This window comes from Pleurodeles waltl, chromosome 6, assembly GCF_031143425.1.
Source record: "Pleurodeles waltl isolate 20211129_DDA chromosome 6, aPleWal1.hap1.20221129, whole genome shotgun sequence".
NCBI lineage: Eukaryota > Metazoa > Chordata > Amphibia > Caudata > Salamandridae > Pleurodeles > Pleurodeles waltl.
In genome coordinates this window covers 226,177,712-226,319,487 of record NC_090445.1, presented here as the reverse complement: position 1 = coordinate 226,319,487, position 141,776 = coordinate 226,177,712, and the positions used below count along the sequence as shown (strand labels likewise).

General features: G+C 49.0%; 1 long non-coding RNA gene across 1 annotated transcript; it reads left to right on the top strand.

Annotated features, from left to right (window-relative positions):
• Window positions 1-57,399: 57,399 nt before the first annotated feature.
• On the top strand, window positions 57,400-126,940 carry LOC138299572 (uncharacterized). Its single transcript, XR_011204786.1, has 3 exons — window positions 57,400-57,461; window positions 86,159-86,235; window positions 126,730-126,940. It is a non-coding gene; the product is annotated as an uncharacterized lncRNA (long non-coding RNA).
• The last annotated feature ends 14,836 nt before the right edge of the window (window positions 126,941-141,776 follow it).

Genomic DNA, 141,776 nt, shown 5'->3' with positions numbered 1-141,776 from the left:
AGCAATGAGGCGTCCTCAGGAGCAGCCGTTGGATTCTCTGCTGGGTGTTCAGATTGGGAACCGCTTTTTTTGACCTCCCCAAAAACCAGACCTTCAGAACAGTGTTAGTGGTGGTAGCCAAAGAGCGGTGCTCAGGGAGATTCATAAAAATATACGTCCCACCCCTACTGTCTCAGATAATACCCCCGAATATGGGTTTTCATCTCAAAAAGCTGTACTATGGTCATATGAGAAGAACATGCAGCAGGTTGTCAGAAAACTAAAATCCAAACTGAACTCTAAGGTCATAAAACCGTGGAAGACAGAAACCAAGAATCGCCCCTTCAGGGTTGTACAGAGGGAGATAATGCAGAGGGTACAAAGGTGTAGAAGAGAAGTGTTACAATGCTGCAAATCAGCCATTGCAGGTATAGAGGTTATTTCATCTTGACAAGATCTGTGATGCTCCCCAAAGAGCGGGGTTTCCAGCTTCATTAATAACACAGTCCAAAGTTCCAAATATAAAAATAAGGTACAAGACATCCGTACTAAAGTGCGACGGTTCTTACAAGTCTGTGCTGCCAAAAAGAAGTTAGAACCCTGCAGACAGGGCCTAAAAGTTCCAAATACTATGACAGTGCATCCTAAAATGGCACTGACGGGACCCCCAAAGACAAATTTAGGAGAGGCTTGCAGGCAGACCAGGATTTTCAAGCATTCACAGGTCGAAGCTGAGAGACTCGGATACACAGAACACAAAGACGGTCTTGAGGTAAAGGTTGCAGCCAGGAAATCGGTGAAGGCATCTTCAGCAAATACTCCTGAGACCGTTCAAACCGGCTCCGGAGTGGCTGCCTAAAAATGGATGGGCTGGTAAGAAACAAAAGTGGGTTAATAGCGCTATTCAACGTAGGCTTTTTATCAGTAAATTAAAGAAAGCCAGAATTTGGACTACAAGGAAGCTTAAAAATACACTGCCTCAGAATCAGAGTCAGCCCCCCCAAAATGATTCGCCGGAGAGCTCAACATCCAGCACAAACTCCCAATCTGAGTATTCAGAGATGGTTTTTTTAAAGAGCGTCAGAAGGTACCGGCGAAATGTAGAGAGATTTAACACTACCGAGTATTACGAATGCTTTTGTTTCGTTAACTTAGAACACATAAACTCATCAGATCAGTTTTTTTTAGCTATTTAACAGGCCATACAAACGCTCATAGAGCAGTTGTTACACGACATGGGGCCGAATAATTTCTTTCAGCTCTGTTTCTACAAGCAGAGTATTGCCTCTTGCTAGCCAGGCAAACACCCTGCGATGTGTTTCACCCTGTGGAATTTTTAGAAAACCTCTCTAAACTTTTACAGAGTAAAGCAGAGGGTCAAGAGGGGTGTTTCCAGACCTTTAAAGAGTATTTTCTACAGTAAAGTCATTGAAAAAAAACAGAGGTGGATCCTCAACTTTAACACTGGCACGACCAACACATGTCTGGCGGCTAGTTGCGCTGGTTTATTAATGGATCACAGCACTACTGACGCTGTAGTCCTGTCTAGAGCTGCTGAAGCCCATGCTGTGCTTGAAATACCTTCCGACAGACTGGTAGGCTTTTGGAGAACTGGGCCTTTTTGAGAACTATTATGCCGTCACTGTAAAAGTTCTTAACTACAGCAGATTGTGGAAGTACTTCACAGCCAGTGAGCCTTTGAAAAGTAAGATGGTTTACATTCTACATCATGAAAATCACTTTTATGGGATCTTGAACCTGAAGGGTTTTCTAGGAGCCAAGTACACTTCCACCCATTGCGATCACGTCTACAGCATACAGACAGCTCATCAGTGTGAAATGCATTGTAAAATGTAGCAAAGGACAGCTGCATCATAGTCGCTGACAGAAGGTGAAATGTACTAGATGCAATCTAATCTGTCACGTGCAAAACTGTTTGAGCATACAAACTGGGGTTATTCAGTGCATCCCTAAAACAGCCTGTGCGGTGTGCGGTTGCTACAAAGTCACCCATCACAAATGCAAAGGTGTGAAATGCCCCCGGTGTAAGGGTTCTTTTCCTCCGGCCTGCCACAGACCAAAACAGAAGACTACACAGTGTTCGATTTAGAGTGTACCCAAGTGACTAGAGTGCACCAGCCTAACTATATTTTCATGCACCATCTAACTTCCAATGAAATTTGGGAGCTTGAAGGCCCTTCTTGTGTGAATGAATTCCTTAACACATTCATTCAGGCAAAATTCAAAAGGTATACCCATATTGCCCATAGCTCTAAAGAGTATGACTTGTTCTTTATTTTGAAAAATATGATTTGTGAAAAGATGCCTGTAGAACTAATCACCCAGGGCTACAAACTGATATTGCTAATGGCTGTACCTTTACATATAAGGTACATAGATACTTTGAATTTTCTGCCCATGAAATTGAGCAAGTTGAGAAAAGCCTTTGGTTTTCCAGGTTGTAAAGGTTATTTTCCCCACTTTTTTAACACTTGGGTGAATCAGAATTATGAGGGTCCCATGCCTTCTCCCAACAACAATGGTGTTGAGTATACGATGCTGAAGGAGTAAGGGAGTTTTCTGAAGTGGTATGTAATGATGTTGGGAAAGGCTTGCAATCTCTTCAGAGATGTTGTTGTAGAGATGACAAAACAAGAAAAGGTTCTGAAACTCAATACCACCAAGATGACAAAATCCATAGAGTAAGTGACCCTTTTCAACACGTGACGCTGGCTTCTATGTGTACTTCTATCTACAAGCACGTTTTTACAAAGCACAGCTCTAGTTCTGCCCGATTTCTATAAGGGTAAACAGAAGCGTTATTCTACCCCTTCTTTTGAATGGCTCATGTACGTCTCTGACAAGGAACACATCTTCATCCAACACGCCTTACAGGGTGGTGAATACTGTGTTGGTCCTTATTTCCTAGAAGGGTGTGCTGTAATTAACTGCGCCACTGGATTCAAGCTAGCCCGGCTGATGAAGGGTGATACCCTTATACCAGTCCCAGGATGCTTGTTTCCGGTCTAGGGAGGACCTGGCTTGGCAGGTCGGGCTGGATTGTTTCCATGGGGAACAGGGTCAAGACTGATTTGCTTATGGCTGGGTCCAAACTGGGCTGGCGTGGTGAGCACGAAAACGATGGATTAAACCGATGGCAATGAATTAACATTTTGATGTTCTTCTTCTTTTATTTCTTTACTAATATCAGTGTGATGCTTGTACTACGAAAAAACTGTTTTGTAAATAAACCTTTCAACTTTTCAAAGTGTTTCTGGCCTCTTTTCAAAACATTTTAAATGTATGTCCTTGCATTAGAATAAAGAAACTGAGTCTACATTCAGATTTGTATTTGTTTATTTTAGAGAGTCACCATTGCCCGTAAGAGGTCCTACAAGACCCTGCACTTTTGAAAAAACTGCATATTCTGTCCTAGCAGCGTTTGATGTAAACCTAGAGTTTTCTTTCACATATTTCATAAAAATACTGTCATTGTTAACTAGGTCGTTCGAATATAGATTAAAAACATTTCTAAAGTCATACCCTCAGACATTTTACTAATAAAATATATATAATGCTCCCCGTATGTGACGGCAAGAGAATCCTGTACCTGTATTTTGTTATACTCCAACTTCGCAGCAGCTTTTTTTACATACTTGAATATAGGTTTTGTATAAATGCTATGCTTGGGGAACGCTGCCACGCTGTAAAACACTATAACCTTTTCTTTATCTAAAAATAGGGCCGTGCAGTGAGTTCCTTCCATGTAGTGTGGATTTGTGTTAAAGAAAAGCGTGCAGACATCCCAAATCTGAACACTGTCCATTTTACAATATTTAAAAAATAAACAAACGAAATCTGCCGGGCATGGTTGATCTGAATGACGTTGTTGAATACAGAGAATACAAACATGTTCTGGGCTGACTAAAACGTATTTCTGCTTTCAGATTTCCATTTTTGATCAAGCTTTAGTGGTTGCTGTCTTCCATGTCAGGGGTCAGATCGAAAGCAAATACAGCATGTTCGTCCCACATCCTTCTCTTGACACAACGACTCCTGAGTCACGCAGGTGCTTCCCTGTTATCAAGACCAAGCCTAGATATTCTCGGATAAAATTAGGGTATTCAAAGCTGGGCATGTACGGTTTTGCAGGAATCACAGCCCCTTCGTGGAACAGCGCCACATAGTTGATGTCGTAGTGGTTGAAATTGAAAGGGTTTGAGGTATAGAGACTGTTAAAAGCTGTGTTGTCGAAAAAAACCTATAATAATAAGTTTCAGTTGTTGCCCCAAAAATAAATGTTGCTGTTGTGTTAATCTGGTACCAGCTGGGATGCTGAATATCTTCAGAGCTACTCTTTCAACCACGTACTTGGTGTTCGATTATTGTAAGGTTTCGGCGTGTGCCAGTCTGACATTTGGGGACACTTTCACTCTCTTTACAAACAAACTAGTGGACAGTATGACTAGTTTATACTGTTCCACATCCTCGCTGATGAGACAGAACGAGTCCTTGTTGCGGTTAAGTATGATCTTAACATCAATACAGTTGATGAACCATTTATCTTGGAAGAAAAGGTCTTTATGTATATGCCAAAGGAGGTCAAATTGTCTACTGCCAGCCTCAAAGCTTGCTCTTTTTACAAAACTTTGATTGTTACCGTCGAGCTCCTTGTCTTCAAAATGTGCATAAGTATCCTTGCAGACAAGCCCTCCTGAAAGCTGCGTGCCCAGGGCATTGCGGCTGTAATTTAGAATACTCTCAATGTAGGCTCTGTAGGCACACATGTTATCACTTTGTGTGATGAGTCCATCGCCGAGGGTAATGTCCACCTGATTAAACATTGTCACGATGGGGTAAGTTATCGTTGCCACTTTAGCTCCAGCCGGTATGTTGGCACCACCTGTATTTACCATTTTACAAACAAGATGCTGCAGAGTATTGTTGAGATCCAGATACATCTCCGGGGACCATGGCACAAAAAACTCTATCGGTCCTAATGGTGTCAAAGAGGCGATACTTCCGTGAAAAAACTGTTTTCGATACTGGTCTGACTGAGTTTTAGAGAAAAAAAGTCTAACTCTGATTTGGCGCATTCTCCCAATGCGCAATGTACGAAGGCCATGTTTCAGGTTTTTGCGTCTTAAAAAATATTTACGTTATTGAGTGTTCTCTTGTTCTTCGAGACTCTCTTCTGTCCTACGGTTCGTCTTTTGTGAGTGCTTTTTGAAGACTGCCTCTTTTTTTATTTGGAGCAGGTGGACCCCCATGCCTTGAAGACAATTGCTTCCTTTTTATACTTGTGCTTGGCCTGTCCATGAGTCTCGCTCCTTCTTGGGGTTGTTTGTTCATGAGTTCTGCAACAGTAGTCACAGATCCCACCACATCCTGGGCAATGTTCCAGGCCACCACTTTAATGTGGGGTTTTGCAATTTCATAGCCTCTTCTCAAGAAAAGCATAGCTCTTCTAAACAAACTACGGAAAAAAACTCAAAGTCCTGCCCAATAAATAACAGGGGCCCCTTAAAAGAATGGTGGCCCTCCATATCCAGCCTGGTGTCTGTAAAGTCCCTGTACAGAGCAGGATCACTGTATGTTTTAATGATCACCATAATGACTTCTTAATATTCACTGTTGCATCGCAGTCTTAAATGAAGCTAAACAATAACTTTCCCACGTTTAAAGGACACCGGCTCAGATTGATCATTGAAGATCATGACCGCTATAGTGTCAAAATGTTTTTTTTTTAGAAATTGTGACGTAGTCTGATGTGATATATTGAATATTAACCACTCTGTTATTTTCCCCCTTCACCTGAACCCATCTTAACAATGGTGCACAACTATCCCCGACCCATTGTGGCTCTACAATGTCGTTATACATGTAGAGTGTATAGAATCCTCTGTTATATCGGGGCAAGTAGGGTCCGGCTCTTTTTGGCTTTTTATATATTGTACTGTGTCTAAAACCCTTCTTAATTTACCCATACAGCTAAATACTGTATCATAAATTTGAGGTTTATGAATCACCTTCCTTCTAACGTTATCTAATACTAGCTGAACATTTGAATACGTATCGATTCTGGCTATGGATTTGTTGATGACTTCGACCACAGCAGTGACGTGGGGGTAACAGCCATGAGGAAAGCCAGCGTGGATGATCAATGGGTCCTGATCACACTTTATAGTAAATTTGCCCTGTAACATTGTAAATGTATTCCATGTTCTCATGTATTGAATTTCGGTTAGGTCTATCTCTGAATCCTCTTTTAAGTCCACAGGTTCATCAGTTTCACAGTATGATTACAAATTTGATTATCAGGGAACATGTGTTGAGGCGTTGGATGGCAAGGTAATATAAAATGGTGTTGTCTCCATATTGCAGCCTTCAGAGAGCCCCCCCCCTTTTCACACACCATGCAGTGAGCTGTCCAGCACCCAACTGTTACATTTCTGAGGCCACCCCCTCCATTTGACAAAGGTCTGCCTGTTAGCCCCACTACCTTTCCATTTCAGAATCTTTTCAACCCTGTACGCCCTATGTGGATTGTCTGGTACCTTTTGTAACTCCTCCTTGTAAAAGGCACCCAACACAGTTTCGCCATCGTAGTCCTTCAACCTGTAAATATGTACCTTCTTTAAGCTCCACACTCTCCACTAATAATATTTTGTTGCTAAATGTCTGCTAGTAGCCCTTCATAAAGACCCCTTTCAACTTTGAAACCCTAACATGATCAACTTCTTTTAAAAGAGACTTCTTTACCTTGGCAGTGAAACGGCTCCCGTACACTGTTCTCCACACTGCTAAAGAATTATTGGTTGTTATCTCTTCGGGAGACGTTTTGGTGGTCCTGTGATAACTGGCGGTATAAGCATCTATAAATGCCTGTAGAACATTCACATATCGGTAGTTGTTGTAGACTGTGAAATTTCTCCACATCTTAGATTTTAAAGCTCTATAACAGCAGCTTCCACCTCCGTGTCCATTACAAAATCATGAACAACGTGCTGTTTTAATAATTTCTGAAACGTCTTGTTTAAAAAAAATAATCCCGCCGTCTGTTTGCAGTTTTTGAGGGGTTACCCCTTTCCTGAAGATGGTTTTAAAGGCCGTGATGGCACTGTTACCAATTTACCGCTTAGCGCTTCTGCAAAGGCATACTTGGACAACACATCTATTACCGTTAATATATATTGAGCTCCGTTATTATGCTTGGCTAGATCTTGAAGGCTGATTATGTCTGCCTGCTATTTATAATCTAGCTGAGCATTAACGATGGTTAGTCTCCTCTTAAAACACCACCTTGCTGGCTTGTGGAGTGAATACGCCTCTTCCCCAGATAACCAGGTCTTCCTCTGTGCTCTGTTTACCGGCTCATTTTCAGCTAGAGCCCTTCTAAACAGAGCTTCGGGGCTTCTGAAGCTTCCAACCCCACTTGTATCATAATAAAGCTTCCTTAACCCGACCCAAACATGCTCTCTTTCCCTGCATCACATGGAATGAAAGACTGTGGTTTTGTGTAAGGTCATCTAATTAAAAATAAAGAATGGTAGCAACACATAGCTCAGCTTCTGGAAAGGACAAGCCACCCTAACTCTCGGGCTTGGCAAAGATAAAGCAAGGCTGTGCGCTCAGAGATCCCATAGCAAAAAAAGATCCAGAATCCTTCCTGGAGGTGAACTGATGATGTACTAGAGCGTAATCTGTACCTGACTGTGACGCGCGGGTTCTATCTTCCTCTCCTGGAGGCACAGAGTAGAAGGTTCTCCCTTTATGAAGCACCTGTAAGCTCCGCCCGCTGAGCCACGCCCGTCCACCCTCGAAGTAGGTAAAGGAATTCCCGCCTCTTACCAGGATGATGGACAGCTTTCCAAAACGACCCCACTGCGTTTACCGCCGTTTCCGGTGGTGCGTTGTTGATGCGCAGAAGCACTTATCCACAAAGACGCACTAGTAACAATAACATTGCCAAAGGCACACAAGGTTGCTGGAGACGTTTACCCCGTGGCCCATCACGTACCCCTAGTGTACAAAATAAACAGGGTGTATAAAACATGCTAGGTAACGCTTACTGACATACTCGTAGAAAATACTCCGGTTGTGTAGGCCACGATGCTCATTTTACAGAAACTAAACCTCAACAGGAAGCACTTACCAATATAAACGTAGCAGGTGCCGCAGTCGAAGCTCAGCCTCTGGAAAGGACAAGCCACCCTGGCTCTTGGGCTTGGCAAGGATGAAGCACGGCTGTGCGCTCAGAGATCCCATAGCAGAGGAAGATCTGGAGTCCTTCCTGGAGGTGAACTGATGGTGTGCTGGAGCGTGGTCTGTGTCTGACTGTGACGCGCGGGTTCTATCTTCCTCTCCTGGAGACACGGAGTAGAAGGTTCTCCCTTTATGAAACACCTGTAAGCTCCGCCCGCTGAGCCACGCCCCGTCCACCCTCGAAGTAGGTAAAGGAATTCCCGCCTTTTACCAGGATGATGGACAGCTTTCCAAAACGACCCCACTGCGTTTACCGCCGATTCCGGTGGTGTGTTGTTGATGCGCAGAAGCACGAGGACATCTCCACAGAGACACACTAGTAACAATAACATTGCCAAAGGCACACAAGGTTGCTGGAGACGTTTACCCCGTGGCCCATCAGGTACCCCTAGTGTACAATATAAACGGGGCGTATAAAACATGCTAGGTAACGCTTACTGACATACTCGTAGAAAATACTCCGGTTGGTTTCGGTCACGATGCTCATTTTTACAGAAACTAAACCTCAACAGGAAACACTTACCAATACAAACGTAGCAGGTGCCCCAGTTGAAGCTCAGCTTCTGGAAAGGACAAGCCACCCTAACTCTCGGGCTTGGCAAAGATAAAGCAAGGCTGTGCGCTCAGAGATCCCATAGCAAAAAAAGATCCAGAATCCTTCCTGGAGGTGAACTGATGATGTACTAGAGCGTAATCTGTACCTGACTGTGACGCGCGGGTTCTATCTTCCTCTCCTGGAGGCACAGAGTAGAAGGTTCTCCCTTTATGAAGCACCTGTAAGCTCCGCCCACTGAGCCACGCCCCGTCCACCCTCGAAGTAGGTAGGGAATTCCCGCCTCTTGCCAGGATGACGGACAGCTTTCCAAAACGACCCCACTGCGTTTACCGCCGATTCCGGTGGTGTGTTGTTGATGCGCAGAAGCACGAGGACATCTCCACAAAGACGCACTAGTAACAATAACATTGCCAAAGGCACACAAGGTTGCTGGAGACGTTTACCCCGTGGCCCATCACGTACCCCTAGTGTACAATATAAACAGGGTATATAAAACATGCTAGGTAACGCTTACTGACATACTCGTAGAAAATACTCCGGTTGTGTAGGCCACGATGCTCATTTTACAGAAACTAAACCTCAAAGGAAGCACTTACCAATATAAACGTAGCAGGTGCCGCAGTCGAAGCTCAGCTTCTGGAAAGGACAAGCCACCCTGGCTCTTGGGCTTGGCAAGGATGTAGCACGGCTGTGCGCTCAGAGACCCCATAGCAGAGGAAGATCTGGAGTCCTTCCTGGAGGTGAACTGATGGTGTGCTGGAGCGTGGTCTGTGTCTGACTGTGACGCGTGGGTTCTATCTTCCTCTCCTGGAGACACAGAGTAGAAAGATCCCCCTTTATAAAGCACCTGTAAGCTCCGCCCACTGAGCCACGCCCGTCCACCCTCGAAGTAGGTAAAGGAATTCCCGCCTCTTACCAGGATGATGGACAGCTTTCCAAAACGACCCCACTGCGTTTACCGCCGTTTCCGGTGGTGCGTTGTTGATGCGCAGAAGCACTTATCCACAAAGACGCACTAGTAACAATCACATTGCCGAAGGCACACAAGGTTGCTGGAGACGTTTACCCCGTGGCCCATCACGTACCCCTAGTGTACAATATAAACAGGGTGTGTAAAACATGCTAGGTAACGCTTACTGACATACTCGTAGAAAATACTCCGGTTGTGATGCTCATTTACAGAAACTAAACCTCAACAGGAAGCACTTACCAATATAAACGTAGCAGGTGCCGCAGTCGAAGCTCAGCCTCTGGAAAGGACAAGCCACCCTGGCTCTTGGGCTTGGCAAGGATGAAGCACGGCTGTGCGCTCAGAGATCCCATAGCAGAGGAAGATCTGGAGTCCTTCCTGGAGGTGAACTGATGGTGTGCTGGAGCGTGGTCTGTGTGTGACTGTGACGCGCGGGTTCTATCTTCCTCCCCTGGAGACACAGAGTAGAAGGTTCTCCCTTTATGAAGCACCTGTAAGCTCCGCCCGCTGAGCCACGCCCCGTCCACCCTCGAAGTAGGTAGGGGAATTCCCGCCTCTTGCCAGGATGATGGATTCCGGTGGTGTGTTGTTGATGCGCAGAAGCACGAGGACACCTCCACAAAGACGCACTAGTAACAATAACATTGCCAAAGGCACACAAGGTTGCTGGAGACGTTTTACCCCGTGGCCCATCACGTACCCCTAGTGTACAATATAAACAGGGTATATAAAACATGCTAGGTAACGCTTACTGACATACTCGTAGAAAATACTCCGGTTGTGTAGGCCACGATGCTCATTTTACAGAAACTAAACCTCAAAGGAAGCACTTACCAATATAAACGGTGCAGGTGCCGCAGTCGAAGCTCAGCTTCTGGAAAGGACAAGCCACCCTAACTCTCGGGCTTGGCAAAGATAAAGCAAGGCTGTGCGCTCAGAGATCCCATAGCAGAGGAAGATCCAGAATCCTTCCTGGAGGTGAACTGATGATGTACTGGAGCGTAATCTGTATCTGACTGTGACGCGCGGTTTCTATCTTCCTCTCCTGGAGACACAGAGTAGAAGGTTCTCCCTTTATGAAGCACCTGTAAGCTCCGCCCGCTGAGCCACGCCCCGTCAACCCTCGAAGTAGGTAGGGGAATTCCCGTCTCTTGCCAGAATGATGGACAGCTTTCCAAGGCGACCCCACTGCGTTTGCCGCCGACTCGCGTGGTGCGTTGTTGATGCGCAGGGGCGCGAGGACATCTCCGTGGGGACGCACTAGTGGCAATGACATTGCCGGGGGCACACAAGGTTGCAGAAGACGTTTTGCCCCCGTGGCCCATCACGTACCCTAGTGTACAATGTGGACGCGGCAGATGCCGCGGTTGAAGCTCACCTTCTGGAAAGAACGGCCCACCCTGGCTCTTGGGCTTAGCAGGGATGGGGCGGGGCGGGGCTGTGCGCTCAGAGATCCCATGGCGGAGGGGATCTGGAATCCTTCCTGGAGGTGAGCTGATGATGTGCTGGAGCGTGGTCTGTGTCTGACTGGGACGCGCGGTTTCTGTCTTCCTCTGCTGGAGACACAGAGTGGAGGGTTTCTCCCTTTGTGGAGCACCTGTGGGCTCCGCCCGCTGGGCCACGCCCCGTCCACCCTCGAGGTAGGTGGGGGAGTTCCCGCCTTTTTACCAGGATGATGGATGGACGACTAAGTATTTTTTACCCATGTTTCTATTTATGTATTGTATGTGCAGATGTGTGTGTATAGTCATGTGTGTGTGTGTGTGTATAAACATATATATATATGTGTATATGTTGTTTCTGTGCCTGGCATGTTTCTATGAATTTCTGCTCTCTTTTTATCACAATTATCTACTCATCGCTCTTATGTCATGTCTCTATCAAACTATCCTCCATTCTCACTCGGACTCATCCCAAATCCCTTCGACCACTTCCATCTCCTAAATATCTCTGCCTAAGCTCATCCCTCCACCCCCACATCTAACTCACCAAACCTCACTCTACCTCTGTGACCTCCCACACAACCCTACTAAATTCTCCTGCATTCATCTCACCCTGCTACTATGCTCTCCCTAACCCTTCCACATCCTCTTTCCCCTCCGCCCCCCTTTTATTCATCTCAAGCCTTTGGATTGAGCAAATGAAGGACAAACTCCCAATTAACACTTCTGGATTTCTTTCCTCCTCCACCCCTCCATTACTCCAGTCAATCTAACTAACAAACTCTCATATCCGCAACTCAAATTAACTCATAATAATACTAAAACTGTACTCCTTATTAAATTATACTAATCCATCACTAATTCTTGTTGGGTACCGGAGTAGCGTGCTACTCATCGAAAAGCGCTTCGACGCCTCGTCAGGGGTAGTAAGCGCTATATAAATACGATTACAATTACAATTACAATTACATACAAATGCAAAAACAACAGATGATGGACAGAATGCAGAGCAAATGCAGAGCAAATCAAACATCACAGATCAGGGTTTAATCCATCAGTTTTTTTGCTTGCCATGCCATTCCAGTTTGGACCCAGCCATATGCAAATTAGTCTTGACCCTGTTCCCCATGGGAACAGACCAGCCCGAACTGCCAGGCCAGGCACTCCTTGGACTGGAAATAAGCATCACAGGACTGTTTTCAGGGTATCACCCTTCATCAGCCAGGGTAGCTTTCTGCCAAATTTGGTGTAATTCCGTCAAGTTGTTTGGGCGCTATCGCTTTTCAAAATTCCTATGGAAAAAAACATGGGGGAAAAGCGTTTTGGGCCCCCCCCTTTTTCTCTGCACCCACTTGACAGATCACCCTGAAACTTTCTAGACAGCAGCTAACATGAGTGTCAAATTTTCTTAGAAAAGTTTGTGAAGATTTGTCAAGCAGTACCAAAGATATAAGCAAGTAAAAACAGCTTTTCCTATAGAAACTAGGTCCTAACTATAACTAACTAGTGGCAACTATACATTGTTGTGTGTACATTGGGTTTGGATGAGACATGCACCCTGTCCACCACATTAGTCTACCAGTGTGTGACTCTGCATGTCACTTCACTCATACCAAATCTATTGTTACATTAAACCCAACGTATTGCTATAGTCAGATTTAAAGTAACTTTTAATGTTAAGGTGACTTTAAAAAATCACCACTCTCTTGCCCCAAAATTCTAGTAGCTGTTGCTAATTAACTACAGTGCCAGCCTGTTGCTCTCCTGCAAGGAGGTGTGAATGGTTCACCGTGCAAGGGAACAAAAGGCCTGTTGTGGGAGGAGGTGTGCCCTCCTTCTGACAGGATAGCCATAGGGCCAAGGCCACAGATGAAACAGGTTCAAAGAAGCAGTCACCTCTAATAGGCAAATGTGAGTCACACTCTAGACTGCCCTGTCCTCTTTTGAGATAGACAAGCTGACATCATCTCCCAGTGGGAAACACCTGTGACAGAATTGGTTTTCCAGAGGGAGTTGCTCATTATACTGGACACACTTCATGGCTGTTCCTATAGCTTTGATCCAGGGAAGAAGGGTCCCAACATCCTGGATTTGGGCAGTGATGCACTGTGGGATTGTTTCGTGCCAACCAAACAGGAAGTGATCTAAGAGTGAGTAGGATTTCCATGTGGGAATTTCTCTCCCATTGGTTAGGGAGTCCTACCTGCTCACAAAAGCGACATTAGCATAATAGTGGCACCCCTGGCTTTTAGCCTGAGGACAGTTCTGGACTCGGAGAGAACAGAAGAAAGATAGCACCTGCTGAACATTTGGACATCAGAAAGAAAGGTTGCACCAAGAAAGACTGTGCCAGTTGAACCAAGACAAGACTTCAGAAAGAGAAGTGCTTCTCATGCTGTTGAACCTGTGGTGAAAGAGCCCAGGGGCTGGACCTGCTCTCACTTGTGCCAAGGACCAGTCATTAGACTCAAAGGAGTGGTTAGCTAGCCCCCTGTGAAGCTTCAGCTACAAAAGCTAAAAAACCCTGTATCTGCACAGTGCCCAGCTGGCTAGTTGACATAGGACTCGCCTTGGATTCTGCGGGTGTAGCACGTGACATTGAGTCCAAGCCCCCAAGGTGTGTCCCACAGGTCCTGGCCCCTTGGCTAGTCATAGAGTGTACTCTTTCCACCCACGGAATTGCAACTGAAATGCCTAAAGCAAAAAGTAACAGCTTTATGGCACAGACTCTGAGGTTATCTGTTTAATATGTAGTATTGAATGCTGTTGAGAGCCAAGGTTTTTACTGGACGGCTGAAATTTGCCTGTCTGCCAAAGTCAAACCCAAAGCCTGACTAATGCTACAGAGGACCCGTCATCAAGCACCTCAATGAGAAAAAGAACTAGTTTAGTTTCTAAGTGCAAAGAGAAAGGTTTGACCAGGACCACCCTGGCCCCTGCATATGACCCATGCTCCATCGTGGATGGCCTGAAACATTTGACTTTGGCCCAGACCCGTGCTCTCAAGGCACACCGACTACCTCTACAACTGCCATGCAGTGATTTACAAAACTTTTAGTGTACTGCAGTGATTTATGAAAGCCTTATAAAAAAACATAACTTCGGTTCCCTTCATCAGAGTTTTGTCATTTTGATGTCTATTTAAGGACAAAATATATATTATTTTCATAAAATGGAGTGGGGATTTTATTATGTTGTGTTTCTTACTTAGTGACTGTTTTGGTACTGATAAATGCTTTACCCTTGTTTTCCTTCCAGTTAAGCCTGATTGCTCTGTACCACAGCTACCTGGGTCTGAGCTAAAGTTTGAGTTAAAGAACCCTAACTGGACCTGACATGGAACAGTGACATTATTAGTTGGTGACCTCTCACAACCAACAAATAATTCACGTTTCTCACATTCTGGAATATGACTTGGTAGAAAAATAACTAAACAACTCTTTTAATAGTTACCAAATTCCAATTTAACAGTGAAGTTAGAATTTCAATACATATTAAGGAACTGTATCTTTAAGAATGTCACCTTTTCTCTACCTGAAGTTCCTGGGTGTTAAATTTACATTTGCTCTCCCACTTCTGCCAGCCAGTAATTAGCATTTGCATAGGGTGTGAAAAAGGTCTGAAACAGCCCAGAAGCAAACAACATGCTGAACTGAATGGGCAAATGGAATATGCAGGGTGTGGGCTGTCAACATCCTTTTTGACATTATACTGTCAAATCCTGCTTGAGTGTCACACCCTGCTTGACATGTCTGCAGGGTTTACAAAGAACACTTTGGGATGCACCTGAATGGCAGATAACAGGTTGCCAATTGTTTTTGTGTGGCTGTGGTTGATAGAAAACCCTACTGTTGTTCTACCAGACTTCTGGCTCTAAATTTATTGTGGACAAAGTGTGTGCTCCAAACAGAATTTTTCATCATAGATGTGGAGGGTCACTAGGATTACTATAATACACTCTCTACACATCCCCCTGCCTTCATAGCTGGCATTTAATGTGGCCGAAGATTTTCTTAATTTTGAAAATGCCCAAAGTGTGTAGGGTTGGCCCTGGGAACATTTTCCGCATTGGTTAGGACATGACTGGGAGTCATTCTCACCCACTGCAGAATACTTCTGGACCTAAGAACAATCAGAAGAGAACTGAACCTGCTCTGCAACCTACATAGAACCCTGAAGGTCTGGACCTGCTCTCTCTTGTACCCAGGAGAAGCAAGTGGACTCCAAGGGTCATAGGCTGACCTTCTGCTCAAGCTACAGGGATAGAACAAGCTAAAAAAGGTCCTTTTCAGCACAACTGGACTTGTAACCCTAGCTTCTGCAAGCCCTGTACAACCGAGTGAGCAAGACCAAAGGACAGATGGTAAGAGCACAGACTCTGTTTCTTTCCAACTTGTAACTTTAACACTGTTGTTTTCTACTACCTGTGACTGTTTATATTTCTTTCCTTGTTTTCCTCAAGCTGTGCTAAGGTTAAGGCTACTTGAAGGCACCCCCCTTTACAAGCTAATAAGGTAAGCTTAATCTAAGTTTCTTAAGAGAATGCTTAACCTGTTTTGTGGTTTACATTGTGTCCGGAAAGTGCATATAGCACTTGTTTTCTGTAGAAAAACATGTTTTTAATTGCCCAAAAAGCATTATTTAATGACTTTAGATTTGCGCCTTACTTGCGTGGTTGAACGGGAACTACAAAGTGTGTATTGGATCTGTCTGTTTCAAAGGAGATTCTGAGCTCAGGAGCGTTTCCCTGCTCACCAGTTTATGCTTTAGTGGTTCACTCACAGGCACCTGAGCAGGCCTCGCCCCTCCCCTCACACCTGGCACAGCTCCTTACGTGTGTGGAAGAAATCCCAGGGCAGCTATCCATATTTTGTAGCCCCAGCTATTACGAGCCCCAAACAGCCAAGTGAGTAAGGCCAAAGGATATGTGGTAAAAACATAGACTCTGTTCCTGTTGTTTTCTTGTACCCATGCCTGTTTAAAAACACCACAAAACAAATCGATATACCATTTTACACCTACTGCCATTGGCAACTGTACTCTCACACGAACCACTACTGTGCCCTATACCACTATCAAGCAAACACATCACGAACACAACACAAAACCACATTACACTTAATCGTAATCCCCTCAAACACACCCTTTGTTTTCATACAATAAAAGCTCTGCATTCTAGTTAATTCTAACAGATCAAATTCCAGTACCAGCAACCCTTCAGTCAACCATCTTTCATATCATCCTTTAACAACTCCCCTTCCTCTTTTTACCATGACCACACAAACACTCCTTACACTCCACTCCACCCCAAATACTACCTCTTGATGTTACCAAATCAACTACACACATAACACCTGTTTATCTCCCCTCACACACCAAATACACTCTCCTCCAACACACATCACCATCCTTTTTCTCCTTCAACATACACTCCCCACCACTACTTTAGAACCAAATCTTACACACAAAGTCTCTGCATCAATATCACATTTGACTACACCACAAAAACCATGCATAACACATTACGCATAACTTACTATATTCTATCACGAAATACAAACATCCACTCCCTCTCTCATACCCACACAAATAAAACAAATCCTAAACCAACTTTGCACAAAAATGTTCTCATTTACAACACCAAACACAAACTCTTGCATTACAGACCAATACTGATCCACTCACCTTTCACCCACTGCGCAATTTAGAACTTTAAAACATGACCCACATGATCTACCACCACTCCTCACACATACACCTTTCAACCTTAACATATGCTAACAACATAAACAACACACTTCTATTCACAAAAAGACTACACCACATAAATGACTGCAGAGCCCACCATCTCACTCTCAACCACTATTCCCACCACTTGTACACACACACACCCAACACATTATCTTCTAAGCATGTTGGAGGAGGATAATGATATCGAAAAACACTATTGCTATTCCAATACTGTTAACAACATCACCAATAGACCACCTACAACAAGCCTAAAGAATACTACTTGCTCTCCTAGAAAACACATTCACACAACCACCAAAGCAGTCTCTAAACTGCCTCCTAATAAATGCATAATCTTTACTCATAATGAGCATCACAACTGTGACCTACTCACAGATGCAGAACCTGATTTGCTCTTCACAACCCAATCATAGTTGAGGGATGACATAGCCCCAGTATTGCACAAAGCTGTTCCCAGACTATCAAACACTCACACATCATCACACAAACAAACAAGGAGGAGGGCTAGCTGTTATATTCAAGGAAACAATAAAATTTACCAAAGCAGGGGACGTTTCCATCCAAGGCTGTAAGGTCTTCAACACCAACTTTCTCCTGTAACTTCCTCCTTCTTTACAGACCTCCAAACAGCAATGGAACATTCCAGACACATTTGTATACACAGTTTCAATCCTTCTGACACTACACTCTAACGTATCCTCCCTTGGTGACCTAAACATGTGCCCCATCTCAGAATTATCATCACTAACCTACACACCATGAATCTACATCAGATCATCGCCAAACCCACACACATCATTGGACACATCCTAGATGTCATTTTTGCCAATCCAAAATTAGTCACTTTCCAAAAGATTACTCAAGTCGCCACAACTCTCTATATCTAAGGCCACCTTACCAACAAATGCATATCACCATTGGAAAAAAATGAATTTTGAGAAACAGAACTAACATCCAACACAGATCTAAACAGAGTAAATGCAGTTCAAAAACTGTACGAGTGACAAACTGTACGAGAGGAAGCTTTTGATATCATAATTCTACCGAAAACAACAAAACATACCAAAAGAAAACAAGCACCTCAGATGAATGAACAAAAAAGATAAAACAAGAAATTGCAAAGCTGCAACATGCCTAGCTCAAAAGAAACAACATTCAAGACAAACATCGCCTACATAAACACAACAGACTATACCCGTCATCTATCAAAAAAGGTAAAAAATCTACTATTCAGAGAGAATTCAGAACGAAAAATAAACTTTTTTATGAAATTCTCACAGACTTTCATAAACCTAAATGCACAGAAGGAAACCATCCTTTTTCCCACTAATTTCCTGATAAACTGGCAAACATTACACAATCAAAGCAGACATAATAGATTGCTATTTAAACAAAAGAAAACTACCAGCACCATCCCTTTTCCAACAATCACACCCCCAAAGGTAGGTTAACCCAACCTCAGCATTCCTTCAAACAACTTTTAGAAAATGATTTTATGGACCTTGTCCAAACAAGCAGGCCAGTCAACTTAGCCTCTGACCTTTGTCCACCACAAATCTTCAAGAACATCCCTTTAACAACCTTTGCTGCCACTCCAGTCAGAACAATCATCTTTGACAGTATGGGTTTTTCCTGGAGACTTAAAAAATACACTGTTTATTAGAGAAAACAAACCTGGACCCTCAAGACTCAAACAACTACAACATATTGCAAAAGGACCATTCCTTGGCAAACTAAAAGAAAGAGCAGCAATCACCCAGATGTCTCTAATTTATTGACAATAACTCCATACTTTGAGACTTCCAAACAGGATTGTCTACAAGAGGAGGCATAGAATTTGCTCTAATCACCATCTGGGATTACCTTACAAACACAGTAGACAACAATGGGGTCACTGCACTACTTCTCATGGACCTTTCAGCTGTCTTCGACACTCTAATTCAAAGACTCCATGAAGCCGGCATAGAGGGGACTGCTCTTGACCGGATCAGATCCTATCTTCAATCAGAACAAATGTCATTCATACCCCTTCTATCTCATCCAAACTTGACATCATAAAAGAAGGGGTCCCTCAAGGCTCTATCATCTCACCCCAGCTTTTCAATATCAACATGAAGTTATTATCAGTAATGATCAATGAATTTCAGCTCACCTGATATAACTATGCAGATGACACACAAATACTTCTTAAATTGCCTCTGAGCCATTGATCCATGGATAACATGAATCCATCTCACATTGATTGCGTTCATAACTGAAATACAACCTGTGGTGATTGGTAAACTTATGACCCACTCTCCATCTGGCCTGAAGATCTGGGACCACCTTCTAAGGTAACCAAGGAATTTAGAAACCTCAGCATAACCATAAGCTCTATGCTAATAATGAATGCCTAAGTGAATAAGTTAGCAAAATCAAGCTTCATTACTATGAAAACTTTGCAATGCATCTTCCTCCACCTAGGATTTCCACACAAGGTCCAAGCTACTATCTCTCTTGTACTGTCTGTACTTCATTATAACAATGAATTACCTCTATCATTTATGAAAAGACTACAACAAATTCAAAACTCTGCTGCTAGAATACTCATATATAGAAGGCACAGGCACACATCTCTCCCTCTTGCTTACAGGCTCTACATTGGTCGCTGGTTGTCAGAAGATCCACTTTCAAGTTGCTTTGTGTCACCAACAGGACCACTTTTAATCAGGATGAAAATCACAGAATACAGACAACAAAGACATCTCCTATCCAGTCTGGCACCCAACCTCAAACTCCCAGGATACAAGAAAAGAAAATAAGTATGGAACATCTTTCTCCCTTCAAGGTCCCAAACTATGGAAGTCATAACCCCCAAACATAAGATCCAAAGATAACCATCTCATCTTATGAGGATTACTCAAGCTGGCTATTCCCTACATGACTGCCACATTCAAAATACAAAAATGTACAACAATAGTATGCACAAGACACCAATGGTGCATATACATGGGTCTCAGAAATGTGCATTTTGTTTGTACAAGTGCACTTATTACTTATGAATATAAATATATATAGGCCCTCATTATGACTTCGGTGGTCTATTACACACTTTGGCGGTCTATCTTCCGACCGCTATATGAAGAGTACTGAAGGATTTCTGCCACAGTTTGGCAGTTTACAGTTACGATCAGTAATACAGCGTGGCGGTATCCTGATGGTGGGGTGCTGCCGGTGGTGGAAGCGCCAGGTCCCGTTTCTTGGTGGACGACCTCCTCGCCGGACACTGTAAGCCGATCGTCCGACAGGGGAGAGGGTGGGAGGTGTTGTGTGTGCATGTGTGAGTAGGTGTATGCCTGCGTGTGTGTGTGTGAGTGAGTGGGTGTATGTCTGCGTATGTATATGCATGTGTGAGGGGGTGTATATCTGCGTGTGTGAATGTGTGTGTGTGTATGTGTGTGTGAATGTAAGTGTTTGTGCATGTGTGAGTGTTGAAGTGAGTGCATATTGTAATGTTTGTGTGAATGGTTGTCTGTTGGTGCGAGTGTATGAGTGTATGTATGCGTGTTAGTGAATGCGTGCATGTATGCGTCTTGGTGAATGAGTGTATGTAGGCGTGTTGGTGAATGAGTGTATGTATGCGTGCTGGTGAATGAGCGTATGTATGCATGCTGTTGAATGCATGTAAGTGTTGGTGAATGCGTGTATGTGTGGTGGTGTGGGTGTGTGTGCATGTATGCGGGTAGGGTGTTACTGTCATGGAAAGAGATGAGGGAGGGGGGTGCTGTCACAGAAAGGTGGGGTGGGGTATTGTATGTAACTGAGGTTGGGGGAGTCGTCTTCTGGCAACAGAAAAGGAATTTCCTGTCGCTGGCAGCCTTTCCGCAAGGGTTTTCGTGGTGGTGCTACCGCTGCGGAAAGCTGACTCATTATTCCACCAGCGGTCTGCAGTGAACAGCCAGCCCGAGGTGCTGGCCCCTGGCCCAGCTGTCCTACCGCTCTGGCGGTACCAGCGGAGATGTGGCCGTTTGGCAGAAGCCAAACCACCACACTCGTAATGTGACGGTCTTCACCACCGGCCCGTCAGCGGTGACACCGCCACCGTGGCCCTAGCGGTCTTCGGACCGCCATGGTCGTAATGAGGGCCATAGTCTTCTTTTTATGGCTAACAAATGTATATGTTATTTATGGTTAAAATATATACCCTCGCTACATTTATGATTACAATGTATAGAGGTTGTTACATAGATAGTATATAAGTATTTCAAGTCCAAGCGTATTTGTTGTGTCAACCTAGCATGTCTAGGCCATACAATAGAAAAAAAAAACATATCTTACACAGAAGTACTAGTAAACAGCACAAAAATGTACAAGAACCCCCATTTAAAAACTGAATTAAATTTATGGAACATACTCATTTTATGCTTCCCCTTCCACCGGATCCTCCCGACCCCTCCAGTGACGTCTGATAATGACAGCACGCAATTGCGCGCTGACCTCATCAGAAGTCGCCGATCGCGCTGATCAGAAGTCGCCCCCATGAGCTTCCAGCGCGATCAGAAGAGAAATGTTTTCATTTCTCTTCCGATCGGGGGTGGGGAGAGCAGAGAGGCATCAAAGAAAAGGAAGGTCTTTTCCTTTCCTTTGATGTCTTTCTGGCACTAGACACCAGGTAGTTTGTTTTTTTGATGAAATGGACATGAGGGGAGCGGCTCCTTAGGCAAGGATTGCTCCCCAAGGAGGGCCTTTATTGTTTGGGCATTTCTGCCCCCCTTGGGGGCAGATCAGCCTATATTAATTAGGCCCATCTGCCCCCGAGGGGGGCAGAAACCTCTAGACAAGGGTCGCTCCCCTGGAGGCCAAATTTATTTTAGGACATTTCTGACCCCCATAGGGGCAGATCGGCCTATTTGTATCAGGCCAATCTATCCCCAAGGGGAGCTGAAATCACTAGACACCAGGGATTTTTTTTCCCTATAATTTCATAAGGGGACTGAGCCCTTAGGCAAGGGTCGCTCTCCTGGGGGAGGATGTATTTTAGGCCATTTCTGCCCCCCTACGGGGCAGATTGGCCTATTTTAATTAGGCTGGTCTGCCCTCAAGGGGAGTAGAAACCACTAGACACCGTGGATTTTTTTGATTTTATATTTTAACATATGGGGAGCAACTCCTTAGGCAAGGGTCGATCCCCTGGGGAGCAATTTTATATTAGGCCATTTTTGCCCACCTTGGGGGCAGATCTACCTATCTGTCTTAGGCCAATATTCCCCAAGGGGGGCAGAAACCACTAGACACCAGGGATTTTTCTGATTTTATATTTTACAGATGTGGAGCAACTCCTTAGGCAGGGGTTGCTCTCAGGAGGGCAATTTTATTTTAGGCCATTTCTGCCCCCTTTGCGGGCAGATCGGCATATTTCTATTAGGCCCATCTTCCCCCAAGGAGAGCTGAAACCACTTAGGCACCAGGGATTGGTATGTGTGCTTTGATTGGGGGGCAGCCCCTTGGGCAAGGGTCGCTCCCCATGGGAGCACATTGCTATTGTCCATTTCTTCTTCTCTGGGGGGCAGACCGGCCTATTTGTGTAAGACCCATCTGCCCTCAAGAGGGGCAGAAAGCCCACTAGACAACAGGGAAGATTTTTTTCAAAAAAAGAGGGGGGGGGATGGTTTTGGTTTTATATTTGGTGCATGAGAGCTTGGCTAACACTCACAGTCGTCCCAATTGGAATGGTGAGGGCTGCACTTTTTGGACTTTGAGACACTGCCATGTAGAAAAATCTATGAGAACTAGATGCATCTGAAAACTAAACATCCGGGTGAGTCCAGGGTGGTGTGCTTCATATGCACCGGTACCATTTTTTTTACCCACAATGCCCTGCAAGCCTCCAACTTTGCTTGAAATCACACATTTTCCCCATATTTTTTGTGATGGAACCTTCCGGAATCTGCAGGAATCAACAAAATTCCTATCACCCAGCATTGTTGCATCTATACTGGTAGAAATTCTGCCCCACTTGTCAGCCAAAAATGTTTTTTTTTCAAACTGCCCTTTTGGACCCGCTTTGGTTCCCCCTCAATTTCGAGATGTTTTCGGCTCTTCCCTGTCACAGGCACTTGGCCCACCTACACAGGTGAGGTATCATTTTTATTGGGAGAATGAGAGGAATGTTGGGTGGTGGGAAATTTGTGCCGGTGCAGTGATCCCACACAGAAATGTGGGGAAAATTTGATTTTGTAGCTAAATTTGAGGTTTGCTGAGTATTCTGATTAAGAAAACATTGGGGGATCCACACAAGTCACACCTCCCTGAACTCCCTCCCTAGTTTTCAGAAATGTCTGGGTTTGGTAGGTTTCCCTAGATGGCTGCTGAACCCAGGATTAAAAACGCAGGTGCCTCCCACCCACAAAAACAGGTAGTTTTGTATTTGATAACTATGATGTGTCCACGTAGTGTTTTGGGGCATTTCCTGTTGTAGGCACTAGGCCTAGCCACACAAGTGAGGTACCATTTTTATCGGGAGATGTGGGGAAATGTTGGGTAGAAAGAAGTTTGTGGCTACTCTCAGATTCCACAACTTTGCAGCACCGAAATGTGAGGAAAAAGTGTTTTTTTGCCAAATTTTGAGGTTTGCTAAGGATTTTGGGTAACGGAACCTGGTGAGAGTGCCACAGATTCCCCCAACCCTGGGTTCCCCTAGGTGTCCAGTTTCCAAAAATGCACAGGTTTGGTAGGTTTTTCTAGGTGCCGGCTGAGCTAGTCAGTTTTCAATGTAAAAACTTGATGTGTCCATGTTGCGTTTTGGGGCATTTCCTGTCGTGGGCACTAGGCCTACCAACACAAGTGAGGTACCCTTTTTATTGAGCGACTTGGAGGAATGCTGGGTGGAAGGAAATCTGTGGCTCTTCTCAGATGCCAGAACTTTCTATCACCAAAATGTGAGGAAAAAGTGTTTTTTTTGCCACATTTTGAGGTGTGCAAAGGATTCTGGGTAACAGAACCTGGTGAGAGCCCCACATGTCACCCCATTCTGAATTTCCATAGGTGTCTAGTTTTCACAAATGCATAGGTTTGCTAGGTTCCCCTATGTGCCAGCTGAGCTAGAGGCCGAAACCCACAGCTAGGCACTTTGCAAAAAAAACTGTCAGAATTCTTTGGGAAAATGTGATGTGTCCACGTTGTGTTTTGGGGCGTTTCCTGTCGTGAGCTCTAGGCCTAACCACACAAGTGAGGTACCATTTGTATCAGGAGAATTGGGGGAGCCCAGATAAGAAGAACAAGTGTTATTGCCCCTTCTCTTTCTCTACATTTGTTTCCTTCCAGATGTGAGACAGTGTGTATTAAGAAGTCTATTTGAGAAATGCCCTGTAATTCACATGCTAGTATGGGCACCCCGACTTTCAGAGATGTACAAATAACCTCTGCTTCTCAAAACCTTATCTTGTACCCATTTTGGAAATACAAAGGTTTCCTTCATATCTATTTTTCACTCTTTATATTTCACCAAATGAATCGCTGTACACCCAGTATACAATGAAAACCCATTGCAAGGTGCAGCTCATTTATTGGCTCTGGGTACCTAGGGTTCTTGATGAACCTACAATCCCTATATATCCCCGCAACCAGAAGAGTCCAGCAGACGTAATTATATATTGCTTTAAAAAATCTGCCACCGCTGGAAAAAGTTATAGAATAAAACATGGACAGAAATGGCTCTTTTTTTCACCTCAATGTCAATATTTTTGTATTTCAGCTATTACTTTCTGTAGGAAAACCTTGAAGTATCTACACAAATGACCCATTGCTGAATTCAGAATGTTGTCTACTTTCCAGAAATGTTTAGCTGTCTGGGATCCAGCATTGGTTTTATAGCCATTTCTGTCACTAACTGGAAGGAGGCTGAAACCACAAATAATAGTAAAAATGGGGGATGTCCCAGTAAAATGCCAAAATTGTGTTGAAAAATGTGGCTTTCTGATTCAAGTCTGCCTGTTCCTGAAAGCTGGGAAGATGGTGATTTTAGCACCACAAACTCTTTGTTGATGCCATTTTCAGGAGAAAAAAAAACACATGGTTTCATCTGCAGCACTTTTTTCCCATTTTTCGCAAACAAACAAAATGTTTGCTGTATTTTGTCTCATTTCTTGGTCTCCTCCAGGGCAACCCACAAACTCTTGGTACCTTTAGAACCCCTACGATGTTGGAAAAAAAGGACGCAAATTTGGCGTGGCTAGCTTATGTGGACAAAAGGTTATGAGGGCCTAAGCGAGGACTGCTCCAAATGGTCAAAAAAAGGCTTGCCACCTGAGGGGGAAAAGGCCTGACAGCAGAGGGGGGTTAAAAGAAAACCCCACTGCCAGAAAAAAGTGCAAGTGCATGATTGCTTTTGTTAATTTCAGAAGCATTTAAAACATCAGAGACATTTTAATGGAACATCCCAGCAGACCTTTAATACTGGATTCATGGAACCTAGGGACACTTTATTGCATTAACCCATATCGGACCTGACTAAAATGGCATCTGACCAGTTGAAAAGTTATTGCAGCTTAAAAGTGCTTTGCACGGCCCTGCTATTTATGGCCAGAAATGCTAATCCATGAGCCTTAGATGACCCTTTGTGCCTAAATAGGGGTAAAACTCATCCAAGTTTGCATAGCCTCATACTATTCAATGACACAAGTGTATCAGTTTTGACCCTCCCTCTATGACAATCAATTTTTACGAACCTTAATGTTATCTCATATTCCCCCAATCCCCTGCTAGATTATACTTAACAGCGTTGGCTATAGGGACCCTAAGACCTTTGTTTGCCTGGCAAAATTAAAATATTTTATGTATGGTTCCAGCGATTCAAATATTTACCACTGTCTATCCAACAAAAACTCTGCTATACCCCTACTGATGATGTTGTCTAATTATTCTCCATGCACCATATATATTCGGATACTCGGGTGACAACTTTCTCAAAGTCCGTGCGCGTACACAAAGGGGAAAGCATCCTTACAGCTTCTTATCGAGTGTGCTACAAAGAGCAGGTAGAGATATTCTTTTCTAATCCCAAATGAAAAGAGCATAGCAGCATAACGTGCATTACAATCTCCTCCCCTCCCTGAACACATCCACAGTTAGATGAGCTAAATTCATCTTTATACCACAGCAGAACAAATACCAGTAGTTGACTACATGCCTATGGGTCTCTATTTATTATGATCACTCATATCACAACATATAAACATGATTATACAAATCATATCAGAGAAAAAGCATATGTTGATCTAAGTATTACTTGTTACATCGCCTACATAAACACAACAGACTATACCCGTCATCTATCAAAAAAGGTAAAAAATCTACTATTCAGAGAGAATTCAGAACGAAAAATAAACTTTTTTATGAAATTCTCACAGACTTTCATAAACCTAAATGCACAGAAGGAAACCATCCTTTTTCCCACTAATTTCCTGATAAACTGGCAAACATTACACAATCAAAGCAGACATAATAGATTGCTATTTAAACAAAAGAAAACTACCAGCACCATCCCTTTTCCAACAATCACACCCCCAAAGGTAGGTTAACCCAACCTCAGCATTCCTTCAAACAACTTTTAGAAACTGATTTTATGGACCTTGTCCAAACAAGCAGGCCAGTCAACTTAGCCTCTGACCTTTGTCCACCACAAATCTTCAAGAACATCCCTTTAACAACCTTTGCTGCCACTCCAGTCAGAACAATCATCTTTGACAGTATGGGTTTTTCCTGGAGACTTAAAAAAGACATACAGACACTCTTTATTAGAGAAAACAAACCTGGACCCTCAAGACTCAAACAACTACAACATATTGCAAAAGGACCATTCCTTGGCAAACTAAAAGAAAGAGCAGCAATCACCCAGATGTCTCTAATTTATTGACAATAACTCCATACTTTGAGACTTCCAAACAGGATTGTCTACAAGAGGAGGCATAGAATTTGCTCTAATCACCATCTGGGATTACCTTACAAACACAGTAGACAACAATGGGGTCACTGCACTACTTCTCATGGACCTTTCAGCTGTCTTCGACACTCTAATTCAAAGACTCCATGAAGCCGGCATAGAGGGGACTGCTCTTGACCGGATCAGATCCTATCTTCAATCAGAACAAATGTCATTCATACCCCTTCTATCTCATCCAAACTTGACATCATAAAAGAAGGGGTCCCTCAAGGCTCTATCATCTCACCCCAGCTTTTCAATATCAACATGAAGTTATTATCAGTAATGATCAATGAATTTCAGCTCACCTGATATAACTGTGCAGATGACACACAAATACTTCTTAAATTGCCTCTGAGCCATTGATCCATGGATAACATGAAGCCATCTCACATTGATTGCGTTCATAACTGAAATACAACCTGTGGTGATTGGTAAACTTATGACCCACTCTCCATCTGGCCTGAAGATCTGGGACCACCTTCAAAGGTAACCAAGGAATTTAGAAACCTCAGCATAACCATAAGCTCTATGCTAATAATGAATGCCTAAGTGAATAAGTTAGCAAGATCAAGCTTCATTACTATGAAAACTTTGCAATGCATCTTCCTCCACCTAGGATTTCCACACAAGGTCCAAGCTACTATCTCTCTTGTACTGTCTGTACTTCATTATACCAATGAATTACCTCTATCATTTATGAAAAGACTACAACAAATTCAAAACTCTGCTGCTAGAATACTCATATATAGAAGGCACAGGCACACATCTCTCCCTCTTGCTTACAGGCTCTACATTGGTCGCTGGTTGTCAGAAGATCCACTTTCAAGTTGCTTTGTGTCACCAACAGGACCACTTTTAATCAGGATGAAAATCACAAAATACAGACAACAAAGACATCTCCTATCCAGTCTGGGAACATCTTCCTCCCTTCAAGGTCCCAAACTATGAAAGTCATAACCCCCAAACATAAGATCCAAAGATAACCATCTCATCTTAAGAGGATTACTCAAGCTGGCTATTCCCTACATGACTACCACATTCAAAATACAAAAATGTACAACAATAGTATGCACAAGACACCAATGGTGCATATACATGGGTTTCAGAAATGTGCATTTTGTTTGTACAAGTGCACTTATTACTTATGAATATAAATATATATAGGCCCTCATTATGACTTCGGTGGTCTATTACACATTTCGGCGGTCTATCTTCCGACCGCTAAATGAAGAGTACTGAAGGATTTCTGCCACAGTTTGGCAGTTTACAGTTACGAGCAGTAATACAGCGTGGCGGTGTCCTGATGGCGGGGTGCTGCCGGCGGTGGAAGCGCCAGGTCCCGTTTCTTGGTGGACAACCTCCTCACCGGACACGGTAAGCCAATCGTCCGACAGGGGAGAGGGTGGGTGGTGTTGTGTGTGCGTGTGTGAGTAGGTGTATGTCTGCGTGTGTATGTGTCTGCATGTGTGAGGGGGTGTATATCTGCATGTGTGAATGTGTGTGTGTGTATGTGTGTGTGTGAATGTAAGTGTGTGTGCATGTGTGAGTGTTGAAGTGAGTGCATATTGTAATGTTTGTGTGAATGGTTGTTGGTGCGAGTGGATGAGTGTATGTATTCGTGTTAGTGAATGCGTGCATGTATGCGTCTTGGTGAATGAGTGTATGTAGGCGTGTTGGTGAATGAGTGTCTGTATGCGTGCTGGTGAATGAGCGTATGTATGCATGCTGTTGAATGCATGTAAATGTTGGTGAATGCGTGTATGTGTGGTGCGTGTGGGTGTGTGTGCATGTATGCGGGTAGGATGTTGCTGTCATGGAAAGAGGTGAGGGAGGGGGGTGCTGTCACAGAAAGGGGGGTGGGGTATTGTATGTAACTGAGGTTGGGGGAGTCGTCTTCCGGCAACAGAAAAGGAATTTCCTGTCGCTGGCAGCCTTTCCGCAAGGGTTTTCGTGGTGGTGCTAACGCTGCGGAAAGCTGACTCATTATTCCACCAGCGGTCTGCAGTGGACAGCCAGCCCGAGGTGCTGGCCCCTGGCCCAGCTGTCCTACCGCTCTGGCGGTACCCTTCGGAGATGTGGCCGTTTGGCAGAAGCCAAACCACCACACTCGTAATGTGGCGGTCTTCACCACCGGCCCGTCGGCGGTGACACCGCCACCATAGCCCTAGCGGTCTTCGGACCGCCATGGTCGTAATGAGGGCCATAGTCTTCTTTTTATGGCTAACAAATGTATATGTTATTTATGGTCAAAATATGTACCCTCGCTATATTTATGATTACAATGTATAGAGGTTATTACATAGATAGTATATAAGTATTTCAAGTCCAAGTATATTTGTTGTGTCAACCTAGCATGTCTAGGCCATACAATAGAAAAAAAAAACATATCTTACACAGAAGTACTAGTAAACAGCACAAAAATGTACAAGAACCCCCATTTAAATTTTTTATTAAATTTATGGAACATACAGATTTTATGATTCCCCTTCCACCGGATCCTCCCGACCCCTCCAGTGACGTCTGATAATGACAGCACGCAACTGCACGCTGACCTCATCAGAAGTCGCTGATCGCGCTGCACAGAAGTCGCCCCCATGAGCTTCCAGTGCGATCGGAAGAGAGATCGGGGGTGGGCAGAGCAGAGAGGCATCAAAGAAAAGGAAGGTCTTTTCCTTTCCTTTGATGTCTTTCTGGCACTAGACACCAGGTAGTTTGTTTTTTTGATGAAATGGACATGAGGGGAGCGGCTCCTTAGGCAAGGATTGCTCCCCAAGGAGGGCCTTTATTGTTTGGGCATTTCTGCCCCCCTTGGGGGCAGATCAGCCTATATTAATTAGGCCCATCTGCCCCCAAGGGGGGAAGAAACCTCTAGACAAGGGTCGCTGCCCTGGGGGCCAAATTTATTTTAGGACATTTCTGACCCCATAGGGGCAGATCAGCCTATTTGTATCAGGCCAATCTATCCCCAAGGGGAGCAGAAATCACTAGACACCAGGGATTTTTTTCCCCTATAATTTCATAAGGGGACTGAGCCCTTCGGCAAGGGTCACTCCCCTGGGGGAGGATGTATTTTAGGCCATTTCTGCACCCCTATGGGGCAGATTGGCCTATATTAATTAGGCTGGTCTGCCCTCAAGGGGGGTAGAAACCACTAGACACCGGGGATTTTTTTATTTGATATTTTACAGATGGGGAGCAACTCCTTAGGCAAGGGTCGCTCCCCTGGGGAGAAATTTTATACTAGGCCATTTCTGCCCACCTTGGGGGCAGATCTGCCTATCTGTCTTAGGCCAATATTCCCCAAGGGGGGCAGAAACTACTAGACACCAGGGATTTTTTTGATTTTATATTTTACAGATGTGGAGCAACTCCTTAGGCAGGGGTTGCTCTCAGGAGGGCAATTTTATTTTATTCCATTTCTGCCCCCTTTGCGGGCAGATCGGCATATTTCTATTAGGCCCATCTTCCCCCAAGGAGAGCTGAAACCACTTAGGCACCAGGGATTGGTATGTGTGCTTTGATTGGGGGACAGCCCCTTGGGCAAGGTCCCTCCCCATGGAGGCACATTATTATTGTCCATTTCTTCTCCCCTGGGGGGCAGACCGGCCTATTTGTGTAAGACCCATCTGCCCTCAAGAGGGGCAGAAAGCCCACTAGACAACAGGGAAGATTTGTTTAAAAAAAAGAGGGGGGGGGGTATGGTTTTGGTTTTATATTTGGTGCATGAGAGCTTGGCTAACACTCACAATCGTCCCAATTGGAATGGTGAGGGCTGCACTTTTTGGACTTTGGGACACTGCCATGTAGAAAAATCTATGAGACCTAGATGCATCTGAAAACTAAACATCCGGGTGAGTCCAGGGTGGTGTACTTCATATGCACCCGTACCATTTTTTTACCCACAATGCCCTTCAAGCCTACAACTTTGCTTGAAATCACACATTTTTTGTGATGGAACCTTCCGGAATCTGCAGGAATCCACAAAATTCCTATCACCCAGCATTGTTGCATCTATACTGATAGAAATTCTGCCCCACTTGTCAGCCAAAAATGATTTTTTTTTCAAACTGCCCTTTTGGACCCACTTTGGTTCCCCCTCAATTTCGACATGTTTTCGGCTCTTCCCTGTCACAGGTACTTGGCCCACCTACACAGGTGAGGTATAATTTTTATTGGGAGACTGAGGGGAATGTTGGGTGGTGGGAAATTTGTGCCGGTGCAGATTATTTAGCTAAATTTGAGGTTTGCTGAGTATTCTGATTAAGAAAACATTGGGGGATCCACACAAGTCACACCTCCCTGAACTCCCTCCCTAGTTTTCAGAAATGTCTGGGTTTGGTAGGTTTCCCTAGATGGCTGCTGAACCCAGGATTAAAAACGCAGGTGCCTCCCACCCACAAAAACAGGTAGTTTTGTATTTGATAACTATGATGTGTCCACGTAGTGTTTTGGGGCATTTCCTGTTGCAGGCACTAGGCCTAGCCACACAAGTGAGGTACCATTTTTATCGGGAGATGTGGGGAAATGTTGGGTAGAAGGAAGTTTGTGGCTACTCTCAGATTCCAGAACTTCGCAGCACCTAAATGTGAGGAAAAAGTGTTTTTTGGCCCAATTTTGAGGTTTGCTAAGGATTTTGGGTAACGGAACCTGGTGAGAGTGCCACAGATTCCCCCAACCCTGGGTTACCCTAGGTGTCCAGTTTCCAAAAATGTACAGGTTTGGTCGGTTTTTCTAGGTGCCGGCTGAGCTAGAGACGAAAATCCACAGCTAGGCACTTTCCAAAAAACACGTCAGTTTTCAATGTAAAAACTTGATGTGTCCATGTTGCGTTTTGGGGCATTTCCTGTCGTGGGCACTAGGCCTACCAACACAAGTGAGGTACCCTTTTTATTGAGAGACTTGGAGGAATGCTGGGTGGAAGGAAATCTGTGGCACTTCTCAGATGCCAGAACTTTCTATCACCAAAATGTGAGGAAAAAGTGTTTTTTTTGCCACATTTTGAGGTGTGTAAAGGATTCTGGGTAACAGAACCTGGTGAGAGCCCCACATGTCACCCCATTCTGAATTCCCATACGTGTCTAGTTTTCACAAATGCATAGGTTTGCTAGGTTCCCCTATGTGCCAGCTGAGCTAGAGGCCAAAACCCACAGCTAGGCACTTTGCAAAAAAAACGGTCAGTATTCTTTGGGAAAATGTGATGTGTCCACGTTGTGTTTTGGGGCGTTTCCTGTCGTGAGCTCTAGGCCTACCCACACAAGTGAGGTACCATTTTTATCAGGAGAATTGGGGGAGCCCAGATAAGAAGAACAAGTGTTATTGCCCCTTCTCTTTCTCTACATTTGTTTCCTTCCAGATGTGAGACAGTGTGTAATAAGAAGTCTATTTGAGAAATGCCCTGTAATTCACATGCTAGTATGGGCACCCCGACTTTCAGAGATGTACAAATAACCTCTGCTTCTCAAAACCTTATCTTGTACCCATTTTGGAAATACAAAGGTTTCCTTGATATCTATTTTTCACTCTTTATATTTCACCAAATGAATCGCTGTACACCCAGTATACAATGAAAACCCATTGCAAGGTGCAGCTCATTTATTGGCTCTGGGTACCTAGGGTTCTTGATGAACCTACAATCCCTATATATCCCCGCAACCAGAAGAGTCCAGCAGATGTAATTATATATTGCTTTAAAAAATCTGCCACCGCTGGAAAAAGTTATAGAATAAAACATGGACCGAAATGGCTCTTTATTTCACCTCAATGTCAATATTTTTGTATTTCAGCTGTTACTTTCTGTTGGAAAACCTTGAAGTATCTACACAAATGACCCATTGCTGAATTCAGAATGTTGTCTACTTTTCAGAAATGTTTAGCTGTCTGGGATCCAGCATTGGTTTTATAGCCATTTCTGTCACTAACTGGAAGGAGGCTGAAACCACAAATAATAGTAAAAATGGGGGATGTCCCAGTAAAATGCCAAAATTGTGTTGAAAAATGTGGATTTCTGTTGCAAGTCTGCCTGTTCCTGAAGGCTGGGAAGATGGTGATTTTAGCACCACAAACTCTTTGTTGATGCCATTTTCAGGAGAGAAAAAACACATGGTTTCATCTGCAGCACTTTTTCCCCCATTTTTCTCAAACAAACAAAAGTTTTGCTGTATTTTGTCTCATTTCTTGGTCTCCTCCAGGGCAACCCACAAACTCTTGGTACTTTTAGAACCCCTACGATGTTGGAAAAAAAGGTCGCAAATTTGGCGTGGCTAGCTTATGTGGACAAAAGGTTATGAGGGCCTAAGCGAGGATTGCTCCAAATAGCCAAAAAAAGGCTTGCCACCTGAGGGGGAAAGGCCTGACAGCAGAGGGTGGTTAAAAGAAAACCCCACTGCCAGAAAAAAGTGCAAGTGCATGATTGCTTTTGTTAATTTCAGAAGCATTAAAAACATCAGAGACATTTTAATGGAACATCCCAGCAGACCTTTAATACTGGATTCATGGAACCTGGGGACACTTTATTGCATTAACCCATATCGGACCTCACTAAAATGGCATCTGACCAGTTGAAAAGTTATTGCAGCTTAAAAGTGCTTTGCACGGCCCTGCTATTTATGGCCAGAAATGCTAATCCATGAGCGTTAGATGACCCTTTGTGCCTAAATAGGGGTAAAACTCATCCAAGTTTGCATAGCCTCATACTATTCAATGACACAAGTGCAAGTGTATCAGTTTTGACCCTCCCTCTATGACAATCAATTTTTACGAACCTTAATGTTACCTCATATTCCCCCAATCCCCTGCTAGATTATACTTAACGGCGTTGCCTATAGGGACCCTAAGACCTTTGTTTGCCTGGCAAAATTTAAATATTTTATGTATGGTTCCAGCGATCCAAATATTTACCACTGTCTATCCAACAAAAACTCTGCTATTCCCCTACTGATGACGTTGCCTAATTATTCTCCATGCACCATATATATTCGGATACTCAGGTGACAACTTTCTCAAAGTCCGTGCGCGTACACAAAGGGGAAAGCATCCTTACAGCTTCTTATCGAGTGTGCTACAAAGAGCAGGTAGAGATATTCTTTTCTAATCCCAAATGAAAAGAGCATAGCAGCATAACGTGCATTACTATCTCCTCCCCTCCCTGAACACATCCACAGTTAGATGAGCTAAATTCATCTTTATACCACAGCAGTACAAATACCAGTATTTGACTACATGCCTATGGGTCTCTATTTATTATGATCACTCATATCACAACATATAAACATGATTATACAAATCACATCAGAGAAAAAGCATATGTTGATCTAAGTATTACTTGTTACATCGCCTACATAAACACAACAGACTATACCCGTCATCTATCAAAAAAGGTAAAAAATCTATTATTCAGAGAGCATTCAGAAGAAAAATAAACTTTTTTATGAAATTCTCACAGACTTTCATAAACCTAAATGCACAGAAGGAAACCATCCTTTTTCCCACTAATTTCCTGATAAACTGGCAAACATTACACAATCAAAGCAGACATAATAGATTGCTATTTAAACAAATGAAAACTACCAGCACCATCCCTTTTCCAACAATCACACCCCCAAAGGTAGGTTAACCCAACCTCAGCATTCCTTCAAACAACTTTTAGAAAATGATTTTATGGACCTTGTCCAAACAAGCAGGCCAGTCAACTTACCCTCTTACCCTTGTCCACCACAAATCTTCAAGAACATCCCTTTAACAACCTTTGCTGCCACTCCAGTCAGAACAAACATCTTTGACAGTATGGGTTTTTCCTGGAGACTTAAAAAAGACATACAGACACTCTTTATTAGAGAAAACAAACCTGGACCCTCAAGACTCAAACAACTACAACATATTGCAAAAAGACCATTCCTTGGCAAACTAAAAGAAAGAGCAGCAATCACCCAGATGTCTCTAATTTATTGACAATAACTCCATACTTTGAGACTTCCAAACAGGATTGTCTACAAGAGGAGGCATAGAATTTGTTCTAATCACCATCTGGGATTACCTTACAAACACAGTAGACAACAATGGGGTCACTGCACTACTTCTCATGGACCTTTCAGCTGTCTTCGACACTCTAATTCAAAGACTCCATGAAGCTGGCATAGAGGGGACTGCTCTTGACCGGATCAGATCCTATCTTCAATCAGAACAAATGCCATTCATACCCCTTCTATCTCATCCAAACTTGACATCATAAAAGAAGGGGTCCCTCAAGGCTCTATCATCTCACCCCAGCTTTTCAATATCAACATGAAGTTATTATCAGTAATGATCAATGAATTTCAGCTCACCTGATATAACTATGCAGATGACACACAAATACTTCTTAAATTGCCTCTGAGCCATTGATCCATGGATAACATGAAGCCATCTCACATTGATTGCGTTCATAACTGAAATACAACCTGTGGTGATTGGTAAACTTATGACCCACTCTCCATCTGGCCTGAAGATCTGGGACCACCTTCTAAGGTAACCAAGGAATTAAGAAACCTCAGCATAACCATAAGCTCTATGCTAATAATGAATGCCTAAGTGAATAAATTAGCAAGATCAAGCTTCATTACTATGAAAACTTTGCAATGCATCTTCCCCCACCTAGGATTTCCACACAAGGTCCAAGCTACTATCTCTCTTTCTACTGTCTGTACTTCATTATACCAATGAATTACCTCTATCATTTATGAAAAGACTACAACAAATTCATAACTCTGCTGCTAGAATACTCATATATAGAAAGCACACGCACACATCTCTTCCTCTTGCTTACAGGCTCTACATTGGTCGCTGGTTGTCAGAAGATCCACTTTCAAGTTGCTTAGTGTCACCAACAGGACCACTTTTAATCAGGATGAAAATCACAAAATACAGACAACAAAGACATCTCCTATCCAGTCTGGCACCCAACCTCAAACTCCCAGGATACAAGGAAAGAAAATAAGTGTAGAACATCTTTCTCCCTTCAAGGTCCCAAACTATGGAAGTCATAACCCCCAAACATAAGATCCAAAGATAACCATCTCATCTTAAGAGGATTACTCAAGCTGGCTATTCCCTACATGACTACCACATTCAAAATACAAAAATGTACAACAATAGTATGCACAAGACACCAATGGTGCATATACATGGGTTTCAGAAATGTGCATTTTGTTTGTACAAGTGCACTTATTACTTATGAATATAAATATATATAGGCCCTCATTATGACTTCGGTGGTCTATTACACACTTCAGCGGTCTATTTTCCGACCGCTATATGAAGAGTACTGAAGGATTTCTGCCACAGTTTGGCAGTTTACAGTTACGAGCAGTAATACAGCGTGGCGGTGTCCTGATGGCGGGGTGCTGCTGGCGGTGGAAGCGCCAGGTCCCGTTTCTTGGTGGACGACCTCCTTGCCGGACACGGTAAGCCGATCGTCCGACAGGGGAGAGGGTGGGAGGTGTTGTGTGTGCGTGTGTGAGTAGGTGTATGTCTGCGTGTGTGTGTGTGTGTGTGCGTGAGTGAGTGGGTGTATGTCTGCGTATGTGTATGCGTGTGTGAGGGGGTGTATATCTGCGTGTGTGAATGTGTGTGTGTGTAGGTGTGTGTGAATGTAAGTGTGTGTGCATGTGTGAGTGTTGAAGTGAGTGCATATTGTAATGTGTGTGTGAATGGTTGTCTGTTGGTGCGAGTGGATGAGTGTATGTATGCGTGTTAGTGAATGCGTGCATGTATGCGTCTTTTAGTGTGTATGGAGGCGTGTTGGTGAATGAGTGTATGTATGCGTGCTGGTGAATGAGCGTATGTATGCATGCTGTTGAATGCATGTAAGTGTTGGTGAATGCGTGTATGTGTGGTGCGTGTGGGTGCGTGTGGGTGTGTGTGCATGTATGCGGGTAGGGTGTTGCTGTCATGGAAAGAGGTGAGGGAGGGGGGTGATGTCACAGAAAGGGGGGTGGGATATTGTATGTAACTGAGGTTGGGGGAGTCGTCTTCCGGCAACAGAAAAGGAATTTCCTGTCGTTGGCAGCCTTTCCGCAAGGGTTTTCGTGGTGGTGCTACCGCTGCGGAAAGCTGACTCATTATTCCACCAGCGGTCTGCAGTGGACAGCCAGCCCGAGGTGCTGGCCCCTGGCCCAGCTGCCCTACCGATCTGGCGGTACCAGCGGAGATGTGGCCGTTTGGCAGAAGCCAAACCACCACACTCGTAATGTTGTGGTCTTCACCACCGGCCCGTCGGCGGTGACACCGCCACCGTGGCCCTAGCGGTCTTCGGACCGCCATGGTCGTAATGAGGGCCATAGTCTTCTTTTTATGGCTAACAAATGTATATGTTATTTATGGTTAAAATATATACCCTCGCCTATATTTATGATTACAATGTATAGAGGTTATTACACAGATAGTATATAAGTATTTCAAGTCCAAGTGTATTTGTTGTGTCAACCTAGCATGTCTAGGCCATACAATAGAAAAAAAACATATCTTACACAGATGTACTAGTAAACAGCACAAAAATGTACAAGAACCCCCATTAAAAAAATTGAATTAAATTTATGGAACATACACATTTTATGCTTCCCCTTCCACCGGATCCTCCCGACCTCATCAGAAGTCGCCGATCGTGCTGATCAGAAGTCGCCCCCATGAGCTTCCAGCGCGATCGGAAGAGAAATGTTTTAATTTCTCTTCCGATCGGGGGTGGGGAGAGCAGAAAGGCATCAAAGAAAAGGAAGGTCTTTTCCTTTCCTTTGATGTCTTTCTGGCACTAGACACCAGGTAGTTTGTTTTTTTGATGAAATGGACATGAGGGGAGCGGCTCCTTAGGCAAGGATTGCTCCCCAAGGAGGGCCTTTATTGTTTGGGCATTTCTGCCCCCCTTGGGGGCAGATCAGCCTATATTAATTAGGCCCATCTGCCCCCAAGGGGGGCAGAAACCTCTAGACAAGGGTCGCTCCCCTGGGGGCCAAATTTATTTTAGGACATTTCTGACCCCATAGGGGCAGATCGGCCTATTTGTATCAGGCCAATCTATCCCCAAGGGGAGCAGAAATCACTAGACACCAGGGATTTTTTTTCCCTATAATTTCATAAGGGGACTGAGCCCTTAGGCAAGGGTCTCTCCCCTGGGGGAGGATGTATTTTAGGCCATTTCTGCCCCCCTACGGGGCAGATTGGCTTATTTTAATTAGGCTGGTCTGCCCTCAAGGGGGGTAGAAACCACTAGACACCAGGGATTTTTTGATTTTATATTTTACAGATGGGGAGCAACTCCTTAGGCAAGGGTCGCTCCCCTGGGGAGCAATTTTATATTAGGCCATTTCTGCCCACCTTGGGGGCAGATCTGCCTATCTGTCTTAGGCCAATATTCCCCAAGGGGGGCAGAAACCACTAGACACCAGGGATTTTTTTGATTTGATATTTTACAGATGTGGAGCAACTCCTTAGGCAGGGGTTGCTCTCAGGAGGGCAATTTTATTTTAGGCCATTTCTGCCCCCTTTGCGGGCAGATCGGCATATTTCTATTAGGCCCATCTTCCCCCAAGGAGAGCTGAAACCACTTAGGCACCAGGGATTGGTATGTGTGCTTTGATTGGGGGGCAGCCCCTTGGGCAAGGGTCGCTCCCCATGGAAGCACATTACTATTGTCCATTTCTTCTCCCCTGGGGGGCAGACCGGCCTATTTGTGTAAGACCCATCTGCCCTCAAGATGGGCAGAAAGCCCACTAGACAACAGGGAAGATTTTTTTTTAAAAAGAGGGGGGGGGGTATGGTTTTGGTTTTATATTTGGTGCATGAGAGCTTGTCTAACACTCACAATTGTCCCAATTGGAATGGTGAGGGCTGCACTTTTTGGACTTTGGGACACTGCCATGTAGAAAAATCTATGAGACCTAGATGCATCTGAAAACTAAACATCCGGGTGAGTCCAGGGTGGTGTACTTCATTTGCACCCGTACCATTTTTTTTACCCACAATGCCCTGCAAGCCTCCAACTTTGCTTGAAATCACACATTTTCCCCACATTTTTTGTGATGGAACCTTCTGGAATCTGCAGGAATCCACAACATTCGTATCACCCAGCATTGTTGCATCTATACTGATAGAAATTCTGCCCCACTTGTCAGCCAAAAATGTTTTTTTTTCAAACTGCCCTTTTGGACCCGCTTTGGTTCCCCTCAATTTCAACATGTTTTCGGCTCTTCCCTGTCACAGGCACTTGGCCCACCTACACAGGTGAGGTATCATTTTTATTAGGAGACTGAGGGGAATGTTGGGTGGTGGGAAATTTGTGCTGGTGCAGATTTTTTAGCTAAATTTGAGGTTTGCTGAGTATTCTGATTAAGAAAACATTGGGGGATCCACACAAATCACACCTCCCTGAACTCCCTCCCTAGCTTTCAGAAATGTCTGGGTTTGGTAGGTTTCCCTAGATGGCTGCTGAACCCAGGATTAAAAACGCAGGTGCCTCCCACCCACAAAAAAGGTAGTTTTGTATTTGATAACTATGATGTGTCCACGTAGTGTTTTGGGGCATTTCCTGTTGCAGGTGTTCTATCTTTAGCCGCTCCCCGTCCGAATCGGGTCGGCTCTATTATGTGCGCATGCGCAGAACTGTGCGCATGCGCACCGGCGATTTTTCAATTTCGCCGTCTTAAACTGCTCCCCTCAACGGGCACTTCGGAAGCGCATGCGCGCTTTGAATTTTTATCGCGGATGACGCGCATGCGCATGCGCGTTTTTCATTTTAACGGTCGCATCGCCAGGGGCACGACGGATTGCGGTCGGAGCAGCAGTACCGCGTTACAAACTCGTCGGAGCGGCGCTACCCCTTCTTTAAGGTCAGTACTCGTGCCGATTATATATATATAATCTCAGGCTTTCCTCTTTCACTAACTTTCTTTTGTGTCACTGCCCTTCTAGTTACCTGTTCCCGAGCTGCGTCACGGCACCTCATTGGGCCGTTAGAAGCAGCTCGGGACGCCGCACGCATTTCAAACGTGGGCAACTGGTAAATCTGTAAACATAAAGGGGATTGAAAACCTGCATTGACTTTAACCAAAGGAGTCACTTGAAGTTTTTTAATAGCAAAGATATTTTCTTTCAGAGAGATACTGTAATGGTGTTCCAAGGTGAGCTGTGGAGTGTGTGGTTTTATTAGACAAGGGGTCGCTCCCCTGGGGAGCAATTTTATATTAGGCCATTTCTGCCCACCTTGGGGGCAGATCTGCCTATCTGTCTTAGGCCAATATTCCCCAAGGGGGGCAGAAACCACTAGACACCAGGGATTTTTTTGATTTTATATTTTACAGATGTGGAGCAACTCCTTAGGCAGGGGTTGCTCTCAGGAGGGCAATTTTATTTTAGGCCATTTCTGCCCCCTTTGCGGGCAGATCGGCATATTTCTATTAGGCCCATCTTCCCCCAAGGAGAGCTGAAACCGCTTAGGTGTCAGGTGCTAGCCGGCGCCTACAGGGCCGATCGGGAGATTGTAGTCATTAGGGACTACACCTCCCATGAAGCCCAGCGCGGTAGAGATCGCGTAAGAGTCAGCACACCCCGGAAAGGGTGTGCGTTATTCTGTGCTAATGAGACAGGTCGGAGCCTCAACGAGGTCGGAGCGGACGGCGTTCCCAAGGGGGAAATCATCGGCGGCCGGAAAAGAGGAATGAGATTCATCAGGGCCCCCTCCTGGAAACTGACATTTTACCGGCAGAAGGAGTTCCTAGCTGCTCCTCCGTTCAAGATCCAAGTACTAAGGAGGTGGTAAGCGGCAAGCTGTGCTACTTGCCGGAGGCTATCGCCTTTCTTTATTTCTGCATTCCTTATGGCCAGGTTGTGAGTGACTGTCATATACTGGAGCACTTTACCTTTTGATATACCATAATAAAGGAACGGCGATCTTATGAGACATAATCTTTTGGCTTTTTTTTGGCAGCAATTCAGAATGAGATTTACTGTTTGCAGGATTCCAAACAGCCGGGACAAATGATTCTTGTCAATATTCAATGAGATATGAACGAGTTACTTCTTCAAATATACGTGACATTAACAAAAGGCTCAGTGTGTTAGCTGAATCATAGGAAGAAGTGCAAAATAGATTTTCTTCACCTTATTCTTTCTCCTCATGTTTGTTTCTTTATACGTACTGTAGTATTGTTTAGGAGGAGGGGCGGTGAGACCCTTAAGTGATTATTAGTGGCCGTAGTTGGCTTGGGGCATCCATTGGTGATACTGATGGAACATAGTCAGGCTTTGGACTAGTTCTGCCCTTATGAGTTATGGGCAGGCCAGGTCGTTTTGGTTTTAGTGAGACCTTATGAGAATAGACAGACAATGTGATAATTAACACTGTGTATTTTTCTTTACAGTTATCCCGTCCCTGCTGATCCTTCCCCTTCCTTCCCTCGCCTGATTACTCCAATGCACTGTGGTTTTTTATCGGTGACTTGGTGGTGTCAGGAGGTGGACCTTGTTTGCATCACACCGAGTCTGAGGAGTACCTACACCGTGACAGAATAACGCACCCACGAATAATACTCCTCCTGCTCGGTGTAATGCAAAGATGGCATCTATGGATGATGTATTACAGGCGTTAGTGGTAGTGCAGCAAGAGTTGGCAAATTCTAGGGTGGAGGCAGCGGCCCTAAGGGACAAGGTAGAAAGGCTTACTAGGAATCCCTTCGATGCCTCAGCATCTACACCGCAGGTAACCATGAACGTCTCCCCTCCAATCCCTTTGGCCAGTCCGGAACGGTTTTCAGGGGACCCCAGGAAAGTTCAGGCTTTTTTAACGCAGTTGTCTCTTCAATTCTCTTGTAGACCGGCGTCTTTTCCCTCTAACCTTTCCAGGGTAATGTTCGCTATTTCTTATCTCTCGGGAGATGCAGCTAACTGGGCAGTGCCGTTAGTTAGAAACGATGACCCCTTATTATCGGATTGGAATGCCTTTCGGTCGGCCTTTGAGAAGGTGTTTGATCACAGAACAACCACCTTTAGTGCTGATAGAGAATTGCTGAGACAGGGGAGGTCTGACCTGGTTACTTATCTTACGACCTTCAATAGACTGGTGGCGGAATCAGAGTGGCCAGAGGAGAAGAGAATGTCTCTCTATTATCAAGGATTAAGAGACGACATGAAGGATATCCTAGCCCAAATAGATCCACAGCCTTCCACGTGTACTGAACTTGTGAATCTTACCTTGAGATTGAATCATCGGCTAGCAGAGAGAAGAGGAGAGCGTAGAGCGGGTGATAGGCGGCCGGGCATTCCAGAAAGGGAGGGGCGACCAGTTCCTAATTCCCAGGATTTATGCGGGGAACCTATGGAAGTGGGAGCCGTTAGGGCACCTCTGTCAAGGGCCGAAAAAGAGAGTAGGAGGGTACAGGGGCTGTGCATGTATTGCGGCAGGAAGGGTCATTATGTGAGAGAGTGTCCCCAAAAACCAAGAAAAAGGTTCTCCTACTCCCCCACTCAAAAGGCCGCGGTGACGTCAGGGAAGATATCAGAGAAAGAGGATTTGCCCTTTATAGAACCCCTATCGGGGTTCCGGTTGACTTCTTTAACCCTCTTGCCACAAGAAGAAAAGGCGTCACACCTTTTGTTATCCGTAGAGCTGGTGTCCCAAGATCGAAACCATCCTGTGTGGGCAATGATAGACTCAGGAGCCACGGGAAATTTCATAGATGAAGGGGTGGTTAAGAGACTGGGACTTACGAGAATTCCAAGAAAGAACCCCGAAATAGTGTTGGCAGTTGACGGTACACCACTGAAGTCTGGACCCCTTACTGAACAAACTGAGGATGTGGGGTTGGTTTTCAATGGAGTATCTCCGGCACGCAGAGAAATGATCAGGCTAGATATAATAGAGGCTCCTCAGTATGAAATAATTTTGGGAATGCCCTGGCTAAGAAAAAGCAATCCTGTTATCGATTGGCAAACCAAGACGGTTAGTTTTCAGTCCTTGAGGAGTGAGAAAGTCTGTTTCTTATATGATAACCCCCCCGCGTTAGCGTTGGCTCAAGGGTTACAGTTGGCCACAGTGGTGGAGAAAGCTGTGATATTGCCCTCTGTTTACGCCAAGTTCAAGGATTTGTTCGACGAAGGTCAGGCGGAGACATTGCCACCCCATCGTATATACGATTGCAAGATAGATCTGATTCCGGGAGCACTCCTTCCTTCTTGTAGGGTATATGCTCTATCAGACCCAGAAACCAAACATTTGCGAAGATATCTGGACCGCTTCCTGGAAATCGGGTTCATTAGACCATCTTGTTCTCCGGCAGCTTCTCCACTCTTTTTCATAGCTAAAGCGAATAAAGAGTTGAGAACCTGCATCGATTATCGAATGCTGAACAAGAACACGATAAGGAATAGATACCCTCTTCCCCTCATTCCTGTGTTATTGGAACAGGTGAAAGAGGCAACTATCTATACAAGGTTGGATCTGAAGGGGGCTTACCATCTGGTCAGAATCCGTGAAGGGGATGAGTGGAAGACGGCGTTCAAGACCCGTTATGGCCTGTTTGAATACTTGGTAATGCCGTTCGGGTTGTGTAACGCCCCGGCGGCTTTCCAGTACTTTCTGAACGATGTTCTCAAAGAATACGTAGACCACTTTGTGATCGTTTATATAGATGACATATTGGTGTATTCTACCTCCCTAGAGCGGCACATGGAACATGTTTCCCTAGTACTCCAAGCATTGCAACAGCACCATCTTTATTGCAAACTGAGCAAATGCGAGTTCCATGTACAGAAGGTTGAGTTCTTGGGGGTGGATTTAAGCCCGGAAGGGTTCTGCATGTCGACAAGAAAAATACAGGCGGTTCAAGAGTGGCCAGTGCCCACTAGTGTGAGAGACGTGCAATGCTTCCTGGGGTTTTCCAATTACTACAGAAGATTCATCTGTCATTTTTCCCACATTGTGTCACCTATAACAAGGTTGCTAAGAAAGGGTGTGTCTTTTGTTTGGTCAGAGGAGGCAGAGGAGGCCTTCTGCTTCTTAAAACAGGCCTTCTGCTCAGCGCCTATACTTCAGCATCCACAGCCAGAAGTACCTTTTATAGTCGAAGCAGATGCCTCGGATATAGCCATTGGGGCTGTGTTATCCCAAAGAAACAAGACCTCGGGACAGCTTCATCCGGTTGCGTTTTTATCTAAGAAGCTATCTGCTGCGGAACTCAACTATACGGTGGCAGAAAAAGAACTACTAGCCATCAAAAAGGCATTTCAGGAATGGAGACACTATCTCTGGGGGGCCCAACACCCGGTCACGGTATATACTGATCACCGAAACTTGCAGTATATGAAGGAGGCTAGACAGCTTACCCAGCGGCAAATGAGGTGGATGCTGTTCTTTTCAGAATATGAGTTTGTAGTAACCTTCCGTCCTGGGGTCGACAATCGCAAGGCAGATTCACTGTCTAGACAAAGGGACGCGAGGAACATCGCTTCAAGACCTGATGAAGCAATCATCCAACCGGAAAAAGTGCTTTGTGCCCTTCATATCTCTCACTTCCTAGAAAAGGTCTCTAAGCATAAGTCTGCTGCTCAGTGGAAGGAGTGGGCCGAAGTAAGTCAGGACCGTACCCTTAAGCATGGAATACCGTTGCAAGGTAATCGTTTGTATTTACCAACACATGAACTTCGAATGCAAGCCTTCAATTGGTGTCATGATGCGGTAACAGCTGGTCATCCGGGGTACACCAAAACTGCGCAAATAGTTCAACGACATTTCAGGTGGAAAGGTAGGGCTAAGGACGTTGCGACATGGGTGGCTCGGTGTGAGATATGTGCTCGATCCAAGGGAGAAAACGCGAAGAGCCAGGGCAAGCTGATGCCTTTGCCCACTCCGGAAAAACCATGGCAAACCATCAGCGTGGATTTTGTGGTAGGATTGCCAATGGATCAGGGGTACAATGCTATCATGGTGGTAATCGATAGTCTTACCAAGATGGGTCACTTTCTCCCTTGTAGAAACCTACCTACAGCAAGTCAGACCGCCCATCTAATTCTGTCTCAAGTGGTGCGGTTACATGGTTTACCAAGAACCATTATTTCAGACAGAGGCCCCCAGTTCATTGCTAGGTTTTGGCGCATGTGGTGCAAGGTTCTGCGCATTGAATCCGCCCTATCCACCAGTTTCCACCCACAAACCGATGGCCAGACGGAGCGCCTCAACCAAACCCTGAAGAAATATCTGAGGTGCTATGCAAAGGACGCCCAGGAATCGTGGGTGTCATTGCTATGGCTGGCCGAACTATCGTACAACAATGCTTGGCATAGCTCGATAAGGGAGTCTCCTTTTCGTGCTAACACAGGGTTCCACGCGGAGATGTTGCCCATAATCATACCTCGGGATGTCACGGATCAACCTACTGTCCATGCTATGGTTAAGAACCTACAATCCATGCAAAAAAAAATACGACTTAATTTGGATAAAGCCAAGGAACAGTATAAGAAATGGGGTGATGTACATCGGCGTGAGGGGCCGGTGTATCAGCCAGGGGATCGAGTGTGGCTTTCCACCAAGTATATACGCTTTAAGATGCGTAGCATCTTTCATCCTCGTTACATTGGTCCTTATGAGGTGGTACGCAAGATAAACCCTGTGGCTTACCGTCTCAACTTACCTGCTTCCTTAAGAATCCATCCGGTGTTTCATTGCAGCCTTTTGAAGCCAGCTCTGTCAGCGACCCGGCGGGCGGTGCCTCCGGTGGTTAGAGACGGGCAGCTGGAGTATGAGGTGCGCAAAGTGTTGGATTCCAAACTACGGGGGGGTAAGTTATGGTACTTGGTTTCGTGGAAGGGGTATGAGGCCGAGGAGGATTCATGGGAGCCGGAAGGCAATGTCCATGCCCCTAGGGCGGTGCAACGGTTTCATGCTTGTCATCCCACTAAACCTGGCCCTAGGAGGCGCTTTGGAGGTGGGCGTACTGTCAGGTGCTAGCCGGCGCCTACAGGGCCGATCGGGAGATTGTAGTCATTAGGGACTACACCTCCCATGAAGCCCAGCGCGGTAGAGATCGCGTATGAGTCAGCACACCCCGGAAAGGGTGTGCGTTATTCTGTGCTAATGAGACAGGTCGGAGCCTCAACGAGGTCGGAGCGGACGGCGTTCCGAAGGGGGAAATCATCGGCGGCCGGAAAAGAGGAATGAGATTCATCAGGGCCCCCTCCTGGAAACTGACATTTTACCGGCAGAAGGAGTTCCTAGCTGCTCCTCCGTTCAAGATCCAAGTACTAAGGAGGTGGTAAGCGGCAAGCTGTGCTACTTGCCGGAGGCTATCGCCTTTCTTTATTTCTGCATTCCTTATGGCCAGGTTGTGAGTGACTGTCATATACTGGAGCACTTTACCTTTTGATATACCATAATAAAGGAACGGCGATCTTATGAGACATAGGGGGTCATTCTGACCTCGGCGGTAAAAGGCGCCTACCGCCGGTCAGAAATCCTCCATAATCCCGCCGAGGTCGCGGAAACCCGCCACGGTCATTCTGACCCGCAGAAGGCAAACCTCCGAAAATCCGACCGCCACAACAGACCGCCAGACCAGCGGTCGGCGGAAAGGTGGAGGTGACCAAACCTCCACCGCCACGCCAACAGAAATACGCCCATCCCATTACGACCCTCGAATCCACGCGGCGGTCATTCAAACGCGGTATTCCATTGGCGGGACACACCGCCGCGGTCAGAATACACACAAACGAACAAAACTCAGCCACATTGGACGATTTGAATCCCACACACCTGATACACATACACACACCACTCCCACACACACAATACAATATAAAACACACACCCACATCACCCACAAACCCCTACGCTAAAAAATTCGTCAAGAAGGCAAGAGCGAGACACCAGCATCCAAAAAATAACAGCCACAGCCACTCAACACCATCACCCACACACTATCCACACACAAAACAACACACACCACCACACTCAACTCACTTAAATACACATACTCCACCCCACACATCATACACACCACCCCATGGCACCCCAAAGACAACCCCGCTTCACAGACGAAGAACTCAGGGTCATGGTGGAGGAAATCGTTCGGGTAGAGCCCCAGCTGTTCGGCACACAGATACAATACACCAGCATTGCCCGGAGGACGGAGCTATGGCAGAGGATTGTCGACAGGGTGAACGCAGTGGGACAGCACCCCAGAAATCGGGAAGACATCAGGAAGCGATGGAACGACCTATGGGGGAAGGTGCGTTCCATGGTATCCAGGCACAACATCGCCGTGCAGAAGACTGGCGGAGGACCCCCACCTCAACCCCCACAATTCACATCATGGGAGGAGGAAGTCTTGAACATCCTGCATCCTGACGGCCTCGCAGGAGTCGGCGGAGGAATGGATACTGGTAAGTTGAAGCTTCAATACTGCTTCCCCCCCACCTGCATGCCAAATCAGACCCCAACCCTCACCCCCATCCTCAAACCCCACCCTCACCCCCACCCCCATCCTCACCCCCACCCTCACCCCCACCACCATCCTCACCCCCACCACCATCCTCACCCCCACCCCCAGCACACCTATTCCCCGCCAATGTCTCACCATCACAACCCACACATCCCAAAACCTAGGCCTGCATGCGTCCACTAAGCATGGACACCCATCACCAAAGCATGCCCAATGCATATACACATCCCCCCCACAAGCCACCCTCACCAAAGCCCCCACACACGAATGCCAGCACTTGGGGACACGAGAACCCACAGATACACCCATATGCCACACATTGAAACTATAACCATACCTCTATACCCCTGCAGGACCCGACCGTCAACACACCGCGGCGGAGGGGCCAGAATTCTCCACACCCCCCACCCAAGAGGCCGTCAGCGATGACAGCAGCTCTGTCGACCTGGACACCGATGACCAGCCCGGACCATCGGGGACCTCTGGACAGTCGGTTCCCCTCACACAGGCCCAGGCCACTACAGACCCAAACCCCTCTGGGAACACCAGCACAGCTCCCACCCAGCGGGCCCATGCCTCTGTCTCCAGGGCGCGCCAATCTGCGGTGTGTCTACCACTACAGGGCACCCAGGATAACCCACCACTCCAACAACAACAGGGACCTGGGGGCAGTGGTAGTGGGCACACCGGCCAGGGGGCAGAGGCCCAGGGAAACAGGGGAACTCGGCGGGCAGCTGTGCGACAGGGGGGGGAGGAGAGGCCCAGGGAACCCACTCTCCACGAGGTCCTCACCACCATCATGGGAGCATACAACCGCTCCCAGGAGACGATGGCGACGGTACTGGCCCGGTTCCAGGAGATCCAGGTGCTGCAGGAGGAACACTATCGGGGGTACAGGGAGGACATCAGAGCCATCAACACCACCCTGGTTACCATGGTAGGGCTGCTGCAGGACCTCGTAAACAGCAGGGCGGACACTGAACAACACCCAAGGGCCCCTGCCACTAGCCTGGACCAAGAACAGCCAACCACCTCCGCCGGCGCTAGTGGACAGGAGGCCCCCGCACAGCAGCAGCCCACCAGACCCCCACCTCCTGCAGGAGAAGAACCACCCCGCAAGAGGGCCCTGAGATCTCGCAAGAAGACAGAGTAGGATGTCAGCCAGCAAAGGATACCACCTGATGTCATCCCACTGTCCCACATTGTCACCCTGTCCATCCTTGAACTGCCCATGCTCCATCTCTCCACAGGCCTCTGGACAATGCACCTGTGTGACTGTTACTCTGGACTCTGCCATGGACATTCCTTCACCATAGCCCCCACCCACTTGAAACCACCCATCCCATTTTGAGCACTTAAATAAACACCTATTTTGCACCAAAATATCAGGAGTCTGGCTGTGATTTCAATAGATTGTAATTGACATGACAGTGCAAATATGTCCTTGTACATGGTGAAGTCAACAAACAGCTGCCACAAAGCTGTAGTCCATGGGGAAACGAAGCACAGGACTCGTAGTGGGGACCCCAGATCTGAAATAGGGAGGGAAAAGCCAAAACTCAGTCATCATACACTGGGGCAAATAGACAGGCAGCAGAGATGCTGGAGAGTAGTTAACATTTACTAAATTATCTTTGAAATGTTACCTGTGTCCTATTGGAAGTACTGTTCAATGATTCTGCCCCTGTTGTCTGTTTCAGCCCCGTCGTCTTCCTCCTCGTCACTCTCCTCAGGTTCCACCGCTGCCACAACACCACCGTCTCGACCATCCTCCTGCAGGAAAGGCACCTGGCGGCGCAAAGCCAGGTTGTGAAGCATGCAGCAGGCCACGATGATGTGACACACCTTCTTAGGTGAGTACATTAGGGATCCACCTGTCATATGCAGGCAGCGAAACCTGGCCTTTAGGAGGCCAAAGGTGCGTTCGATCACCCTCCTAGTACGCCCATGGCCTCATTGTACCGTTCCTCTGCCCTGGTCCGGGGATTCCTTACTGGGGTCAGTAGCCACGACAGGTTGGGGTACCCAGAGTCCCCCACTAGCCATACACGGTGTCTCTGTAGCTGTTCCATCACGTAAGGGATGCTGCTATTCCTGAGGATGTAGGCGTCATGCACTGACCCTGGGAATTTGGCATTTACATGCGAGATGTACTGGTCAGCCAAACACACCACCTGGATGTTCATTGAATGGTAATTTTTTCTGTTCCTGTACACCTGCTCCCTGTCTCTTGGGGGAACCAAAGCCACATGGGTCCCATCAATGGCACCAATTACGTTGGGAATATGTCCAAGGGCGTAGAAATCACCCTTCACTGTAGCCAATTCGCCCACCTCAGGGAAAATGATGTAGTTCCTCACGGATTTCATCAGGGCAGACAACACTCTGGATAACACCTTCGAAAACATGGGCTGAGACATCCCGGAAGCAATTCCCACGGTTGTCTGAAATGAGCCACTTGCCAAGAAATGTAGTACTGACATGACCTGCACCAGAGGGGGAATCCCTGTGGGTTGGCGGATGGGGGACATCAGGTCGGGCTCCAGCTGGGCACACAGTTCATGGATAGTGGCACGGTTAAGACGGTAGGTCAGGATATTGTGGCGTTCTTCCATTGTCGACAGGTCCACCAGCGGTCGGTACACGGGAGGATTCATCCGTCTCCTCGCCCAACCCAGCGGACGGTGCCTAGGAAGGACAACATGGAGCACACAGTCAAGCAACCCACAGGTACGTACTCACAGCTAGCACAGTATACGATTCTCTATGCAGTGAATGGCGTGTCTGAGTGGCTATGCAAGGCCTAGGCCTGTGTGACGCAGTTGAAATTGAGCCATGTGGGCCCTGGAAATGGCGGCTGCCTGACCTGTGAAGTGTGACAATGGGATGTGAGGTCAATGCGCTGGCGTGGCACACCGCGGCGGGCGGCGGGCGAAGACCGCGGCGCGAAGCCGCATTGGTTAACATTGAAGCCTATGGGTTTCAGGAGCCAATGGCGAAGGGCGCCGGCGGTGGCGGGACGCACCGCCGCGGTATGCACCGCCGCGGACGTGACCGCCATTTTCTATCTACTTATCCACTTGCGACTTGAACTTTCACAGGAGAGGACCTATACTGCAAGTGTTGCTGTGACCTCGGTCTGGAAGGGACAATGGCTGCTGCGACTGGGGAAAGGGCCCCTGCCTTCACTGGAGAGGAGTTGGAGAAACTTGTGGATGGGGTCCTCCCCCAGTATGCGCTACTCTACGGTCCTCCAGACCAACAAGTGAGTTTAATTCAATATGGATTTGGGGCCACTGGCTGGCTTGGGGGCCTGGCGGGGATGGGGGGCATGTTGGGGCTGGCGGGGGGCCTGGCGGGGGGCCTGGCGGGGATGGGGGGCATGTTGGGCATGGCGGGGGGCCTGGCGGGGGGCCTGGCGGGGATGGGGGGCATGTTGGGCATGGCGGGGGCATGGCGGGGATGGGGGGCATGTTGGGCATGGCGGGGGGCCTGGCGGGGATGGGGGGCATGTTGGGCCTGGCGGGGGGCCTGGCGGGGATGGGGGGCATGTTGGGCATGGCGGGGGGCATGGCGGGGGGCCTGGCGGGGATGGGGGGCATGTTGGGCCTGGCGGGGGGCCTGGCGGGGATGGGGGGCATGTTGGGCATGGCGGGGGGCATGGCGGGGGGCCTGGCGGGGATGGGGGGCATGTTGGGCCTGGCGGGGGGCCTGGCGGGGATGGGGGGCGTTGGGCCACTGGAAAGGAAAATGCTGAGAAACTTGAACGTGGTATTTCTCCCTCCCTGTACGTGTCACATAGGTCCGCGCCCATGAGAAGATCGGGATTTGGCGTGCCATCGCCAAGGAAGTCCGGGCCCTGGGGGTCCACCATCGACGGGGCACCCACTGCCGCAAGAGGTGGGAGGACATCCGCCGCGGGACCAAGAAGACCGCCGAGTCTCTGCTGGGGATGCCCTCCCAACGTAGGCGGGGTGCCTGCCGTCAACTGAGCCCCCTGATGTTCCGGATCCTGGCGGTGGCCTACCCTGAATTGGATGGGCGCGTGAGGGCAGCACAGCAGACACAAGGGGGTGAGTACAAGCATTATCTACTCTGTTGTCGCGCAGTGGAGGTGTCTGGGTGGGGGAGGAGGGCTGGGGGTCCCCCTAGGCCAGGGCGATATCTGTAGGCTGGGCACCCCCGTAAGCCCCTGTGTCCCCAGCCACCACCCTCAGTAGTTTGTCAGTACAGCCATCCCTGGGCCGTGTCATCCATGGGTGCAGTTGTCAACTCTAGGCGTGTAGGGCATGTTCCACGGAATGCGTAGCGTACCCCAAGTGCGCAACTTAGTGCAGGGGGCATCTGTGTCTGTCATGTCCGCTAACTGTACCGGAGATCCATGTACTCAATATCCCTTTATTTCTCTCTCCCCCCCCCTTTTTGTTTGTCTTTCTGTGCTTGTGTGCATCAGCATCATCAGGCGGAGGAGAAGTGGCATCGGGGCAGGAGGGAGCTGCATCTCACATGGCCCAGGAGGGCCATGCCACAGAGTCAGACTGGACCAGTGAGACGGAGGGCGAGGGGAGCTCCACGACGGGGACGACTGGACCCTGCAGCGACACGGACACGTCCTCGGAAGGGGGCTCCCTTGCGGGGGTGGCACCATCCGTGCCCCCCGCCATTACAGGTACAGCCGCCACCCAGCGCACCATCTCCGCCCTCCCAGCAGCCCCTCAGCGTTCGCCCCGTGCCCGCTCTGCCAGGAAGCCGGGCATCTCCTTCGCCCCAGGCACCTCAGGCCCTGCCCCTGTTACCCCCGCTGCCCTCAGTGAGGAGGTCATTGACCTCCTCCGAACGCTCATTGTTGGGCAGACTACCCTTCTGAATGCCATCCAGGGGGTGGAGAGGGAGGTTCATCGCAGCAATGCGTACCTGGAGGGCATTCATTCGGGTCAGGCTGCCCATCAGCGATCGTTCCAGGCTCTGGCCTCAGCACTGACGGCAGCCATTGTCCCTGTCTCCTGCCTGCCTCTACTAACTCCCTCCTCCCAGTCTCCTGTTCCTCTGCCTGTCCCACCCACACCATCAGACCAGCCTGCACACACCTCAACACCCAAGAGAAGCTCATCCAAACATAAGCACCACAGATCACGCAGACATTCACACACGCAACATTCCGATGCAGACATGCCAACAGTCACTACCACCTCTGTGACCCCCACCTCCTCGTCTCCCTCCTCCCTCCCTGTGACGTCTACACTAACACCTCCATTCACCTCACCATCAGCCAGTGTTTCCATCACCAGCACACCCTCCACTCCAGTCCGCACACATGCAGTCACCACCCCCACTGCCATTTACACGTCCCCTGTGTCCTCTCCCACTGTGTCTGTCACCCCCTCTTCCACACCACACAAACGCAGCCACCCACCCACCCAACAGCCATCCACCTCACGACAGCCTATCCCTCCTGCACCTGCACCCAAAGACAGAAAACGTGACTCACCTACAACCACATCCTCTCCCTCCACTCCCATTCCCACTGTACCTACCACTCTCCATTGTCCCAAGAAGCTCTTCCTCGCCACTACTAACTTCTTTCCTGACCCTGAGCCCCCCCCTCCTTCTCGTCGGGGTAAGAAGAGCACCTCAGCCACCACCAGCCCTGCAGCCCCCTTGACAAGGGTGCAGGGGTATTGGAGCCCGCCAGCCCGCATGTCTGGATCTTCGCCCAGCAGCAAGGGGACAGCCAGCCCACCCCCTGGGAAGAGGAGCAGAAGGCGGAAGGGTCGCCGCAGGAGCCCGCCTTCTACATCCCCCCGGACACCACCCAGAGACAGTCACCAGCCACAGCTCCAAAGGGAGGAAAGGGCCACAGGCCCACGACTAAGGAGGGCAAGGGCAGCAAGTCAGAGAGGTCAGGCAGCAGGCCTGCTGCCCAGGAGGAGCCCACAACCCCCATAGCCGCTGCCCTGGGAGGAACCGGCACAGCTGCCCCGGGAGAGCCCACCACCCCCATAGCCGCTGCCCAGGGAGGACCCAGCCCAGCTGGCCAGGAGGGCCCCACCACCCACAGCCCAGGTGGGCAGTGAAGGAGCACCATCCCCGCTGCCCAGGAGGGCACCACCAGGCAATTAGCAGTTGGCCATAGACCGGCCGCCGTCTCAAGAACCGCTGAACTGGGCCCCGCCGTCTCAAGAACCGCTGAACTGGGCCATTCAGGGCAAGAACCGCTGAACTGGGCCCCGCCGTCTCAAGAACTGCTGAACTGGGCCCTTCAGGGCAAGAACCGCTGAACTGGGCCCTTCAAGGCAAGGACCGCTGAACTGGGCCCCGCCGTCTCAAGCACCGCTCCGCTGGGCCCCGCCGTCTCAAGAACCGCTGAACTGGGCCCTTCAAGGCAAGGAGCGCTGAACTGGGCCCCGCCGTCTCAAGAACCGCTGAACTGGGCCCTTCAGGGCAAGAACCGCTGAACTGGGCCCTTCAAGGCAAGGACCGCTGAACTGGGCCCCGCCGTCTCAAGCACCGCTCCGCTGGGCCCCGCCGTCTCAAGAACCGCTGAACTGGGCCCTTCAAGGCAAGGAGCGCTGAACTGGGCCCCGCCATCTCAAGAACCGCTGAACTGGGCCCCGCCGTCTCAAGAACCGCTGAACTGGGCCCTTCAGGGCAAGAACCGCTCAACTGGGCCCCGCCGTCTCAAGAACCGCTGAACTGGGCCCCGCCGTCTCAAGAACCGCTGAACTGGGCCCTTCAGGGCAAGAACCGCTGGCCCTTTGGCAGACGTGGCAGGGCAGGATCTATCTCGGGAAGGGCTGCAGGATGTCCTCTGGCCAACTTGCCTCCTCCAGTGGCAGTGGGGTCTGTTATGGACTGTATGGACTGTGGCTTTGCTCTCCCCAGGATGGCCCAGTGGGCGGGCCACCCACTGTATGGACTGTATGGACTGTGGCTTTGCTCTCCCCAGGATGGCCCAGTGGGCAGGCCACCCACTGTATGGACTGTATGGACTGTGGCTTTGCTCTCCCCAGGATGGCCCAGTGGGCAGGCCACCCACTGTATGGACTGTATGGACTGTGGCTTTGCTCTCCCCAGGATGGCCCAGTGGGCAGGCCACCCACTGTATGGACTGTATGGACTGTGGCTTTGCTCTCCCCAGGATGGCCCAGTGGGCAGGCCACCCACTGTATGGACTGTATGGACTGTGGCTTTGCTCTCCCCAGGATGGCCCAGTGGGCAGGCCACCCACTGTATGGACTGTATGGACTGTGGCTTTGCTCTCCCCAGGATGGCCCAGTGGGCAGGCCACCCACTGTATGGACTGTTTGGACTGTGGCTTTGCTCTCCCCAGGATGGGCCAGTGGTCATGGAGTCCCCTCGTGGATCTGGCGTCGTGTACTCAAGTGGCTGAGGTGCCCCCCCTTCCCTTCCCCCTGAGGTGCCTGTCCTATTTTCTTTCTGATGCCCCTGCAGTGTTCTCTCCGTGGAGTTCTTGTCGTGGGACTGGGCCTTGCCCCTTTGCACAGGAGCCCTGTGATCCACGGACAGTGGTTGGACTACATTTAGTAGCTGTATATATTTTGTACATAGTTTATTTATTTATTGGGATTACTGGTGTACATATTTCAATATATCTGCCCGTTTATGATCTCTTCTTTTGGTCTTTGCATTATTTCGGAGGGGGGTGGTTTGTGGGTTGTGACAGTGATCTGTGGGAATGCATTGATGTGTGTGTTGTAGTGGGTGTGGGTGGGTGGGTGTGTGCCGGTAATCTTTTCCCTCCCCTGTGTCGTAGGTGCCGTACTCACCGATGTCTTCCGCGCCGCCGGGCGTGCTCCTGGTATATGAGCAGGAATAGGAGTGCGGGGATGACCTGCAACTCTGGCTCCATACTGCCGGAATCTCGCGTGGAGTGCGTAGAGGTGAGCATTTTCCCGTTCGTAGTCTGTTTCCGCCGTGTTCTTATCGGCGGTGCTCCCGCCCCGGAAAAGGTGGCAGATTGGTGGGTCGTAATAGGGTGGGCGGTACTTTGTCTGCCGCCGGGCTGTTGGCGGGAACCGCCGCGCTGTTTGTTTGTACCGCTGTGGCGGTCGGAGTGTTAAGTTGGCGGGCTGTGTTGGCGGTTCCCGCCAGGGTCAGAATTGCATATTTTAGACCGCCGGCCTGTTGGCGGCTTGGCCGCCGCTTTATCACCGACCGCCAGGGTCAGAATGAGGGCCATAATCTTTTGGCTTTTTTTTGGCAGCAATTCAGAATGAGATTTACTGTTTGCAGGATTCCAAACAGCCGGGACAAATGATTCTTGTCAATATTCAATGAGATATGAACGAGTTACTTCTTCAAATATACGTGACATTAACAAAAGGCTCAGTGTGTTAGCTGAATCATAGGAAGAAGTGCAAAATAGATTTTCTTCACCTTATTCTTTCTCCTCATGTTTGTTTCTTTATACGTACTGTAGTATTGTTTAGGAGGAGGGGCGGTGAGACCCTTAAGTGATTATTAGTGGCCGTAGTTGGCTTGGGGCATCCATTGGTGATACTGATGGAACATAGTCAGGCTTTGGACTAGTTCTGCCCTTATGAGTTATGGGCAGGCCAGGTCGTTTTGGTTTTAGTGAGACCTTATGAGAATAGACAGACAATGTGATAATTAACACTGTGTATTTTTCTTTACAGTTATCCCGTCCCTGCTGATCCTTCCCCTTCCTTCCCTCGCCTGATTACTCCAATGCACTGTGGTTTTTTATCGGTGACTTGGTGGTGTCAGGAGGTGGACCTTGTTTGCATCACACCGAGTCTGAGGAGTACCTACACCGTGACATTAGGCACCAGGGATTGGTATGTGTGCTTTGATTGGGGGGCAGCCCCTTGGGCAAGGGTCGCTCCCCATGGAAGCACATTACTATTGTCCATTTCCTCTCCCCTGGGGGGCAGACCGGCCTATTTGTGTAAGACCCATCTGCCCTCAAGATGGGCAGAAAGCCCACTAGACAACAGGGAAGATTTTTTTTTAAAAAGAGGGGGGGGGTATGGTTTTGGTTTTATATTTGGTGCATGAGAGCTTGTCTAACACTCACAATTGTCCCAATTGGAATGGTGAGGGCTGCACTTTTTGGACTTTGGGACACTGCCATGTAGAAAAATCTATGAGACCTAGATGCATCTGAAAACTAAACATCCGGGTGAGTCCAGGGTGGTGTACTTCATTTGCACCCGTACCATTTTTTTTACCCACAATGCCCTGCAAGCCTCCAACTTTGCTTGAAATCACACATTTTCCCCACATTTTTTGTGATGGAACCTTCTGGAATCTGCAGGAATCCACAAAATTCGTATCACCCAGCATTGTTGCATCTATACTGATAGAAATTCTGCCCCACTTGTCAGCCAAAAATGTTTTTTTTTTCAAACTGCCCTTTTGGACCCGCTTTGGTTCCCCTCAATTTCAACATGTTTTCGGCTCTTCCCTGTCACAGGCACTTGGCCCACCTACACAGGTGAGGTATCATTTTTATTGGGAGACTGAGGGGAATGTTGGGTGGTGGGAAATTTGTGCCGGTGCAGATTTTTTAGCTAAATTTGAGGTTTGCTGAGTATTCTGATTAAGAAAACATTGGGGGATCCACACAAGTCACACCTCCCTGAACTCCCTCCCTAGCTTTCAGAAATGTCTGGGTTTGGTAGGTTTCCCTAGATGGCTGCTGAACCCAGGATTAAAAACGCAGGTGCCTCCCACCCACAAAACAGGTAGTTTTGTATTTGATAACTATGATGTGTCCACGTAGTGTTTTGGGGCATTTCCTGTTGCAGGTGTTCTATCTTTAGCCGCTCCCCGTCCGAATCGGGTCGGCTCTATTATGTGCGCATGCGCAGAACTGTGCGCATGCGCACCGGCGATTTGGTCAATTTCGCCGTCTTAAACTGCTCCCCTCAACGGGCACTTCGGAAGCGCATGCGCGCTTTGAATTTTTATCGCGGATGACGCGCATGCGCATGCGCGTTTTTCATTTTAACGGTCGCATCGCCAGGGGCACGACGGATTGCGGTCGGAGCAGCAGTACCGCGTTACAAACTCGTCGGAGCGGCGCTACCCCTTCTTTAAGGTCAGTACTCGTGCCGATTATATATTATATATATATAATCTCAGGCTTTCCTCTTTCACTAACTTTCTTTTGTGTCACTGCCCTTCTAGTTACCTGTTCCCGAGCTGCGTCACGGCACCTCATTGGGCCGGTAGAAGCAGCTCGGGACGCCGCACGCATTTCAAACGTGGGCAACTGGTAAATCTGTAAACATAAAGGGGATTGAAAACCTGCATTGACTTTAACCAAAGGAGTCACTTGAAGTTTTTTAATAGCAAAGATATTTTCTTTCAGAGAGATACTGTAATGGTGTTCCAAGGTGAGCTGTGGAGTGTGTGGTTTTATTAGACTGTTATAAATAATGTTAGTATTAGGTATAAACTATATATTAATCAAATCTGTATTTGAAAAACACTTTTAAAAAAATTTAACTGGAATGTATTTGCACATTTTGTAGCAGCCTATATTATGATGTAATTGTATTTATATAACGTTTACTACCCCCGACGAGGCATCAGTTGCATGTTTAAAACAAGGACTTACACATTCACAGTTCTTTCAGGGACATCCTACCTCATAGTACTAACAGGCATTGGCACAGTCAATAGGTCTTGTCTACGCAAGAGTTATTGGCTTTGCCAATGTGTTTTGACCAGAGTGGCTGCTGTTTAGCATGGCTATAAGTTAGTGGCATAGTGGCGTGAAGTTCATTTAGAGTACAGTGCAGTGGGGTACTGTGGAGTTGTGTAGAGTGCAGTGGCATGGGACAAAGTAGAGTGGATTAGAGTGGCATACAATAGAGTGGCAGAGTGCAGTAGTCTAGAGTGGTGCAGTGGCATAGAGTGCAGAGTAGACTTGTTTGGCAGAGAGTGCAGTGGCGTAGTGTTGAGTGGTGCAGTGCAGAGTTGATTATAGTGCTGTACAGTGCAGTTGCGTAGAGTGGATTGATGTAGAGTGGCATAGATTGCAGTAGCGTAGAATGCAGTAGTACAGAGTAAATTGCTGTACAGTGGCGGAGAGTGCAGTGTTGCAGAGTAGAAGGTAGTAGTGTACAGTGTAGTTTAGAGTGCAGTGGCATGTGGTAGAGTAGCATAGAGTGGCATACAATAGCGTGGCAGAGAGTGCAGTAATGCAGAGTGGTGCAGTGTCATAGAGTGCAGAGTAGACTCGTTGCAGAGTGCAGTGGCGTAGAGTGGTGCAGTGCAGAGTATAGTGCCTAGAGTGCAGTGGCATAGGGTGCAGTGATGCAGTGTAGTGGCATAGAGTGCAGTAGTAAAGAATAGTGTGGTGTAGACCTCTGACCTGCTTTAGGTCTAGAGCTCGCCCCCCACGTCCGCAGCACCACCCTGCTGTCTCGTGCCCCTGACCCCCGTCCATGCTGCTGCTAGCGTGTTCGAGGCCCTCCTCCAGCCGCAGGCATCCTCCTGCGCCTCATCCCTAGTGTCTAGTGGGCTCTGTTTAAGCTTCACTTGACCCGTGTGCCGCTTTTCGCCGTCCTGTAAGTGTTTTTTCCTTTTGTTTCAGCGCCTTGCCTCCTTGAGCTTCTGCCCCCGATGTGCCCCTTCTGATTGCTGTACCCTGATTGTAATTTGTGCCAGAATTGTATTTTGTGACTGTTTTTGAACTTTTCCTTACTGTTTGTGCCTTGCTTTTTTCCCTGTTTTTTTTGCCCCTTGGGCGCTCCCCCTTGCCGATCTACCCTTGCCGCTGCCTCCCTGCAGCTCCGCCCCCCTCGCGCCCCCATTCGCCGCTCCCTCCCGCCCCCCCAGCTGCTCCTCCCTTCTTAATGGCTGGCGCTGCGCGTTGCGAGTGAGCGACCTCTGACCTGCTTTAGGTCTAGAGCTCGCCCCCCACGTCCGCAGCACCACCCTGCTGTCTCGTGCCCCTGACCCTCGCCCATGCTGCTGCTAGCATGTTCGAGGCCCTCCTCCACCCGCAGGCATCCTCCTGCGCCTCATCCCTGGTGTCTAGTGGGCTCTGTTTAAGCTTCACTTGATCCGTGTGCCGCTTTTCGCCGTCCTGTAAGTGTTTTTTCCTTTTGTTTCAGCGCCTTGCCTCCTTGCGCTTCTGCCCCCGATGTGCCCCTTCTGATTGCTGTACCCTGATTGTAATTTGTGCCAGAATTGTATTTTGTGACTGTTTTTGAACTTTTCCTTACTGTTTGTGCCTTGCTTTTTTCCCTGTTTTTTTTGCCCCTTTGGCGCTCCTCCTTGCCGATCTACCCTTGCCGCTGCCTCCCTGCAGCCCCGCCCCCCTTGCGCCCCCATTCGCCGCTAAGCTGCTCCTCCCTTCTTAATGGCTGGCGCTGCGCATCGCGAGTGAGCGACCTCTGACCTGCTTTAGGTCTAGAGCTCGCCCCCCCACGTCCGCAGCACCACCCTGCTGTCTTGTGCCCCTGACCCTCGCCCACGCTGCTGCTAGCGTGTTCGAGGCCCTCCTCCACCCGCAGGCATCCTCCTGCGCCTCATCCCTGGTGTCTAGTGGACTCTGTTTAAGCTTCACTTGACCCGTGTGCCTCTTTTCGCCGTCCTGTAAGTGTTTGTTTTTTCCTTTTTTTCAACGCCTTGCCTCCTTGCGCTTCTGCCCCCGTTGTGCCCCTTCTGATTGCTGTACCCCGATTGTAATTTGTGCCAGAATTGTTTTTTGTGACTGTGTTTGAACTTTTCCTTACTGTTTGTGCCTTGCTTTTTTCCCTGGTTTTTTCACCCCTTGGGCGCTCCCCCTTGCCGATCTACCCTTGCCGCTGCCTCCCTGCGGCCCGCCCCCATTCGCCGCTCCCTCCCGCCTCCCAGCTGCTCCTCCCTCCCCCTCCCTTCTTAATGGCTGGCGCTGCGCGTCGCGAGTGAGCGACCTCTGACCTGCTTTAGGTCTAGAGCTCGCCCCCCACGTCCGCAGCACCACCCTACTGTCTCGTGCCCCTGACCCCCGCCCACGCTGCTGCTAGTGTGTTCGAGGCCCTCCTCCACCCGCAGGCATCCTCCTGCGTCTCATCCCTGGTGTCTAGTGGGCTCTGTTTAAGCTTCACTTGACCTGTGTGCCGCTTTTCGCCGTCCTGTAAGTGTTTTTTTCCTTTTTCAGCGCCTTGCCTCCTTGCGCTTCTGCCCCCGTTGTGCCCCTTCTGATTGCTGTACCCCGATTGTAATTTGTGCCAGAATTTTATTTTGTGACTGTTTTTGAACTTATCCTTACTGTTTGTGCCTTGCTTTTTCCCCTGGTTTTTTCGCCCCTTGGGCGCTCCCCCCGTGCCGATCTACCCTTGCCGCTGCCTCCCTGCAGCCCCGCCCCCATTCGCCATTTCCTCCTGCCCCCCCAGCTGCTCCTCCCTCCCCCCTCCCTTCTTAATGGCTGGCGCTGCGCGTCCGTGCCTGGATTGCGCCCAGCGCCACCCCCCCCCCGGTCCTCACGCCCCCGCATCCCCAGCCTTTGCTACTCGGCCAGCGAACTCCTCGCCCTCAACCCTGGCCCATCCACAGCCTGCTTCCAGGCCACCCCGAAGCACACCAAAGGACCCTTCTCCTGCCGCACCTGCAAGTTCACCTGCAACAGAACAACGAAGCCTACAACAACCAACACCAACCACCTGAACTGCATCCTCCTCAACACACGCTCCGCACGAAAGCACGCCATCCAGCTCTGGGACCTGCTCGACACCACTGCCCCAGACGGAGCCTTCCTAACCGAAACCTGGTGGAACGACTCCTCGGCCCCAGACATCGCCATCGCCATCCCTGACGGTTACAAGAGCACCAGAAGAGACCGCACCAACGGAATCGGTAGAGGGATAGCCATCGCCCACAAATACACCCTCAAGATCCACACCCACACGGAAGACACCCTCAAGACAGCCAAACACCTTCATTTCCAGATCCACACGGACCCCAACACTACCCTCAGAGGAACCTTCATATACCGTCCTCCAGGACCAAGAGCCCCCTTCAGCGACACCATCTCCGACCTCGTAAGCACCCACGCCCTCGCCTCAACAGACTACATCCTCCTGGGAGACCTCAATTTCCACCTGGAGAACAACAATGACGCCAACACCGCATCTCTGACCAACAACCTCTCCAACCTCGGACTCAGACAACTGGTCAACACACCCACCCACATCGCCGGTCACACCCTTGACCCACTCTTCTCTGCAAGCAACCACATCTCTTTCAGCCACACCTCCGAACTCCACTGGACCGACCACCACTGCGTCCATTTCACCTTCAAGAAAAACACCGAACACCACCGCACCCCACTACCGCCTCACCGCGCTGGGGAAAAGTCACCATAGAAGAACAACTAACCAGCACCCTCGCCAAAAACCCACCACCCGACCCGGACTCCGCCACCATCAACCTCCAACAATGGATCCTCAACTGCGCCAACATCCTAGCACCACTCAAGAGACCCACCGTCAACCAAGAAAAGAAAACACCAGCCTGGTTCACAGACGAACTGATCACCTCCAAACGCAACTGCCAGAAACTCAAGAAAAAATGGATCCTCGAGCGCACACCCGACAGCCTTGCAGCCCTCAAGGAAGCCAACCGCGAACACCACCAACTGATCCGACTCGCCAAACGCTCCCACTTCACAGAACGCCTTAACAACAACGCACACGACTGCAAGGAACTTTTCTGCATCGTGAAGGAGCTCTCCAACCCCAACGTCAACGACGTCCCACCATCCCAGAAACTCTGCGACGATAGCTCCACCTTCTTCTACCAGAAAATCGCAGCCATCCACAACAGCTTCAACACCTCACCTCCCCCTGACCCCCACCCCCAACAACTCCTCCCACGCCGACCGCCTCACCACCTGGACCCACGTAGACGTCGCCAAAACCCTAAAGACCATGAACTCCATCCGCTCAGGATCTCCCTCTGACCCCTGCCCACATCACGTCTTCAACAAAGCCGACGTCACCATCGCCCCCCAACTCCGCAAGATCATCAACCTTTCCTTCAACACCGCTACCTCCCCGGACAGCTGGAAGCACGCAGAAATCCAACCCCTCCTCAAGAACCCTAAGGCTGACCTCCAACGATCTCAAAAACTTCCGCCCGATCTCCCTCCTCCCCTTTCCAGCGAAGGTCATCGAGAAGATCGTCAACGCCCAGCTCACCCACTACCTCGAAGACAACTCCATCCTAGACCCCTCCCAATCCGGCTTCAGACGCAACCACAGCACAGAGACTGCACACCTCGCCGCCACAGATGACATCAGACAACAAATGGACAACGGCGAAACTTCAGCCCTCATCCTCCTAGACCTCTCCGCTGCCTTCGACACGGTATGCCACCGCACCCTACTAAATCGCCTCCACGAAGCCGGTATCCAAGACAAAGCCCTCAACTGGATCTCCTCGTTTCTCTCCAGCAGAACACAGAGAGTCCGACTCTCACCCTTCCGCTCCGAAGCCACCAACCTCATCTGCGGCGTCCCCCAAGGCTCCTCGCTAAGCCCAACGCTGTTCAATGTCTACATGGCCCCCCTCACACAACTGGCCTGTCAGCACAACCTCAGCATCCTCTCCTACGCCGACGACACCTAGCTCGTCCTCTCCCTGACCAAAGATCCTCACATTGCCAAAGCCAACCTCCACGAGGGACTGAAATCCATCGCCGAGTGGATGAGCAACAGCCGCCTGAAACTAAACTCCGACAAGACGGAAGTCCTCATCCTCTGTCGCTCTCCCTCGGCCTGGAACGACTCTTGGTGGCCCACCGCCCTGGGCCCCCCACCCACCCCAGCCAGCCACGCACAAAACCTCGGCTTCATCCTCGACTCCTCTCTCACCATGTCCAAACAGGTCAACGCAGTCTCCTCCTCCTGTTTCAACACCCTCCGCATGCTCCGCAGAATCTTCAAGTGGATTCCAACAGAAACAAGAAAGACGGTGACCCAAGCCCTCGTCAGTAGCAGACTCGACTACGGCAACGCACTCTACACAGGCATCCCAACTAAAGACATCCAATGACTCCAACGCATCCAGAACGCATTCGCCTGCCCGATCCTCGACATACCCCGCCGATGTCACATCTCCCACCACCTGAAGGACCTCCACTGGCTCCCTGTGGACAAGAGGATCACCTTTAAACTCCTCACCCACGCACACTAAGGCACTACACGACACTGGACCCACCTACCTGAACACCAGACTCAACGTCTATGTTCCCTCACGCCAACTCCGCTCTGCCAACCTTGCCCTCGCCATCGTCCCCCGAATCCAGCGCAAAACCTCTGGCGGCAGATCCTTCTCCTACCTCGCCGCCAAGACCTGGAACTCACTCCCGACCTCACTACGCCAGACCCAGGACCTCCTCACCTTCAGGAGACTCCTCAAGACATGGCTCTTCGAACGATAGCAGCTGCCCCCCGTGCCTCGAAACCCTAACGGGTACATAGCGCACTTTATAAATCTAATGATTGATTCATTGATTGATAGAGTGCAGTTTTGTAGTGTCAGTGGAGTGGCACAGAGTACAGTGGTGCAGAGTAAAGGGCAGCGGCATACAGTGCAGTTGTTTAGAGTGCACTGGCGTAGAGTACAGTGGCATGGGACAGAGCAGTGTCATAGAATACAGTGGAATAGAGTGTATTGGTGCAGAATGTATTAGTACAGAGTAGAGTGGTGTAGAGTATGGTGGTGACCAGTGCAGTGTTTCTCAAAGATTCCAAAATTAAATGGCCATTTTTCAGAGGATCTATACAATCTTGTATTGTCTGACATCTGCCCCATTACTGTTTCTTTCATGGAAAGAAGAGTGACCTTCATTTGTATTACGGACATTTGAGATAAGTAGGTGAGGTACTGGTTAGTTGAGGTACATCATCATACTTTGTATAACTCACATATAGTATAGCTCCCCTGTTAATATAGTTGATTTACAGTTAGCAGCTGAACTTAATTGTGTATGGGCAGTCAATTTCTTCTTTCAGTTAATTGGTTAGTCCAGTCTACTGGTATTTTGTACGAGCATCTATCCTATCTGCTCAGTTTATATTTTTTTCGGCAGGACATATTGTTACAGTGGTTCAAAAATGAGAATCAAATACAATATCTGTATGTATTTTGCGTTTTGCTTATTGTCAAATGTCCTTCTCTTAAGGTTCACCCCCAAACGTTGGCCTTCCTACTCTTTCTCAGACTTTTTCTTGTTGTTGGGCCTCTGAGCACTTTACCACTACTAACCAGTGCTGAAGTGCATGCGCTCTTGCCTTAAAATATGGTGATGTATGCTTAACACAGTTGGCATATTTCATTTACTTATGAGTCCCTAATAAATTGTACTTACCTATGCCCTGGATTTGTAAATTAAAGGCTACTACTGCGCCCACAGTAATGATTGCGCATCCCAAGTAGTAGGTCAACATAACTTGCTTGTCATTCCAGAGTCTGTGTGTGCAGTTCTAAACTTCCATTTTGATCTGTCAAGTTAAATCTTTCCAGGTTCAAACCTTTATTTTTAAAACATATGTAACCCCTTTAGTGGGCCTGGGACAGATCAAAGGGCAGGGGCAAGTTGGACGTGTATTTTTAATTTTAACCTGTTGTGGTAATTCAAAAACTATTACACTTGTCTTTCACCACCGCAAGGCCTAACTTTCACTTAAGCTAACATCAGGGTTACCTTGAAGCAGCCTGTCTAATTTCGAATTGAAAAAAACAAAATTTGGACTTTGGTGTCTATGGACTCGCAATTCAAAATCACAACTTATGGTCAAGTCTAACATTAATTTGTGTGGCTGAAAATGTCACATTAATAAATTTGCCGTTTTATTTTCTTAAATATTTACTGCCTACTGGCATGTCTACATGTTTGGGTGGGTGACGCATCATCTCTTGTGCATTCCCTCCAGACAGGCACACGCCAAGGGAGCTCAGGTGTGACTGGATCATAAATATCCTGATGGCCCACCCTGGGCAGGATGAAATGGTGCAGCTGGCACATCTAAATGGGCTGGCTATTCTTCCCATACATGGATGCATAATCCCCCCTTAGCGAGTCTGCAACTAGTCACTGCACTTCCTGTCCTATTTGCACTTTCTTCAAAGGCCTCTTTTTTAAGTCTCCCCCATTTCAGAGGCACCACTGGGCATAATAATTGGACCTTTTTTTTCCCTTTCACTTGCTGCTTTTCTGTCCTTTTCTCGTTTTTTCCCTCTTGTGTTTACCCCGCAATGCTGGTGTCCCAGCATCCCCACCCACCCCATGCAAAGCGCTTCTCCCACCTCCTTATTGCTGGACCACCGCCTCCATACCTCTCTTCCTTAACGACGGCCGCCACGCTAGTGCGCCACAGGGAAGCCTGTTTGTGCATGGGCGCCACCCAGCACCAGGGACCCTGGTTCTCACCCCTTCTGCTGGTTTAACGCAAGCACTCTACGTGCCCTGAACCCCATAAGATCATCAGCATGCCACCAAGCTGACCACATGTACAAACATGGATCATTTTCTTGCTGCGCCTGCTCCAGCATACTCCCAAGTACCACCTCATGATTCCTCACTGCTTCTTAACACATGCTCCCTCGTCAAGCATGCACTACAAGTCTGAGACCTCGACTCAACAGCTCTGGACGTCACCATCTCGCTATGAGTTGGATCACCCCTGCAGCTACCACGGACATTGCCACGGCCATTACGCACAACTACAAAATCACACACAAGGACAGAGCCAACCTTCCTGGAGGTGTCATTGCCATAATCTACTAGAACAACCTCCGCCTTTCATCATCTAGTCACATTCTGTCAACGCATGAGCATCTACATTTCCACATCCTGACCAACCGAAACACCTTCCTACGTGGCACCCTCATCTACAGGCCACCTGCACCTCAACCCCAGTCTTTACAAGACATTGTCAACCTCATTGCCTCTCCAAGCACTCACTTCCTCCTGTTACATCCCACTCTGTGATCTCGATTTACAGCTTGATACCCTCAATGACCCCCAATACATCAAACATCCTGTACGACCCTACAATTCTCGGCGTCAAACAACTAGTCATCGTCCCTACCCACAAACCCCTTCACATCCTCTACGCCATTCTCTCAGCAGGGGACAACCTCACCTTCATCCACACCTCCAAACACTGTTGGCTTGACCAAGTGCATCTACTTAACCTACTCAAACACTGCACGCCACCACATTCCCTAACCCCCTGGCAAACATTGGGGTATAGTCACGGAAGCACAGATCACCAAACGCTGTCAACCACTCCAATGAATCCGCAGGCAAACTAAAGCGCTGACTCTGAATGTGCAGCCAATGTAGCCCCCCTAAGGAAATTGGCATGGAATCTACATAGCAAAACTCCCAAGTGGTTTACGCAAGACCTACATCAATCCAAGCACGCCTCAGACGATTGTAATGCAAATGGAGCCTCCGCAAATCCACCAAACCGCACCGCCTGCAAAAATACAACGTACCACCAGAACATACGAGCCACCCAAAAAACTGCATTTCAAGCATGCCTCAACACCAGCACTCGCAATATCAAAGAGCTCTTCATCCTTGTCAAAGAGTTCACGAACCGCAGGGCAGAAACCTCATCCATCCCTCCCTCCCAAGACCTCCGCAACGATCTTCCCCACCTTCTTTCACTGTAAGATCTGGGACATCTACAAAGGCTTCAGCATACAGAGCCCGCCTTCACCGCTCAGCACCATGGACCTTGCTCCCCCACCAGATACGAACTGCTGAACCACCATTACTGTAGAGGACACCCAAAGAATAATGAACTCCATCCACTTGGGAGCACCCTCAGATCCATGCCCTCATCACATCCTCAAGCTTGTCATTCCCATCATTTCACCAGAGCTTTGCTGAACCATCAACCTATCGTTTAAGACTGCCACATTCCCCTCAGACTGTAAACACGCAGAAATCCGCCCGCTACTCAAGAAACCCAAAGCCGACCCTAGGGAGCTGAAGAATTACTGACCCATGTCTCTGCTCACTTTCCCAGCCAAGGTAACGGAAAAAGCCATCAACTAGGAACTCGTAGAGTTCCTCGAGAGACACAGTATTCTAGAACTTTCCCATTTCCGATCTGGAAGCAATCACAGCACCGAAACTGTACTTTTGGCCACCACCAACAACATACGCATCATACTGCACAGCGTAGGCACTGCCGCACTCAACCTTCTAGACCTCTCTACTGCATTCTAGACAGTCTCCCACTTCAGCCTCTGTGACAGGCTGCTCAACGCTGGCATCTGAGACAAAGCCCTGAGCTGGATCTGGTCCTTCCTCACCAGAAGAACACAGAGGGTCAGACTACCACCATTCACATCAGAACTTAGACACTTGCTGCAGAGTAGCCCAAGGATCCACACACTGCCAGAAGCTTTTTAACCTCTTCATGGCTCGCTCGCTAAGATCATCAAACACAAGGTAAAGATAGTCTCCTACGACAATGACACCCAACTGATCCTCTCCATGTCGGACGACTCTGCTCAAGCCAAGATGCATTTTCCCAATGGGAGGAGAGCAGTCTGCCCTTGGATGGACGTCAGCTGCCTCAAGCTCAACTCAGACAAGAAATGCTTGTGATTGCCTACACCCCATTCTGCCTGGAACGACTCCTGGTGGCCCCCCCACTCATGTTAATGCCCCCACCCACATTAATCAATTGCGTAACCTGGCCTTTACCCTTGGCTTCTCTATCAATAACACAACAAATTAACGCTGTCTCCTCAACAAGCTTACACAGCCTCTGTAGGAAAATGCCTCCTTTTTGCAGTCCACAACCCCCACCTACCCCAAACACTTTTTTCCTGCTATTGATGCTGACTCTACTGAGTACTGAAGTGTGTTGAGATCCTGCTAATCAGGCCCCACCACCAGTGTTCTTTCAGTTAAAATGTACCATTATTTCCCCAAATTGGGACATCCCTCGCACACAGATAAGTCCCTGGTACCGACCTCCAGGACCAAGAGCCCCCTTCAGTGACACCATTTCCGACCTCGCAAGCACCTACGCCCTCGCCTCAACGGACTACATCCTCCTGGGAGATCTCAGCTTCCACCTGGAGAACGACGACGACGCCAACACCGCATCACTGACCACCAACCTCTCCAACCTCGGACTAAGACAACTGGTCAACACACCCACCCACATGGCCGGTCACACCCTAGACCCACTCTTCACTGCAAGCAACCACATCTCATTCAGCCACACCTCCGAACTCCACTGGACCGACCACCACTGCGTCCACTTCACATTCAAGAAAAACACCGAACACCACCGCACCCCACTACCGGCACACCGCCGCTGGTGAAAAGTCACCGAAGACCAACTAATCAGCACCCTCGCCAAAAACCCACCGTCCGACCCCACCGACCTGGACTCCGCCGCCATCAACCTCCAACAGTGGATCCTCAACTGCGCCAACACCCTCGCACCACTCAAGAGGCCCACTGTCAACCAAGAAAAGAAAAAAGCAGCCTGGTTCACAGACGAACTGATCATCTCCAAACGCACCTGCCAGAAACTCAAGAAAAAATGGCTTCTCGGGCGCACACCCGACAGCCTCGCAACCCACAAGGAAGCCACCCGCAAGCACCACCAACTTATCCGACTCGCCAAACGCTCCCACTTCACAGAACGCCGGAACAACAACGCACACAACAGCAAGGAACTCTTCTGCATCGTGAAGGAGCTCTCCAAACCCAACGCCAACGACGTCCCACCATCCCAGAAACTCTGCGACGCACTCTCCACCTTTTTCTACCAGAAAATCGCCGCCATCCACGACAGCCTCAACACCACACCTCCGCCAGACCCCACCCCCAACAACTACTCCCACGCCGACCGCCTCACCACCTGGACCCACGTAGATGACGCCGAAACCCGAAAGACAATTAACTCCATCCACTCAGGATCCCCCTCAGACCCCTGCCCACACCACGTCTACAACAAAGCCGACTCCACCATCGCCCCCCAACTTCGTAAGATCATCAACCTATCCTTCGACACCGCAACCTTTCCGGTCAGCTGGAAGCACGCCGATATCCAAGCCCTCCTCAAGAAACCTAAGGCCGACCTCAACGACCTCAAAAACTTCCACCCGATCTCCCTTCTCCCCTTCCCAGCGAAGGTCATCGAGAAGATCGTCAACGCACAGCTCACCCACTACCTCGAAGACAACTCCACCCTAGACCCCTCTAAATCCGGATTCAGACGCAATCACAGCATTGAGACTGCACTCCTTGCCGCCACAGACGACATCAGACAGCAAATGGACAACGGCGAAACTTCAGCCCTCATCCTCCTAGACCTATCCGCCGCCTTCGATACGGTCTGCCACGCACCCTACTAACTCGTCTCCACGAAGCCGGAATTAAAGACAAAGCCCTCAACTGGATCTCCTCTTTTCTCTCCAGCAGAACCCAGAGAGTCCGACTCTCACCCTTCCGCTCCGAAGCCACCAACCTCATCTGCGGCGTCCCCCAAGGCTCCTCGCTAAGCCCAACGCTGTTCAACGTATACATGGCACCCCTCGCACAGCTGGCCCGTCAGCATAACCTCAGCATCCTCTCCTATGCCGACGACACCCAGCTCATCCTTTCCCTTACTAAAGATCCACACACCGCCAAAGCCAACCTCCACGAGGGACTGAAATCCATTGCCGAATGGATGAGAAACAGCCGCCTGAAATTAAACTCCGATAAGACGGAAGTCCTCATCCTCGGACGCTCCCCCTCGGCCTGGGACGACTCCTGGTGGCCCACCGTACTGGGTCCCCCACCTACTCCTGCCAACCACGCACGCAACCTCGCCTTCATCCTCTACTCCGCTCTCACCATGTCCAAACAGGTCAACGCAGTCTCCTCCTCCTGCTTCAACACCCTCCGCATGCTCTGCAGAATCTACAAGTGGATCCCGACGGAAACCAGAAAAACGGTGACTCAGGCCCTTGTCAGTAGCAGACTTGACTACGGCAACACACTCTACACAGGCATCCCAGCAAAAGACATCAAACGACTCCAACGCATCCGCTTGATCCTCGACATACCCCGCCGATGCCACATCTCCCACCACCTGAAGGACCTCCACTGGCTCCCTGTGGAAAAGAGGCTCACCTTTAAACTCCTCACCCACGCGCACAAAGCACTACACGATTCCGGACCCGCCTACCTGAACAACAGACTCAACTTCTACATCCTCTCCCGCCAACTCCGCTCCGCCAACCTCTCCCTCGCCATCGCTCCCCGAATTCAACGCAAGACCTCCGGCGGCAGATCCTTCTCCTACCTCGCCGCCAAGACCTGGAACACACTGCCGACCTCCCTGCGCCAGACCCAGGACCTCCTCACCTTCAGGAAACTCCTCAAGACATGGCTCTTCGACCGATAGCAGCTGCCACCCCCCCCCCCCCTCCCAGCGCCTTGAAACCCTAACGGGTACATAGCGCGCTTTATAAATTTAATGATTGATTGATTGGCAAAAGGTACCAGTGGTACCAAGGGCCCTGTGACCAGGGAAGGTCCCTAAGGGCTGCAGCATGTGTTGTGCCAACCTAAGGGACCCCTCACCTAACACAGGCACACTGCCATTGCAGTTGGTGTGTGTTGGTGGGGATAAAAAGGCAAAGTCGACATGGCATCTCCTTCAGGATGGCATGCACACCAAATACTGCCTTGGCATACGTAAGTCACCCCTCTAGCAGGCCTTAATGCACCCTGCCTTACGGCTTTATTCCACAGGTGAGGGCATAGCTGCATGAGCAATATGCCCCTACAGTGCCAAAGTCCATTCTTAGACATTGTAAATATAGTGTGTCCATATTAAGAGCATGGTCTGTGGGTTTGTCAAAACGAACTCCACAGCTCCATAATAGCTACACTGAGCACTGTGAAGTTTGATATCAAACTTCTCCAAATAAGAAACCCACACTGATGCCAGTGCTGGATTTATTACAAAATGCACTCAGGGCATCTTAGAAATGCCCCCTGTATTTTACCCAATCCTTCAATGCAAGACTGACTGGTTTGTGCCAGCCTGCCCCAGAGGGACTAGTTTCTGACCTCCTGGCGTGAGAGCCTTTGTGCTCTCTGAGGCCAGAAACCAAGCCTGCACTGGGTGGAGGTGCTTCACACCTCCCCCTGCAGGAACAGTAACACCTAGCAGTGAGCCACAAAGGCTCAGGCTTCGTGTTACACTGCCACAGGGCACTCTGGCTAGTGGAGATGCCCGCCCCCTGGACACAGCCCCAACTTTGGACGGAAAGTCCGGCGGAGATAATGAGAAAAACAAGGATGTGTCACCCCCTCAGCCAGTTCCACCCCTAAGTTGACCAGAGCTGTAGTGACCCCCCTCCCCCTCCTTGGAAAATCCTCCATCTTGTTTTAGAGGATTTTCCCAATAAGGATAGGGATGTGCCCCCCCCTCCCCAAAGAGAGGCACAAGGAGGGTGTAGCCATCCTCAAGGTCAGTAGCCATTGGCTACTGCCCTCCAGCCCTAACACCCTCCTACACTCAGTATTTATGGGCGACCTTGAACCCAGGATTTCAGATTTCCTGAAAACCTAAAGGACTGCTGACCTCAAAACACCCGTGGAGAAGATGGAGACAACAACTGACTTGGCCCCAGCCCTACCTGCCTGTCTCCAGACTCAAAGAACCTGCAACAGCGACGCATCCTGCGGGACCAGCGACCTCTGCCGACTCGGGGTACTGCCCTTCAACCCAAAGGACCAAAAAACTCTAGTGGATATGGGCTCTGTCAAACAACAAGGAAGAAACCATCTTTAAAGTGACACCCACCTCACTCCTGAAGCGTGAGTCCCCACCACTCTGCACCAACGCCCCCAGCTTGTGTCCAGAGAAACCAACACTGCAGCGTGGACCCCCAGGTGACTCCAACGACGTGGCCACCCTGAGACAATCTCCCTGCATCCCCACGGTGAAGCCTGCAGAGAGAATCCAGAGGATCCCCCTCACCGCAACTTCCTGGTAACAGAGATCCCAACGCCTGGAAGAAGCACTGCCCCTGCAGCCCCCAGGCCCAAGAGGAACCAACTACCGGTCCAGAAGTGACCAGCAGGCGTCCCTCATCCTAGCCCAGTCGGTGGCTGGCCCAAGAAGAACCCCATGCCCTGCCTGCATCACCAGAGTGACCCCTGGGTCCCTCCATTGATTTCTATTCAAAACCTGACACCTACTTTGCACACTGCACCTGGCTGGCCCTGTGCGCCTGTTTGGGACATCCCCCAACCCAGTGCTATACAAAACTCCCCGGGTCTGCTCCCAGAGGACGCAGGTAGTTACCTGCTAGCAGAGTGGAACCGGAGCACCCCTTTTCTCCATAAGCGCCTATGCTACTTTGACCTCTGCACTTGACCACCCCTGTGTTGCTGGTGCTGGGTGTTTGTGGTTGACTTGAACCCCCAACAGTCGGCTGTCTATGCCCTGGAGACTGAACTTGTAAGTGCTTTACTTACCTGCTAAATTAACTTCTACTTACCTCCTACAGGAACTGTTGAATTTTGCCTCTTTTAAAATAGGTTATTTGCATATTTGCCAGAACTGTGTACCTTACTGTTTTCATTCCAAGTTCTATATTTACTTATGCCAGGTACCTTACAATTTATGTACTTACTTGAATTCAGAATCTTGTGGTTCTAAAGTAAATTAAGAGAAGAATATTTATCTATATAAAAAACCTATTGGTCTGGGGCTAAGTCATTGAGTGTGTGTTCATATTTACTGCCCGTGTGTGTACAACAAATGTTCCATTTAATACTTGTCTTTTAATTAAACATCACACGCAAGATAGAACATAGTGTGGCAAAATAATAGTCTTTCTTAGAACTGTAGTCTACAACTGTTTGTGTGGGCTCTTTGTCTCTTACCCACTATTATTCCTCAGTCTAGTGTGGTGACATACAGCCTGCTTGTCAATATGAGTCTTTAAAGTCACAACATAATCTGGCTGAGGTCTATGCGTTTTTGTGCCCTCTGTTATAAAGTTTCAGTTTTAGACACCCACAGGCTCTGCACCAGAAAGTTCAAGCTTGTACACACCATGGAAGATCCACAGGCAGCTATCAAAATGTTCTGCGCTTGTGTGACTAACGCCGCAACATTTGGTGCTGGCAAGGAAGAGCAGGCTATGTGGGATCAGCTCTGGATGTGGATCTTCGCAGACTTGACGGTAAAGTGCCTTTGGCTTGGTATTTTTTTATTTTTTCAGTGCCAAGGTTTGTGCTGACTAACAGAAATGGGAGGGAGTCATTGGGAGGAATGGAGATGGCAAAAGCAACAGCAGTGGTCCTCTACGTTTAGAAACCTGCGAAGCTCATGAGCTGTTGCTATGTTCATTCAGTGTCTGATGGAGAGCTAATCTTCCTTGCTCCAGCGGGTGTTTCCATCTCTGTTCTGCACAAGCGCAGAGTAGGTTGTCCTACTTCCAGAGATAGGTTGTGGTTCTTTTTCTTTTTCATTTCTTTGTGCACAAAAAAAACTAAAAGGTCCTTTTTTTTTTTTTGGTGGTCAGTCAACAGCTACCTCCACAAAGACAATTTCTAAATGCACACCCTGGCTGAGGTGTTGTCAGTGCTCAAACAGGATACTTTATAGTAGTGCTGGACCTTCACAATGCTTATTCACACACCCGCATCCTGAATTTTTCACACATGTTAACTGTGTTTCAAAGTGAGCAAGTAGCTTTTTAAGTTTACTGTGATCCTCTTTCGTGTCTTCACAAAACTGATGATGGTGGTGTCAGCTCATTGGCGTGGGACTATCGTCATCTTTGAGCACAAACAAAGGTTATCTTTCAGTGTTTCCAGCCTGTTTGCGGGTGCCTGACCGATCTTCCATGTTAGTCACCAGCTGTCGATAGTATTTCAAGCAGCTTGTTTCACTAGCAGCCTAAAAATGTTTTTTTTAGAGCACACTGAAATCTTACGTTTGTTTTTTGAGATTTTCTCGTGAACGCCATTTGAGCATAATCACTATGGCCCTCATTACAACATTGGCGGTAACACCAAAGGTCAGTGATAAACTTGCGATAACACAACGCCGCGCTCAAAATACACTCTTACAAAACACAACCACATTGGACAATTCCAAATACACGCACCTTATACACATACACACACCACTCCCACAATCCCTTACTACCTAAAATATTGACGAAGGCCAGAGAGACAGCACAGCAAAGATGACAACACCATACAGAGGCACAAAACACCATCACGCACAAAACACCACACACCCCTAAACATTACCTCAGACATCACCCACACCACCCCATGTTCACCGCAAAGACACCCCAGGTTTTCTGAGGAGGAGCTCAGGGTCATGGTGGATGAAATCATCCGGGTAGAGCCACAGCTATTCGGATCACAAGTGCAGCACACCACCATAGCTAGGAAGATGGAGCTATGGCGCAGAATCGTGGACAGGGTCAGCGCAGTGGGACAGCACCCAAGAACACGGGATAACATCAGTAAGAGGTGGAACGGCCCACGGGGGAAGGTGTGTTCCGTGGTCTCAAGACACCACATCGCGGTTCAGAGGACTGGCGGCGGACCCCCACCTCCTCCCCCACAACTAACATGGGAGGAGCAGGTCTTGGCTATACTGCATCCTGAGGGCCTCACAGGAGTAGCTGGAGGAATTGGTAAGTCAAAGCTTTCACTACTTCATCCCCCACCCTACTTGCATGCAATCACATACCTTCACCCTCACCCTCCATCACTCCAACTCCTCACAGATGTCCCACTATCACAAACCACACATCCCAACACCAGGCCCTTCATGCAACAACAAAGCATGGGTACCCATCATAAATGCATGTCCACTGCACATACCCACACAGACCCCTAAACATCAAGCACACAAGCTCCTACACAGGAATGCAACCACTGGGGTACAGGGTCACCCACCCATTGCACACCATGGAACACACAGATAAACTATGCCTTAAAACCCCCTGCAGGACCCCTAACCAACGTAACCGGACAGGATGTTCCAGACATGTCCACTCCACCCACAGAAGAGGCCCACATTGATGACAGCAGCTCTGTCCAACTGGATCTAGATGACCAGCCCGGCCCATCTGGGACCTCAGGACAGTCGGTTCCCCTCACACTGGCAGAAGCCACAACAGAGCCTCCCCCCTCTGGAAACACCAGCACCCACCGGGCCCATACCTCTGTCCCCATGACACGTCAAGCAGCAGTGTGTCCACCACTTCAGGGAACTCAGGCTAACCCACCACCCCAAGAACAGCAGGGACTTGGGGGCATTGCCAGCGGGCACACGGTCAGGGGACAGAGGCCCAGGAGCACAGGGGAACTGGGAGGGCTGCTGGGCAACAGGGGGAGGACAGGCCTAGGGAACCCACTCTCCATGAGGCCCTCTAACATCATGGGAACCTACCACTATTCCTGTTTTCCAGGCAGGTCGCTCCCCTCACCACCACGCAGCCCCCTGTGTGACCGCTGCTCTTCTCCTCCCAGCGTCGAGTGCCAGTTTCCTCCTTCTTCCCTGCTCCCTCGTGTAAGTGCCTGCTTCGCCCCTGTTTACCTGTGTCCTTGCTGCCTTGGGTTTCCCCTCTCCTTTTTTGCCTGTTGGGGGTCCTTCTCCTCGGTTCCCCTGCACACTGCGTTTTCCCCCCTGCCGCCCGTTTCCCGCCGCTGCGTCCCGTAGCTCCGCCCCCCTCGCACCCCATTGGCTGCCCCGCTCCCACCTCCCAGCTACTCCTCCCTCCCTCTCCCACTCATATGGAGGCCGAGCAGTGGCCGCGCCGAAGGCGCGCCTAAGGCAAGCCCGTCTGCGCCTGTCCGCGCCTGGCCCGCACCCAGCGCCAGACCCCCTGGCCCTCGCAGAGGCCAGATCACCCGCAAGACCTACAGCGCTGCCACCCTCCTCGCACTCAACACCGGCCGGATCCCCGGGTGCTGCCGTGCCGCCCCAAGACGCACCCACGGACCCTTCACCTGCCAATCCTGCAAGTTTTCCTGCATCCAGACCCGCACCCGCCAAACCAAGCACCAGCAGCAACCACCTGAAGTGCATCCTGCTCAACACCCGCTCCATCCACAGACACGCCTTGGAACTCTGGAACCTGCTCGACACCACATCTCCAGATGTCGCCTTCCTCACAGAAACCTGGATGAACGCCTCCTCAGCGCCCGACATCGCCATCGCCATTGCCATCCCGGACGGATACAAGATCACCCGGAGGGACCGCGCCAACCAGACAGGAGGAGGCATCGCCATCGTCCACAAGAACACCATCCGCATCACGACCAACACCGACGACACCCTCACAGCCGCCGAACACCTTCACTTCCAGATACACACCGACCCCAAGACTACACTCAGAGGCACCCTCATCTACAGACCCCCAGGACCCCGCACACAATTCAGCGAAGACATCGCAGACTTCATCAGCCCACACGCCCTCCCCTCCACTGACTACATCCTCCTAGGGGACCTCAACTTCCACCTGGAGAACGACGACAACAACACCACCACCCTGCTGGACAACCTCGCCAACCTCGGACTCAAGCAACTGGTGAACACCCCCACCCACTACGCCGGACACACGCTTGACCCAGTCTTCTCCTCCAGCAAGTACATCTCCTTCAGCCACTCCACCGGACTCCACTGGACAGACCACAGCTGCGTCCACTTCAGCTTCAGAAGAACCACGACTCACCACCACCCACACCAGGCTCCCCGCAGGAGCTGGAACAAGATCACCACCGACCAGCTCTCCACATCACTGAACCAGAACCCTCCCGCCAGCTCAGCGGACCCCAACCAAGCATCCAACAACCTCACACAATGGATCACCAACTGCGCCGACAACCTCGCACCGCTGAAAACCCATCCCATCAAGCCCAACAGCAAGAAAGCCTCCTGGTTCAACATCGACCTCAAGAACTCCAAGAAGAACTGCCGCACCCTCGAGAAAGCCTGGCGAAAAAACCCGACTACAGACAACATGACCGCCCTCAAGCACGCCTCCCGCAAACACCACCAGCTGATCCACACCACCAAGAAGACAGCATCTAAAGAACGACTAGACAACAACGCACACAACAGCAAGGAACTCTTCAACATCGTTAAAGAGCTCTCCAACCCCAGCGCCGGAAACAACAACATCACTCCCTCACAAGACCTCTGCGACTCACTCGCCTCGTTCTTTCACCGCAAGATAGCCGACATACACAACAGCTTCGGCGCACAGACCACGCACCCAACCCTCAAACCGACACCCCCCAACACCACCCTCCGCACCTGGACCCCGGTCCGCACCGAAGACACTATCCACACGATGAACACCATCCACTCCGGATCACCAACCGACCCATGCCCCCACCACGTCTTCAACAAAGCCGACTCCGTCATCGCACCCCACCTCCGGGACATCATCAACTGCTCCTTCAACACCGCCACCTTCCCGGAGAGCTGGAAGCATGCCGAACTCAGCGCCCTCCTGAAGAAACCCTCAGCAGACCCCACCGACCTCAAGAACTACCGCCCCATCTCGCTCCTCCCGTTTCCTGCCAAAGTCATCGAGAAGACCGTCAACAGACAGCTTGCCACCTTCCTCGAGACCAACGGATCCCTCGACCACTCGCAGTCCGGCTTCCGAGCCAACCACAGCACCGAGACCGCCCTCATCGCAGCTAGTGATGACATCCGAGCACTGCTCGACAACGGGGAAACAGCGGCACTCATCCTCCTGGACCTCTCCGCAGCGTTCAATACTGTCTGCCACCACACCCTAGTGCAGCGCCTCAGCAACATCGGAATCCAAGAGAAGGCACTAGAGTGGATCACCTCGTTCCTCGCCGGAAGAACCCAGAGAGTCCGCCTCCCCCGTTCAGATCCGAGGCCACCGAAGTCATCTGTGGTGTACCACAAGGATCGTCACTCAGCCCCACCCTCTTCAACGTCTACATGAGCCCCCTCGCAGCCATCGCACGCCAACACAACCTCAACATCATCTCCTACGCCGATGACACCCAGCTGATCCTCTCACTCACCAACGACCCAGCCACCGCCTGAACCAACCTGCACGAAGGGAGGAAAGACGTAGCCGAGTGAATGTTGAACAGCCACCTGAAACTGAACTCAGACAAGACGGAAGTCCTCATCCTTGGATCATCACCCTCCGCCTGGGACGACTCCTGGTGGCCTCCTGCCCTGGGATGCGCACCCAAACCAACGGACCACGCACGCAACCTGGGCTTCATCCTGGACTCCTCCCTGGACTCCTCCTTCTCGATGACCAGACAAGTGAACGCCGTCTCATCATCATGCTTCAACATCCTACGCATGCTCCGAAAGATCTTCTGATGGATCCCCACCGAAACCAGGAAAACGGTCACCCAGGCAGTCGTCACCAGCCGACTGGAATACGGAAACACCCTCTACACCGGAACCACGACCAAACTACAGAAAAGACTCCAGCGCATCCAGAACGCCTCCGCACGCCTCATCCTCGACATCCCCCGACACAGCCACATCTCCGGACACCTGAGAGACCTGCACTGGCTCCCCGTCAACAAGAGAATCACGTTCCGCCTCCTCACCCACGCACACAAGGCCCTCCACGACCTGGGCCCCATGTACCTCAACAACCGCCTGACCTTCTACACTCCCACCCGCCAGCCACGATCAACCAGCCACGCCCTCGCCGCCGTTTCACGCATTAGAAAAGCCACCATGGGAGGAAGATCCTTCTCCTACCTGGCAGCCAAGACTTGGAACTCCCTCCCCATCCACCTCCGTCTGACCCAAGACCACCTCTCCTTCAGGAAGCAGCTCAAGACCTGGCTGTTCGAGCAGTAGCGCCCCCCCCCCCCCCCAGCGCCTTGAGACCCTCCGGGTGAGTAGCGCGCTTTACAAATCCTTGATTGATTGATTCCCAGGAGACGATGGCAACAGTACTGTCCAAGTTTCAGGACATCCAGCGGCTGCAGGAGGAACAGTATTTGGGGTTCAGGGAGGAACTCGGATCCATCAATACCACCCTGGGCACCATTGTAGGGGTGCTGAAGGAACTCGTGAACACCAGGAGGGACACTGTGGCACAACAAGGGGCCCCTGACACTAGCCTGGACGATGAACTGCCCACCGCCAGCGCTAGTAGACAGGAGGCACCGCCACAGGACCTCGACACCAGCACCCCACCCCCTGCAGATGGAGAACCACCCTGCAAGCGGTCCCTGAGATCAAGGGCAAAGACAGAGCACGATGCCAAGACCCCCGTCAAGAAATAAGACCACCCTGATTGTCATCCTTCTGTCCCACTTTGACACCCTGTCCATCCACCAACTGCCCCAGCTCCACTTCCTATGTCCCTTTGGACAATGCACCTGTGAAACAAATAGACTGGACTCTGCCATGGACATTCCTCCACCATCACCCCTGGCCATTTTACAACCCCCTCCACTATTTAGCACTTAAATAAACACACTTAAATCACAAAACAATCTGGAGTCAGTCTGTGCTTTCACAAATGTGTATTTGCAATAACTGAGGAAAATAGCAATATCCATTGTATTGTCAGCATACCTATGTCACACAGCTCTAGTCCATGAGGAAACATAGCAGAGGTCACACAGTGGGACCCACATCTGTGAAATCGAAAGGGAAAGTGACAAATCAGGGTCCATACACTGGGTGAAAGTGACAGACAGATGAGAGGTAGAACAAGTGTATCAGATGTAGCAGGCAGTGATGTCGTCTTACCTGTGTCTCACTGGAAGTATTGATGAATCACCTTGTTTCTGTTGTCGATTTCCTGTTCTGCTTCCTCGTCTTCACTATCCACAGGCTCCACAGCTGCCACAAGACCTCCTTCAGGACTATCCTCCTGCAGAAAAGGCAGCTGTCGTCGCAAAGCCAAGTTGTGCAGCATACAGCAGGCCATGATGATCTGGCACACCTTCTTTGGTGCGTAGAATAGGGAAACACCCGTCATGTAGGCACCTAAACCTGGCCTTCAGGAGGCCGAAGGTCTTTCTCTATAACCCTCCTAGTTTGCCCATGTGCCTCATTGTAGCGTTCCTCTGCCCTTGTCCTAGGATTCCTCACTGGGGTCAGTAGCCATGACAGGTTGGGGTAGCCAGAGTCATCTGCAAATGTTGTTACAACTGTTAGACACACACTTACCCTTAGGGGCAACCCCATTCCCAGACACCTAGTCACACTATATAGGGTCCATGTCCTCACCTAATAGCCACACACAGTGCCTCTGGAGTTGCCCCATCACATAAGGGATGCTGCTATTCCTCAGAATGTAAGCGTCATGCACTGATCCAGGAAACTTGGCATTCACATGGGAGATGTACTGGTCGGCCAAACACACCAACTGCACATTCATTGAATGGTAGCTCTTCCGGTTTCTGTACACCTGTTCACTCCTGCGGGGGGGCCAAGGCCACATGTGTCCCATCAATGGCACCTATGATGTTGGGGATATGTCCCAGGGCATAGAAGTCACCTTTCACTGTAGGCAAATCCTCCATCTGAGGGAGCACGATGTAGCTGTGCATGTGTTTCAGCAGGGCAGACAACACTCTGGACAACACGTTGGAGAACATAGGCTGGGACATCCCAGAGGCTATGGCCACTGTCGTCTGAAAAGACCCACTTGCCAGGAAATGGAGTACTGACAGCACCTGCACTATAGGGGGGGATACCTGTGGGATGGCGGATAGCTGACATCAGGTCTGGCTCCAACTGGGCACACAGTTCATGGATTGTGGCACGGTCCAGTCTGTAGGTGACAATTACATGTCGCTCTTCCATTGTCAACAGGTCCACCAGCGGTCTGTACACTGGAGGATGCCGCCATCTCCTCACCTGCCCCAGCAGACGTACTCTGGAGGAGAACAGCGAGCAGAGGGTCAGCCAACACTGATGTACGAAAACACAACTTTATTGCACATATTTTTCAATCCGATATGTGCCTGTCTTAGTGTGTATGCAAGGCCTAGGTATGTGTGACGCATTTAAACATAATGCCATGTGGCCCCCTGAAATGGCGGCTGCCTGACCTGTAAGGTGGGACAATGGGATATGAGGTAACTGCGCTGGCGTTGTACACCGTCGCAGTAGGCGGTCGAAGACCACGGCGCAATCCTGCATTGGTTAACATTGGGCCCTATGGGTCCCAGGAGCCAATGACGATGTACGCTGGCGGTGACGGTACGCACCGCAGCGGACATGACCGCCATTTTCTATCTGTTCACTCAGTTGATACCTGATGTTCAACAGGAGATTACCTACACTGCAAGTGCTGCTGTGACCTCAGTCTGGAAGAGACAATAGCTCATGTGTCTGGGGAAGGGGCCCCTGCCTTCACCACGGAGGAGTTTGAGAAACTAGTGGATGGGGTCCTCACGCTGCTCTACGTTCCTCCAGACAAACAGGTAAGTACACTGTGAGCATGCTGTATGGGCAATGCCTGTGTGGATGGAAGATGGAAGGGGAGAATTAGGCGTGCATGAAACGACGGTGAGTGTATGTGTGTCATGGCAAGGGTAGGAATGCAGGCCAATGACTGTGACGGTGCGGACGGTTATATCTTCTCCTTTTCCCCTGTCCTATTCCTGTAGGTCAGTGCCCACCAGAAGAAGGATATTTGGCGTGTCATCGCCAAGGAAGTCAGGACCCTGGGTGTCCACCACAGACGTAGCACCCACTGCCGGAAAACATGGGAGGACATTCGCCGCTTGAGCAAGAAGACAGGGGAGGCCCAGCTGGGGATGAGTTCCCAATGTGGGGGGGGGGGGGTGCGCCCGTTGCACGATGACACCCCTGATGTTCCAGATCCTGGTGGTGGCGTGCCTGGAGTTGGATGGGCGCTTGAGAGCATCACAGCAGCCACAAGGGGGTGAGTACGCTCTCATTCAGCTGATTCAGCGCACATTGGAGGTGTCTGGTTGGGGGAGGTGGGCTGTGGGTACCCCTTGGCCAGGACGAGTTTTGTAGGCATGTTACCTCCATAAGGCAGGCTATGTGCCACCCCACCAGTGTTAAGAGCCATCTACACCTAGTCAGGCTCCTGTGACTCATGTGTGCAGCAGTCGGGCATAGGCCTTGTACCCCATGTCCCTGTGATTAATTAGGGAACTCTAAGTGCATGGCGTAGTGCAGAGGGCTGCTGTGTCTGTAGTGTCCCCCAACTGTAGCGGTATTGCATGCACTGAAGATGTCTTCTGTCTTCCCCACCTTTTTGTGGTCTACCTGTTCTTGTGTGCATTAGCATCATCAGGCAGAGGAGCAGTGGCACCGGAGCAGGAGGGATCTGCATCCCACATGGCCCTGGAGGGCGAAACAGCGGGCGAGGGGAGTTCCACAGCGGGGACAGGCGCTGAGACCAGCGACACAGACTCCTCCTCTGATGGGAGCTCCCTTGCGGTGGCGGGCCCCTCTGTGCCCCCTGCACCTACAGGTACAGCCACCCCCCCACCAGCACCGTCCTCACAGCAGCACCTCAGCCCCTGCCCCTGTCAGCCCTGCTGCCCTCAGTGAGGAGGCCATTGACCTCCTCAGATCCCTCACTGTTGGGCAATCTACCATTCTGAATGCTATCCAGGGTGTAGAGAGGCAGTTGCAACAGACAAATGCATACCTGGAGGGCATTCATTCTGGTCAGGCAGCCCAACAGCAAGCTTTTCATACGCTGGCCTCAGCACTGATGGCAGCCATTGTCCCTGTGTCCAGCCTCCCCCCTCCAACTTCCTCCACCCAGACCTAATCCCCTGTACCTCAGCCTATCCCAAGCACACCATCAGACCAGCATGCACACACCTCAACACACAAGGGTAGCTCTGGCAAACATAAGCACCACACATCCCACAGGCACTCACACAAGCATCATACCCATGCAGACATACCAACATCCATTGCCTCCACTGTGTCCCCCTCCTCCTCGTCTCCCTCATCCCTCCCTGTCACGTCTCCACTCACACCTGCATGCACTACATCTTCAGCCACTACGTCCATCACCACACACCGCTCGTGCACTCACCACACCACTACCAGTCACACATCCCCAGTTTCCTCTCCCAGTGTGTCTGTGAGCCCTCCTCCCAAAGTACACAAACGCAGGCACCCACCCACCCAACACCCATCCACCTCAACAGCCTCCAGCCCATGCACCTTCACCCAAATTCAGCAGATGTACACCTCCTACAACCACTACCTCTTCCTCCACTCCCAAACCCCCTCCATCTACCCTTCCCAGTTTGTCTAAAACTTTTCCTGTCAAACCTTGACCTCTTCCCCCTCACCTCCCCCACCCCTTCCGTCCCCTATGGAACGGCTTTCCAGGTCACAACCCAGCACCTCAGCCACCACATCAACGGGAACAGTGGTGCCAGCAGTAACCGGCTTCTGGAGTGCGCCAAGCAGCAGGGCAGCCAGTGTGCCAAGGAGCCAGACCACAGACAGTCCCCCACCTCAGAAACATAAGAAGTTGGCCACAGCCCGGAGGGAGAAGGGCAAAATACCTGCCACCAAAGGCTCTCCCAGGACTACAGTTGGGAGTGTGAAGACAGCTGCGCCACCATCCAAGGTGGGGAAGGGGCACAGAAAGAAAGGGAAGTCGCCGCCAACCTGCACGGCGGACAAGACCGCTTCCCAGGACACCGCCGCCACCAGCACTGCTTCCCAGGACACCGCCACCACCAGCACCGCTTCCCAGGACACCGGCGCTACCATCACCGCGTCCCAGGACACCACCGCCACCAGCACGCTCACTGAGCCACCCACCAGCACTGCAGGCCAATGAGCGCCGCAAGCACCGCCGCTACTGAGGCTGCCACAATCACTGCCAGTGGACACGCCACATATGCCAGTGGCACCACCGCAGATATGGCTGCCATCCTCCGTGGTCAGTTGTACGAAGCTGGTGGTCAGTTTCAGGGGCCTGGACAGCTTCCATGGCCCACCGTGAGTGGAGATTCACATCCACTACCTCTGTCCTTGGCAGGATGAAGCACTCTGGGCACCAAGCCCCCTCCTGAACCAGTGGAGATTCACATCCACTACCTCAGTCCTTGGCAGGATGAAGCACGCTGGGCACAAACCCCCCTCCAGAACCAGTGGAGACTGTTATTCACTTGTGAGACTGTGGCTTTGCACTCCCCAGGATGCAGCAGTGGGCAAACCACCCACTGAAAAGACTTGAGACTGTGGCGTTGCACTCCCCAGGATACATCAATAGCCATGGAGGCCCCTCATGGATCTGGCGTTGTGCACTCATCCGGCTGAGGTGACCCCCTTCCCTTCCCCCTGAGGTGCCTGTTGTATTTCGATCTGATGCCCCTGCAGTGTTCGCTCCGTTTTGATTGGATATCTTGTGTGGGCCTCACCCATGCATTTTGGGCCCAGTGGTCCACGGACTATGTATGTGCAGCACTTGGACTTTAATTCTTGGTGTATATATTTGTTAATAGTGTGTATATATATATATTTATGAGTACTGGATTTTTATTGATCAGAATCGTTAGTCATTTCCATTGCCCTTGCCTTCTTCCGGGGGCCTTGGGGGGTGTAACTGTAATGTATCAACATGTATTTGTGTGTGTGTGCTGTAGTGGGTGAGGGTGGGGGTGTTGCGTGTGTGTGTGTCACTCTTTTCCCTCCCCTGTGTCGTAGGTGCAATACTCACTGTGGTCTTTGCCGCTGGCGTTCGTGCTCCTGGTAGAGGAGCAGGAAGACAATGGCTGGTAGAATATGGAGTTCCGGCTCCATGGCATCCTGGTTCCTCGTATGATGTGTAGAGGTGAGCATTTTTCCTTCCAAGTTCTTTTTCCGCCGTGTTTTTGTTCGCGTTGAATCCGCCCCTGAAAAGGTGGCGGATTAGCCTCTCATGATACTGTGGGCGATACATTGTCTTCCGCCTGTCTGTTGGTGGTGACCACCATGCTGTTTGTTTGTACCACTGTGGCAGTCAGAGTGTTAAAGTGTCTGTCTATGTTGGCGGTTTCCACCACGGTTGTGATTACATTTTTTTTACCGCCGGCCTGTTGGCTGTTTTACCGCCGCTTTAACACCGACCGCCAGGGTTGTAATGAGGACCTATAGGTTTGTTGACGATACAATATTCTTTTTTTCCCGTAATTACTTCTTACATAAGGGTTAACGAGCATCTAACCCTCTCTGTAGCCACACATTTAACTACCATCTATTGAGGCAAGCTGGTTCTCTTTTTCCAAAAGTGTTCACTCTTTCACGTTGGTCTAAATATTGTCCTGACGACTTTTTCTCTACCTCCTCATTCTTACATATATTTGACCCACAGCGGTCATTCATTGTACTAAAGAACGCTAAATGGATGATCAGCTTTTTATTTGCTTAATTGCTGTGAAAATTAGGCAAGCTGATGAGAGAAGAGGACCATCTCCAACTATCTTTTTCTTCCTATTAAAAGGTGCAATGCCTTGGCGAAGAAGCAGACTTCTGATGGCTTATGTGCTCCTCCCACCAGAGCAGAGGCAGCTACTGTGGAGAGATATTCTTATGGTATCCATTCTCAAAAAACGAATGTGTGGGTGCAAATTGTCAATCAGAGGAACACATTATTTACCTTTGTTAACGTATATTCATCCATGTGATTTTATTTTTTTACTATTACGATGTTTAGATTTTCTTCAGTTTATATTTATTTTGTTATTGTAAAGAACAATGGATGCTACAAAGTACAACCAGATTCAGAATTTTATATACGCAGTAATGTGTACCCTGATGATTTCAGTAAAATAATGAAGCATGGATTACGGAGACTTTCCAAAAAAATCACCATTGATGGTAAGTTATTTTTCAAATTACTTTGGAATTAGAAAATTGTTATACATTCATACAATTTACTGTACTTGTTTGAATGAAGCTTCATGAATTGGTGATCCTTTCAATTATATTGATCTACCTACTTATGTGTTAACAAATATTGTTTAGTCTGATTCATTTCATTATATTTTATTTTTTTAAATGATTGTTAGCGTGTGTATATATATATTACGTGCTTTTAATGTATCTCTCGTGCAACATCTGCAGTAAATAGAAATCGTCCTTTAAACGTTCTCATGTTTTTTTGGCAAATTAGGTGAAAAGGTGTTCTTTGTAGGAAAGGGGAAGAAGGCACAAGTTATCGTTGGTGAAGAATTGGCAAAACACATTTTTAATAAGTTACATTCTTCACTAATTGGAGATCACTCTGGAACTAACAAAACTAAAAAGAGTATTGGTAGCCATTTCTAGTGGCCAAACATGACTGATATTGAACAGTGGGTGAGTTATGTGTTGCTAATCTTTCAAAATAACTTCTAGGTAAAACATTTATTTTCTTTTATGTTTTTATTGAGACATACTTGTAAAGCTATTGTTAGGCAAGTTTTTCATTCCTCATAAAGGTATTTTTGCACACATCAGTCATTTGAGCAATCAGACGCTTTTAAAGGGTGGCTTATCACCCATGGAGGCTCAAATAGCTGTTGCGGACGTGCTGCACACTCTGCGATCCATGTCTTTAGATCCTTTGTGAGCTGGTTCAGTGAGTCTGCATGTCTGAGTTTGAGTGGAAGCGTGTTTGACTGGGCTACAAGGTAAGAAAACCATCTGCCTTCAGATGTGCTCTTCCTGATTCTGTGGATGGCAGCAAGGGTGGGTTTGGAGGATAAGATCTGCCTGGTGTTCTTTCCCTAACCGGTACCCACAATTGGCACGGCCCTGGCACACAGATATGTCCATTGTAAATGGTACACCTGGTACCAGGGGCCTGTTGCCAAGGAAGGTCTCTAAGGGCTGCAGCATGCCGTATGACACCCTGGAGACCCCTCACTCAGCACAGACACACTTGCTTGCCAGCTTGTGTGTGCTGGTTGGGAGAAAATGACTAAGTCGACATGGCACTCCCCTCAGGGTGACATGCCAACCTCACACTGCCTCTGGCATAGATAAGTCACCCCTCTAGCAGGCCTTACAGCCCTAAGGCAGGGTGTACTATGCCCCAGGTGAGGGAATAGCTGCATGAGCACTATGCCCCTACGGTGTCTTAGCAAAACCTTGGACATTGTAATTGCAGGTTAGCCATAAGAGTATAAGGTCTGGAGGTTTAACAAGCACGAACTCCACAGTTCCATAATGGCTAAACTGAAATATGAGAAGTTTGGTATCCAACTTCTCAGCACAATAAATGCACACTGATGCCAGTGTGGTATTTGTTTTAAAATACACCCAGAGGGCATCTTAGAGAGGGACCCGGAATACCAGTCCGACTCCTAGTGCTAGGCTGACCAGTTTCTGCCAGTCTGACACAACCAGACTAGTTTCTGGCAACATGGGGAGAGTACATTTCTCAATCTGTGGCCAGGAACAAAGACTGTACTGGGTGGATATGCTTCTCAGCTCCCCCTGCAAGAACTGTAACACCTGGCGGGAGCCTCAAAGGCTCATGCCTTTTGTTACAACACCCCAGGGCATCCCAGCTAGTGGAGATGGACTCCCCCCACTTTAGGCAGCAAGGCTGGAGGAGATGATGAAGGAAACAAGGAGGAGCCACCCACCAGTCAGGACAGCCCCTAAGGTGACTCTTAACTTTTATAATTCCTCCATCTTGAGATTGGAAGATGCCCCCAAAAGCAATATGGATGTGCCCCCATCACCTAAGGGTGGAGGCACCAAGAGGGTGTAGCCATTGGCTACTGCCCCAAGACCTAAACACCCCCCTAAATTGAGTATTTAGGGGCGACCCTGAACCCAGGAAATCAGATTCCTGCAACCTGCACAAATAAGTTCTGCTGACCTGAAAGCCCCGCAGAGATGACGGAAACACCAACTGACTTGGCTCCAGCCCTACCGGCCTGTCCCCAGACTCAAACTGCACAGCGACGCATCTGTCGGGGAACAGCCACTCTTGAAAGAACTCTCCCTTCCCGCCAGAAGCGTGAGACTTCTCACTCTGCATCCAATGCCCCCACCTCGAGCTCCAGAAAACAAATACCGCAGAGGGGACTCCCAGGCGACTGCGATAACGTGAGTAACCTGAGTTGAATCTTGTGGTTCTAAAATAAATTAAAATATATTTCTGATGGATACAACTGCCTGTGGATTCCTCACCTTTTGAATTGTATCCTTGCGCCAGCATCCGACGGAAAGTCTTCTTCCTAGCTGTCTACGTCGAAGAGTACGTCATAATGGCATGGCTCCTCGTGACTCCGTCTGACGTCAACGTGCCAATAATAGGTCCTTGTCGGCGTACTGACATCAGTTTTCCTTTTTTCCGTGCCTTCGCCAATGGTTTTTCTTCCTGGCTTGTTGTTAACTGTAACGATTTTCGGTGGTTACAGTGTAGCCTCCGAAGAAGTCCGGTTTCAAGCTGTGTAGAGAATGCGGGGGTCGGATGTCAGTGACCGACCCCCACTCGGACTGTATTTGGTGCCTTAGTTCAGAGCATGATGTGGAAGGTTTCTCTTTGTGTCAGAGCATGAATCCAAAAGCTCTGAAGGAGCGCGAAGCGAAGCTCTTCTTAGCCAAAGCAAAGAAGAAGGGCCATAAAAAGGATTCCTTCCATGTTTCTCCCAAAAAGCATAAGAAGCAGCGTCATCATGACTCTCGGCGCCGTTTGGAGCAAAGCCGATCGAGGTCTCGATCTTCACGATGCCAGAAGACATGGGAGATGAGTCCTACTGTCACGCCTCAGCAGGAGAGTCCGGAGTTGTCACTGGTCCCTTCAGTTTTTGAGGTCGCTCAAAGTAGCCCTCACTTTTCGCTGGTGCCGAGGGATCCTGATGTTCTGCAGGCAAACTATTGGACTTGGGTTAAGTCTTTTGAGTGTGTGTGTTCCTCATTTATTGCCTGTGTGTGTACAACAAATGTTTAACACTACCCTCTGACAAGCCTACTGCTCAACTACACCACCAAAAAATAGAGCATTCAAATTATCTAATTTTCCCACTATCAACCTCTAAGGGGAACCCTTAGACTCTGTGCACACTATCTCTCACTTTGAGATAGTATATTCAGAGCCAATTTCCTACATACATCAAAATAGAACCTCATATATTGTAAATGTGAGGGTGTCACACATTATTTCCATGAATAGTAGTGAGCTGCTCCCGTGTTACAATAATGGAAAGACCTCCCTATCCCTGAAAATGAGATGTTAAAACTTTTAGAATGTAGACCAGTGTGCCAGTGACCTGGCCAAAGAGCAAAAGGCAGAATGGGAAGGGGAACAGGGTCATAGAGAAGCAATCACCAGGAGAAAGTAGAGAAAAAAATGAACCTGCAAGGATAAAGGAAGAGTAGGACGGTAGAAGAAAATGGGATAAGGTGAAACCAAGTAAGTCTTGTTTGCCTTGGAACTGAGCAGCCCTATATTTAACATGGGCGGTCATAATACATTCAATGGCAAGATTTTTTTGGCACCACGTGCCATACTCCCAAATTCATCTCAACTCCCAGCCCGTCCTCCTTGTGTAACATTGCAACCAATTAACGAACATCACAAAAAAGTCATACTCACACTTGTACTTAGCTGTCCGTCCCTTGCCCCCTCCCAACTTGTTGCCAAGTTTTGATGCAGCTTTAACTGAAGTTCACTGGCTTCCTGGTAAGCTGGTCCCCAGTGCCAGTCTTTCCCCAAAACAAGACACCCGATCCCTTGATCCCAAGTGATAAGGCTCTGTAGCACCCTTCTAAGTCCCATAGTAAGTGTTACCCAGAGTGCCTCGGTACTGCAGAGGGTCGCTAAGAGCTGTAGCAGAACTTGTTCTTCTCTAAGGGACCCAGCACTGACCTCATGCAGACTGCTTGACAAGGTGCCCCCTAAAAGTGAAAACGCAACATAAATTATGGACTGTGTGCCATGTCCCCAAAACATTGCATGTAATATTTGTAAGTCACCCCTATAGCAGGCCTTATAGCCCTAAGGCATGGTGCATATTATTATATGCGTGGTCATATCTGCAAGAGAAGATATGCCCCTGCTAGGTCTGTCGTTTCTTAGATATATTAGGTGAACAGGGAATCCATTTTAGTTGGCCACTGATTAATACGAGTTGCCCAGCTCCATGATGTCTTTAATGAAAATAGGGATGTTGAACCTCTCAGGTTTTATAAGCCCTGGCGATGGATTTATTAATGCACGCATCCAGAGTGTACCTTACAGTTTCCTCCTGAAAACATAACAACTGCTTCTGAGCTAACTGACCAGTTCTAGCCAGTTTGCCACCAACAGACTAGAGTGAGATCAAGGGGTGAGATCCTTTGCTCTTTGGAGGTCAGACACAAAGCTTCTCAGGGTGAGGTGTTGGACACCCCTTCCCATAGCATGATCTGCATTCCGAGACAGATCTAGTCTCTGAAAGGGAGATGCCCACCCCCAGACCCCATCTGGCACCTGGATATTCAGGAACATTAGCTATGTAGGAGGCATTTTGCATTTCAAGGCTGGACACACCCCTAGGGTGACCAGCCGAAATGGACACCGCCGAGGAAATTCTACTTGTGTCTGGTGGAATTTAGGACCTCTAGACATGGTGTTGCCCACTCCCCACAGAAAGTGGTCATCTACAGGGTGTTGTGACTCCAGGGTATGTAGCTGTAGCAAAGTACCCTTATTGTGGCATGGTTACCCCCACTTTTTGCTTGTCAGTATGCTAACCAGGACCCCAGTTACTGTGCACTCCCCCTGTACATTTGTTTGCTATGACTTCATACCTCCCACATTTGCATACTGGTGCCCCCATGTAAGTCCCTAGTATATGGTGCCCAGGGCGGGGAGACACCAGGGGTTCCCCATGGGCTGCAGCATGTTATGCCACCCATGGGGACCTATGTAAAATGTGTTTGCAGGGCTGGCATTGCAGCCTGCATGTAAAGGTGCATGCACCCTTTCACTGAAGATCACTGCACCAGGTCCCTGTAAGTCACTCCTAAGGCAGGGCCTCCTAGCCCAGAGGGCCTGCTGCAAGTACCGATGTCGGAGGGCACCCCTGCATGAGCAGAGATTCCCCCGCAGACTCATCTTCATTTTCCTGGACTTCATTAGTGCGGGGATGCCATTTCACGCTTGTACTGGACATAGGTCACTACCTTTGCCAGCTACATAAGGGTAACTCTGAACATGGGCATGTTTGTTATCAAACGTTTCCGACTTGTAGTCCAGGAAGGCAGAACAAAAGAATTTCCTTTAGGTGACGGAGTCAACACCCTTTGACTTTGGGTATAAAAAAGGTGTTAAATGACTTGTCAGGGGTAGCCTCGCCAAGCCACTGGTATGCTTTGATGGCCACCATTGGTGCCATCCTCTCATAAAACCAATCTGCACCAGTTGAGGGACCCCTAATCCCTGCTCTGTCCTGGAACTGAACAATGGAAATGGGAATGACCACTCCCCTGTCTATCACCACCCCAGATGGCCCTTTGATTCTGCCATCTTGACCTTAGGGTGGGCAGAGGCCTCTGGGGGCATCTTAGTGGCCATGTGGTTAGGTGACCAGTTCCCCTTCCAGGGCTATTTAGGGTCTTCCTCATGGGTGGGTTCCCAGATTCGACATGCAAGACTCCAGCAGGAATCATCTGCATCGTTTACTGAAACTTCTGGCCTCTCGAACCGCAGCTGGACTCCACAGGGACCTACAGTCCGCATCTACAGCTACGCCTCTGCTCTCCAACATTGTTTCTCTGGCTTCTTCTAGCAACTGCAACATTTCCCCGGCTGTGCATCATATGAGGGTGGCGAGTCTTCAGTCTGCCCTAAGAAGCAAACTTCCCGTGGAATTAAAGAGTCACTCCTGTGCATCTGCAGGCATTCTGCTGCAATGATGACCGGCTGCATGGATCTCCTCTTCTATGGATTTTGTGGATCCTGCATCACAGTTGGTGGTCCTTTGTGTCCTCCCTACCAGCTGTCCAACTTGGGTGAAGGTAGGACCTTCCCTTCTCCATGCATAGTGTCTCTTGCAACTGACAAGGCTTGATGGCACCGCCTCCAGGGGAACTTCAGTCTTTGTGTTGCTCCTGTCCACATCACTCTTCCCTGTGACGCTCAGCCCTTTGCATGGTTATTCAGCGACGTGGGACTCCTTTTTAAGTGTCCTGCATGGGCCTCACCGTGACTCCTGTGCTCCTTGCCTGCGAGTCATCTGTGTGGGCTGCATCTTCTTCTTTGGACTCTCCGCACTGCCGAGGGTCGCTACGGACATCCCCTGTGGGTTTAGTTCCCTCTCCTCCTCACTTGGCCTTCCTGGACCCCAACAGCTCCACTGCTAGCAACTGCGATATTTTCCTTTTTCAGGTCTTGTATGTGTTTTTTTCACTCCACAGACTGACTGCAATCCTTCATCCAGCATGGGACGTCGACCGCATCAGCCAGGAACTCTTCACCTGCCCCAGTGTTGACAGTCTTCTTTCCACCGTCGACCAACTCCTGCATCCACCTAACACCAACACCACCCCACCCCCACTCCCCCTGGTCTAGAGTTTTGTCTGCTGTTTTTCAGTGTTCTCAATTGCTTTTTAAGCCTATTCCTGATTGTTACTGTACATGTGTAGTATGTTTACTTACCTACAATTAGAGTATTGCCTAACTAGTGTTTGTATTACTCTAATAAAGAGCCTCTATTTTCGTAGCACTGAGTGCCTTCTTTCATTTGTGTAAGTGCTGTATGACTACAGTGGTATTGCATGAGAGCTTTGCGTGTCTCCTAAATAAACCTTGGCTACTTATCCACAGCTACCTTTAGAGAGCCTGGCTTCCTTGACACTGACTCCACTTCACTCATAAGGGATACATGGACCTTGTATAAGGTGATCATACCATGGGTAGTTAGCACACACCAGGCCAGATTCCTACAGTACTCCAGTGATTGCTACCCTTCACTCTCAATACCGGTTCCCCTAAATTGACTATTTAGGGGAACCACTGATACAAGATTGTAGGAAGATGGCTCTGGATATGCTATATCAAATTGAAATATAGTCTGTACAGGGATTCACCAGAGTTTAGAGGCAACAAATATGATACTAATGCTGTTTTGTTGTACTGTGGTCGAGCAGTTAGGCTTATCAGAGGGTAGTGCAAAGCATTTTTTGTACACACAGGTAATAAATGAAGCATGCTCTCAAAGCCCTAATTTCAGGGCAATTCTTTTTAGATACCAAAACTTGTTTTTGTCCATTTATTTCTAGAACCACAAGATTCAATGTGCAAGGAAAGCACATTTACAAGTAAGTATCCAAAATATGTATCAATACCTATTTGTTTTAATTTGGCAATATAAATGGCTTATTTGAATATAGCAAATATGTTTTAAAAGTTGACACACTGCAATTTTCAGGAACAGTTCCGTAGGGAATAAAAGAAAGTACAGTTATTGCGGTAAGTACCAGACCTACAGTTCCATTCTCTGGGAGTTATAATACCATGGGTCTGAGTTTGAGTTAGTGCCAAGCACCCTCCACCAGCCACACGGGGCTGGCTTTATGCAGAGGTCAACGTTGCTGCCGGGTTTTACAGTGGGAACCTATAGCGACTGGGGGCACTCAGAATCAGGCCTGTTTCTAGGTAAGGAGCCTGATCATTTGAGGCTCACCACCGGGTGTTAGAATTCCTGCAGGGTGGAGGTGTGAAGCACGGACACAGTGTCTGCTTTGTTTCTGGCCTACGAGAGCACAAAAGCTCTCACCCCATGGAATCAGAAACTTGTCTGTTCGTGGTAGGCTGGCGCAGACCCGTCAGTCCTGCATTAAAGGAATGGGTAAATACAGGGAGCATCTCTAAGATGCCCTCTGAGTGCATGTTTCAATAAAACCAGCACTGGCATCAGTTTGGGTTTATTGTGCTGACAAGTTTGATACCAAACATTCTAGACTTTAGTTTATGGATCTGTGGAATTCATAATGACAAACTCCCAGCCCATATACTTAATATGGCCCCACTAGACTTACAATGTCTAAGAATGGACTTAGACACTTAGGGGCATATTGTTCATGCAGGTATGCCCTCACCTATGGTATAGTGCACCCTCCCTTAGGGCTGTAAAGCCTGCATGAGTGTTGACTTACGTATACCATCGGCAGTGGTTCGTGGTGTGGCACACTGAGAGGTGCAATGTCGAATTTGCCTTTTTCTCAGCACCAGCGCGCACAAGCTGCAATGGCAATGTGCATGTGCTAGGTGAGTGGTCCCCAGGGTGGCATAAGTCATGCTGCAGCACTTGGGGACTTTCCAGTTAACAGGGCCCTTGGTACCGTGGGTACTTTTTACAAGGGACTTAACTGTGTACCAAGGGTGTGCTGTTTTGTGGACACAATGCTACAGTTTTGGGAAAGCACACTAGTGCTGGGGCCTGGTTAGCAGGATCCCATCACGCTCTGTCAAGTTATCACCAATATCAGACAAAGTGGGGGGCAACCATGCCAACAAGGCCACTTTCCTACACAGATTCTCTGACTTTCTTCCATGACACAAAAGGAGTGTGCAACAAGACTGCAAAACCATAGACCTAAGAAGCACGACTGAGGTGGTGCCAAGCCTGCTGCGCCTGGCCCTTGAGGAGCATCTGACCTGTCCTGCCACTGCAGGTTCCAAAAATCAGGGAGCGCTGTCCGTGCTTCACAAATCACCAAGAAGAACTCTTTTGGATTACAGGAGCTGCTGCCCTGCATCTGCAGGCACCCAAGGAAGAACCATGAGGACCTTGACTGCCAAAAACCCAACACTGGGCAACATCACTGCAGCTGAGCTGCCTAGCCCGAGTTGAAGTGGTCCAGTGGTGTCACCATGGTCCCCAGACACAGCCTACCCAGAGCTTGCCCTATGTGGACTTCCTGACAGCGTTTGCAGCCTGATTCTGCAGACCCCTAGCAACAGTGAGTGACAAAGACCCCATGTCTCAGGACACCTCTCCACCCGTCTGCCCTGGGCCTAGGAGAAGAGGACCAAGGCTGTCCCCACACCTCTCTGCCTCGTGAGACCTGAGGCCACTTGTTGGCTTGTTTGGACTAAACCCCAAGTCGATGCCTATAGACTGGTTCTGCGGGGCTCCTTACAACCACAAGGAACTCCAGCACCAGACCTGATGCGATAAAACACCACTGCACCTGCACCCCACAGCCTGAGGTGAAGTGGATCGGTGGTGTCACTACGTGCCTAAGGGTCTCAAGGTTCGAAACCCACGTGGGTTCCTCTGATGTGGACTCCCAATCCATCCCTCAAGCAACTTTGTGACCAAACCGGTCCCCATAGACTTACATGGGGCACTTGACGCTGAGCTGTATCCATGCACCCTGCTTCCTGAGGTGAATGGTCCATGTGGACGAAGTCCAGGAGATTGATCACGTAAGTCGCTTTACTATACCTGTATGCAGTGCTAGTTCTTCCTTCATAGGATAACTTTACCACATCTGAAAAATGCACTGTATCAAGTTTTGCAAGCTGTAAAAATTAATAAATCAAAATATCAGACTTTATATAAAAGTACATGTTATTACTATAAATTGGTGTGATTTCTTTCAGTGTGTGTCTCACTTACCGTAGGAGTCGCTTGACCACACTACTGAAAAAAGGAGCATTTGGGATGTAATTTGTTCCTCTGATTGCTTTGACTTTTTGCGCAGTGTACCTCGTTTTGGTTCACTATATATGCTGCTTCCTACAATACTCACATACTCATGCACCCAGTAATACACCCACAGAGGCACTCGTGAACTCACACAGACCTGCTCAGAGAATCCCCAAGCACTCACACTCACTGAGGTACTCATGCGCACACTCAGAGCCACTCAGACTCAGCGACTCGTGCACCAACTGAGTCTCTCAGACCCAGAGACCGGTAACTCCGCTCTGCACAAGTTGCCCTTGCTGCCACCCCTAGAATTGGTAACAATGCAGCCAGAGGGAGATCCTTTTCCTACATCGCAGCACAGACCTGGAACATGCTACCTCGCCAGCTCAGTCAGTCCCCCTTTGTAGGAAGCTCATTCTTTATATACTATATCAAAATGACATGCACAGACTCCAGGTGTTCCACAGAGGCTAAAGTAGATACTACAAATGCATTTGTTCTACACACAGACACAATAGAAGAAGCACACACTTAATGACTAAACTACAGACCAATAGGTTTTTATATAGAAAAATAAATTTTGTTTATTTCTAGAATCACAAGATTCTCTTTGCATGTAATTACATCAATAGATATTATTTCACATATATATCAATAATAATACTTTGAATGGAATTCATATAGCATACAGTTTTTGAATAAATGCCAATAAAGCTATTTTAAATGTTGACACTGCAATTTTCAGGACACATCCTTGGGGAAGAAACTAAAGCACAGTTTTAGAGGTAAGTACTTGACTTAACAGTTTCAGTCTCTGGGGCTTAGGAAGTCCACAGCTGGGGGTTCAAGTGAACCCCAAGCTCCCAGCAACACTGGGCCGTTCGGGTGCAGAGGTCAAATTTGAGCCATTTTAAAGTGGGCTCCCACGGAGACAGGGTGCACTCTGAATCAGATCTCCCAGCAGATAAGTACCTGTTCTTTGGTGGGCAGACCTGGGGGTAGGAGGGGGAGGGTTAGAGGGGCACTGTTGGGGCCACAAGGAGGCATCAAACGCACACCCTCAGTGGCACTATGGCAGCTGGGTGCAGGATGCAAACAAGGCATTGGTTTTCCAATAGATCTCTGTGAGGAGACCCCGGGGTCACTCAGATGCTGCATGTGAGGACCAGGGGGTCTCCTGGAGCAAACCCTAAGCTAGACAGGGAGGAATGTACCTGTGCTGGAGGTCGGGTTCTCTGGGGGCTGCGGGTGCAGTGGTCTTTTAGGCATCTGTAGGAGGCTGGCCTTCTATGCAGTGTGCAAAACTAGGCACACTATGCAGTGCGTCCAGGCGACCACACTTTGGTTTCCATGAGCAAAAATTAGACCACTTAATGCTACAATTTTTAAGGTAGCTGGTCGAGCAGTTAGGCTAATCCAGGAGATATACTAAGCATTTGTTGTGCTCACAAAACCAATCATGCAGCACATGCACTCAATAAATAACTCGAGACCAGAGTTTATAAAAATACTTCAGTTTTATTTCATTTTTAAGACCAAGATCTTTCAAATACTTTTTTAGATATTAGTTTTAAAAGTTGTAATAAAGTTAGTCTTTCTGCCCATAATTACGCATCATTGGAATCAATGTACAGTTACCATTCAAAATCGTACAATTAAGTTACCAGTCTCTTGTGTGTTTTTTATTTTTTATTTATTTTTTTATTTTTTTGCAGGGTGGTCGCAGCAGTCAGTAGGCACCTTGCACCAGCCGGAGAGCCTCTTGCGGCTCCCATTTCCGGCGGGAGCAGTGTAGGAAACGCTTTTGGCACATGGCCACCTGTAGGGGCCACTTGGAAAAGATGGTTTCTCGGGGTCCCCTTGGGCTGTCGAGGTCGCAAGGGTTTGGGGATCAGTGGAGCACAGCTGGTTCCTTGTTGCGGGCGCAGAGCGGCGGATGCGGGGTGAGATCCAGAGCTGTGCGCAACTGAGTCCTTTTGGAGGTGAGTCTCTCTGGCTGCTTACAGGACACTGTGAGCATTCTGGTGGTAGGTCCCAGGGTGTTATTAAAGTCCCTCTACAGGAGCTTCCTCCGGATCCTTTCAGCTCTTGGGGAGCTGGTTTGAGGTTGTCCCAGGGAATTGGCGTAACTCGGCCACTGGAGGGCACAGTGCCACCAATCTTGGCACACTTGTAGGTCACATCCGGGACGGTAGTTAGTGTGTCGTGGGGTCCGGCTGCAAATTCCGGTTGTGGACATATCGGCCAGCCAGTGAAGCGACCTTCACTGGCTTATTGGATCTTGCTTGGTTTTTGAGTGGTGCCTCCACTCAAAAGGGATATCTGGGGTGATTCTTTAAGCCTGGATATTACCTGGGTTTCTCGGGCTCGGTCCAGTGTCCAGCTCCTCCACAGCAGCAATTTGCAGGTCCTGGGTGCAGCAGGCAGGGTTTGGTGCCTTTTCTTGTGCAACAGGTCTGTAGTTCTTTTGCTTTGGATCTTCTTTGGTGCAGGTCTTCTTTGTATTTTGAAATCTGATTTCTTGTTCTAGGGATGTCCAATAAATACAGAATTTAGTGGGCGTTCTAGGGGAAACCTGGTAATGTCCAATGGGACACTTACCTATGGGTGGCTCCACCCACTTTAGTGTCCACTTCCTTTGGGAAGGGTGACTTCCCTAAACTTGATTGGCTAGTTTCCTTCATTTCAAGATAGAGGAAACTGAATTTGAGGGTCCACTTCGCAGACAACACCTTAGAGGTGGTGCATGCTAGGCCGCCACTCCTAATCTTTGTGTGGTTTCCCACCTTTGCTCACTCAAAAAGTGGGTGTTTTGCAAAGTGGCAACCCCTCAGATGCTAGCAGCAGGCCTGGAGGATCGAGTTTCAGGGGCTGTAGCCCTTTGAAGCTCACTACCGGGGTTTTGCACGTTCCTGGGGGAGTGGGTGGTTAGCTCCTCCACCAGGGGAGGGCATTGGTTTACGAACCAGGGAGACTGGGCTCTCCACCAAGGTTTGTATATGGACTGTGTGGGTGTGGCAGGCTGGATGAAACCAGTCAGAAAATATGCCAGGATAGTTGGCTTTTGCAGGGGACACCTCTAAGGTGATCCCTGGGTGCATTTTATTATAAATCCAGTACTGGTACCAGTTTGAATTTATCATTCGGAGTGGTTTGATACCAAACAACCCAGGGTTCAGAGTAGCCATTATTTTGCTGGGAATCTCGTGTTGGCCAGTGTCCAGCACATACATTAAAATGGCAGCTCTATTCACTCACTATATCCCAGGTTTGCCAGGGACACGGTGGGAACGTACTGCTCATTCAGCTGTGCCCTCACATATAGTATGGAGTAACCTGCCTAAGGTCTGTAAGGCCTGCTATAGGGGTGTCTTACCCATAGTTAATGCAGTGTAAGGTGGACCGGGCACACAGGTAGTGTGCCAAGTAGAGTTTGTATTTTAGGTTTGCAGCAGGAGACTGTCTGCTATGACAGTGCTGTGCACATCTTGATGCATGTCCCTTGAGGTTGTCACAATCAGTGCCACTGCCACCAGGGGCTTATCCAAAGTACTGCATGCCCTGGGTACCTAAGTACCTTATTACTAGGGACTTGTAGTGATAGCTAAAGATGTATCCAATCACTTTTAAAATGTTTTAGGGAAAGAACACTGGTACCGGGAACCTAGTTAGCAGGATCCCAGTGCACTCCAGTCCAAGTTGCATTCGGAAACCAGGCAAAAATGTGGGGGAGTACTGCAATAAGGTGCCAGTCTCTCACAGTGCGGGTATATTCATCCAGTGCTTTCGCGTTCAGGGGTCGGGGTCCTCGGTCTTCCCTCTGTAGGCATCTCTGTGGGGGGGTCGAAAGGTCAACCCAGGGTGGGCACTTGCTCACAATCACCTGATGATTCTTTAGCTGGTTGGGCCACGTGGTCACCGGCCGTAGGGTGTCTGGTGCAGGGTGGTCAGGACTCACGTGTCTGGAGGTGTGCCAGAGTCCCTGGATGTTTCCTTCTTGGACAGGGCCACTGTCCACTGCAGTTCTTGGTCCTTTTGGGTGCAGGACAGACTTCTATAACTTGGTCGAGGTGGCTGGCCCCGCTGGATGCCTCACTGTTGTTGTGCAGGTTTTTTGAGGCAGTCAGTTGTCGTTGTCTTCTCTGCTGGGGGTTCAGCTCAGCAGTCCTTCTTCTTTCTTGTCAGGTCAGCCTGAATCTCATGAGCTGGGTTCAGGTAAGCCCTTAAATCCTGGATTTAGGGGGGTTACAGGGGTCAGAGGGCAGTAGCCAATGGCTACTGTCCCAGAGGGTGGCTACACCCCGTTCTTGTGTCCACTACCTTTGGGGAGGGGGACGCAAACCTAACCCTATTGGTTTCTGTTCTCCAAACTAAGATGGATGATTCTGCAGGAAGGGGGGGGGGCAACCTCCGCTCTGGACACCCTAGGGATGGCCCTAGCTTTAGATGGCAGGGGGAGGGGTGAGTTTTGGGGGGGTCACTCCTCCCTGCTTTCCATAATTTTCCTGATCACCTTGCTGCCAAAAGTGGGGCTTTGTCCGTGTGCGGACAACTCCACTAGCTGGAGTGCGCCATGGCACTGTAACAAGAGGCTTCAGCCTTTGAGGCTCACCATCAGCTCCTGCAGGTGTGATATTGGAAATGGCCCTTTTTGCAGGGTTATCCCCAAACGTTTTGCTGCCTTCCTACAATATTTTTCTGGTCCGTTTTTGACGGTTTATTGTCTGTGCACTTCACCACTTCTAATCAGTGCACAAGTGCTCCTTATAGAGCTTGTACCGTTTGGTTTATCCATGAGTGTCATATTTGATTTACTGGTAAGTCCCTAGTAAAGTGCACTAGAGTTGCCCAGGGACTGTAAATCAAATGCTACTAGTGGGCCTGCAGCACATTAGTAGCCCTGTAACCATGGCTCGGACCTGCCACTACAGTGTCAGTGTGTGCAGTTTTAAACTGCCAATTCGACTTGGCAAGCTTACCCACTTGCCAGGCCTAAACCTTCCCTTTTTACTACTTTTCAGGCACCCCGAAGGTAGGCCCTTGGTAGCCTCATGGGCAGGTTGCAGTGTATGTTTAAGGGAGTACATATATGTAGGACCTTGACTCTGTATATACTATTTCAAATTGAGAAGTAGTGTGCACAGAGTGCAAGGGTTCCCCTTAGAGGTAAGATAGTGGCAAAAAGAGATAATTCTAATGCTCTATTTTGTAGTAGTGTGGTCGAGCAGTAGGCTTATCAGAGGGTAGTGTTAAGCATTTGTTGTACACACACAGGACAATAAATGAGGAACACACACTCAATGACTTACTCCAGGCCAATAGGTTTTTATATTGAAAAATAGCTTTTCTTAGTTTATTTTAAGAACCACAGGTTCAAGATTTACATCAAACACTTTAAATGCAAGGTACTTCACATAGATACTTTAGGAACTTTGAATAAACACAATATCATGTACAGTCTTTGTAGAAATGGCAATAAGCTATTTTAAGTGGACACAGTGCAAAAATCAACAGTTCCTGGGGGAGGTAAGTAAAGGTTAGTTTTGGAGATAAGACAGACACTTACAAGTCTCAAGTTTGGGGCATAGGCAGCCCACCATTGGGGTTTCAAGGCAACCCCAAAGTTACCACACCAGCAGCTCAGGGCTAGTCACGTGCACAGGAAAGAGGTATCCAAAACACATAGGCATCTATGGGGAACAGGGGTGCTCCGGTTCCAGTCTGCCAGCAGGTAAGTACCTGCGTCCTCTGGGGGGGTAGACCACGGGGTTTTGTAGAGCACCGGGGGGGGGACACGAGAAGGCACACAAGGTACACCCTCAGTGGCACAGGGGCGGCCGGGAGCAGTGAGTAAAGCAGGCATCGGTTTTTAGGTTGAAATCAATGGAGGAACCGGGGTGGGGGAGGGGGTCACTCTAGCGTTGCAGGCAGGCTCAGCGGGGGCTTCTCGGGACAGCCACCACCTGGGTGGGCTCGGCAGAGGGTCACCTGGGAGTCGCTCCTGCACTGAGGTTAGATTCCTTCAGGTCCTGGGGGCTGCGCGTGCAGTGTTGGTTCCAGGCGTCTGGTCCCTTGTTACAGGCAGTCGTGGTCAGAGGGAGCCTCTGTATTCTCTCTGCAGTGGTCACTGTGGGGGCCCAGGGGGGTCGTCTCTGGCTACTCACAGGCTTGCAGTCGCCGGGGAGTCCTCTCTGTGTTGTTGGTTCCCTGCATCTCGAGCCGGGGACGTCTGGTGCAGAGTGTAGTGTCTCACGCTTCCGGCAGGAAATGTGCAATCTTTGGAAGTTGTTTCTTTGTTGCAAATAAGTAGCTGGTTTTGAACAGGGCTCCTGTTCACAGGAGGTTCTTGGTCCTTAGGTTCAGGGCAGTCCTCTGAGGCTTCAGAGGTCGCTGGTCCCTGTCGGATGCGTCGCTGTTGCAGTTTTCTTTGAGTCCGGCGACAGGCCGGTACGGCTGGGTCGAAAGCAGTTGTCGTCTCCGTCTTGTCTGCAGGGCTTCAGGTCAGCAGTCCTTCTTGGTTTAGGTTGCAGGAATCTAGTTTCCCAGGTTCTGGGGAGCCCCTAAATACTGAATTTAGGGGTGTGTTTAGGTCTGGGAGGGCAGTAGCCAATGGCTACTGTCCTGGAGGGTGGCTACACCCTCTTTGTGCCTCTTTGCAGTGGGGAGGAGGGCACATCCCTAATCCTATTGGGGAATCCTCCAAACTCAAGATGGAGGATTTCTAAAGGCAGGGGTCACCTCAGCTCAGGACACCTTAGGGGCTGTCCTGACTGGTGGGTGGCTCCTCTTTGTTTTCCTCATTATCTCCTCCAGCCTTGCCGCCAAACGTAGGGGCAGTGGCCGGAGGGGCGGGCATCTCCACTAGTTGGGATACCCTGTGGTGCTGTAACAAAAGGGGTGAGCCTTTGAGGCTCACCTCCAGGTGTTAACAGTTCCTGCAGGGGGAGGTGAGAAGCACTTCCACCCAGTACAGGCTTTGTTCATGGCCAGCAACATGTCTCGTCTGTCGCAGGCTGGCAAAAACTAGTCTGCCTACACTAGAATTCTGGTTGGCATTCAGGGGGCATCTCTAAGATGCCCTCTGGGTGTATGTTACTATAAATTGCACACTGGCATCAGTGTGCATTTATTGTGCTGAATAGTTTGATACCAAACTTCCCAGATTTCAGTGTTACCATTATGGAACTGTGGAGTTCATGTTTGACCAACTCCCAGACCATATACTCTTATGGCTACCCTGCACTTACAATGTCTAAGGTTTTGCTTGGCCACTGTATGGGCATAGTACTTATGCCCTCACCTGTGGTAGAGTGCACCCTGCCTTAGGGCTGTAAGGCCTGATAGAGGGGTGACTTACCTATGCCACAGGCAGTGGGAGGTAGGCATGGCACTCTGAGGGGAGTCCTATGTCGACTTAGTCATTTTCTCCCCACCAGCACACAAGCTGTGAAGCAATGGGCATTAGGGGCAATAGGATTAGGGATGTGCCCTCCTCCCCACAGGGAAGAGGCACAAAGAGGGTGTAGCCACCCTCCAGGACAGTAGCCATCGGCTACTGCCCTCCCAGACCTAAACACACCCCTAAATTTAGTATTTAGGGGCACTCCAGAACCTAGGAAACTAGATTCCTGCAACCTGAAGAAACGAGGAGGACCGCTGACCTACAAGCCTGCAGAGAAGACTGGCGACCACAACTGCTTTATCCCCAGCCCTACCGGCCTGTCTCCAACTTCGAAAACCTACAACCAGCGGCGCATCCATCAGGGAACAGCGACCTCTGAAGCCTCAAAGGACTGCCCTGGATTAAAGGACCAATAAACTCCCTTGAACAACGGCCCTGTTCAAAACCAGCTACTTCTTTGCAACAAAGAAGCAACTTTCAAAGACTTCACGTTTCCCGCCGGAAGTGTGAGACTTCACACTCTGCACCCGATGCCCCCGGCTCAAGATCCTGAGAACAAAAACTACAGGGAGGACTACCCGGTGTCTGCGAGCCAGTGAGTGACAAGAGACGACCCCTCACTGAGCCCCCACAGCGATGCCTGCAGAGAATCCAGAAGCGCCCCCTGACCGCGACCTCCAACAAGGGTCCGGCGCCTGGAACCAACACTGCACCCTCAGCACCCAGGACCTGAAGGAACCAAACTTCAGCGCAGGAGTGACCCCCAGGTGACCCTCTCCCTTGTCCAGGTGGTGGCTGTCCCAAGAACCACCCCCTCTGCCTGCCTGCACCACTAGAGTGACCCCCAGGTCCCTCCATTGAAACCAGATGCCTGCTTTGCACACTGCACCCGGCTGGCCCTGTGCTGCCGAGGGTGTATTTTGTATGCCTACTTGTGCGCCCAATCCTCCCTCCCTTCCCCCCCTCCATCCCCCCCCCAGTCTGCCCCTAAGGACGCAGGTACTAAATTGCTGGCAGACTGGAACCAGAGCACCCCTGTTCTCCATAGGCACCTATGTGTTTTGGGCACCACTTTGACATCTGCACCTGACTGGCCCTGAGCTGCTGGTGTGGTAACTTTGGGGTTGCCTTGAACCCCCCAACGGTGGGCTGCCTATGCCCCAGAACTGAGACTTGAAAGTGTTTTACTTTCCTCCTAATCTAACCTTTACTTACCTCCCCCAGGAACTGTTGATTTTTGCACTGTCCATTTTGAAAATAGCTTATTGCCATTTTTGCAAACACTGTATATGATAGTGCTTTTGTTCAAAGTTCCTAAAGTATCTAAGTGAAGTACCTTACATTTAAAGTGTTAACTGTAAATCTTGAACCTGTGGTTCTTAAAATAAACTATGAAAATATTTTTCAATATAAAAACCTATTGGACTGGAGTAAGTCTTTGTTCCTCATTTATTGCCTGTGTGTGTACAACAAATGCTTAAGAGTACTCTCTGATAAGCCTACTCCTCGACCACACTCCCACAAATAGTGCATTAGTATTATCTGATTTTGCCACCTTCTTACCTGTAAGGGGAAACCTTGGGATTTGTGCAGACTATTTCATACTTTGAAATAGTAAACACAGAGCCAACTTCCTACACATGGCCCTAGAGGTTCACACTCCTACTAAAGTCTTCTGCCCACCTCAAGGACCAATAGGTTTTGTGAATCCTAAGGACTTGCGGTTCTTACTCCCTATCAGTTGGTGGATACTGCTCAGAACTCCGAGGCTACAGCTCACTGTTAGGTGCCTTTGGATTCCAGCTCATCTTCTGATCACCTGATTTCATTGGACGGACTGGATAAGAACCAGTTTTTTCATCCATACAATGTGAGTCAAAAAACTTCTTGGTACTAGAAATTGTTTATCCTCCAAATCCAGAGGGTAAAGTACATTGCGTATTTTGTTCCTCATCAGACAACCACATGAAGTCTTGTGTTTTTCCTTCACTTTCTTTTGCCTGTTATTGAAAGTCTTACTGTTACAGAAGCGTCAGCCTCCACTTCATATGTTCTGGAGAACGTAGCAAGGGTGAAAAGGACACTTAGGGGGTGATTCTGATTCTGGCGGGAGGCGGAGGCCGCCCGCCAGAATTCTGCCCCCATTATACCGCTCCGCGGTCAGAAGACCGCGGAGGGTATTATGAGTTTTTCCCTGGGCTGGCGGGCGGTCTCCAAAAGACCGCCCGCCAGCCCAGGGAAAAACTCCCTTCCCACGAGGATGCCGGCTCGTAATCGAGCCGGCGGAGTGGGAAGGTGCGACGGGTGCAGTGGCACCCGTCGCGTATTTCAGTGTCTGCAAGGCAGACACTGAAATACTTTGCGGGGCCCTCTTACGGGGGCCCCTGCCGTGCCCATGCCATTGGCATGGGCACGGCAGGGGCCCCCAGGGGCCCCGCGACCCCCCCTACCGCCATCCTGTTCATGGCGGCTTTCCCGCCATGAACAGGATGGCGGTAGGAAGGGTCAGAATCCTCATGGCGGCAGAGCGCGCTCCGCCGCCATGAAGGATTCCCCCGAGCAGCGGTAAGTCGGCGGGAGCCCGCCGACTTGCCGCTTCTGACCGCGGCTGAACCGCCGCGGTCAGAATGCTCGTGGGAGCACCGCCAGCCTGTTGGCGGTGCTCCCGTGGTCGGTGGCCCTGGCGGCCACCGGCCGCCAGGGTCAGAATGACCCCCTTAGTGATTTCATACCTGAAACGCCCAAAAAAGGCTCAACCATGTTGTCCTTCTAAAGTCTGACCTAAGCAGGGGAAAAGGCTGTAGAGTGTTGTTTGCTGCCCCCAGTTCCCATCTCAACCAGACCTGTATTTTCCTACTTGTATCTTGTTGTATCATACAAAAGTTAAGTACTTCGAAATTGACTGAGGTTTACCTTCCATTAGAGAAACCTTTCAAAAGTCTGTGTATGGATACCTACCTTCCATAAGCCACTACTTTGCCATGCAATCATCCACAACATTTTAGTTCCACTACTTGAGGAAATCGGCGTAGTGACGTCTGTTCTTTTCTGTGCCACACGCTGATGTGGAGAAGAGATACCCTGTTAATTTTTTAAGTGTATTGGACCCTTTTGTCTGTTTTTTGTGTTGACCCTTGGCGCCTCATGATGTCCCCGAAGAACGGGTTCAAGCCTTGCGAGGCCTGTCACCATATGATGTCTGGGACAGATCGGCATCCGGTCCGTTTGTGTTTGTAGTGCAACCTGAAGTTGTGCTTTGAGTGCCAGGCCATGCACCCGAAGGCTTTGAGGGAGCGGTCCCTAAAGCTCATGAAGGCCCGACGCTCGACACTGCATCGTTCATGGTGTCACTCATGAGGAGTGTCTTGAGACTGTTCGCGGAGTCACCACCACTCATCATCATAATATTCGTGTCATTCAGGTCAGAGAAAGAAGTTGTCAAAGAAGGCCAGGCGTTTTCCAACTTCACCGCATCGCTCAGCCGATGCGACGTGGGAGGAGTGTCCTTGCTGTGCTCCGCACCTCCCCTGTTTTCCGTGAGCCAGGGCGACCCTTGCCAAACTCAATGTGTTTTGAGGCCATGCGCCTCATATTTGGTCATTCTGACCCTTCTGTGCCACCTTCGAGGCCTAGGGGTTCATATGAGGGCCCTTTTGGTTCCACGCCAGCGTCTTTGGCCTCTGCCCCCAGTGGTCCCTCCGGATCCTTGCTGACCCTGGTCGTGCCATCGCGACCTTCCCTGACACCAGCTAGGTCATCAGTGCTTCTGACATTGGTGGTGCACACGATCAATGTTGACCCAATTCTTACCCACGATGACCCGGAGAAAGAACGGCGCCTGCCGACGCTGCTTCTGACTTCGATGTGGTTCTCACCCCAGATTGGGTTTGGACCCTTATTACTATGGGTACAAATACAAGGAAGGATAGGAGGGGACGCTGGACCCTTTAGAATACCAGCTAGATAACCCTGATTTGGACTGGGCACAGAAATAGGGTGAAGCTAATGGTCTGGATACTTCTCCAGATGCTGGCATGCATTCTCCTCCTACCGTGGCTACGATGGAGGGAACCTCTTATTCTGTTGTGGTCAGTAGGGTGGCTGAGGTCATTGACATGGAGCTGTCCACTGTAGCGGTCAGGACGAATCTCCTGACGGAGGTTCTTCAAGCTGGGGCTTCTACCACCGAGCCTCCCCTTCAATGAAGCCCTTATTGATGTCCTTCCGGGTACTTGGTCCAGACCCAGAACATGGGCTCCTGTAAACAGTACAATTGCTCGCCCCCATCAGCCTGCTCCAAACGACCCTAAATTCCTGGCCCAACACCCCTCACCTGAGAGCCTTTTCATCCAGGCATCATTGTCATCTGGTGCATTACTTTCCACTCCCCCGGATAGAGAATCAAAGACGAACTTGGTAAGAAGATGAGGTTTTCTTCCTCCAGTCTGGCGTTGCGGTCGGTGAGCACTGCATGCCTTTTGTGATGCTTTAACCACTGCTTGTGGGATACGGTCGTGCAAGTTCTGCCGCAGATCCTGGAGAAGACCCGGGCTAACATCTCCCAAGCCTTTGCTGATGGGAGAGATGCAGCTAAGTTCACCATTCCCTGTGAAATGGACACAACCAATTCTACAGGTAAATGAGATGCGTTGACGGTGGCCTTGAGGAGCCATGCCTGGTTGAGGGCATCTGTTTTTCCAGGAAATGTCCAACAGACCCTCATGGACATGCCCTTTGATGGCACCTGTCTCTTTGGGGACAAGGCGGACTCAGCGCATGAGAGGTTTGAGTGCCGGGCTATGGCTCGATCCCTTGGCCTCTCTGTTTCACCTCACCACCAACAGTCCATATTTTGCCCCTTTCGTGGCAACGGAACGGGCTTCCTGTTGGGTCCCTTTTACAGCCACCGGGGATGCAGAATCCTGCAGGCCCATGGGACAGGAAAACACAGGTTTGCCCACTCCACCCTGGTGCAGCCTCCAAACCTTCCTAGTCAGTACCCACCCTCATATACCAGTTGGTGGCAGGATTCGCATTCACCTGCCCCACTAGGAGACCATCACGACAGACGGGTGGGTTTTGCATATCATACAAAGGGGGTAATCCCCACCGGCCATGCCTCCATCTTACGGCCCCTTACCAGATGATCATCTGGCAATTCTCTGCTAGAAAGTCAGGGCTCTCTTCGCCAAAGGTGCCATAGAGAGTGTCCCTGTGCCAGAAGTAGGTTGTAGTTGTTATTCCTGCTACTTTCTGGTGCCCAAAAAAGGCAAAGACTTATGTCCTATCCTAGACCTTCGGGCCCTCATTCTGTTCTGCAAGAAGAAGTTCAAAATGATCACTCTGGCTCAAGTCTTGTCTGCCTTAGACCCAGGAGACTGGATGGTAACGTTATACTTGCAGGGTGCTTGTTTCCATATTCCCATCCTGCCTGCCCATGGGTACTGTCTACGATTCCTAGTAGATCACGAGCACTTTCAATTTACTATGATCCCTTTGGGCCTTACCAGCACCCCTCGGGTGTTCACGAAAGTGATGGCGGTGGTTGCAGCTCATCTGTGCAGGTTAGGGGTTTCGGTCTTCCCCTATCTCGATGACTGGCTGTTGAAGGCAGACACGCCCCAGAAAGTTGTCTCCCACCTTCAGACTAAGGCGAACCTCCTGCATACATTGAGGTTCACTATAAACATGCCAAAGTCTCACTTGACTTCCTATCAGATGCTCCGTTTAATCTGGGCTGTTCTGGACACAGTGCAGTTTCGGACCTATCCTCCCAAAAAGCGAATCAAGAATATTCATGCTATGATTCTGATGTTTCAGCCTTTATCCTGGCTTTCGGTGAAAACAACTCAGAGGCTGCAGGGCCTCATGGCGTCCTGCATCCTGCTAGTGACACATGCCAGATGGCATATGCGGGCTTTTCAATGGGACTTAAGTTCCAGTGGGCACAGCATCAGTGTAATCTCTCCGACATGGTCTAGATCTCGGAGGGGACTGTGAAAGATCTGCTGTGGTGGCTTTGGAATCTGGATCTCTTGCTTCCCCCAACCAGATATCTCAGTAGTGACAGATGCCTCACTACTGGGATTGGGCGGCCACATAGGAGAGGCGTAGATCATAGGCCTCTGGTCTCATGCGGATTCTGGGCCCAACATCAACCTTCTGGAGCTCCAGGGAATCACGCTTGCATTGAAATACCTCTCTCAAAGGGAAAGTAGTGCAAGTGTTCACAGACGGCACTACTGGCATGTGGTACTGCAACAAACAGGATGGAGTAGGGTCCTGGACACTTTATAAAGAGGCTCTGTGATTCTGGACATGGCTGGCACATCAGGGCATATCGCTGGTGGTTCAACATCTGGTGTGATCCCCAAGCGTCAGAGCAGACAAATGCAGTCATTGAGTCAGTCGATCTAGAATGGCGTCTACATCTAGAAAAGGTGCAAGGTCTCTTTCACAAATGGGGAGAGCTTTGGTTATCTGTTCGGCTCTGTAGAGAGCACTCAATGTCAGCTGTTTTGCATGTTGAAGTTTTCATGACTGCACTCGCTCTGCAACGCTTTTAGTCTTGAGTGGATCTCGGGCTTCCTTTACGCCTTCCTGCCAATACCACTTCTGGCCCAAGTAATCTTTGTGGCTCCAGACTGGGCACGGAGAGTACGGTATCCAGAGCTATTGAGCATGGCCACGATCTTCCAGTCAGACTGCAAATTAGGGAGGCACTTCTGGTGCAGCAGCAGGGGATGGTTCTCCATCTGAAGCTGTCCAATCTTCGCTTTCCATGTGGCAATAGAGCGGCGGCAGTTGACGGCTTTTGACCTTCCACACGAAGTCTGTGAGTTTATCTTGGCAACCAGGAGTCCCTCCACCAAAATGGTATACGCTTGTCGGCATCAATTTGTGTCATGGTGTAGAAACAAGTCTCTTGATTTCCTCCACCGACCCTTTTCTGTTACCTGTATCATTAGCTCTTCGGAAGGTATGTATTTCCAGGATGTCGGTTCCGAAAAAGTCGGGGTTGAAGCCTTGCAGGGAATGTGGAGGTTGCATGTCTGTGACTGATCCGCACAACGATTGTCTTTGGTGCCTCAGTTCCGATCACGACTTCCAAGAAGGCGGATCCTGCCAAAAGATGAATACGAAGGCATTGAAGGAACGCGAGGCAAAGCTTTTCTTGGCAAGGTCCAAGAAGGAGAGGAAGCAGCACCATCGGTCCTCTTCTGGAAAGTCATCCCATAAGAAGTGACGTCATCGTAACTCCCGACGTCAGTCCAGAAGTCGGTCGAGGTCTCCATCGTCCAGGCACCAAAGGTCTTGGGAAGTGAGTCCGACTGTGTCCACCTCAACCTGCGACGCAGCAAACGTCCCCGGCCCCGTCAGTCTTTGAAGTTGTGGATCCTCAGTCATCTGGCTTCGCCGGTGCATCCTGAACCTGAAGAGTCCAGCCCGGCACCGGCTCCACAGGCTTATCCTTCGTTCCCGGCTCCGGGTACGGATCCTGCGGCATTCCTTAATGCCATGTTCCAGATTTTTCAAAATATGGCTCCGGGAGGTGGTGCGCCAGCTGGCCCCACTGGTCCCCTGGCTTTCAATCTCGTTCCAGCTCCATATAAACCGATGCCGTTTATACCATTTTGTTTGGCTGGAGATTCAAGTCAGGCCCCTCTGCCGACAGTGCAGCCCTCGACGTCGAGGGAGAGACCTTTGATGCTGGTGTTGGAGGTGATGGGGTCGGATGTCGGCATCGGATGCGGGTGCCTTCTCCATGGCGCTTATGGATCCATCTGCGGCGTCGGTGGATCCGGAGAACCTGTCATGATGCCTTCCCGGCGCCATTCACCGACGTTGCTCTGCTCCATGACTTAGACTTTTAGAGGGGAATATCAGCAGCAATTCCTCGAAGAAGGGGAGATCACTGACCGCCAGGGTGATTTCCCTGGGTTGGACACAGCAAGTGGTCTTGAAACCTCTCAAATATGATCTGCCATCCCCTGATGAATATACAGAGGAGGCAGCCTCTTACCAATCTTATTAGGAAGGCCGCAGCATTTCTGGATCTTCCTTTACCGACGGCGCAGGTGAAGACCAACCTTTCGACTGAGGATTTGCATTCTGCTACAGCCGTGGTGGATCCTCTTTTACCATTTAATGAAGCCCTGATGGATCCGATCGAAGAGGTTTGGAAGAAGCCTGTTTTTTTCTTTGGCTGATAGTAGGTCGGTGGCCAGGCATTATAGATCTGCGCCTGGAGACCCGGAGTTTTTATCCAAACACCCTTCACCAGAGAGCTTGGTGGTGCAAGCATCCTGCTCTTTGAGGTCGGCCCCTGGTTCGTTTCCGGGAGTACCCTCGGACCGGGAAACCAAATGGATGGACCAATCGGCCAGGAAGGTGTGTTCTTTTTGCAGCATGGCTCTAAAATTGCCAATGCAACATGTATTCTGGGCAGGTATATCCATGCCATAATGGATGCGACGAAGACTGTACTTCCGGACATGTGCCAGGATTTGTGTAGTCTTCTTTCGGACGCTCGGGTGGCGGCTACACAGGTTATTCAGACAGGGCTGGATACCACGGACTCTATTGCAAGAGCCATGGGGACTTCCGTTGCCTCCAGACGGCATGCGTGGTTACGCACTTCCGGATTTTCGACAGACGTCCAGTCTATGTTGCTGGATCTGCCCTTTGATGGGGCAAAACTGTTTGGTTCAAAAGCGGACTCTTCGCTAGAGCGCTTTAAAGAATGTAGGGCCACAGCTAGATCTTTGGGTCTGCAGGCTGCTGCTACCCCATTTCGATCTCTTAGACGGCTGCATGTTTTTGGAAGAGGTTCTTCCTTTCGTGGGAGATCGCAGCAGTCCTCCAGCCTCCCATATCGCTCATACAGGGGGCGGGGTAGAGTCGGCACAAGAGGTGCCACCCAGCAGCAGCACCCTTCCTCTTCCGCTGGAGGGTTACCTCAAGGAAAGAAGCCCTAGTCCTCTCACCATTGTTTCTTATACCTCTCCGGTAGGTGGAGGCTTTCACTCTTTCTTCCCATATGGGAGTCTATAACAACAGACTTCATCAGTTTGGTGAGAAGAGGTTACGCCCTTCCCTTTCGGGAGATCCCGCCTCACTTCCCTCCCCGTCTTTCCTTTTTGTTCAGAAGATCATCTCTTGCTGTTACAACAGGAGGTTCTCTCCCTATTATTGAAAGGTGCAGTGGGGTTGGTTCCAGAGTAAGAAAGGGGTCAGGGGTGTTATTCCAGGTACTTCCTGATCCCCAAGAAGGATGGTCATCTGAGGCCTATTTTGGACCTGAGGATTTTGAATTGGTTCCTCAAACAGGAGAAATTAAAAATGCTGACTCTATCACAGGTGCTTTTGGTGTTGGACAAGGAGGATTGGATGGTGTCGGTCGGCTTGCAGGATGCTTATTTTCACATTCCCATTCTCAAGTCGCACAGGAAGTATCTCCGGTTTGTGGTAGGATTGCAGCACTACCAGTTTGCGGTCCTTCCTTTTGGTCTTACTTCCGCACCACGGGTCTTCACGAAGGTGATTGCAGTTGTTGCAGCACACCTCAGGAGAAAGGGAGTAGCAGTATTCCCTTACCTGGACGATTGGTTTATCAAAGCTGAGTCTCCGGGGCTTGTGCTGCGTCATCTGCAGCTGACAACCCAGTTGTTGTTCAGTCTGTGTTTTTCAATAAATGTGCCCAAGTCTCACCTAGAGCCCTCTCAACGTCTCCTGTTCATAGGGGCAGTACTGGACACAACATTGAATCAAGCCTTTCCTCCGCCACAGCGGATACAGGACATTCAGGCGCTGGTTCCAATGTTTCAAGAAGGAGCAGTAGTTCCGGTCCTCAAGGTCCTTTGTTTGCTCGGTCTGTTCGCTTCTTGCATTTTGTTGGTCACGCATGCACACTGGCATATGAGGGCTCTTCAGTGGTGCTTCCGCAAGGAGTGGCTTCAGCACAGAGGAGATCTCGGGGAATCGATGAGGGTCTCCAGAGACACTGCAGCGGATCTCCGATGGTGGGCTGTGGAAGGCAACCTTTCTCAAGAGAAGCCGTTCTCGCAGCCAACTCTGGTGGCCACAGTGATAACGGATGCCTCCACCGTAGGGTGGGGAGCTCATCTGGAGGATCTGGAGATCAAGGATCGTTGGTCTCCAGTAGAGCAGAGGTTTGATATTAATCTACTGGAACTACGGGCGATTCGTTTGGCCCTCAAGGCCTTCCTCCCTTCCCTTTGCGGTCAGTCAGTTCAGATTCTGATGGACAACACAACTGCGATTTGGTATATCAACAAACGGGGGTGTAGGGTCGTACCTTCTTTGCAGAGAGGCTCTGCGACTCTGGTCCCGGGTGCGGGACCATCGGCTTTGTGTAGTGGCAAACCATTTGGCCGGGGTCCTAAACGTACATGCGGACAAGCTCAGTCGCTTCTTCTCGGACAACCACGAGTGGTGTCTGCATCCGGATCTAGTTCTTTACATCTTTCGGATGGGTTTTTTTCCCTGAATAGACCTCTTTGCCACTCGAGAATGCGCATTGTCAGTCGTTATGCAGCCTCCAGTATCCGATGCAAGGAGCGTTGGGGGGCGCGTTTCAGATGTCCTGGTGCGACCAGTTGCTTTACGCGTTTCCTCCCATACCCTTGATTCCTCGGGTTTTGAGGAAGATTCGGCAAGACCGGGCCCAAGTCATTCTGAAAGCTCTGGATTGGCCATGAAGGGTGTGGTATGCAGACCTTCTCCGACTCACTGTACCCTCCGCTCCGTCTCCCTCTCAGGGCAGACCTCCTTTCGCAGGGGCAGGTTCGACACACCACCTCCAAAGCCTGCAGCTTCATGCCTGGCGATCGAACGGGGCAACCGGAGTTCCTTTTCTCTCCCACCGAAGGTGGTGGACGTTCTTTTATCAGCCAGACGACACTCCACCAAGTTGGTCTATGCAAGTAGGTGGGATAATTTTGTTCGTTGGTGTGGGGAGAAGAAAATGTATCCCTTAAGTGCCCATCTTTCTGATGTTTTGTTGTTCGCGTTGTCATTGGCTCAGCGTGGTTGTGCTTTGCCCACGGTTAAGGGCTATCTTTCGGCCCTTTCGACTTTTTTTATATCTTCCAGATCAGCCCTCCCTATTCAGATCTCCTTTGGTTGTTCGATTTTTGAGGGGGCTTACTAATAAATTTCCTCCCAGGCCTTTTATTATGCCGCAGTGGGACTTGAATTTGGTGTTGACTTCCTTGCTGCCTATTAGGATATTTGTTTTTCAAAACGGTGGCCATCACTTCGGCTAGACGTGTTAGCAAACTGCAGGCTCTTTCTGCTCACCCGCCTTTCACCACTTTTTATAAGGATTAGGTGGTTTTGAGGACCAGGGTGGCTTTCCTCCCCAAGGTGGTGTCTCCATTTCACTTGGGACAATCAATAACTCTCTTGACGTTCTACCCTCCTCCTCATCCATCTAAGGAGGAGGAAAGACTCCATCGTCTGGACCCTAAGAGGGCTCTCAGTTTTTATGTCGACAGGACGAGAGAGTTCCGGTTGGATGAACAACTCTTTATTGGATACGTGAGGAAGGGGAAGGCCGTCCACAAGAGAGCGATCTCCAGGTGGGCCGTTCTTTGTATTAAAATATGTTACTCATTGGCAAAGAAGGATCCTCCTGAGGGGATCAGGGTTCATTCCACCAGGGCCAAGTCAACCTCATCGGCTTTGGCCAGAGGTGTTCTGATGGTGGACATCTGCAAGGCTGTGACTTGGTCTTCCCTCTACACCTTTGTGAAGCATTATTGTTTGGATGCAGAGGTGCGAATGGATGGCAATTTTGCGCGGTCGGTGCTGCAGGATTTCCTGGTTTGACCAGACAGACACCCTCCGAGGTGGTACTGCTTTGGGACTCTATTCATTAGGTGAGGAATCCACAGGTAGTTGTATCCATCAGAAGAGCAAGTTACTTACCTTCGGTAACGCTTTTTCTGGTGGATATATTAGCTACCTGTGGATTCCTCACGGTCCCTCCCGCCTCCCAGTTGTCTGTCTGGTCATACCAGGATCGGCATGGGTGTGAATAGACGAAGAAAGGGAAGGCGGTGCAGAAGTGTAACATCTCACGATGGGTGCTTCTTTGCATCAAAAAGTGCTACGCTTTGGCTAAGAAGTTTTTTTTAAAAAAAATACGTATTTTTATTTATATTTTTGCCAACTTCATAGGGATTCGAGAGGTACCCATAGTTTGTGGGTTCCCCTGGAGGAGAACAAGAATTTATCCCAGACGACTCGGAGAGGCATCGGTCGACTGCACCATCGGCTTCAGTGGGGCCTATTCACCCAAGGTCTGATACGGACCCTTTTTCCTATGGGGAGGAATTGGATGGATCCCTGGACCATTATGAATACCAGGATGACCATGCTGTGGACTGGGAACAGGATTTGGGTGAAGCCAGTGGTCTGGATACTTCTCCTGACGCTGGCATGCTGTCTCCTCCTAGTGTGGCTACGGCGGAGGAAGCACCTTACAGTATGGTGGTCAGTAGGGCAGCTGAGGTCCTCAGCCTTGAGCTACCTACTGTGGAAGTCAGGTCTAATCTCCTTACTGAGGTGCTTCAGCCTGGGGCTTCTACTTCAGAACCCCTTCTCTCATTCAATGAGGCCCTCACCGATGTCCTTTTGGGTACATGGTCCAAACCCAACACAGGGGCTCCTGTGAACAGGACTCTTGCTAGCCGCCATTGGCCTGCACCGACTGACCCAAAATTCCTGTCCCAACACCCCACTCCTGAGAGTCGTGTTATCCAGGCTTCCACTTCTTCAGGCGCATTCCCTTCCGTACCCCAGGATAGTGAATCCAAAAGGCTGGAACAATTTGCCAAGAAGTTGTTTTCTTCCTGCAGCCTCGCACTGCGGTCTGTGAACACTGCATGTTTTTTGTGACGTTATACCCACTCCCTGTGGGTTACAGTTGCGCAAGTCCTGCCGCAGATACCGGAGGAGACCCGTGCTATCGTCTCCCAAGCAGTGAAAGATGGGAGAGATGCAGAAAAGTTCACTATCCGTTGTGGGCGGGATACGAGAGACTTTCTGGGCAGATCGGTTGCAACAACAGTGGTCTTACGGCGCCATGCCTGGTTACGCACTTGTGGCTTCTCGGGGGATGTCAAACAGTCACTCATGGACATGCCCTTTGATGGCACCCGTCTCTTTGGAGACAAAGCGGACTCTGCCTTGGAGAGATTCAATGATTCCCAGTCTAAGGCTCGGACCCTTGGTCTTTCCTCCGCCACTCGCCCACCGCATTCAGCTTTTCATCCATTTCGTGGAACACAGAAGGGGCACCCTGTCATGTCCTCAACCCAGCCATCGTGCCACGCACGCTGGGCAGCCTATGCATGGCCGAGGTCGCGGAATTCCACGTGGCTGTGAGACAGGGAACCATAGGTCTGTCCATTCCACCTCTGCCCCCCCCCGCTGCAGTCTCCAAACCCTCCTAGTCCCGGCACTCCTACCCAGTTAGGGGCAGGATCCGCCATCACCTGCCCCTCTGGGAACTTATCACCACTGATGGGTGGGTTTTGCAGATCATTCGGAAGGGCTACTCCTCCCCACCCTCCTTTGGAATCTGCAGCACCACACATGCCACCATCCTCCCATCATCTTCCGGAGGATCATTTTGTGCTTCTCCACCAGGAAGTCATGGCTCTCTTGGCCAAGGGAGCTATAGAAAGAGTCCCTGTGCCAGAAGTGGGTCGTGGTTGTTATTCCTGCTACTTTCTTGTACCAACGAAGGACAAGGGCTTACATCCAATCCTAGACTTTCGGGTCCTGAACTACTTCCTCAAGAAGGAGCAATTAAAAATGGTCACCCTGGCTCAGGTTCTTTCTGCCTTAGACCCATGAGACTGGATGGTAGCGTTGGACTTGCAGGACGCTTATTTTCACATCCCCATCCTGCCTGCCCACAGACGTTAACTACGATTCATGGTAGGTCACGAGCACTTTCAGTTTACCATGCTCCTTTTCGGCCTTACCACCGCCCCTCTGGTGTTCACAAAAATGATGGCGGTGGTTGCAGCTCATCTGTGCAGGTTAGGGGTCTCAGTTTTCCTCTACCTCAATGACTGGCTGTTGAAGGCGCCTTCTCCCCAGACAGTCGTCTCTCACCTTCAGACTATGGCGAACCTCCTGCACAAGCTGGGGTTCACTATAAACGTGCCGAAGTCACACCTGACTCCCTCTCAGACGCTCACTTTCATTGGAGCTGTTCTGGATACAGTGCGATTTCTCGCTTATTCTCCAGACAAGCGAGTCCAAGACCTTCAGGCTATGATTCAGATCTTTCTTTCAGCCTCGGTCTTGGGTTTCGGTGAGTGTGAGCCTGCTGGGCCTCATGGCCTCCTGTCTCCTGCTAGTACACATGCCAGATGGCATATGCGCACTCTGCAGTAGGACCTAAAGTTCCAGTGGGCGCAGCATCAGGGAAATCGCTCAGACATGGTCCATATCTCGGAGGGGACTGCGAAAGACCTGCAGTGGTGGCTTTAGAATCCAAATTGTGTCAACAGCAGATCCCTCTCCCTTCCCCAACCAGATCTCTCTATAGTGACAGATGCGTCACTTGTGGGTTGGTGTGGCCACATGGGAGAAGCAGAGATCAGAGGCCTCTGGTTTCCGGCGGAGTCGGGCTCCACATAAAAATGCTGGAGCTCCGGGCAATCAGGCTTAGGTCAAAAACATTCCTTCCCTCTCTAAGGGAAAGTGGTGCAGGTGTTCACAGACAACACTACCGCCATGTGGTACTCCAACAGACAACTCGGGGTAGGGTCCTGGACCCTTTGTCAGGAAGCACTACGCCTCTGGACATGGCTGGAATATCAGGGCATTACGCTGATGGTTGAACATCTGGCAGGCTCTCAACGCCAGAGCAGACAAACTCAGCCACCGACACACAGTCGATCACGAATGGCGTCTCTATCTGGAGGTGACGCAAGGTCTCAAGTGGGGAGAGCCTTGGTTAGATCTGTTTGCCTCCGCAGAGAACATGCAATGTCAGCTGTTTTGCACGTTGGAATTTTTGAAGACTGCCCTCGCTCGGAGAAGCTTTTCATCTCGAGTGGAGCTCCAGCCTCCTGTACGCCTTCCCGTCTAGCCCTCTTCTACCCAGAGTTCTCAAGAAAATCAAGTACGACCGGGCCCAAGTTATCTTGGTGGCTCCGGACTGGGCTTGAAGAGTGTGGTATCCAGAGCTATTGAGCATGTCCATCCATCCTCCACTCAGACTGCCTCTTTGGGCGGATCTTCTGTCACAGCAGCAGGAGACGGTTCTCCACCGGCACCTGTCCAACCTCCACCTTCATGCGTGGAGATTGAGCTGCAACAGTTGAATGCATTTGCCCTTCCACCCAAAGTCTGCAATGTTTCTTGGCAGCCAGGCATCCATCGACTAAAACTGTATATGCCTGTCGTTGGAATAAATCTTGTGGCATGGTGTACCAACAAATCTGTTGATCACATTTGTGCCCCTCTGTCAGAGGTTCTTCTGTTCATTATTTAGCCCAGCAGGGCTCTGCTTTGGGCACCCTTAAAGGTTACCTGATCAGCCCTCACTCTTTAAATCTCCTATTGTCAGTAGGTTCTTAAAAGGGCTCACCCACTTAATTATCTCCCACTCCATTTATTATGCCTCAGTGGGATCTTAATCTTGTACTTACTTATTTAATGTGTACCCCCTTTGAGCCAATGCATAATTGTCCCTTGCGGATCCTCACATTCAAACTGTCTTTCTTTGTCGCTATCACCTCTGCTTGCAGGGTGAGTGAGCTCCAGGTGCTTTCTTCAATGCCTCCAAACTTGTCTGTACACCCTGACAAAGTGGTGTTACGCATTAGAGCTTCATTCCTTCCTAAGGTATTTACACCATTTTATGTAGGCCAGTCCATCACTTTGCCTACCTTCTACACACTCCCACACCCTTCCCATGAGAAGGGGAGAGACTCCACTGTCTGGACCCAAAAAGAGTGTTGGTGTTCTACCTCCATTGTACTAAAGATTTCCAGGTGGACAATCAACTCTTTGGCTATGTGGGTGCTAAGAAAGGGAAGGCGGTGCAAAAACATATCATCTCTCGATGGGTGCTTCTTTGCATCAAAATGTGCTACACTTTGGCTAAAAAGCAACCTCCTGAAGGCTTGCGTTCTCATTCCAACAGAGAAATTGCGGCTTCCACTGCGTTAGCACGCGGAGTTCCTGTCCTGGATATCTGTCCGGCAGCTACATGGGCATCCCTGCACACGTTTGATAAGCATTACTGCCTGGATAGTCAGGTCCGTCGAGGCGGCTACTTTGGTCGTTCAGTCCTGCAAGACTTTCTAGTATGATCTTTGTTCGCAGCCCACCACATAGGATGACATTGCTTGGGTATCAATTCTAAGGTAAGGAATCTGCAACTAGAAGTCTCTATCAGATGTACAGGTTAGTTGCTTTCGGTATTCCAAATATCTGGTGGGAGACACATTCTAGTTGCAGCTTCCTTACCGCCCGCCCATCCTCCCCGCTTTGCGAAATTATTTCTAGGGACAGGTGTTCCACCCTTTCAGGTCCTTAGCTCTGTCACACCAATCTCAGTGTTCTTAGCGGCTCTGCGCTCTGGCGTGGAAAGTCGTTAAAAGAAACTGACATCACTGCGGGAGGGCGGCGTCAGTGTACTACTCCAGACGTCATCAAGGCATCAGTCGATGCCTGCGGAGTCGAACAACGCCACCTACAGACGCCAAGGGTATTGCTCGCAGCAAAATCTCCAGATACAGTCTAACGCCTGGGGGGAAATTCTAAGGTAAGGAATCTGCAACTAGAATATGTCTCTAACAGATATTTCATTACCGAAGGTAAGTAATTTGTACTTTAGGCCATTTGTGAGCTTGCATAAGGGGTCGCACCCCTTATCAGTATAAAGGTTTAAAAAAAAAAAAAAAAAACCCTGGTTTCTAGTGGCTTCTGCACCCCACCCCCTGCCAAAAGGGGCAGATCGGCCTAATTAATAAAGGCTAATCTGCCCCCTGGGGGGGTGGGGGGGGGCAGAAATGATCTTTTTTTAAAAATTGCTTGAGGGGGGAACAACCCTTGCCTAAGGGGTCACTCCTGTTCTCAATATAAATAAAAGCATCCCTGGTGCCTAATGGCTTCTACCCTCCCTGGGGGCAGATCAGCCTATTTCTGATGGATACAACTACCTGTGGATTCCTCACCTAATGAATACTCCCATTGCGCCAGCGTTCGACGGAAATCTTCTTCCTAGCTTCTGCACGTCGACGAGGACGTCACAGTTGCCCACGCGACGCTGTCTGACGTCATACAGGCAATAAGAGGTCCTCGCCGACGTCAGTTCACTTTTTTCCGTGCCATTCGAAACGGTTATCTTAGAGGGAGCTACTGTTGCTGTTCGACAGTGAGTGTGTTTTTTGGATCTATTTTGTTCTTTGAGATTACAATGTCGCAAAGAAAGTCAGGATTCAAGCCCTGCCGTGAGTGTGGGGGCAAAATGTCGGTAACTAACTAAGACTGTTTGTGGTGTCTTAGTTCCGATCATGATGTTGACAAGTGCGATTTGTGTCAACATATGAATCCTAAGGCCCTGAAAGAGCGCGAGGCTAAGCTTTTTCTGGCGAAGTCGAAAAGGAAGGAAAAGAGATGTCATCGAAAATCCTCATCACCAAAGTCTCATCGGCGTCATCGGGACTCCCGGCGTCATCGAGAATCACGGCGCCGGTCGAGTAAAGAGAAGTCGAGGTCACTATCAACTCGACGTCTGAAGACTTGGGAGGTCAGTCCCACTGTCACTCCCCATCCGTCGACGCCGTTGCCTTCTCCAGCCTCACCGACTTCGCCCGGGTCATCGGGCCAACCACCTTCAGTGTTTGAGGTTCCACAGCCTCAAATATTTTCTCCGTCGTTGCAGACGTCGAGGTCGGTGTCGCCTTCGAACCAGACACCCCAGTACCCGGCTTTCCCGGCCCCTGGAGCTGATAGTACCGCATTTTTAAATGCGATGTTTTCCATCTTCCAGCAGATGGCTCCAGGTGGTGGACCGGCTGGTCCTTCGGGCCCTTTGGCCTTCAACATGGGTGCTCCGGCTCCGCTTCAACCGGCACCCTTTATGCCCTTTCTCCCCCTGGGGAACGTGGGCTCGGCGCCGGTATCGGCTCCGGTGGCTCCTGAGACTTTGGCTCCGGTGGCTTCGATGTTTCAACCAGTGGCGCCGTCTAGACCTCCTGCAACTCCGAAGCAGCCTTCTCTCCATGCGACTCCTCGATCGGCGTCGTTCTTCAACATCAGCTGACGCCATGTCGACGCCGAGGATAGAGGAGAGGCTGCACTCAAGGAGGCTTGCTCTCCACCTCCTTGAAGAGCAGGAGTACCAGAGACAAAACATGGAGGAAGGAGAGATTGAGGACTCTCGTGAGGGTCTCCATGGGCTGGACACTGCTAGTGGCATAGATACTTCCCCCGAGTGGGACTTGTCATCTCCTGGGGAGTATACAGAAGAGGTGGCCACTTTTTATTCTGTTATCAGGAAGGCAGCTAGCTTCTTGGATCTTCCTTTGCCGGTAACTGAAGCCAAGCAGAATTTGTTGACAGGGGTGTTGCATCTGGTCTCTACATCGGCAGAACCACTTTTGCCGTTCAATGAGGCTTTGCTGGACCCTGTTTTGGAAGTCTGGAAGAAGCCGGGGTCTTCTTCAGCTGTCAATAGATCTGTGGCTAGGAGGTATCGGGCTGCACCGGCTGACCCTGGTTTTCTTACCAGACATCCAACACCTGAAAACTTGGTGGTCCAGGCTTCCTGCTCGGCAAGGTCTGCTCCTGGCTCTTTTCCATCTGTGCCCTCGGATAGAGACTCCAAGAAGATGGACATAGCACCCAAAAAGGTGTTCTCTTCATGTAGCACGGCATTGAAGTCCACCAATGCTACATGTATTTTAGGAAGATACATTTATGCCCTGATGGACGAGATTGCATCAACGCATACGGAGGTCCCTCAGGGGCTGTTAAATCTAGTATTGGACGCTCAGGCAGCTGCAACTCTGGTTATCCAATCTGGGTTGGATACAACTGACTCCATTGCTAGGGCAATGGGCACTGCTGTAGTTACGAGGAGGCAGGCTTGGCTTCGTAACTCATGATTTTCCTCTGATGTGCAGTCGACCCTACTGGACCTTCCTTTTGTTGGGAACAAGCTCTTTGGTGCCAAGGCGGATTCGGCCTTAGAGAGGTTCAAGGAGAGCAGGGCCACGGCCAAGTCGCTGGGCTTGCAAGCCACTTCTTCTGCCTCCTCCAGATTTTTTAGGAGGATTTGATTGTGGCTCCTCCTCCTCCTCCTCCTCCTCCTTTCGAGGGAAATTCCAGAAGCCTACCTCTGCTCTCTCCTATAGATCTTTTAGAGGGAGGGGTAGGGTCCGTACCAGGGGAGCCTCTCAGCAGCACTCTGCCTTTTCCTCTTCCTCTGGAGGGGTGCAGCAGGGGAAGCAGCCTTAGGCTTCCACCAATTCCCACTCACTCCACTCCTGTAGGGGGGAGGTTACTGAATTTTCTCCACAAGTGGGAGGTCATAACTTCAGACTCCTGGGTTACCAGCATTGTGAGAAAAGGCTACACCCTTCCCTTTTGGGACTTTCCGCCCCGCCCATCTTCTTGTTCAGAAGAACACCTCCTGTTGTTGGAACAGGAGGTTCAAGTCCTCCTTTCAAAGGGCTCGGTGGAGTTGGTTCCAGAGCAATAAAGGGGTCAAGGTTGTTATTCAAGGTACTTCCTGATTCCCAAGAAGGATGGTCGTTTGAGACCAATCCTGGACCTAAGGATCTTGAATTGGTTCCTCAAACAGGAAAAGTTCAAGATGCTGACCCTAGCTCAGGTGCTTTTGGCACTGAACAATGGAGATTGGATGGTGTCTGTCGACTTGCAGGATGCTTACTTTCATATCCTGATACTCAGGTCGCACAGGAAGTATCTCCGTTTTGTGGTGGGGTCGCAGCACTATCAGTTTGCGGTCCTCCCGTTTGGTCTTACTTCAGCACCTCGAGTCTTCACGAAGGTGATGTCGGTGGTTGCGGCAGAGCTCAGAAGGAATGGGATAGCAGTATTTCCTTATCTAGACGACTGGTTGATCAAAGCCAGGTCTCCGGAGCTCGTGTTGCATCACCTGCAGTCGACAACCCAGTTGTTGTTCGACCTGGACTTTTGGGTGAACATGCCCAAATCTCACCTAGAGCCCTCTCAGCGCCTCCTGTTCATAGGGGCAGTACTGGATACAACATTGAACCGAGCCTTTCCTCCGCCTCAGCGGATTCAGGACATTCAGGCGTTGGTTCCAATGTTTCAAAGTGGAGCAGTCATTCCAGTCCTCAAGGTCCTACGTCTGCTCGGTCTGTTTGCTTCTTGCATACTGTTGGTCATGCATGCTCGCTGGCACATGAGGGCTCTTCAGTGGTGCCTCCGAAGGCAGTGATCTCAACACAAAGGGGATCTCGAAGGCTCGGTGAGAATCTCCAGAGATGCTGCCATGGATTTGAAATGGTGGATTGCGGACGGCAATCTTTCCAGAGGAAGGCCGTTCTCGCAAGCTACGCCTGTGGCCACAGTAATAACGGATGCTTCCACTATAGGGTGGGGAGCTCATCTGTGGGACCTGGAGATCAAGGGACTTTGGTCTCCAGTAGAACAGGTGTTTCATATCAATCTGTTGGAGTTACGGGCTGTATGTCTGGCTCTCAAGGCCTTCCTCCCGTCCCTTCTTGGTCAGTCGGTTCAGGTCCTGACGGACAACACTACTGCGATGTGGTATATAAACAAACAGGGAGGGGTAGGGTTGTACCTTCTCTGCAGCGAAGCTCTACGGCTATGGTCCTGGGCAAAGGACCATCAGATTTGCTTGGTAGCAAATCATCTGGCCGGAGTCTTGAACGTACGTGCGGACAATCTGTCGCCATTTCTCGGCCGATCACGAGTGGCGTCTCCATCCAGATCAAGTTCGGTTAATCTTCCAGATGTGGGGGTTTCTTCGGATAGATCTGTTTGCCATCCGGGAGAACTCGCACTGCCCGTTATTCTGCAGCCTCCAGTATCCGGTACAAGGAGCTTTGGGGGATGCGTTTCAGATGACCTGGTGCGACCAGTTGCTTTACGCGTTTCCCCCCATACCCTTGATTCCTTGTGTGTTGAATAAAATTCGCCAAGACCGGGCTCAAGTCATCTTAATTGCTCCGGATTGGCCAAGGAGGGTGTGGTACTCGGACCTTCTCCAACTCTCACTGTGCCCTCCGCTCCGTCTCCCTCTCAGGGCAGACCTCCTCTCGCAGTCGCATGGGCAGGTTTTACACCCCCACCTCCAGAGCCTGCACCTTTATGCCTGGAGATTGAACGGGGCAACCTGAGTTCTTTCTCTCTCCTGCCTGATGTAGTGGATGTTATCTTATCGGCCAGGCGACACTCCACTAAATCTATCTACGCTAATAGGTGGTCTAAATTTGTGGTTTGGTGTGGAGAGAGGCAGATTGATCCCTTACGTGCTCATTTGTCAGATGTTTTATCTTTTGCTTTGTCTTTAGCACAGAGGGGTTGTGCAGTGGCTACTGTTAAGGGTTACTTGTCTGCCTTGTCAGCCTTTCTCTGTCTTCCAGACCAGCCTTCTTTATTTAAATCACCAATAGTACTTAGATTCTTGAAGGGCCTTATGAATAAAATCCCTCCAACTCCTTTCGTTATGGCTCAATGGGATTTGACTGTGGTTCTAACTTTCCTTATGGGGGTCCCCTTTTGAGCCTATGCATTCTTGCCCCATAAGATTATTGGTTCTTAAAACGGTTTTCCTGGTTGCAATTACCTCTGCAAGGAGAGTGAGTGAGTTGCAGGCTCTATCGGTAAAACCCCCTTATACATCTTTTTATGGGGATAAGGTGGTGTTGAGGACGAAGGCTGCTTTCCTTCCGAAGGTTGTTTCACCCTTTCATTTGGCCCAGACAATTACTCTATCCACGTTTTATCCTCCGCCTCATCCGTCAAAGGAAGAAGAGAGACTACACTGCTTGGACCCAAAGAGGGCGCTAAGCTTTTATATAGACAGGACAAAGGATTTCAGGCTGGAGGATCAGCTTTTCATCGGATACGTGGGAAAGAGGAGAGGAAAGGCAGTCCACAAGAGAACACTCTCCAGGTGGGTTGCTCTTTGCATTAAAATGTGTTGCTCTTTAGCAAAGAAAGATCCTCCTGATGGAATAACAGCTCATTCCACCAGAGCTAAGTCGGCCTCTTCGACCTTGGCTAGGGGTGTTCCTGTGGTCGACATCTGCAAGGCCGCAACTTGGTCATCCCTTCATACTTTTGCGAAGCATTACTGCTTGGACTCTGAGGTCAGAAGGGATGGCCATTTTGCACGGTCAGTGCTGCAGGATTTCTTGGTTTGACTATTCAGGCACCCACCACCGAGTGCGGTACTGCTTTGGGACTCTATTCATTAGTTGAGGAATCCACAGGTAGTTGTATCCATCAGAAGAATGAGTTACTTACCTTCGGTAGCGACTTTTCTGGTGGATACATTAGCTACCTGTGGATTCCTCACGGTCCCACCCGCCTCCCCGTTGCCTGTTTGGTCTAACCAAGTAATTCTTGAGTGTGCTCCTCTTGGTTTTGAGGATTTGTATATATTATGTATATATGTTTATATCTATATATATAGTTAATATATTTATTTACTTGTTTAAAAAAAAAAATGGTAGGTTGAATTCTCAGAATGATGTGTTTGTTTGGAATATCATTAAATATTACTATTGTTCTTTCATCTCAATGGCCTATTATTCTCAGGCACGTAAAAAATGTTGGTACTGACGTCGGCACGTCGGCGAGGACCTCTTATTGCCTGTATGACGTCAGACGGCATCGCGTGGGCAACTGCTCGTCGACGTGCAGAAGCTAGGAAGAAGATTTCCGTTGAATGCTGACGCAATGGGAGTATTCATTAGGTGAGGAATCCACAGGAAGCTAATGTATCCACCAGAAAAGTCGCTACCGAAGGTAAGTAACTCGTTCTTTAATAGCATTATGTCCATGCAGTGAAGGGCTTAAGGACATGAAGACAACACCCGCTTTAGCAAGAGGTTTCTGTTGACCCGGTGACAAAGTTGATGCAGGATACATTTGGGACTTTCCTATGGTAGTAGTATGACTGTTTTGCCATTATCATGCTTTTGAATACTGTATTTGAGATTTAAGGTGACATTGCTATTTGCGTGCCCTCCACTTGAACGTCATATTGGTTCTGCATGGAATAGTTACAAGGTGTATTTTCTCTTCTAGGGAATGACGGCTCCAAACGGGAATGAACAAGAAGGAACTGACCATTTTTATCTCACGAAGAAAGAGGGGACATAAACATGGACTATGTTATGAATTTAGAGTTTGATAGGTTATGTGGAATACCCCTTCCCTAAGATTTCTGTGAAATAAAGGTTTTTTTTTCTAATTGTAAAGGCTGCTGATTAATAAAATGGACAAAGGAAATGCATAATCCATGGCTCCGGTCTTGAAATTGAATCATAGTTCATAATTTCAATAATTATCAAAAGTAAATGTGCTTTGCTAATGTGTCCCTCATTAGTGCTGACCTACCATTAGTATTTTTTAGTGAAAGCTAACTACCCAACTGCATCTCCAATAACTTTTTTTTTAACCAGTTTTAAATTGCATTTTCAATATCACAATCTTGAATAAATTACATCTATGAAAGTTACATTATCATTAGTAAAATCCGCAATCCAGCTACATCGTCATTAATAAAATAGTTTCACATCAGTATCAGCAGGAGTCCTTGGTTCAGTCCTTAAACAGCAACATTGGAAAAAACAAGTCATGTGTTGATGTTAACTCACATTCTGCCATTACCATAAGTGCTATTCAATCTTCCTATCTCAAGCAGGTACTGCAAACATTGAAAATCAACAGTGACATCCATGAAGCTATAATGGCCACTAGGAAGCTATTCGGGGACATCAAAGGGTGTAACAGAAGGGTGTTGTCACTCACCCATGGACAGGCTGGAAGGGGTTATGATGGAGGTGTGGGAATGTGGATAAAAGGGGATGGGGGAGGAGGGGGTTATGTCCCCGCCAGGGTAGGTTTAAGTACGGGCCACCAACTCTTGAATGTGTGCAAGTCAAGTAATAGTGCTTCCCATTCCACATTTCTGGGGTATTTGCGTAGTCCTCATATTTCTTGCCTCCTGAGCTCCTCTCCCTGTCCCCACTTCAGTATTGCCACACACCAGTGGGCTATATCTAACAATACCTGGGCTTTCCAGTGCATGGCAATTAGTCTGCATGCTATCAGCAATGCTTGGTTTATAAACCGGTTCGCAGCTTTATCTGTTTTTGAGCACCTGAACAATCACAACAATCCCAACAGTGCAACTTCCATTGTGAACACATCCAGTCACCTCTCAGCAAGTTGGACACTGACACCCATAAGGTTACAGACTGAGCAACTCCAGAATACGTGCATCGTGTCAGCACCTGCATGTTGGCATCTCGGGCAAACAGAGGAGGACCCAAACATTTAGGACAGAGTTGCAGGAGTGAGGTAAGCTATATGAAATATATTATGCAGGATCTACTGAACTTGGTATTCTGCATCATCCTGGGGTATGTAAGTACTGTTTCCAGTATTTCCTTGTCTACTCGCCACCTAAGCCCCACTGACCTAAGGACTACATTTAACAGGTTGTGTGCGGTGTATGCTAGTGCACAAACAAACCAGGTGACAAGTCTACAGCCTCAACCCATTATATACAGTGTGTGTATGAGAGGGTGTTTATGGGGTTGCCATGGAGCCAAAGATGGCAGCCGTGGAGTAACTTTGCTCCAGGACCTGAATGCCGCAATCAACATTAATCCTGTCATTACACACACACACACACACAGACAGACACAGTGCTGCATCAGACTGTCAACTGGCCAGAACCAACCTTGCATACCATACCGGGCATGCCCGGCACAGGGGGAGGGGGAGGGTGTAGGGAGCTGGCTACTACAAAGACCACAGCTGACACTAGCAGACTTTTACCCCACGGAACATGATTTTAGTCATCCTGCATACAGTGATCCAGCAACGTATTGGCGCGGTAGACTGGGAACACACCATGGGTAAACCGAAATCACCAAAACCTCACCCCCGTCCACCCTATCCCACACTCCATCATGGGGAGGAGCCTTGACACGGGCAAAGACCTCCAGCTCTTCACAGGACTTGGGTAAAAAACAGGCCACCATCCTACTTACCAATAAATCCTCTTGCTCATCAGTAGAAGCGCACATAAAGGAGATGTGTGGAATTTGGTCTCCTTCAGAAGGACCTGCGAAAATTGACTTCCCGGTTCACCAACACAGAACGTAATATCACAAAGATGGTACCACAGCTGAAGACCCAAAAACAGACCACCCAAGACCTTCTGGACAAAGTGCACTTGTTAGGTACATGCTGAGTCATGCCAGGCTAACGCCAAGTGAAGCATGCCAATGAAACTCATGACCAGGTTGTGACCCTGCCATTAGCAGACTACCTGTAAAAACCAAAGACCACGGGCCAGCCCATCCACTTCTTTCTTCAACACTGTAGGCGGCTTTTTAATCAGTCTGCTCCACACTATTAACGAGGGCTTCCTGAGGCACCGTACTGCAGTATCACTCGGATTGCCAGCCTAACTCTAGCAAATACACAGCTCGAATCCACTCATAAGGGGACAAACCTTGATAACTGCTGGTGTGGTGGTCCCCTACAAGAACAGAAATGACCCTGCCTACAGGCTGGATATTACAATTGCAATCTGCCATTCTTCAGTATGTATCACTCTGACCTACACGGCTAACTGGCCACCCCTATAATATCCGTCGCCTATTCAGTGTAATAGACCAGGCATCCACACTATATACTAGATCAGCCTAATAGTCTGTATTGATTGACTCTTATGGAGCACCTGTTTGCGACCCTATCATCCTTCGTTCTAGGTCCATGCCTCCTAGCTTACATCAAACTACTAAACATAAACCTCTCTTCAAGGGTCCAAGAGGGCTGCCTAATATTGCCCCCCTTTCCTATTGGTCGTGGTTAAACAGGGTTGTCCCATCTCCCCAATCCTGTTCTCCATATCCATGTAGCCAATGGCGCACTGCCTCAGTTGGAAGAGCCCCGTTTGTGGGGGGAGGGGGGTGAATACAGCTGCACGGAGGAACTTAGTGTTCCTTTACGCAAATTATGTTCTACTTTACATCTGAGATATGAAAATCGACACCACCTGTTCGACATCTGCCTTTCAGGACTTCGAAGCGGTGACTGGGCTCCAAGTTAACTAGGGAAAATTCTATACTTGTTCCGAGGTGAAAACCCACACCGCCAACATTGCCCCTACACTCTTAGCTTGGAAGTCCACAGCCTTCCGTTACCTGGGGTTCCACTTCACCACTTGCAGGAAGACAAATTTGAGGGCAACTCTGTCAGCAGCTCCCCAGAGCCCTCACCGGCAAGATTGCATTCTCAAAGATGATAATCCTTCCCCAATTGCAGTATTTTGTCAACGTACCAGCCTTTCCACCATACCACTTCTGTGATCTAGATCATTTGATGGGGGATACAATTTGGAATGATGGGTTGATAGTGGTTCAGGGAGGTTTGAGGGGACCCATGTTTCGAGTCTTACTACCTGGTGGCACAGCTTGATTGGGTGGCTCGATGGCTGGTGGGCAAAAACACATTTAAGATCACCACTGATGATGCCCTGCTCCTTTCCTGGATGGTTGTCGTGGAAATGTCTAACCAGAAACTTTCGCCTAACAAACAAACCAGATTGTTCCATATGCCCCTAACATTGCAATACAGGGCCTCACCAGCGTGTAGGGCTCATTGACAAGAGAGCAGCTACCAGACTGGCAGGCACACTCATTTGACACAGTGGAAGACCTCTTCTGGGACGGCCAGCTTTTGACCAGGACTATGCCATCTCCCAGGACAATTCATCACATACTGATGCCTGCTACCTCAATGGACTCCCTATGGTAAATCCTTACAGAAAAAACTAGACACAAAGTTGTTTGTATAATATATCAAATGGTACACGGGTGACATCTTATCATTTGGCTTTGTAAAGCCATTGGAACACTTCGACATACCCCTGATGCAACTTAGGCAGTTCTGTACGGAGAACCACAGGAGGCATTTTCATGATCATCAATATGCCAGGGCCCTGGAATCACATAAGATGGTAAGACATAAAGCATGCTACAAGAATAACCAATAAGTGCTTCTACATAAGGGCTACCTCAACCCCTCCCCCCCCCCCCCTTAACAGAATATTCCTAGTGGCACACCTCACCTGCCTGAGATGCTCTTTCCCAGTGGTGCACCTTCAACACATGCTCTAGTCCTGCTCCACATTGGCACACTTTTGGGACAAGCTGCATAGCACTTTGGCCACAGTCCCATAACTTAATGCCACCGCACTAGGATTATTCCCATTGATGGAACCAACACAAAGTACAAGCCAAATTTGCTAAGCTGGCCCTCTTATTGGCCAAATGCCTCCTCTCTTTGTATTGAAAGGCCCCGCAACCGCGTCGCAGGCCCATGGCAATTGGCAGTGTCCTGCTAGGATGAGGCAGATAGGCTTGCACTACACTGGTAGGAGGCAGGCTGTATCAGACGGTGCCCCATCGCAGCAGCATGGGATGTGATGTTGCTACAATATAAGGCCCTTACAGCAGGTGCTTCCCCTTGAAAAACCCATAACTCACTAAACCACGGCCTTACCCAATGACAAAGTGGAACCTTACCCATGCCAACGGAAGGCCCCATATTGATGAAGGCATCACAATTTCATCAGTTTACCCACACAACACCTCTCAATTCCCCAGTCAGATGAGAACTTCTCTTGCAATGCCCCTATGCAGGTGTACACATCACAAAGGAGAACCGCCACCTTTCTCCTCAATCCACCCATCCCCTCCTGTTAAAGCAACCTCTCATGTAACTACCCTTTATGTGCTGACTGTCACCAGGAACTTCATACAATTAAGAGGCCCGAAGGACAACCGACACATGGCCAAAGTTTGCCTTTCTGCTCCCAATTAGAGAGTTCAGCTCTTTTCAAAATAATTATTTGTTTATTTCCCAACACAGCACTTATTACATACAGCGTAACTCTGAGTGCTCCTGAATTCCTTGACCAGCAGCCTTCCACCATAGTTAGCCGCCCTCAAATTGCAAATAGTACCAGGCAATTTCCACTGCCCCAACCAGACAGCCCTCACAATGCAGTGCACATGATCCCCAAGCTGGAGTACGGCCACCCTCGAGTGACGTTCCCATGCACACGAGATTGCAAGGTACCTACATAGCTGATAGCTATGTATTGCATGATGTAATTCACTGCCAAATTTCCTTTTCCACTGTATAAACTATGTGTAATGTGTTGTTTGTCGCTGTACTGGCATATTGTCTGTGATGGCCCAGAGTATTTCTACGGTGGCCCAGCAAGCGCCCGTATGCCAAGAAATGACCTGCTGGAAGGACCTCCTGTAAGCATTTATAAGAAAATAATGTACCCCCCTGATACAAAGCAACTAGTGTACTTATGCCTGCCTCTACCCAGGCCCTTGTGCCCACGCTACCAAACATTTTGCTGAATTAGGTTATGTAGCTCAGTGGTATCTCAAGCAAAGAATCTGCGTGATGTATCGCAAGCTCTGATTAAAACTCTCATGTGATCAGCAATAATCCATTAGCATCCTGTGAAACCTTGTCCTGGGGGAGGAAGATCCGCTAGACCACAAAGTGTGCTCGGGCTGCTGTGGGAGATTCAAGTTCTTCTGTGTGATGACCTGACAAACAACTTGCCGACCAATGCACCTGGGCCGCCAACTAGTAATGTTCAAAATCTGGAGCCCCAAATACCCCTTAGTCTAGGGACAACTGTAGTTTACGGAGTGCAATGTGGCAACTCCCCTTGTTTTGAATGAAACTCCTTATGGCCAAGTGTAATGGATGGGATGTGCCTCTGGGTGACAGACCAGGAGGTTATAGGAAAAGTAAAGTAGCAGAGGGAGCATTACCATCTTAGATAGGGACACTCTACCTTGCAAAGTGCTCCAAAAAGCCATGTGGGGATGCGGGTTGCTATGCTTCTTATAAGGTTGTCATCTATTAGATACTTTGTCTCGTGATAGATGTTTATGCCAAGGTATCAAAACGTGCGGGGCTCCTAACACAAAGGATTGGAATCCACAATGAAATGCTGCTGGGGACAGTTCAGGTGCAGCATAAACAGGCATGATTTGGCACAGGTCACCCCCAGGCCAGAAGCAACATGAAACTCCAGGGGTATGTCTTGGATATCAGCTATGCCCTCCTGTATGTTTTGGATGTAGAATAATGCATCATCTGCATATAACAAGACTACATGGATCTCCCCAGACAATGGGATACTCCAGGAACGCCCCTGCTGTTGGAGCCTCAGGGATAAGGGCTCCATTGCGAGGCCAAAGAGCAGAGGGGACAGCGGACAGACTTGCCACATTCCTCTGCTCACTCAGAAACAGGGGAAGATACACTGGCCAATATTCACCCGCACTGTGCGTTCAATGTATATGAGTAAAATTAACGCATCTAGTCATCCCTTGATGCCAAAAGTAGTCATGGTCAAAAACGGGCAATTTCAATCCACTATATCAAATGCTTCATGCAAGTCCAGCACCAAGCATGCAGCAAATGGCAACTGGACCAGAGGAAGCTTCATTACCCTGTGCAGAAGGTGTGTATTTAAAGTGGTGGTGGACCTACCTGTGTGCACCAGACGTGGCATGTGTTCACACAGCCTGCCCGCTATAACCTTGTTCAGGATTTTATAATCAGACCTCAACATAGAATGCGGGTATTAAGAGGCAAGCTCCATGGGGTCTTTCACAGGCTTGGAAAAGGATACTAAGATTTGCGGAGGGTGGGCAGAAGTCAACCGTCCGTTTGGAACTCTTGTTAAGGTTTGAGGAGTTTCAGGGCTACAAGGTGCTTGTAGGCTTTGTAGAATTAGATTTGGAATTCATACCCAGTATTTTATGAGTTGCTGTGCCCCGCCTGACACCGTCTCTTTCTCTCATGAAAGGGGTGCGTTAAGATTTTCCCTATCTAGTGGATGACGGACTACTAAGTTGACAGACGCAAGAAAGTGACATATTGCAACCTGACTGTCCATAATAGAGGGTCATATGCGGTCTGATAATGCATAGTAAATGCCTTGTGAATCTGACTGATTTGTGACAATTGCTGGTGAATCCCTGATTATCGTGATCTGTGTGGGCAGGTTCATGCTGCGCAGGAGCCAGGACAATAAACATCTGCATACTGCTTCGCATGGTATGCACGGATGTCGAGGTGTTGTAGTTGCTCACTCATTTGAGCATGTCTATGCAGTGCCTTAATCATTGCACCCAGCATTGTACAGTCAGCTTGGGCCGTAGTTTGCAGTGCACCCAGGGATGTCTAAATACAGGACATGTCACTGTGTGGGCCTGCCTTCACCCCTAAAACCGCATGGATGCAGTGACCTCTGTGGATAACTTTCATCGCTTCCCAGTCAATTACCTTGGACACAGATGTTCCCCAGTTGTCGAATAGGCTATGGGAGAGTGTCTCTGCTGTTGTGTCACAGAATACCTTATCTCCAAGCATGGTGGGCTGTAAATGCCTAGTGGGAACCTGTGACTATGACACACCCCACTAAAACTGTACCTGGAGGGGATTAAGGTTGGAATAGGTCTTCCCCCAGATATTCTGCCCTTGATGCCAATAGCCTAGTAGCTGTGACACAGAGTATCCAATCGAATCAGATACGCAAAGCATGTGGTGGGGGGGGGGGGGCGGGAGAATTAAAGGAACATTCCCTAGAGTCTGAGTTCAGCAATCTCCTTCAGTCCAACAAAGTCCAGTGTTGAAGCCTACACCGGGGAGTATGGGAGTTGTAGGTGGGATCAATCACGCTGTGGGTCAACTAAACACCTAGAGTCAATGATACAGGGGATGTGGGCCCATTTAGTGAATATGGAGAACAAACGTGAGAAGTAGGCCTGCTATGTTGAATGGAGGGCCCTAAAAACAAGACCGTCCTCCCATCTAGTTGCCCCTCGACCAGCATGGGACCGCCCTTCAGGTCAATTTTGATTACTGTGAGCCTGAAGAGAACACCTGGTCTAAGCAAGATTATGGCTCTGCAAGCAAAGCCAGACTATGTGGTACAAAACATTTCCTTAAAGCATTTTTTAAAACGGGAACCCTCCCCTCCCATGATATGAGTCTCTTATAGCAGTGCAATTTGATCACCCCATCACCTAAGATACTGCTGAACCGCATGTCTGTTACGTGTGGAGCCCATACCATGGACATTCTACCAGATTATGCTAAATTTAGACATGTCAGTGGGGAGAGTGTGGGCTCTGTAGCGGATCATAAGCCACATCATCACAGTTATACAAAACTGTAAAAAAAAAAATTCCTGCCGTGGACATCCCTCAAACATTATGATCACCTAAACAGTAAAAAAAAAAAAAAAAAGGCCCATGGCCGAAAAGGTCCTGCATGTTACCAGCATGCATCATGTTTGCTAGGCAAGGGGGGTAGCCAGGCTGTCAGTTTCCACATTGTGTAAGCAGTCTGCAGTTCTACTCTCTCTGGGTCAGTTGGGACGACCTGTTACTACAATCTGATGAATACAGATTACTTCACCTGAGGTTCTTGTTGTGATATAAGCTCCTCTGCTGTTTCCCTTGTCAGCTCCTGCAGGGTTGCTGAGACCATGCTTTGACATCGGCTATGCCATCATCTGAACAGTAAACAAGGGGTGAATGCAGTCTGCCCACAATGTAACCTCCAACCTCAAGTCTGGGTTTGTCCCTCCTTTGCCTGTTCTGGGGTAGATGCTCCTTTGAATCCAGCACCACCATGTTTGCGTGCCCAGTGCTTCTGGCGATGCGATGTTTGTGCCTCATGTTGTCGGCATGGCAGTGAAGGGAAAGCGGATGTCTCAACCCAGTCCCAGGCATCCATGGGCTTGGTAAAGCAGTAACTTTTAATTCAAACCATGGCCTTCAGTTTAACTTGAAAAAGGAGGGAATAGTGGAGGTCAGCCTGCCTCAATCTGCACGTCACCCCCAAAAAGGGAGCCCTGCGGCACTGCACTGATATAATCCGGGAAGAGGAATACTGGCATTTTTGTAACGGAATGGCTTTGCTGTTCTAGCTGAGAGCCTGTGCACACCACTTGACCAGCAGCAATGTCAGCCCCTGCTGCACTCTACACCCAGTAATATATGTTGTAAGACCCGAATTACCCCACGTAGCAGAGGGGGACAGGCAGTCCCAGTGCTGCACTGGCAAATACTCAAGTGTGGTCACTATAGGCCCTGGGGAAAAAATGGGTGGTAGCCCACACCCACTTTCAGTCTGCACTCCTTCGTGAAGCCTGCAGTGGGGTTGTTGGTCGAAGTTCAGGCCCACTGGGTCGCCGGGATTCTCAGTAACTGGTATCAACCAAAGTCTGTTCACTGATGTGTGGTGCAAGCTCCTATGCTACGGCAGTTCAATGTAAGATGCTATCTAAGGTCGCCTATGCCCTGAACTCCCCCGGTATCAGGCCTTTCTGTGGCCAAGAGTTTTGTGGTGGCGGGTGGGTCGCAAAAGGGAAGCGGCCTGCTTGGTCAGTTAGCATGACACCAGCACACTCTGATCCCCAAACATTCCAATTCCTGCTTGGGGGTCAACAGCGGATTTGTCAATAATCTCCCACAACTAGTCTGCTTTACCAGCAGAAAAAAGATGTGGAGGGGTATATGGTGGAGAGGTAAGCCAGTGTATAATACCATTGAAAAATGATCATATAAGCTATTTTACAGTGGGATAAGCTTTCTTAAGTTTTAGGTATGTCTCGCCAAAGGGGTTCCAATTGCTTAGACAAAATGCCATCTGCAGCGGTAGTCTGCCTGAAAGTTTGAAATGTGTGGGTTTGAAGAGGTGTAGAGTGTTGAATGGTCCGGTATGTATTGGAGATTAGTCCTTTAGACCCGTCATATGCGCTCACTAATTTTTCAAGTCAGTATAGGATATGGTAGCCCCAGAATAATTGGAGGGGTGCAATGCCCAATGATGCAGCTGGCAGTACTGTAGCCTTGTTGTTTCAGGGAGAGAGTAATAAGCCTTACACTGTTCAAATGACTTAATGGAGGCTCCCGCAAAGAGGTCTGTTAATTTCCTAAACTCCTCTGCCTCCAAGCTAGTAAATAATGGAGGCAGTAGCACAAGAGTGAAATCCGGGTTGCGTGCAATTGGAGTGTTGGAGGAGGGGAAGGTAGTAAGCCCTCACCTGATTCCCAATCTGTCTCATATGTCAAGTGCCGTCCTAATGGGGGGTAGCTATGTAGGTGCTGAACAATGAAACGTGCTTGGGTAGCCAGCCTAGAACCAAGAGGGGCTAGCAGTCCACTGACAGATCCATGTTGAACCAGTGTTGCGGCCAACTGGCCTGCGTCCAAGGTGGCAGTGTGGGAGTTAGGTTAATACCCCAATATCTTATTGTGTTAAGAGCCCTTTGGATCTACTAGGGCTTGCATATCAGGGAGGTCCTTGGGTATAGTTAAATTGAGCAGTATTCCATGTAGGGGCGTGTGCATGGATCCAGCCCCCCTCCATATACGCAAGACTCCATGTTCTCATAATTTACTCAATGATGGGTTGGCCACTAATTAAACCGGGCCCTTAGTTGAGTGAAACAAGTCCAGTGCAGAGTTTCTTAGCAACATAAAAAACTCCAGTTGTCTGCACATAGGATTCATTCTGCAATCTCATTTTGCACTTATCAGATACAATCTGTGACAGATGACTAGCCCTATAATAAAAACACATTTTAGGAGACGCAGGCCTTCAGCCTCTGTGTGAGCCTACAGTTTAGTCCTCCGGGTCCTAGGTTTAGTTGACCCCCAATACGAATTGTTTTATCATTCTTTCAACACTCGTCAATAAAGATTTAGCAATTGTAAGCCACAGCATACCATGGACATAACTGAACCTTGATGAAAAGGTAATTTTTATAATCCTTCCATGAGTTATTCTTTCCGGGGGGAGGGGGGCGGTCTTGATTTCTCTTTGCCATGTTCTAGCAACAGGGCATCAAAAACTCAACCTAGACCTTTTCTGCCAGAGCGTCCATGTAATGTTAGGTAATAGGACGTTTGAGTATTGCAGATTTAGAATTTCAGAGGGCTCACACAATAAGGCTCTGTAATGTACCCTGGCAGTCAGACTCACCGAAGAACAAAATAGCCATCTGACATGACATCATCATGTCGGAAATATTTTACAGATTGCCCGAAAAAGTGAGGCCTATTAATATAGGATGGACATAATATGTATATCTCCACGGACTTTCAAATTGGTTAACTTCTACTGTAACCTGGCAATATCTGTACCCCAATCAGGCGGTTGACCATAGACATGATATATTTCATCTATACTTTTATTAGTGTTATCTACATGTTGATGGATAAAAATCAGTTCTAATATGAAATATTTTACATTGGGTGCCATGTCTAGTAGAGTAGTGTTAAAGGTTGAGATCTTCATATATAATTAACTTCCTTAAGAATCGTGGCAAGTGTGTCTGTTTCTGCCCTTGAAAACACTAGACCACCTTCAGCCATATTTCCAACACCTGTATTGACGTATGAAAGTTTACGGTTAGCCTCTAATTGGCATGTATATTTTGCTCCACAAGAAGTTAAACTCTGATTTAACTTAAAAAGAGAACAAATAAAAACATTTAAAATGATATGACGCAAACACATGTTCACCAATAAATGAAAATTAACACACAGTCTCAGCATCAGTTGCTGCGAATACAGTTATCAATGATATTGGAGGATTACCCACAGTCCAACCGTCATGATCTCTGGAGGTGGGGGCATGAGGGGTGGTTAAAAACCCATTGCACTCAAAGATGTATCAAAAAATATGAAAGTAAAATATGTTTGGAGACCGCCCGCCTCAGACCAGAATTCCAGCCCCTTGGACTCTAATGGTCCTTCTCACTCACCCGTGGGAAAGACTGGAAGATCTGCCCTCATTATACCTCCAGGGAACACAAAGATTACGGAACGCCAAAGGTGTTGCAAAACAAGCATTTGCAAAATCAATAGATCTCACATATGCAGGGGTGGAACCTCCGTTAGGTCGGAGGAGCATCGCCCCCGCCAGCAGCGGCAGCTGCCAAACCTCTACAATACAGCAATAATGAACTATGTTTATTATTGTTGTATTGTAGAAGGGGTGGGGCCACGGGCCCTGACGACCACAGAGGGGGAATACTCAGTACTCCCCCTCAGTACGCTTGTATGTTAGCCGGCCGTCTCAGGCTGGGCAAACATACATGCGCACTAAGCTCTGTCCAATCCAGCAATGCAGTGCTGGGTTGGAGAGAACAGGCAGACTCTCACAGTCTGCCTAGGAGCACCCTGGCTTGGCACTCCCCCAAATCTGAACACTTGTGTCATGATGGTAACATTTAGATTGGCCGCAGGGCAGGCTGGGAGCCTGTGCCTGTTGCCAAGGAAAGAGGTGATGCTTGGTGGTGGTGATGGCGACAGCGCATTCAGGTAAGTTTTTTTTCTTCAGTTATTAATTTTTCTTCACCCCCGCACCAGCCGCCCCCACCACGCACTGCTCCTGCACATATGTAAACTATATTGATTTAGAAGGAGTGGAGTGGCATTGTGTTGCATGGCACTGTGTGGAGTGGAGTGTAGAGGAGTGAAATTTTATTAAGTGGACTTATGTTATGTTGCAATAAGTATAGTGCACTGACTGAAGTGGAGTGCCTTGGCTTGGGGGAAGTGTCATTTTGTGGCCTGGAGTGTAGTGTATTGTCATTTAGTGGAGTGGCATGGTTTGAAGCAGCATTGTGCAACATGTAAAAGAGTAGCATTGTGTGGATTAGAGTAGTGTGGTACATTGTGGGATGGTGTGGCACTGTGTGGCTTGGAGTGTACTGGAGTGGCATTAAGTAGTGTGGAGTTGCACTTAGAGGAGTGAAGTACGGTGCCATTGTGTAGAACAGGGGGCCTTTAAACTGGGAGGTGGGTTCCCCTGAGGGGGCCTCAAATGATCCCAGGGAGGTGAGGCACCAGGCTATGGCCAAGAGAAGCATTATGGTGAGAACCGTGCTGTGTCTTAAGCTGAAGAAAATGAGCAGTTCATGCCTGACCAGAATAGTATGGTTGGCATCATGTATTTGATTGCATTTTTTATAACAGTAACACAAGTTATCTGCAATATTTAAAAAAGTTTAAACATTGCACATTTAATAGAATAATTGTGAAAAAGTTGGTGTGGGTGTGTGTGTCTGTGTGGGTGTATGTGTCTGTGTGGGTGTATGTGTCTGTGTGGGCCTGGGGTTAAAAAGTTTGAAGATCAGTGGTGTAGGGTGGAGTGGCTTAGTGCTGGTGGAGTGGAGTTGGTATTGTGTGGTGTGGTATTAAGAGCGGTGTAATTGTGTGGTGTAGGGTGGCATTGTGTGGCTTGGAGTATAGCGGCATGGAGTGTAGTCATTATGTGGTGTGAGGTGTGAAGTGGTGAGGCACTGAGTATAGTGAAGTGGCACTGTGTGGCTTGCAGTTGCATTGAGTGGAGTGGAGCCATACTGGAACCCACAGATATACATGGACTTATGAGAAAAAGAGGAATAGCAATATTCCGGCCATAGACACAGAGGAGTACACCAAGTACAAAAGAGGACTACATGTTGGAATTTGAATAAGACACTATTAAGTCAATGCAGTAGCAGTAGGACAACAATAAAAGGGCAAAATAAAATGCAAAGAGTACAAAAGAAACACACAGACCCACCAGCCAAGACATAACCGACAACAAGCATCGAGTAACAGTGCCTAGGGGCCGAGCTGAGCAATGAAAAGAGCAACTGCAGACCAAAAACGGTGCTAGGAGATGGTGGGGCAGAGAAGGAGCCCTGCTAAACAACAAATAACAAGGCATCAACCGGACTAGCAAGAACAGCTAAGGTCACACAACCAAGGGCAAAAAGAGGCCTACCTCTCTATGTCAAGAAAGTTACATAAACACAAACCAGGCTTGGCTACTATTGAGTCTCCAACAAGGTAAGTGCAAGAAATGCATCCCTGCAAGAGTGAGCTACACACTAATGAAATATACTATCATGAGGTGTGAATAAACTGTCATACAGCATGAGCATTGATACATTAAGACAACAGCTCAGCTATATAAGTAAAGATAGATGCAAATGAAGCACCTCGCAGCTGATGCACGTCTCAAAGGAATAAGTCTGTGTTGATTGCGGTAGATAGGATTGAGGTAGATAGGATTGAGGTATATCCGGGTAGGCTGCAGTAGAGTGGACTGAGATACACTGGAATGGGGTAAATTGAGGAATAGTGGATTGGGGTATACTGGAGTAGATTGGAGTGGAGTAGTTTGAAGTGGGTTAGATTATAGTGGAATAGTGTAGGTTGGAGTGGAGAAGAATAGGGTATAGTGGAGTAGATTGAGGTGAAGTAGATTGTAGTGGAGTATACTGCACTAGACTGTAATGGCGTAGATTGGGGTGGAGTGGGTTAGATTGCAGTGGTGTGTGGTACATTTTTAGTGGGATTGATTGGAGTGAAGTGGGGTAGATTGGGGTTAAATACAGAGTGGTAAAGGGGATTAGAGTGGAGTGGGCTAAACTGTAGTGGAGTACAGTGGGGTGGATTGGACTGAAGTAGAGTGGGGGTAGGTTAACATGGAGTGTGATACACTGGAGCAGAGTAGATTGGGTAATTTAGAGTATGGTAGATTGAAATGGAAGGTTTGAGTGGAGTGGCATAGATTGTAGTGCAGTGGAGTGGGGTAGATTGGGTTCTATTGAATTGGAGTGGAGTGGGGTAGAATGGAGTATAGCGGTGTGGAGTGGAGTGGCGAGCCGTGTCATAGAAAGTCTTACAGTGGAGTGTCTTGGAGTGGAGTAGCACGGTATGAAGTGAGGCTTGCATGGAGTAGAAGGGCATAGAGTGGAGCAGAGTGTTGCAGAGTGAAGTGATGTAGAGTGTTGTAGGGAGGAGTAGTGTAAAGTGGAGTGGTGTGGTGTTGCCCTACGTAGGAAGCTTATGCCCAGATGTTTATCCTGTGGTCACTGTGCCACTGAATTCAAGCTAGCCTGGCCCATAGGTGGTGATACCCTAAAAACGGTCCCAGAATGCTTGTTTATGGTCCAGGGAGGATCTGGCCTGGCATTTCAGGCTGGACTGTTCCTT